At 44.3% G+C, this 127500-nt stretch overlaps 3 protein-coding genes across 5 annotated transcripts in view; 2 read left to right on the top strand and 1 right to left on the bottom strand.

Annotated features, from left to right (window-relative positions):
- Positions 1 to 24188, top strand: part of pvrl2l (PVR cell adhesion molecule related 2 like) — a gene marked incomplete at its 3' end in the record, with an annotated part of 333771 nt that extends 309583 nt beyond the window's left edge. Inside the window, exons 7-10 of one of the 2 annotated variants that reach the window (XM_083925546.1) lie at positions 14212 to 14338; positions 16807 to 16864; positions 17843 to 17938; positions 18998 to 24188. In XM_083925546.1, coding sequence (XP_083781672.1) covers positions 14212 to 14338; positions 16807 to 16864; positions 17843 to 17938; positions 18998 to 19189 — 473 coding nt within the window. Of the gene's footprint in view, positions 1 to 14208; positions 14339 to 16806; positions 16865 to 17842; positions 17939 to 18997 lie in introns of both variants that reach the window. The other variant, XM_083925545.1, reaches the window with a different exon arrangement.
- A 48203-nt stretch (positions 24189 to 72391) lies between these two features.
- Positions 72392 to 98915, top strand: atp1a3a (ATPase Na+/K+ transporting subunit alpha 3a). Of its 2 annotated transcripts, XM_083925799.1 has the most exons (24): positions 72392 to 72421; positions 72630 to 72741; positions 81730 to 81843; positions 82474 to 82533; positions 82923 to 83126; positions 84163 to 84276; positions 85333 to 85467; positions 86342 to 86459; positions 87151 to 87239; positions 87463 to 87642; positions 89081 to 89279; positions 89608 to 89852; positions 89990 to 90182; positions 90291 to 90466; positions 90786 to 90922; positions 91068 to 91218; positions 91389 to 91557; positions 91970 to 92124; positions 93422 to 93545; positions 94494 to 94639; positions 94909 to 95039; positions 96071 to 96172; positions 96481 to 96572; positions 97568 to 98915. In XM_083925799.1, exons 2-24 carry the CDS (start codon positions 72736 to 72738, stop codon positions 97594 to 97596), a joined length of 3069 nt encoding a protein of 1022 aa, XP_083781925.1. In that variant the 5' UTR covers positions 72392 to 72421; positions 72630 to 72735; the 3' UTR covers positions 97597 to 98915. The 2 variants fall into 2 exon arrangements, with proteins under 2 accessions (XP_083781925.1, XP_083781926.1); XM_083925800.1 differs by lacking the exon at positions 72392 to 72421 and having other exon boundaries at positions 72589 to 72741.
- Positions 98916 to 105710: 6795 nt separating this feature from the next.
- LOC310955303 (uncharacterized protein) lies at positions 105711 to 109121 on the bottom strand. Its single transcript, XM_083925112.1, has 5 exons — positions 108924 to 109121; positions 108496 to 108633; positions 107430 to 107470; positions 107205 to 107309; positions 105711 to 106348 (listed from the first exon to the last, which is right to left on the bottom strand). The coding sequence occupies exons 1-5, from the start codon at positions 108986 to 108988 to the stop codon at positions 106221 to 106223; spliced, it is 477 nt and encodes a 158-aa protein (XP_083781238.1). The 5' UTR covers positions 108989 to 109121; the 3' UTR covers positions 105711 to 106220.
- Positions 109122 to 127500: the final 18379 nt, after the last annotated feature.

The following is a 127500-nucleotide window of genomic DNA, read 5'->3' as shown; positions in this document are numbered from 1 at the left end:
CTTAGAGAGTCGGCTGGAAAAGAAAAATGTGTTCTTTTTGTTTTGCCTTGCATGTTCGATTTCATCTTTGTTTTTCCATCGTGATGCAATCTTTACTTGTAGGAACCTCAGGAGGGTTTTGTTGATATTTTTGGGAATTTTCAATGGGGATCCAAATAAATAAAAATAAGGTATGAAACAAAATATAGCATAGGTAGAGAGTATATATATAAAGTTGTGTACAGGAAGTTTAAAGGCACATTTTCTGAAAACAGACTGTGTGCATTTCTCTGTAGATTGAGCTTTTGATGCTTTAAAGTATTTATGTAGCGCCTCGATCTGCTTTATAATAACAATAAAAAGACATGGAAATATCACTTTTTACAATATATATTTAATGTGTTTGACAGAAGCAAGATCCGACAAACTTCCACCAAATATCAAACCTCATCAGGATCAGTTTATCCTGCCAGGCTAATTGGCACAGAGCAAGAGCAGGTGGCTTTCTACCACAGGGACACCGGTTGGTTGGTCCCCTGCTCTTGAAAAACAAAAGGTGCTTGTGTATTGTTGTAATATAGTGTTTATCTGAGATACTGTACACTTACTGTAGTTCATATTTTGTATTTTATTTTTTGTACTTCTGATTGTTTTGTACCGCTGCTACCAAGGGCCAAATTTCCCCTTGGAGATAAATCAAGTTATCTATCTATCTATCTATCTATCTAGTCTACTAGTGACAGGTTGGGGCAAGAGGGCCCTGCAGCTTATTGTTGCCCCTGGAGATGCCTCGCAAGTAAAGGAGTACTTCACACTCCGAATGACCATTTGTATATCAGTTACCGTACTCACCGAGTCCTGCTTTTAGATTCATGAAGAAAACAGTTTTTGTCGCAGGCCTCCACAGTAAACGCAGAATCCAATACTGGAGGGAAGTCTTGATGCACTGAAATAGGGGTCCACATTTAACACAACATCCATTTACAGATGTGTGCAGTATCATCCAGGTCGTATACTATTCATAAGCATACATTTTTGCTTAAAATCTTTATACATATTTATAAAACTCTCCCGCTTGTCCAGATGAGTAGCAGACAAGTAGTGGAAGGGTGTAAATAGTAAGGTTTTAATGACAATTCATGTGTTTGGGAAGTACTGAGTATTTCATTTGGATTATTCTGTAAAAGGTGTGTGAAAGTTTGTAAACTGTAAAATGTTACAATACAACAAGACCATTGACTGTGTGTGAAGATGAACAGCTTGATGGCTCGTCAAAAGTGAAGCCAAAACACCTTAATCGCCCCCTGGTGGCTGGCTGCAGGATAGGTCGTAAATCCCGCCCCCTCCATGTTAGCGAGGGCTCCATGGACTGAACTAAAAAGTCAAAGTACACCTCAAATAGCATTTTCACAAGGAGGCCTCGGGGAAGACCCAGGACCAGGTGGAGAGATCAGATCTCCACACTGGCCTGGGAACGCCTCAGGATTCCCCAGTTAGAGCTGGTTAATGTGGCCCGGGAAAGGGAAGTTTGGGGTCCCCTGCTGGAGCTGCTGCCACCGCGACCCGACCCCGGATAAGAGGCTGAAGATGAGATGAGATGATGAGACAAAGATGGTTTCTGTCATGTTTGTTCAAGTGTCTGTTTTCTTGTTTGGCTTGAATCAGTTATTTGACGCTATAAAAATGAGGTAAACGTCAAGATTGGCAGCTTTGATCAGCTTTTGATTGGTCGGGCAGGTGTATGGACGGGACTTTGATGACTTTGATCACCACTGCACAGACTGGTTGCAAAGAACAACATGGCGGCACCAGTGTTGGGTTATTTTGGCTTCACTTATCCGTCTCTATATACAGTCTATGATCAGGACTTCTCTCCGTTTTTGGATTCTATGGAGAAATTCATCTACAAACGGTCATTTTGAGGGTGAAGGGTTTAAAATGAACTCCCAGTGCAAAATTCTGATCCTGCACTGTACTCCCACTGTGTCTCGATCCCTTTAAACTACTGAGGTGCCACCACACAGAAACAGTTCACTCTGTTGTTTGTTTAAACGGCAGAATTGCCACTCCAGACTGAGCACGTCCTCAGTTCTTGGTCCCGTTGAAGAAAAAAAAAGCTCTCTTTGAAGCACCTTGCTTTGCTCCCCTCCCCTCCTCCAAGCAATTTGATGTCATTTGAATAGGTAGGTGGCAGCTCTTTTAAGAAAGGGGACAACTCCAAATGTCAGCTTCACCGTGTTTACACAGAGAGAGGAGAGAAGGAGGAGGAGGAGGAGACGGGGGGGATGAAGAGAGAAGATAAATTCAGCCAGGGTCGCCCTTCAACTTCAACTCCTTTTCTCTCTCTTTATGCTTCTTCCTCTTTGTTTTGTTTCTCTCAGACTGGGTTGTGTTTTCTCTCTCTCTCTCTCTCTCTCTCTCTCTCTCTCTCTCTCTCTCTCTCTCTCTCTCTCTCTCTCTCCCTCTCTCTCTCTCTCTCTCTCTGAGTATGACCCAGTTTGATCCTGAATGGTTTGGGGGCTGTCTGTCTCTGAGATAAACTCATTTGCTCTGGATCATTTAGAGAGCAATGCCATCTCCTCTCCCCCCCCTCCTCCCCCCCGAACCCATCCCATACCCTGAATGTTATTTGGGGAAGTAAGCAGCAGGATGTGTTTGCATGTGCGTGTTTGTGTGTGTGTGTTTTTTTTTTAATCTGTTAAGTGGGTAGAGACATATGGGTAGAAAGGGCTCTCACACAGAGCTGTCAGAAAATGAAAGAGGAACTCTGGCTGCAGATAAGGTTGTGAAGTGTTGCATATCCAAAGATATCTGTCACACAAACACAGAGAGCAGTGATAGGCGGATTTATTCAAAAAGGTCACGCTGCGCTCCAGCTTGTGTGCGTGTGTGCGCGTGTGTCTGTGCATGTGTGTGTGTGTGTGTGTCATCTGTGCAATGGGATTTTTTAAGATCCCATCAGACCTGCTGCCCTTTCACTCACTCACATCATGTGTGTGTGTTTTTTCCGTGTGTCTTGTTTCTCTGCATGCGGCTCAAAACCGTCACGTACCGTCACCAGAAAAAAAAAAGTCGTTGCTTGAATGGCTCTTGTCTACTCTCTGAAGGCTAATTACGCTGAGTGCATAGCGATGGAGCTGCTTTGAAATTATTAACGATTCCTCCGCTGTCCCACTTGTTCTCGTCAGCAAAGTCATCTTCCCATGCGTGCTGGATTGGCACATCATCTCTGATCCGCGTCCTTCCTTCCCCTTTATCTTTTTCTTTGTCTGTCAATAGACAGGGTGTTACCTACGGTAGATGACGGTCGAGCAGGAAGGAATCCCAGCACAGAAGCTACGTAAGCAATGTAGAGCTGTGGACGGGCGCAGCACTGTAAACGTATTTTAGCCCCGTAAAACTAATGTCTCGCATAAGACAATTCATATCATTGTAAGTTCATATATTAAAACATATTCACTGCTTAACCTCCTGTCAGACAGTCTTTACCATAGTGACCACATTATCACAGCATAAGCAGTTGATACGAGCTTAAGGTGGATTCATAACTCTGGATCCTGGCGAAATTCGTCCGTCCCGAACGTTGTCTCCGTTGGTCCCCTTCATACGTCCGTCCAGTTTCAGCGGTGTGATGGATGTTACACAACAAACCCTCTACAGCAGGGGTGTCAAACTGATCCAGTAAAGGGCCGTGTGGCTGCACGTTTTCACTCCAATCAAGCAAGAACACACCTGACTCGACTTACTCAATCACCTGAACTGTCTTCGCACAGGTGATTTGTTGGACCAGGTGTGTTTTTGATTGGTTGGAGTGAAAACCTGCAGCCACACGACCCTTTACTGGATCAGTTTGACACCCTTGCTCTAGAGGGAGATGCCATATGGCACGGCGAGTTTTCTTTGGTTTTGCAGATGAGAGAGCTGGATGACGAAAGGCACTACCAAAACTTAAGGATGTCCGCTGCTACTTCTTCTTCTTCTCCTTCTTCTTCTTTGAGTTTTCTGGCGACTGTCTGCCGCTACTTTCAATGCTTTGCTTTATAGCTTTTTAAATGTCCAGTTGCTACTCTCTTCTTTGTCGATGTTCGCGGAAGGTTGGACTGACTCTTTACTGCCGCCTCGATTTCCAGTGGTATTGCTCCGTTCTGTCCGGAGCACCCGGATACCTAAGCAAAGAGGCGACGGCCCAACTGACGGACGAAACGAGCTCCTGCACCGGACGAAAGGGTCCATATCCGTATTCACCGTAGGGTGGGAACGGGCCTTTAGGTGTAAAATAATACAGAAGTTTTACTGTGTGTGTTCAAGCACTTTATTTCATTTTGTAACTAAGTGCTGACTATTTATTCTAAGCAACTATTTTTCTCTATACTATATATATACTATACTAACTATATTTCTATATTTTGCACCATGTGACTCAGGAAGAAGCTTCACAGATTCATTGTTTTATATGACAATAAATTTACTCCGGAGTCACTTTGGATCTGCGACGCACTATTCCGTTATTTCTTTTGTAGATTTTCGTAGAGTACTGTTTTCTCCCACTCACCTTTTCCCATCTCTTCCATGCTCTCTCTCTCTCTCTCTCTCTCTCTCTCGCTCTCTCTCTCTCTCTCTCTCTCTCTCTCTCTCTCTCTCTCTCTCTCTCTCTCCAGCTCTCTTTTCTGAAGTGCATGCGGAATAGAATAAAGAAGCTTTTAGCCTCCAAGATTATAATCGTTCCTTTTTATTCATCATGATTGCCCGCTGATTGCAGTAATTTCTGTGCACTCATTATTTGCGTGGTCTTTTTAGTGCTCGGTGGCCACACGCCGCTCGCTCTTATTTATGGATTCGTGTTTTGTGTGTATGTGTGGTGTGTGTGTGTGTGTGTGTGTGTGTTTGTTTGTGAATGCTTGTGAGTCAATTTGTCTCTAAAGTGCGGCTAAATGTGAGGGGGTGCTCGCTAATTTCGCTGTCTTTGACTCAGAGTTGGAGGGAGAGGGAGGGAGACAGGTACTGGGAAAAATAGTTGTTTTTGTAAAGGACAGACAAAGCAACCGGGGCATTTTTCACGCTGGCACAGAAGCAGAGAACAAGTAAGCAACAGACTGCGATAGGAGGCGACACGGTGGCTGTGAAAAGGAGGAAAAAAGAGCAAAGTGATTGAGATGATGTCTTAACTGGAGGCGAATAGAAGTGTGCAAGATTGCAGTAGTCCGATGCAGGGCTGAAGGACGAGGACTAGGGGATGGAAGAAAAGAGAGAAAGTGTTGGATGATGGGAGTGAGAAAAATATCAGGGGAGTTTTAGAAAACGGTTAAAATAAGAAAACCAATGTGAAAAGAGAGGAGGTGAAAAAAGGATTGTGGGAAACTGAGAGAGAGTGGCAGTTGTTGTTCCAGTGTCACTCATGACGGCCTCCCTCAGGAGTGTTAAGACCTTTAAAATATCCTCCTCTCCTCCGCGGGCCACTAACACTCCAATCACCCCCTCTTCCCTCCCTCCTTCCCTCCCTCCCTCGCTCCTCATCCCTCTCTCCACCTCCAACCACAACTCAATTTGCTCTCTTACTTCACTGCTTCACCTCCACACTCCTCTCTGTTATTCCCTTTCTTCCTCTCTTCCTTTGATTCTCTGCCCTCTCTCGTTTCCGTTCCCACCGACTCCCAGATCCTTGCATTCTTTTCTCGTCCCGTTTCCTCCGACACCGAAGCCGCTATTTATAAATGGACTAACTGTACACAAGTGCGGCGTTCAGGGATGGAAACAGGCAGAATGGAAGGAAGTATGTGAATTGTTTTGTATTGCGTGTGTGCCAGCAAACTGCAGTCGCTGAATCTGATATCAGTGTTCACTCATATCCTGTCATGTTGCATCACAGTACATTTCAGGCACGTAGCCGCAGGGGGTTGTAGCAAAAATCCTCTTTAAGCTCACGGAGGTCTTCAGCATGAAAGTGTTTCGTAACGCAGCCTTAAAAAGTCTGAGGCAGGCATTCAATCCGCTGTAAGTTTAAAAAGGCTCACTTCTCAAAATGGCATTTTATGGATGGGTGAACAGCGGTCTGCACTTCTCTCTCCGGCATCGTTTTCGGTGGTTATTGTTATGATTACAGTCCGCTGTGTCCTCGCCATTTTCCAAATGACTTCTCCCGTTCTTTACGGGAGGTTCCTGCAAGAGTCACAAGACTGAGGTCGTCCAAAGGCATTAAATAAAAGCATTATAAGCAGCAAAAGTACTCGACTTTGTCTAGCTTTCTGTGACCCTGCAAAATTTGCTTTCCGATTCAAATCAAAGTAATGCCAGATCATTGAAAAGATAATGTACCGCTGTCAGGGCTGAGAAAATCCGCCACTTTTAAAGCTGGTTGGCCCGTGTCTCCTATTATTTACTTCTTCCAAAACAGTGGTGGAAACGCCAAATGCCAGGGGTTGATTTCTCATTAAAACTAATTAATGACTGTTGTGTTTAATAAATTAATGAGAGCACACAAAGTCAGATTTCCTCCTGAGTTACAGCTGACAGGAAATGTAGCATTTAAAAGGCTTTTTTAAGTCCAGCGCGGTGATCGCTCCACTGAAACACACAATACAGTGAATACATTCCAGCTAACTTCATGGAGAACAATGAGGACAACAATGCATCAGAAATCTGTTTTAACACATCTACTCTAGCTCAGCTAAACGCACAGAGTCTGTCAGACCGTTAGCGTCTTTCACTACCCAGTCTGTTTTCAAAGGACTGCAAATGTGAATGTGTTCCCTTCTCTCCAGATGTGTAACGTTGAACCTTTCCAGTGCAGGTCCTTGTTCTTGTCGTGGTGTTTCTTCTGTTTGATTCTTTGGTTACAGCCACGGTGGCTCTGCAGACGAGACCAACAGCTCTTTACCTTCAGACACAGATCATCTGCCTCCCACGGCTGCTGAAAGTTCCTGTTCTCCATCTTTCTTTTGGTCGTTTTTGGGGAGGGGTGGATTCAGTTTGTCTGCAGAGACTGGTAGCATGGATGCTCATGTTTGTGAACAGAAAAGTAGACGTGTATGTGCTTTATACTCGCGGGCCAGCTCTCACAGAACCTTGATATGATCTTGCGGGCCAAATATAATTACACCACGGGTCAGATTTGGCCCACGGGCCTGAGTTTGACACCCCTGCCCTACAGTAAGTAGCTAACCCTTCAAGTATTCACACAAATCCATCCTTTCCGTAGAGTAAATACAGCTTAGTGTGAAACCAAGAGTCACATAATTCAAATACAGTCAGGAAGTGAGCATTACGCATTTGTAGACTTTTCATTTTAGTAAATAAACAAATGAGTCTCATTAAATTTGCCTCATGTTTGATGTCATGAGTGTCATCTTCTCTGATGAGTCTTCAGGGTTTATGTCCCCCCCCCCCCCCCCCCCTCACATCTACATGTTCTTGAACATCACAAGCAGCCTGTTAGTAGAGTGCTTGAGTTTCTTTGGTGCATGACTCTGTATCTGTGTTTGCATTAGACTGAATGGTATTTATTGTGTTTGTTAACCAAATATGTGTTTGTCCCCTGTTGTGTATCAAGGAGAGATAGTTAAGTGCAGGCCTTGGGCACAATGTGTTTCTCTGACGGCTAATACATCCCACACACTGGAGCGTTTGATAAGAGAGAGCAATGGAGCGCTTTAGACGGGGATTGTTGTTTCAATTTCATTTAAATTGCATGTGATACAGTAGCGATTTCTCACCACTTGAGTGTCACTTAGATAATAGCATTATATCAGCAGATTTGGGGTGTTTTGCTACCAGGCGGAGAAGTGAGAAATGGACAGGCACAGATAAGCAGGAGTGAAGGTCTGCTGTGGAGCGCCTGTGAGCTCCGGCAAATTCCCGCCCACTCATTTTAACATCTAAAAAGCGACGCTTCGATATGAAGCCGGGGTTGTTAATTTAACAATATAAATGTTTGATAATTCCTAAATATTCTACAACTCCAGCGGGAGCCGGCATTGACTCGCTGATGAGGAAATCGAGCCGCATTTTGGAATCTAATGGATGGAGGTGAATGGAAGTTAAATCTGCCGTCTGCTGTGTGTGCGTGTGTGTGTGTGTGTGTGTGTGTGTGTGTGTGTGTGTGCGTGTGTGTGTGTGCGTGTGCGTGTGCGTGTGCGTGTGCGTGTGCGTGTGTGTGTGGCAGCAGATGAGGACGTGTTGAGCCCAGGACAGACAGGAAGTGTCCGTGGGTGTGTTGACTCACCACTAAAACAACCTGCATGGGAGATTTGTACAAACAGAGAGAATCGCTACTGCAGCTCATGGACACATGAGACATGAAAACAAGTTTTGGTTGTTTTGGTTAAGGCTTGGTAAAGATTTGATAATAAGAAGTGTTAATTGCAGGGCTCCAGACGCCCTACCCGGCCATCCAGCACCCTGACCTCCACACCCTTGTTTTACACTGCACTCTGCTGATACTGCTGCAGAATTGATGTACGGTAATTTGCCGGGATACTGTGCTGCTTCAGTAACACCGGGTTAGATCCTAACATTTCTTTGATGCACAGTGGAATTACCTGCAGCTGTAAACAGTGTTTATCCTCATTAAATCACCTGAAAACAGTCGCTACAGTAAAACCACACAGACCTCTACACACATCAGACCGCTCTGTAATATCACGACTCCGACAGACATGTCTCCGATGGCACGGTGCTGCAGTGTTTCAGTGTAATTAATAGATTAGCTAATTATCAGTAATTGTGTTATTTCTCTCCTTGATAATAGGGGGTGCTGCAGCGCCCATGTATATCGTTGACAACCAAACCCACTGTTTACCTGCATGCAACCAAAACATGCTAAAATCAGTCTATACTAGATTGTGCATTCATATGCAAATATATGTTTATAGAGATTACGTCTTGAGTAAGCAAGAAGAATGTCGCGAGTTAGCTGAGAATAGTGCATGTTGTACACACATTGTGTCAAAGTTTATATTCCTTGCATGCAAACTCCGACTAACAGCGCGTAAACTCTATTGAGCGACTGTGGCTCAGTGGAAGAGTGGGTCGTCCTCCATTTGAGAGATCGGCAGTTCGATCGATGTTGAAGTGTCCTTGGGCAACACACTGAACCCCCCTGAACTGGGTGTGTTAATGTGGTGTGAATGGTTAGATGAGATGGTCTGTAGATGTCCACTGCCGTCAGTGTGAATGTCTGTGTGAATGGGTGAATGTGACAAACACTGCGAAAGCGCCGTGAGTAGTCAGAAGTCAGAAGTCCATTATTGGATTTAACTTGTGAGGCATCATCCTGTTTGAATCAGACAAAACAACCAAACAGCCGAGTTAAAATCTGGAAACAGATTGCAATCTGAGCGTCCCCATGATCAGGAGTGTGCTCTTGTAATGAGTTCTGCTCTGATATTCTGACCCTGTGCACCGTGGAAGGGCGTGCAGAGCGATAAGCTTGGGTTTATTTGGTACTTGTTTAAAAGTTTGGTTATTAGAAAACTTCCATACTTGGAAGTTAATTTCTCTTCTGTCTGGTATTTGCTGCCCTTTTAGGTCTTTGTGTTGTTGGCTTCCTCTTTGTGGAGGTGTGTGTGTGTGTGTGTGTGTGTGTGTGTGTGTGTGTGTGTGTGTGTGTGTGTGTGTGTGTGTGTGTGTTCTTAAAGAGAGTAACACCAGTTTTGCAGATGAATAATCCATCTTTCTTCACCTCTCTACTCTTTTGGAAGGCTGTTCTCATTCTCTATTCATACATATAAGTATAAAAAGATTATTGCTGTAGAAATTATGTTCGGCGCAAGGAACGAAATCAGGCGATGTAGTAGTAAGGGCGCACTCACACTATCCTTCCGCACCAGGCCAAAACCGGTTTTTCAGCTAAAGCCTAGTGCGTGAGAGAGGTGGGCTTTTGTAGAGCCCGTTTGCACGTGTACGAGCACGAGGCCTACAAAGGTTCTGACATAATTTATGTGCGCCTGTTCGGACATAGAAAAAAGAAGGAGGGACCATGCGCGGACATTTAACAACAACAACAATGGCGGTGAAAGGTTCACGTTGGTGTGATGCGGAGGTGGAGTGTTTACTACAGATTTGGTCGATGAAAAGATTCAAAAACAGTCGACAAGACGCACAAAAACTCTGAGGTCTATGGAAAGATCTGGAAACGAAGCGACGCATCGCGATGACGGCAATCAATGCGTGTGACGTGTTACGGCGTGATGACGTATAGGCAGCAAGAAGCATTTGCGGGAGGCCCAGGCAGTGTGAGTACAAACGGGCCTGGGGCGCGGGGGGAGAGGGGAGGGGGGACAAGTACCCTAAAGCCCGGGACGCAGTGCGGAAGGACAGTGTGAGTGCGCCCTAAGACTGCTGAACTCCATGTATGGAGGAGGGTGGTGGATGGGTCCCAAAACCCCCAAGGGTGTTTGTGTCTTGGCAGTGTTCGTGTCCCACACGTACTAAGCCTAACCATGTCTTTAATTGTAACCCTAACCAGTAGTTTTGGTGCCTAAACTTAACTGTCGAAGTCCACTTCCTGTCTATATAAATGAAACGTCATATTTCGTACAATATCATACAAAAGTGTTGAGAATACGTCGTTGACCGTGGATGTATTAAGAGAACTGGAGGCGGAGCCCCGCTCAGTCCTATGATCAGGTGTTCAAGAAACCAAAAAGTTCAACTGCCAGGTCTCAAAATGCCCGGATGATCAGCACAACATCTGCCCATAGAGCAGGCGTACCAGAGCCTTCTGCCCAAGAGCATCACGGGAAGAGCCTGGTAGTTGCTCGTTTGGCCACTCTGTCAAATTGGCTTCAAAGCCTGGCACGATTCCCAGGGGCCTGGGTTACACTGAACTCTTAGCCTCCGTTCTCTGATCAGTGAGGTTTGTTCCTGCAGTATATCCTCCGTCCTCCCTCCTCCCATGTCGCCTGTGTCTCTCATGCAGCACCATGACTCATTGTTTGTTAAAAAAGCAGTTTGTTATAGAGCACAAACATCAACGGCTAAAAAACGACAGGCGAAACCTTCATGGCACGCATCCAATGAGCTTCGCACACAGACGCACATGTCAACATACACGGAGGGTGGAAGGGATAGTTCACAAGCATTTTTAGTGTGTGTGTGTGCGTGTGTGTGCGTGTGTGTGCGTGTGTGCGTGTGTGCGTGCATGCGTGCATGTGTCTGTGCATGAGTGCGTGTGTGTGTGTTTGTGTGTGTGTGTGCGTGTGCGTGCCTGTGTGCGTATGTGTGTGTGCGTGTGTGTGCATCTCCAGCTGTGATGAAAGGACGTGACATTACAGTGTCGTTCTCTGTTTCCCTCCCTCCTCCCTCCATCTTTCTTTCCATGCATCCTTCTGATTTCTCTCCCCACCTTGAATCCATACTTCCTCCCCCTTCTCTCCTTCTTCATTCTCTCCCTTATCTCCCCTCCTCCGCAAGTTCAGATTACATATGATCACATCACAAACAAACAGCGCGTATGTTTGTGATGTGATCATGTGTAACCGAAACTTGCTCCCTCTCCTGCCTGAGACCATTGTGGCAGCCGTTGTCCCTCTCTCTCTCTCTCTCTCCCTCTTTCTCATCTATCTATCTATCTCTCTATCCATCTATCTATCCTTTAAGCATGTTTAAGCTTGGAACTGAACTCCACCTGCTGGCGAGGAGGATCAAATGCAGCCTTGGTGATCAAACATACAGTAGTTTCAGCAACTCTCCCATTCGCCTAGATTTGTAGTATCTAGCTTTTCATGTAGTTTCTTTATTTTTCTGACTCATTTTTGTTTTTTACAGTATTTATCAGCACCTGAATTTCTGCTGCCACCCCAAATACAATGGACATTTATGAAATTGAATACAGGAAGAATGAAAAACAACTTAAAGCGTCCTCAGACCTCACTGTTTACGGTTTTACGGACTATTTAAGGGTAGATAGATCAATTTGAGGCAATATAATTTACGTAATTGTTTTGTTTTTGCCTATTTTTTTGTATCCAGATGTTTCTTTCTTTCTTCTTCGGCTCCCTCCATGCTAACGGTTCTTTGGCCTAGAAATAGGCAGTGAAGGATGAGGAGGGTATCACTTTTAAAGAGGTCAAAACTCCACATCGGTCGTCCATAAGCCAAAAACGCGCCTGTCTTACAGTGAAGTTGTTCTATATACGACAGGTGTTGCTGGAGTTTTAACCTCTTTTGACCTTTTTTCCCTTTTCCATGCACTTTGGAAATATGTGACCTGGGCCAGAGACCCTCTCTCTGCTTCCATGATATCCTTCATTTTGCTTCCTTGTAACAATGAGGGAAAAGAAATGACCTCTTGTTTGATGCAAAGGTGTTTTCTAAATGTATTTACTTGCGTTTTGATGTGTTCCCCGAGTCGTAATCCAGACTAGACTAGCATGGTTTGGTTGTTTTTTCTGCAGTAGCAGCAGCAGCAGTCAAAATTGGCTTCATTTTATGTAAATAATCCTAGAGCCATCAGCTAAATGTAAAGCTAAATGAGTGCAAATCATAGGGGTAATTATCCTTTTATCATCTCTGTATCAAACACAGTTGAGTGCTTTTACTTCGGCTGTAGTGATGAAATACGATTTTCATGAAAAAAAGGACCAAACAACCTGTGAAAATAATTCCACCCTCCCTTTGTTGTTTCTGCCAAAGTCCCCGTTACAGTCGATGATTGTGCAGAACACTCCGCGGCTGTTGTGTGCAGCTGCTGTCAGCCTGTTTTTTTTTTTTTCCCTTCTTTCAAATAAAAGCACTACTGTAATGAGAAGCTTTTACAGTCAATTTAGTTGCCTCTCAGCCCTCTGGAAATCCTAAATAGGCTCTTAATTGAAGGAAGATGCCGAGGTCAGCATGAGACTCAGCTGATGTGAAGCTGCATTGCAAAGATGTATGGCATTCATGAGTGTCCGTGCACATCACAGGGTTTTGAGCTTCTCTCATTTTACACAATCTCATGTTGAATGATTTTTGTCACTGCTTCAATGTGACATCGAATAGAAACATGTCTTTCGACGGCCTGCTTCTACATTCGGCTTCTTCCTTCTGGGGATTTAGTGCGATGGTTCATTTTACTCATATTTCATTATTAGCAATAGATTGAGTGATTGATTGATTTGTTTGTTTGTTTTCATGGATCATCTCATCTCATCTTCAGCCTCTTATCCGGGGTCGGGTCACGGGGGCAGCAGCTTTAGCAGGGGACCCCAAACTTCCCTTTCCCGGGCCACATTAACCAGCTCTAACTGGGGATCCCGAGGCGTTCCCAGGCAAGTGCAGAGATCTAATCTCTCCACCTGGTCCTGGGTCTTCCCATAGGCCTCCTCCCAGCTGGACGTGCCTGGAACACCTCCCTAGGGAGGCGCCCAGGGTTCATCCTTACCAGATGATCCTGAACCACCTCAACTGGCTCCTTTCAACGCAAAGGAGAATACGAAATATGACCTCCATATGGAGGAGGGTGGTGGATGGGTCACGGGTTTGTGTCATGGGTTTGTGTCACGGCAGTGTTCAATACCCACACGTACTAAGCCTAACCATGTCTTTAAATGTAATCCTAACCAGTAGTTTTGGTGCCTAAACGTAACTGTCGAAGTCCACTTCCTGTCTATATAAATAAAACGTCATATTTCGTACAATATCATACAAAAGTGTTGAGAATACGTCGACCATGGATGTATTAAGAGAACTGGAGGCGGAGCTCCGTTCAGTCCATTGAGAGTTGCTCAGGCAAAAGTCCAAAAGTGAGTTCAAGGGGATGCATTTGATAAATACAGATTTTTTTATTTTTTGAAATCAACTGCCCTGTGATAGACTGGCGTCCTGTCTAGGGTATACCCCGCCTCACGCCCGATGTCAGCTGGGATCGGCTCCAGCACCCCCGCGACCCCGACCCCGGGATAAGCGGTTGAAGATGAATGAATGAATGAACATCAACTGCAATTTGTCCCTAAATGAATCCGTCAAATACCTGCACCGAGCGGTACGTGCCAAAGCTAAGTGACGCCGTATCAATGATGACACCAGAGGTTTCTCATCAGACGAGTGGAGAAGCCTTGAGTTTGCTCGCACACTTCCATATCATCTTCAGTCAAATGATGCTGAATCACACAAACTAGTTCCTCTCACAGCAGCAAAACACACAGAAATACGCCTATTGCAAGTGTAAAGAGTTAGAATGAAATGTAAATGAATTGGTAATAAATGTATCCCTCTTTCTCTCTGTTTTTCCTCTCTGTGTTCCACCCGTTCCAGAAGAGGAGAGACAAATCACCCCGGGCCCATCGTCAGGAGCCGTTATCGGCGGTATCCTCGGCGCCCTCGCCTTCATCGGCATCATCGTTGGCATCATCTTCTTCATCCGCAAGCGCCAGGAGGACGGAGAGTGAGTCTTCATTAGCAACCTCGCACTACTGCATTGTTTATTTAATCTCCCGAGCAAAAATTAATCTCCCCTTCCGGGACCAAGGCTCATTAAAACTTATTACATGGTACGAAGGGACCCAGCAGAAGGAGCTCAGTCACAAATCCTGACCTGAAGTTTAAAGCGTGATGCCACCTGGAGACTTTACTCCCAAAATGCCCCCTGGCCAGAAACTACTTTAAAATGACATTTTTTTAAAGCCTTAAACCATAATTTGTTTCCAGTTATGCTTGTCCACACGCTACAGTTGAAGAGATACAGTATTTTTTACTGTATTAGGGATTTTTTGTGAGTACAGAGGGGAAAGTCATTGTGTTGAAAGAGGCACCAGCTCATAAAAACATATATCAATATGAACATTCAAAGCTTTAATCGACAGATATATCCAGCTGCTATGAAATGTCAACCACAGTAAGGTGCTCTTAAAGGCACAATGAGTAGGATTTTCCAAAAACAGCAACAACAACAACAGCATTGTGTGTTCATTGACTCATCACTTATGACCCACTTGGAGTGTGTGGTGGAGACCCTGCCCTCTGCCTGTATTTTCTTATTTTGCTGTGTTTGGGACGTTTCTCTGTTTCTGGGCGTCAACCTCTTAAGGCGCACTCACACTGTCCGTCCGTACCGTGCCCCGTGCTTTAGGGTACTTGTCCCCCCTCCCTCTCCCCCCGCTGGCCAGCCCGTTTGTACTCACACTACCTGGGCCTCGCACTAATGCTTCTTGCCTGTCCATACGTCATCACGCCGTAACACGTCACATGCATTGATTGACGTCATCGCGATGCGTGGCTTTGTTCTCAAATCTTTCTATAGACCTCAGAGTTTTTGTGCGTCTTGTCGACTGTATTTGGATCTTTTCATCGACCAAATCTGCAGTAAACACTCCACCTCCTTTAAACGGGCGGTGGACGGCCAGCTGGCCGCAGCTAGGCGCGGAGCGGTTGCACTCACACTGGTCAAACAAACTAGGCTTTACCCGTAAAACCTGTTTTGGCACGATACGGAAGGACAGTGTGAGTGCGCCCTTTAAAAACGTAGGTGCCAGATCGTAAGCACGCAGTCCAACAGGCGGCTACAAAATGACAGACACGGCACTGACAGAGAACAGTAAATATACTGTATAGCTTCAGACAAAGCTTGTTCCAAAACAAGAGTGAATCTGGAGTTGACTTTCATCCACTGACCCCCGTTGAGCCGGGAAGGAGGAGTTAACATTGAATGTTATTTTTAGAAACCGCAACTGACAAATCCCTCTCTATCTGCCTTTAAACACCCGCTTTAAATTCTATCAGCACATTGAATGGTCGTTATCAGGTGTTACCTCGACCGTAGATTTGAGGTGTAGGCTCTAATCTACCTTCCGGTTGGTCACTAGGATGTTAAGGTCCATTCAATCAAGAGTCCCCGATAGCATTTGAAAAAAGCTGCTGTAAACAGGTGTTAACAGCAAAATATGAGTATGTATAAAATGGGTTATGTATTTGGTGACCCGACCCGGTCCTGGATAAGCGGTTGGAGATGAGTGATGAGATGAATGAGTGCATTATGAATTTCCAGACCTGTCGACTTCAAAAGTGCTAAACTCACATCACTTAATTATCTCGGAAGTAGCCCAGTTACCTTATTAGTCTGTTATCGTAATATGAAACTGCGGTTTCCTGGTTGAAAACATAGACAAACCAATGATTGCCACTGATAATTAGCCGATCAGTGCCACGGGAGGCATTGTCAGGTCGTCATACAGTTTACTGTTGCGGCGTTGAAACAATAGTAACATTGTTTCGGGCGCCACAACCTCCACAGAATGATTAGTTTCACTGTCAGAATCCCATCGATTCAGTCTGATAACGTTTTAACTTACATTTATTAGATAGACACAAACACTCCAAATGAAGAGAGCTGCGCCTGCTGTGTGACTGCTGGGTGTGATAAATAGGCAACTTTCTTATAATAGGGAAGCCAATAACACATCATGAACCTGCAGTTTGCGATGGCGGTGTATTCGTCAGCCCGTGATGTTTTTTCATGCCCACAGTGGCCAAAATATTAAAGAGGCTTTTTACGAATAACAGAGCTTATGTGAAGCGTGAAGTGCCACCTACAAGGTCTCCGGTTCAACCAGCGCCTTGTCACCGAGGGCAAGGAAAAGTGTTTTCATTCTTCACTCTTCTCTGCCAGTACAAAGAGGAGTCCACGGATGAATCACTGCTTCTGATTTCAAGTGCAAAAACCTTTAAAGCGCACAACACTTACCACTTCACGTGAATATTCACTGTCATTTTGCAGATTCACCGACACACAATGGGACGTCTTCATTGCTCGGTATTACAAAACCTTCTGTATTTATGCTCTCCCACAGTCGCCAAACTTCTCTTCTTGTTTAGTACAAAAGAAATCCGCATTAACGTGATCTTTTCTCCAAACAGGGGGCCCCCCAAGCACAAGCCCCCTCCCCCCGTGAAGGCAGGGAGTTCAACGGAGATGGTGAGTGGCCGACACGAATTCAAATCAATGCTTATTGTCACGAGTTCACTCCGCACACGCTCACAAATTCACACACGCAGTCCATTTGGGCAGTCATAATGGGGCTAATGGCTATTGATTGGAGATCTGAGTTGGCTTATGTTTGTCGAAATAATTAGCTTGGTTTGTAAAGAGCTCCATTAGAGCGCTCCTCTCCTCCTCCTCCTCCACATTTTATCCCGTCGTTCGATCACATTCTGTTGTGTTCCAGACACATTATGTAACGAGACGAAAACTCTGCAATTTTATGTTGATTAGATGTATAAAATATGTCTAAACGCCTGTTAGTGCTCCGCCGAGATGGGGTTCACGGGGTTCAGCTGTGAAAGTTTATTTGACGTCCACGCGGTGTCTTAGAGAGCACCATCTGTGGAATGTGATTACAATAAATTATTACCTCCGTCGTGCTTTGTGGAGTTCAAATCAAGCCTGGAGTCTTTGAGGGTGAGTTTTTCTAGGCCGACTGCGAGTCACCGGGTCTCTCCATATGCAGAAGTTGAGCTTTCCAAGCTGTTTGTAGTGTTTATACATATCATAACAGAGTACTTATCATTAATTAGCCTGTTGTTTCCTAACTGTGTTGCAAGGTATACAAGTTATATGAAAATACCTCAACCCTGCAGCACGCTGGAGGTTACACAGCTAGCTTAAAGTGTGCTAACATCAGCCCCTATGATATCAGAGCAAGTACGGCTGTGTGAACTAATGAGCGAGGTTACCTGTGAATTCAGCTTCATATTTGTAAGTGAAGAGTGTTGTTCTTTATTTCAAAGGCTACCAGGTCTTTCTTTATGACTCTAGTCTGCAGCTCTGTTCACTCGTTAACAAAGGGATTTGTGTGCATTGTTTCAAGCCCTTCTCTTCTCGGCTGTGTTACATTATTATATTGTTTCCTGTCTCGTTGTCTTCCCTGTGTTGATGCGGTCTCCGTGCATAAAGCTGAACAAGCCATCCGAGCCTCCCACGGCCACAGAGACAGCACCTCTCAGCCCAGGCGAGGTTTACTACGAGCCCACAGGGGGAGAGCCTGTCACGGTAACTAACACAGCACAAACACTAAAGCAGGAGTTTGCTCACTTGACACCAAGAACCACATTCTGTCACAGTGGGCTGCGTATCTGTTTGGACAGCTACACACTGTGTTATAGGGGCGTCGTGGTGTTTGTACTCTGTAACAATCAATCACATTATCCTAATATTGAGCTGCATGTTATTACTGAAACTGACTAAAATGATATTGTTGAGTAACTTTAGCTTAGAGTAGTAGCTTTAACTTGAAGTGGAAACTTTTTAACTCTTCTATAGGGATTGCGTTCTGGGCAGGGCACAAACAAACGGCACAACAGAGACTGTTGATTTTCACCGTTTCTGATATGAACTAAAGTAAGAAGTAGATTGAGTCAGGCTGTAATGCGCTGCTGTTGACCTAGCGAAAAGCAATAAAGACTTAACCTCCGTGTTATTATTTTATTACCTTCATAAGTACAGGTGCAGCTCAAGCGCTGTCCTCTTCTTTTGTGCCTTAAAGCGAGTCTTCGTTGCCCCGGGAGATCGTACCCGATGGCTGACAGAACACAACAGAACAGTATAATGAAAGCGAGGCTTAGTATAGTGTCTAGACCACAAGCATTGTTCACTTACACATCTCACACAACAGATACACTCTCATTTTAGTCTATTGAGATGTCTGCACCTGCTCAGCTGCGTCAGTTTATTGACGATATATGTGTGAACACAAGGTCGATGGCCAATAAAAAGGCATCGTTTTGCAACCTGGGCGGAGCGGAGTGTGCTGCGGCTAGAGCCAGAGAGCAGCACACTCTGCTCCGGTTTAATCCCACACAGGAGCTGCAGTGCTCCTGTCACCTGCACTGTACGTATACTGACAATTGCACTGTCATGGTCTGCCCTGCTGCTTTAAACAGCATTGAAATTTGCGGACCTGTCAGATCTGGTATAGCGACTAAAGCAAAATCTTGTCTACTGCCACTTTAATATTTCGTTATTACACCTGTCATGTAAGGTTATCTTCTATGATTGGATGTTATCTTCATTTGATTTGTGTTCCCCATGAACATGTTTGACATCTTGCAGAACCTGGATGACGAGGGCCCCGGAGCCCCCAACGGCGGCGCCCCCCCAGTCCTGGATGACTCGGCCAAATACGACAAAATCAACGAGCTCGATGGTCATCACGGCAACGACTTGGATTCATCCAACCACGAGCCGCCCGCTGCCAACATCTCACGCGGCGAGAGCTTCGTATCTCCCGCCATGTATGTGTAGCCGTGGAAACCACAACCACACCGCAACATGGGGGCATACGGGCAAGTTCCAGGTCACCTAAATTAGCATGAGAAGCGAAGGCGAGCACACTTGTTTCCACACTAGAAATATCTCCTATTGTACATGAAGCTTTTCAGAAATGTAAAGTTTTAATGATGACGTTCTGCATCCAAGTTTATTTTTCTTTACCGGGCACTTTTAAGGGTGTTATGAGTCAAAATGTTCCCCCGTGAAAGATGGTTCTCAGCAGCCACGTGTGACTGCTGACAAAAAGGATAACAAGCTTTTCTTTATTCATTTTTCTTAACTCGTGCAAGTGTCATGCATAGTTTACATCATCCCATTTCAGATAACTGGTCGCTACATAAAAACTAAAATAAAGTCCAACGTACGAACTTTTCAGAGCGATTTAAGACGCACACACACATTGGTTCGTGATATCTGAACAGCCAGGGAGGCATTCACACAATCATGTGTGTGTTGCATTTGATGAGGTGAGCTTTAACAATGAGTTAATTACATGGTTGAAAGGTGTTGCAGTGTAAGTGAACTGGAACACTCCTCAGCTAATAAACACGCCGCGCTCTGCCTGTGTGATGCCTGTAAATCTTAATTTCAGCCAAAACAAACATTGAGACGACAACATTTCAAGTGGATTCAATAGGAAATGGTGTATGCAACATTTTGCACCATGACCCCACATTGCAAAATGATTGTTTTTATGTGAAGTCCTGGGCTCTTGTGTGGATTTGAACATCTTTTCTCCTCCAAGTGCACTGGAGAGCAAAATTAGAGAACAAATGATTAATACTTGTGTTATTCTGAAATAGTGTTATTTGTCATTGTTCAGGATCCACCGCAGCAGATATTCTATGAAATCCTGAACAATAAAAAATAACTATTTCAGAATAAATCAAGTATTAATCTTTTGTTCTCTAATTCTGACCTTCAGTGTATAATGCCAGGCTCCTGCTGCAGCCCTGTACTACAAAGAGAAAGCTTTATCTTTGAAATCCTTTTAAAGTACCCTCCTTCCACGGTTGGTCGGGTTTGAATGACATACGAGCTGAAATGTGTCCCAGGAAGTCCAAAGCCTGATCCTTTGGCTCTCCACGTAGCTTCAATTAATCTCTCAAAATGACAGAAAGTATTTTAATTATGTCTTAACTACGACAATAACTCTAAAAACAGCCTCCCCCACTGCCCGGGCTGCAGTCCAATAAGGAAAGATTCCACTTTATTATGTTGTCAAAAGGCCTCGTCCGTCCCTGGACACCGGGCTGCTCGTTAGCGCTAACGAAGAGGAAGTGACATCGTTTTGGGTCCCCGTAACCTGGCAACATTACATGATTAGGATGCCATGATTCATAATTGCAAGAGTTGTTAAGGCTGTGTGTGTCTGGGAAGATCAAACTGGGTTTACAGCAAAGCACACATACCACAGAGTTCTTACATGCGCGCACACACACACACACACGAACACACACGCACACACACACACACCAATGTATTCAGTCCTCCAGTAAATCCCACTAATAAGGCTAAGAAAACATTAAAAGGAATGTATTTTATGTGTTTATGAGTGTGAAAATGCTCGGCATGTATCAGAAAATACTGCCATTACAGCCATTTTACCTGATTAAAATGGCCACACACTCTGATATATGCAGAGCATCTTACCAATGTAGAAACTGTGCATTTTGCATTTTAGACGATTGTCCACTTTAAAGCAAAAAAAAAAGCAACAACAAAAAAAAAAGGTGAGCAACAACTTTGCCTGGCTGAACGGAAAAATGGGACTTCATAGATGTCAGACGGTACCAAATGATGAACAAACAATGTAAATAGTATTGATAATATTGATGAATAATATATTGTTGGTGAAATGTGTGCACATAAAAAATAAACAAGTGTAGGTGTTACCAGTGCCTCTGTACAGGGGGTGGAAGTTTGTTAAGTGTCAAATTGAGCGATTTGAAAAAAAAAATGTATATTCCTATTTTACTTCTCATGGGTACATTGAGGTTGTCACTTAATACTAAAATGTTTTATTTGAATATATAAAAAAAAGAACAATGAAATGTGGATTTTACTCCTTGTTCATATTACTCTGCATGGCATGATCGGTGGCTTGTTCGAAAACACTTTCCCAAGGCTGTTTGCGGAATAATCTTGTCCATTTGTAAAATCATTTTTTTTGAATGTCAAAACAAAGTGAGCTGGTTTTTTTTAATCTCTGTCTTGATGCATGTCACACTCACGCACACCACGAGCACAAGTTCAGTTTTACGTTGAGAGAGGAGCGGGAGTTCTTGTTGTTCTGTCGCACGACGGCTCGGTTTTCGTCTTGAGCGCTGATCCTTAAATGCAGTCGGCATGGAGTCGTCATCTCCAACGGCCGCATAGCACAATACACACGGAGAGGCAACCTTTCCTCTCCTTATCTAGTCTCGAGCTCAAGCTGGAGACCTTGAGGCACACAAATCTTCCTGGGGTTTTATGTTGACAGTCAGACGATAGCCTGTAGCTAACCGCACCTGTTAAAATCACCCACAGAAGCCTGTTGTTAGGTGGCGGGTACACTGCAGATTTGTAAAGGGTTTGTATAAAAGTTGACACGGCCGACAGACAGAGAGTTTAACAGGAGGAGAGACGCATAAATGGAGACATCAAACCCGATTCACGAGATAGTGGGATAAAAGGAAGGACACGTTGGAGGGGGGGAATGAAAACGTCTATATTTCTTGTCACAGCTTAGACGTTCTGCGAGGTCGGCATAAATTGCAATATTTACGACGAACGACAATCATCTGTTAACATTCAATCGTCACTATCTTGGACGGAGAGGATCTTTTTGCGTGTTCGTATATTTCTAGTTATTATGGAAGTACCACTTTCTGCTGCATGCTCACTGAAATAAGACCTTCCTTACCCAATATAAGGCCGTTCAACGCGTTCTCATCAAAAGGTTCAGATGATTCCTTACGAACAGTACGGTGAAACAGCGTCCGGAAGTGGACGACGTCGCTAACACTGCTGTTACATGACCCGTTAACGTTCAGGCATCAGAACGCATTGGTTAGGATTAGAAAAAAGGCCTCGTGGCGGGGGACTTCCAGGACCCAAACACAGCCGGGACATAAACGACGTGTCACTGAAACAAAGGACTTTCACCCAAGTCAACAGTGACATTGTTTAAACCAGGGGTGTCAAAGTGATCCAGTAAAGGGCCGTGTGGCTGCAGGTTTTCATTCCAACCAATCAAAAACACACCTGGTCCAACAAATCAACTGTGTGAAGTCAGTTCAGGTGATGGAGTAAGTCGAGTCAGGTGTGTTCTTGCTTGGTTGGAATGAAAACCTGCAGCCACACGGCCCTTTACTGGATCACTTTGACACCCATGGTTTAAATGAACCAACGTCTCCGTGCGTGACTCGTTTTAAGCCGATCCATGATCTTTTTTTTCACCCTGGCCGGGTTTTTTTTGTCGCCTAAACTTAAATAAGCGCAACAGTTGCAGTGTTGTGGTCTTTCAAACTGCCACTGTGCAGCCATTTCACAGTCATTAGCAGTCGTCTTATTCTGTCGTTTAGGTATAAGGACGTGTAGTAAACACTGCTACACGTTATTTCAGTAATCGTAACGTAACTGAGGTATGGGGGTTGAAAACGGTTGGTTAGTTTAGCTGCATTTTTTGGTTCCCATCTACATTGTTCACTAAATGATGAATCGTCAGGACAGTCGCAGGATGAACTTCTAGATAATGGTGTAAATGTTCCTTTTGTACGTCTGCTTTATGTGTCTGATGTTCAGTTTGATTAAAGGGAGGGTCTGCATGCTGCATGGACCAATAAGACAAAAGCTATGTCCCAGTTTTGGAAAGAGAGTCGGACCACCATGACGTGTGCGCGGCTTTTTGATTGGCTTCTATGGTGCAGTGTCAGACAATCAAGCATGATGCATTTTATAGCCCCGCCACAGAACAGAAACTGTCATAAAGGGGAATTAAATGAGGGTTTGCTCTTTTGTCTGTGAATTAATTTCCTAAAATGAATGGGCTTTTTTTTGTGGATTAATGTGTTTAATGTGTTTGCCAGCGGGGCTGTTGTTGATAGATTGAGCAAAAAGAAAAAGACAATCATTGGGACACATTATATCAGAGACCAATGACTCAGCAAGCGTTCAGTCTTGAGTTTCAGCTCTGCCGTCTCATTTGGGGGGGGGGGGGGGGGTCGTTCAGTCTTACCCAGAGCCTTACATTCGATAGAGTTCCTTTATCCTGACATATCTCGAATTAGAATCTCGACGTCGCCAGGAAGCTGCCAACTAAAACGGAAATTGCAAAGAAATATCAGCTACGAGTCAGTTAACAGTCGGCGTTCGCTCAAAAGAATGAGTCAACAGTTGTACGAGGGTGATTCGGGAGGAATCTAGATGGATTAGCTGCTACCCGAAGGCCCCGGGATCCACCCCCAGAGCTGCAACGTTGCATTTTTGGCCAAGGTGCTTTGCTCCGTCGCCGTGCACCCCCCTCGTTACGGGTTCGATGCCAGAAACACAAGCTGTGAATGTCCTCAATGTTCGCTGTTCGGTCTGAATCTGGTCCTCTCCCTCATTTGTCCCCATTGTTTCTTTCTCCCCCCTCTCCGTTCTCCTTCTCTCTCTCTCTCTCTCTCATCCATTGTCATCACAGCTTTTCATCACAGAGCCAGACGTGCCTTCTTTATGTTATTTTTAGCTTTTCAATTCTCACACTCCTTGTCTGACAGCAGGACGGATGATGAAAGGGGGAAACATACAAACATATGACGGGTTTGACATCAGTGATGGCAATGCTAAAACACACACACACACACACAAACACACTGGAGATGTAATCACGTTGTGAGTGTTTATTGATTTTTATTTTTGTATTATTTCGTTTATCACAGATCAGTTATCATTTTGTATGCTTTTGGGAAACCTATTGTACATGTTTTACAGATCATTGTCTTGTCAAATAAAATGTAAACCAAAAGGACGGGAGGTCTCGTGGTTATTTTCCCTGTCAGCTTCCCCGGGTTAAGAGTGAACCTGAAGAACCTGCAGCGTCCCGGAGACCTGGTGAGTCAAACATCTTCCTAATATCTTCAGGTGACGAGAAGAGTTGGTCTGGTGGGGTCTTACCTCACCTGTTGCGGTCCATTTTTGCCTTTGCTGTGGTTCAAAAGACGATATATCCATATCCATCATTTTGAACTAGAGCTCCTGCAGATTAAGTCCATACCTGATATATTATGATCCGCTATACAGTAGTTAGATGACGATACGGGATTAATAAATCCCTATTTTTGGTATCTTCCCTTGCTTTCTTGACTGTAAGAGTCAGAGGAAAACTGTGGGGTGACTCAGTGGAGGAGTGGGTCGTCCTCTATTCGTGAGATTGGTGGTTCGATCCCCACCTCCCCTGGTCTACATGTAGAAGTGTCCTTTCGGCAGGACACTGAACCCTGAATTGCTCCCCGTGCTGCGCATGGGTGTGTGAATGTGGTGTGAATGGTTACATTAGATGGTCTGTAGATGTCCACTGCCATCAGTGTGAATGTCTGTGTGAACGGGTGAATGTGAAAAGGCCTTGAGTAGTCAGAAGACTAGGAAGGAGCTATATAAGTACAAGTCCATTTACCATTTACCATCCAAGAGAATGAGTGAGGAGAGCTGTACTCTACTGAGTACTAAAAAAAAGAAAAAACACCCTGTGCTTGTGGTTGTAAAGTAGTAAAATCCAGGTGGAAGCAAACTAGTCTGGAAGTCAAACTGGCCGACTATAGAAGAGGGGAAGCTGGGTGATCCCTGGGGCACGACTGGGTGGAAAGAGGACGATCTGAGGAAGCACCAGTGTGGGTTGAAACCTTTCAGGGTTCTCCTTTTGGATTTTTAAGGCTTTAAATGCCCTAGAGCTGTACAGGCATTTTAACAACCTCCGTGACATGGTGCAAGTGCGCTTCCTTTTTCCATAAAGATAAAAACCTGTTGTCCCTCAGTCAACGAGTCTAGGTTTCTTTTCTCACCTTCTTGTAGATTCGGCCCGGTTCTGCTCAGCCACTAAGCTAAAGACAGTCCAAGGGTCAGGGCAGAAGCCAGTCTTATTATCTGTGGTTGGTTTTATCTTAAATCTGGAGGGTACCGTCCATCTTTTATCACAGCACAGAGCTGTAATGGCCAGTCCTATGTGGCACATGTTGACTGAAATGTAGATAAGCTGAGTTTTTAAACTGGTGAATGCTTCAACAAGTGTTTCCTCAAGCTTGATGAGGTTAAAAAATGGATGTAAGGTTAGTACGATTGTATCCACATGTATAATTTAGCCAAATCAATACACCTACACCATGAACATACAAAAGGTCCTCATCCTCACCCGCTCAAAAACTCCAGTCGTGGTCAACAGCGCTCAGGTTCAATGCTTGAACCTGCACCTCAGCCTAAAGAGGGTCTTCTCTACGTCTGCAGACCCGAATGTGAATGTTTAAACGGTCTAGTGTGGTTAAGAGGTACAGTAAGTTTGGTCGGCTCTGGGTGAAGTGCTCAAGAGAATGAGCATTTTTAACATTTTTATCTTCTGAATTATCAGTAAGAGGAGCTCATTTTGAGACCATTGAATGCGCTGCGGCAGCATCAAGATTAAGATTACTTTGACAAAGTTTCTGTTAAAAATCTATGGGATGCTCTTCTGGCTTGTCTGACTTTTTCCATGGAGAATGGCGCCCGATAAAGCTGTAGAAACTGTAATATTTAAGATTCCCGTTCTGTGGTAGGTGTGCACTTTATTTTAGATTATATACTGTAGCTTCTACTCTTTGGCTGCGGCCTGTCAGATCAGATCAGACGAGACACGCTCATTGTCAGCGAGCATTTGTTCAGTTTTGTGGCTAATTAACCGTATCACTAAGTTCATCCTGGTCCCTGCTGGGCTCTGCTTTTGACAAAGATATTAAGTGAGCGAGGAGAGGGGCGGGCATCAGGAGAGGTTTGATTCAAGTCAGACTAAGGCACGGACTGTCATGTGATGGACGATCATATTAAATGTTGAACCGCATGGATGATGAAACCGCAGGGCCACCGCTGCTGTGGAGAGGCTGCACATTACCTGATTTATGTTCTCTACCCCATTACATCAAGGATGTCAAAGCTGAAATCTCAGGTGGTCAGGATTGATTTTTGACAAACCTTTGAGGGATGATTTGTCCTCATCTTGAGAAATTAGGCTCACTGTTCTGCTGCAGAGCTCAGTTTAAAGGCGAGGTTCCAGCTGAGATGGAGGGAAGAAGATGAAACTTGGGACCCTCCATAACAAGGATAAATTTCAACTTCAGTCCTGTCATCATTACATCCCTGAAGTGCCTCAGCTGACACCTGTAGCACACACTCTCTTAAAAACCTGATTATATTCGGGTTAAGGCAACACTCTGGTTCCTCAAACACCATGTAAACACCGTACCCTGGTTAAATCAGAGTTTTTATTCCCTGGTTAGCGGACCTAGAGGACTCCTTCAGTACCTGGATACGTATTCATGCATGTAACCAGCTTAACCGGAGCATTATCGTGTTTTGCGTCTGCGCATACTCCGTAGGTTCTTACTCCCTCTCCGCACTGCACGGCCGTGTCTTTTGACCCGGAAAGTAGAATAAACCAGGAACCAACGGCGCCAAAAACAACGTGAAAAAACAACAATTATAGAGCATTACCTTTAAACCAAGGGAGGACTTCGCCACAGCAAGTAACATCATTACCAAGAAGACCCGTTTCTGTTGTAATTCTGTCCAAAAGTCAGCCATATTACCCCAGCTTGGGATTTTGACAAATGTGAACCGGGAAAAAAGCCTGATTCCGATCAGCTACATGTTGGAGCGCCACCTACTGTACCGGAGGTCGAGTTACTCCGTCACTTTCCAATTCAACCCACTTTCATGTATACCTGGGGGACTTGGGGAACCAGGGAAAGGCCATTTTCGGGTTACTGATGTGCATGTTAACGCACTGACTGAATGTGAGGGAGTCAACGTGAAGCCGGGATGTGACAATCTTAAGGAGTGAATCCCAACAAGTCGACAAACTGTGGGTCACTGGAGTCCTGTAGAAAACAATGGGAGGGATGAGGGTTAGAGCTGCGATCGGACCCTAAAAATCAAGCCCAATCCAAACTGACCTGAGCCTGAATCATGGCAGCAGTTTTAGGCCTAAGGTTGATTTAAAAAAACAACCCAATCCAAATAATATCACACAACGTTATAGCCCGTATTATTAGAAGAATTCCTTTATTCGTCCCGCAATGGGGAAATTCAATTTTCACTCTATTTTTTTTAATTTTACACACGGACAGGCCTGAAATTTACACACATGCACAAACAGGACCTATATACATGCAACCAATGGAGAGATGTTAGAGCGAGGGGGCTGCCAGTGACCAGCGCCCCGAGCAGTTGGGGGTTCGGTGCCTTGCTCAACAGCACCTCAGCAGTGCCCAGGAGATGGACTGGCATCTCTCCAGCCACCAGTCCACGCTCCATTCATGATCCACACAGGGACTCGAACCAGCAACCCTCCGGTTCCCAGCCAAGTCACCTACGGACTGACTTGGCTGGGAACCGGAGAATTCATGATGTTACACAGATTTTAAGGTCTCAGGCTGTTGTCTCTCATTTTTCATACATGTAACAACAAAAAGTACTGGGGAGTAATTTGTGTGTTTACGTATTTAAGTAGAAGACAAAGTATAAAACAGTGAATCTCCGCTTAAGGAGGCAGGTTGGGGTGGTGGATGGGTCTCAAAACCGGGCGAGCGGGGTTCGTTTCCCGTTGCTGAGTCAAACCACAACCACTTTTCTAATCCTTCGTTCCTGCGCAAAGAACTTTGGAAAGTTACCCACTTCAGTTTTAATGAGATTTACTGTCTTGTGGATCTATGCACATCAAATGCATTGCGTCACCACGAGCCCGCAATTACTCACTGTAATGAAACCACTTAGTCCTCCCGAAGCCATGAGTGAGAAGTAGATTTAAGAAATATAAAGTGTAGGAAGAGGAACTATAGCTGAGATGAAATGAGATAGAGGAAGGGGGAAGGGTTTGTGATTGAGCACGGAGACGTGAGAAAGGGAAAGAAAAGAAATTGCCAGATAGAGGGATTAGTGTAAATAGGTAGAGAGGTAGACCCGGACAGATTAAGAGAGTGAGATAGACTGAGGGAGAGTGGACTGAATCAATGAGCGAGTCGATAGTGAGTGGGAGAGATGTGATGGGAGAGAAAAATGGTCAGGAGTTGGCGGAGGGAAAATGCCCCCTGTTGTGTCGGAGCCCCCATTGAGAAAAATGGCCCCAGAGAAAATGAGAATCCATGGCACTCCATAAGAGATTTGAAGAAACCCTGTTTTATTCGGGCTTATCATCTAGAACAGGTACAGATTTGAGACGATTTGGTGACAGCTATCCTCCCGGGGATCCACGGGAAAAATAATCAGCTAATAGATGTTTGGTGTTTGATTCACGCACAATAAATCTTTAATCTCAGTAGGAGATTAATTATTGTTGTTGGGATGATCGACAGCCAGCCGGAGAGACACAGGACGGATGGACGAAACGTAATGAGAGCGGCGAAGCAGGAAGCCCGAGGTTATTACAGTTGACAGCTGATAAAGAAAGAGGAACGTTGTTGTTGTTTTTTTAAATAACAAAATGTAAGTGCGAACTGATTTTGAAGTCTGAGGTAAAAACTAATTGTGGAGAAGATCCATCCCTGAAAAATGTCACATCGCGGTGAGAAGTGTCCTGTCTTGGGTTTTTTGTCTTGTGAAATTCATGTTTTATTTTGAAAAGTAACCCTCCTCTTGTTTCAGGTCACTTGCCCTACCTCTTGTGTCACCGGTCTGGCGTCTCCCCTGATCCCTGATTGTTTCCACCTGTGTCATCCCTCCTCATGTGTATATCCGGCTGTTAAGTCGTGACGTAACGCCCTTTCAAAATATGATTCCCGGGTCCAAGCCTTTTATTTCTACAACGCCGCAGTGCCATGTTCCCCGTTGTTTGAACAGATCTGAGTTTTTAAAAAACAACGTAATTGTCATTTTACCTTTTTCTCATCATTTAAAAAGGTGTTTAACAGACGAAAGAGGTGATGTAATGGTTCACATGTTTGACCTTTGTGTCTGTTTTGTTTCAACGGAGCATTTGGACCCAGAAATCTTATTTTGAAAGGGTGTTACGTCAGACTTAACAGCCGGATAGTTTTCCCCTGTCTGCGTTGCCAGAGTATTTTGTGCGTCTCGTCGAGTACCTCCAGCCTTCTTCACAGCCTTGTTCACAGTCTTGATCATTGTCCAGTTAAGTATTGCCAAGTTTTGTTTTCTGTCTAGTGTGCCTCTGAAGAAGAGTGATTTTTGTTAATAATATTTTTGATCGGGCTACATGGTGGTGTAGTGGTTAGCACTGTCGCCTCACAGCAAGAACGTTGCAGGTTCGGATTCCGGCCTGGGCCCTTCTGTGTGGAGTTTGCATGTTCTCCCCGTGTCTGCGTGGGTTTTCTCCGGGTTCTCCGGTTTCCTCCCACAGTCCAAAGACGTGCAGGTGTTAGGTTAATTGATGACTCTAAAATAGCCCGTAGGTGTGAATGGTTGTCTGTCTCTGTTCGTCTCTATGTGCCCTGTGATGAACTGGCGTCCTGTCCAGGGTGTACCCCACCTCACGCCCGATGTCCGCTGGGATACGCTCCAGCACCCCCCCGACCCCGGGATAAGCGGTTGAAGATGAATGAATGAATGAATGATATTTTTGATCAGTCTTTTGGTTCTAGTTAGGTAATTTTATAGCTTTCGTCCCTCCCTTCGTTTGGAGCGCTTTTCTTTCCTTTAAACTTTGTACCCAGTGAGAGTAGCTTCATTTTTATAGCCCACAAGCTATCCCGTTCGATTCATTTTCATAGATTAAGATTTTGAGATTAGAGTAGTTCTTCTTTCCTCCTTTGGGAGCGTCCTTTGTTCTTCGGTGTTGTCTGTCATCCTGTGTCTAGTCTTCCGCGTTTTGGGATTTTCATAGTCTGTTGTTAATCATTCTGTCTGAAGAGACGCTACGCAGAAAATAAAACCTGTCATTACTGCCGCCTATCTGCATCTGAGTCCTCTCTTTCTGCCAAGCCTGACAAAAAAGACCTTTTATCCAGTGGAGCACTCAAACCCACAGTTTTTACCAGTGCTTGACATTTCAGAAGATTATGGAAATGTTTCTAAAAGGCTTACCAGATTAATCGGAAAAAGAAAAACCAAGGCCTACCTCTGTAGGAATCTGTCAAAGCTCAGAACAAGTGAAAAATGATCCGACTTTCTGCAGATTAGGGAGAGTATTCACAAAGATTTTATTTTACCACCAGATGGTCTCCTAAATAACACTTAAACCCTCTTCACAAAGCTGCCGAGATCAAGTTTTACTGAGAAACTGGAAGAAGTTTGGAGCTAAGAGAAAGGGCAGGTTGACCCTGTTGTTCTGGATGAGTGGCTGAAGAAGAAGAAGAAGACGAAGACGTACAAGAAGAATTCCTTTCACCTCTTTCACCTCTCCAGCCACCAGTCCGCGCTCCATTCATGGTCCACACCCGGACTCCAACCAGCGACCCTCCGGTTCCCAGCCACGTCACCTATGGACTGAGTAAAGTTTGGAGCTAAGGGAAAGGGCAGGTTGATCCTGTTGTTATGGGTGAGTGGCTGTTTTGGGTCTCTGTCAGTGGATTAGCTTAGAAGAAGAAGAAGAAGAAGAAGAAGAAGAAGAAGGCGACAACGAGGACGAGGAGGAAGAAGAAGAATTCCTTTATTTGTCCCACAATGGGGAAATTCAGTTTCACTCTATTATTATTTTCATGTCACACACACACACACACACACACACACACACACACACACACAGGCCCGAAATACACACACATGCACAAACAGGACCTATATACAGGCAATTAATGGAGAGATGTCAGAGTGAGGGGGCTGCCAGTGACTGGCGCCCCCGAGCAGTTGGGGGTTCGGTGTCTTGCTCAACAGTACCTCCAGGCAGTGCCCAGGAGATGAACTGGCACCTCTCCAGCCACCAGTCCACGCTCCATTCAGCGACCCTCCGGTTCCCAGCCAAGTCACCTATGGACTGAGTAAAGTTCGATAAGGAAGACTCTCTTTACTCTCTTTCACTCACTGACTCTCTCCCGCTCTCTGGCTCCCTGAGTCTCCCTCGTTTGGTTGCTGCCAAAACTTTAAATCTCTTCTCCTCTCTTCTACTGTCGGCTGTCATATCAGTATCCATCCAGCGCCCAGTGTTGCTCCACAGCCACATCATCCATTTCCAAAACATTTATCTTTCCACTAAGGTAGATAAGCACTTAAAGTTCTTTCATTTTGTTATTCACAAAACTGCCGAAACCAACTTTTACTGAGGAGCTGGGAGGAGTCTGAAGCTAAGAGGAAGGGCAGGTCGACCCTGTTGCTATGGGTGATGTCATGTTTCATCCAACTGTGATTGGCTGTTTCTCCGTCAGTGAGTTCGTGATAGAGATGCTGTAGGAGGTCTGCTGCTTTTAGCCAAATAAAGAGTTTAAAATCAAATGACTGAACATTAAAACAAAAGGATTATAAGCTACTGACAGTCAGGTAAATGTGCAGCTAATTATCACCCTCTACGTCTCTGGCAGCTCATTAACAATTAGCAGTTATCCGTGCAAGAAGCCTGGTAATTATCGGCGGTTACCACGGCTGATTTCAGAGGATAACTGCACGAGCCAAAGAAGAAGTGTGCAAAAAGATATGCCTGGAGATAAATGCAGCCACTATCATTAAAGGTTTCTAAAATGTTATGATTACAAGGTGGGTTGCTGGCAGCAGCCACTTCAGGATTGTTTGTGATTTGTTTTTGAGACTTAGGAGTCTCTCGACTACTTCTTCTAACTTTGCACTAAATACTCTTAGTTACTCCTCAGTCAGAAAGTCGTGAGCTACTTTTAGCCTCAAGATGTTTTGTGAATGCAGAACCCAGATCTTCAGACAACTCCAGGGAGACTCCGGGGGGGTATTCTTAGACTAATTGTGTGGTGGTTAGCACTGTCTCTTCACAGCGACAGGGTTCCAGGTTCGTATCCCGGCCTGGGCCCTTCTGTGTGGAGTTTGCATGTTCTCCCCGTGTCTGCGTGGGTTTTCTCCGGGTTCTCCAGTTTCCTCCCACAGTCCAAAGACGTGCAGGTGTTCGGTTCATTGATGACTCTAAATCACCCGTAGATGTGAATGGTTGTCTGTCTCTGTTCGTCTCTATGTGTCCTGCGATAGACTGGCGTCCTGTCCAGGGTGGACCCCGCCTCACGCCCGATGTCAGCTGGGATCGGCTCCAGCCCCCCGCAACCCCGACAGGGTCAAGCAGTTGAAGATGAATGAATGAATGAATGAATAATTGTATCATCACTACCCCCCTTAATATACTACATCACGATGGGGTCAAACACACTTTCCAATTCACTTTATTGTGCCCCATGTAATTATGTTTTATTCTTCACTCTTAATAAATCTCTCCTGATTAAAATACGGTAGTAGGTCGCCATATCCAGATAAAGATGTTAAAATTGAACAGACAACTTGAACTTTCTAACAGACATCAGCTAAGTTCAGTCAACAGCAGCAAATCCCAGTCACTCATGGTGTCCCCCAGGGCTCGGTACTTGTTCCTCTACTCTACTCGATTACATCCTCCACCAACATTTCACTGCTGCACCGACGACACTTAGCTCTACTTCTCCACCAAGACCATCTCTGCACATTTCCACCTCAGCACTTACGCCACTGACATTAAAACGTGGATGCTACACAATTTTTATAAACTAAACTCCAATAAATTGGAAATCCTCATCATCGGCCCAAACTCCCTCTCCCACTGCACCCAGGATTTCTCCCTCAACGTTGATGCTTCCATCTCCACCCCCTCCCCTCACATCCACAACCTAGGCATCATCCATCATCACCAGATGTTACCAAAACAGCCTTCGACCACCTCAGAAAACACTGCTTGTCTCCACCCCTCTGTGTCATTCTCAGCCGCCGAAACTCCTGTCCACACATTCATCTCATCCCCACGGGATTACTGTAACTCCGTCCCATATGGCTCATCAAACAATATCCTTAATAAGCTTCAAGATGTTCAGAACTCTGCTGCCAGTATGCCACTTTGACCGCTTTAAGCAAACCCTGGTTCGTTTCCAAGGATAGTCCGGTTGATTTTTGGGTGGTGTGAAAGCTAAAAACTCGGACCAAGCTCGGCGAGGTGCAGACCAAACAAGTGAACTTTGGCCTGCCTGAAAACGTGGGTCTTGGGTCGCTTTTGGGTTTGCATGCTATGTATTTTCTGGGCAGTGGCGTGCTCTACTCACACATGGTTGTACAGAGCTGTGTAGATAACAGTAAGTCAAAGTATTGACTGTTCTTCTTTTGCACTCGAGTGTAAGTAAGCATACCCTCATCTTAAAGCCTGGTATGCCTTCTGTATGAGTCTGAAAGATATTTCAATCAAGTTCTGTCAACACAGGCTTCATAACCTATTAGAAATGCTATCAGCTGAGACGTTTGCACTTGCTGACTGACATTTTCTCTCTATTAACACCGACGAGAGGAATGAGAAAGAAAATGCTGCAGTCAGAACAACAGACGCTCCTCAGCAGTGATGCTATCGCCGCAGGCTGCAGCGCAGAAGTCCCTGGGCAGAGGACGGCACAGTCTTTATCTGAAAGTTTCAAAGTTCCCCTTTAAGCAGTCTCTTTCTCCCTTTACATCTCCTTGTCGGGATTTAATGGGTAAAATCGATGATGGATCGTGGACTCCGCCGTGATTTGTGAGTTTTGTCTCTTTCGTTTGGGGGGAAAGCAGTCGGTCCCAGTGGTTTGTGCAGTGAATCTCCATTTCAAACGCAGCACGTCTGACACACTGACGTCTCAGGTGTGAAGCTTACATTTGTTTGAATGTCACTGAATTACAGCTGTCTAGATATAGAGCTACCTCTGCGTGTGTGTGTGTGTGTATATGCGTCGAGCGTGCGCCGAGCGTGCACCGAGCGTGCGCCGAGCGTGCGCCGAGCGTGCGCCGAGCGTGCGTCGAGCGTGCGCCGAGCGTGCGCCGAGCGTGCGTCGAGCGTGCGTCGAGCGTGCGCCGAGCGTGCGCCGAGCGTGCGCCGAGCGTGCATCGAGCGTGCATCGAGCGTGCATCGAGCGTGCATCGAGCGAACGTCTGGCGTGGGCATGGGTGTGTGTTTGGGTGGGCGTGTGCGTGTGCGTGTGCGTGTGTGCGTGTGCGTGTGCGTGTGCGTGTGCGTGTGTGTGTGTGTGTGTGTGTGTGCGTGTGCGTGTGTAAAATAAAGCTGCACAAACTCACATTTAATTCAGACCTCCCAAACAAAGAAGACAGAGAATGTCTGTTAAACATTTTAATCCTGTTGTAAATTATAATTTAATTCAGAGGGTGCCAAGGTGTGTGTGTGTGTGTGTGTGTGTGTGTGTGTGTGTGTGTGTGTGTGTGTGTGTGGTAATCACAGACCAGGAGGCTGCTTTTCCTTTTCTCTCAGACAAATCCAGATAGATTAGTTCTGTCTGTCTCTGCAGGAACAACATGTGAAATCGTTCCGCGCAGAAACCTTTCAGAATCCATAACACACACACACACACACACACACACACACACAGTAATACACACTCACAAAAACCACCATGTTAACATTCAGATGCTCACATAAAAATCCTTTATTTTCAGAAGCTCACAAATGCTCCCCTACAACACACTTGTTTAGCAGCATTTACTCACACACAAGTACACTTAAACACACACGCGTCTACCCACACATGGAGCAGTCACGCATGCACAGCAAAGCACACTTGTTCACAATGCGGAAACCATCATGCACATACAAACACCCACACACACACACACACACACATACACGCACGCACCCACACATCACTCTTTAAGTATCACAGACTTGATAAACACTTTTTTCTCTTCTACAGGAGCAATCTGAGTAAAGAAAGGAGTGACACGCTGTCAGGCACCATAATGGACCAACACAACATTATTGACCGTGTACGTCCTCATATGTCTCTCTCTGTCTGTGTGTGTGTGTGTGATTGCCAGTCAATCCTCTCAGCAGCCATCTGTGGTAACACTGCCCCCCTGTGTCCAAGTCAGAGAAGTGCAGTTGAAGCAGTCGCTGCCCCGAGGCGATTCATCTACTGTAGCTGTGCTGTCAAATCAGATTTGTTTAAAGTTCATATTACACTGAAGTGTCATCATGTACAAACAGCGGGAGCAATCAAGAAAACAAAAACAGATATTAAGAAGAATTATCATAAATCATTCAGCGGGAAATTAAATACAGCATCAAAACTGTCAACAGCAGTAAGATGCAACGTGTCTCTGCTCGCAAATTACAATAAATGAGCATCAAAAACTATTGGTGCATCTCTCGGTCAGTGAAATGTAGACTATAGTGGGACTTTGAGTTGAATGTCAGACCTCATATCTTCCGTTGTTCTGTCTGGATTATCAAGTCCGAGTCCAAGACCTGATCCAGGTACGTCAGGACCAGCTCGACCCCAGTTTGATGGAGCAACAGGCCTGAAGACTGTGTTCCTCTCTAAAGGTTGATGAGGTTATTAAAAAAACAGAAACAGACAGAAATGGGTGGTTAGAGCAGGCGCCATGTATCAAGGCTTGTTGTCGATGCAGCAGCCAGGGTTCGATTCCCACCTGTGGCCCTTTGCTGCCAGTCGCGCCCCTCTCTCTCACTCCTGTTTCCTGTCGTTCTTAAAGCTGTCCTATCCGATAATGGCATGAAAAAGGCCAAAAATAATCTTTAATAGATGAACACGAATGTAGATCTATCCGTATATCAGAACGGATCGGCCCTGTTGGTGTCCCCAGGTTTGAAAAAAGAAAAACTCCACAAAAGTGTCGCCCTGGACGTCCTCCATACTAACTAAGGCTACGTTCACACTGCAGCTCTTAATTGACAATCCCGATTTTTTGCTCAAGTCCCATTGTTTGGCTGCTCACATCACGTCCTTAAATGTGGCCTGTCTACGGATGCTGCGTAAACAGCTCGTGCTCCTGAAGTGACCTCCGTGCACAGTCGTTTGTCATCATTGATGACATCATGCCACAACGGTGTTATCGGAAGAGAACATGGCGGTCAACGTCAAACGGTATTGTAGGACTTTATAGCTTAATGCTCAAAACAGTGTGTGGTGACTTCACTAGTAACTTAACTTCACTCTCCCTCCACTGGCCGCCTGCTTCACTGCTGTCCTCCATGTTTGTTTTTCTTTTCTTGGCTCCTGCCTGTGGCCTACTTTTTTTTTAATCATCTTTACGGTGTTGTAGTGGTTAGCACTTTCGCCTCACAGCAAGAAGGTTCAAGGGTTGCACCCCGGCCTGGGCCTTTCTGTGTGGAGTTTGCATGTTCTCCCCGTGTCTGCGTGGGTTTTCTCCGGGTTCTCCGGTTTCCTCCCACAATCCAAAGACATGCACATGTTCGGTTCATTGATGACTCTAAGAATTGCCCTTAGGTATGAATGGTTGTCTGTCTCTGTTCGTCTCTATGTGCCCTGTGATAGACTGGCGTCCGGTCCAGGGTGGACCCCGCCTCGCGCCCGATGTCAGCTGGGATCGGCTCCAGCCCCCCCGCGACCCCGACCCCGGGATAAGCGGTTGAAGATGAATGATGATGATGATTTGTCATTCATTTACAAAACAGTGCAGCGCGGGTCAGAATGTCGTCAAAGTCGCATTGACTGTTCAGATTGCAGTCGTATTTAAACAAATCTGATACGTATCCGATGCAGTAGCACATTTAAAAGCGGCCTAATTCTAATTTGAAAATGTCAGATTCAATGAGACTTGTGCTGTTCACACCGTCAAAAGCAAATCATATATGGGTGAAATAATCCGATCCAGGTCACTTGTAGCTGCAGTGTGAACGGAGCCTAAGTGTGTCCATGGTAAACATCAGGTGATACCACTCATCTTATAGCACAGCTGCAGCCATCTGCACCCACAGAGCTGCTAGCATGGCTGTAGACCCTTCTCAGGAAAGTCATTTCATTTTTTTAAATATACTGGATGTCTGTTGTTTGGGAAGCTTCACTGCTGTCTTTCAAAAGAGATGCTTGCACTCTTCAACTCTTGCTTCGGGGAAAAAAACAATATAATAATGATCCCTCTCCCCAGACTTCTACAAACATGAAATAACATTGCTAACACTGAGTTCCATCTTTTCACACCTCAACAAGATACAGAGATGGTCCTAAAACCCCTAAAAGCACTCATACGTGCCATCACTTACAGTATGAGGTCTATTGGTCTGGAAACTCATTGAAAGTTATTGGACAGTAAACTTCAATCACCAGCCTCTGCTCATCCCCAATTTGGAAAACGCGTCGGTTGAAGTGTTTCATTGCAGGCCAAACACATGTGAACGTGTGTGTAATGAGGCACAATGCGGGTGTTTGTGTTGACGTCGGAGTCCCAGATGTTTAAGTGTCACCTGCACGTGAACCCACAGAGCCGACGCTCCACTCTGATGAATTCCCCAAACGTTTCGTGTAAACAGCTTACTTTCCCCGCGTCCTGAAGATCTACAGGATCAAGCGAAATCACAGAAAGCTCATCATCACATCGTAAACACCAGCCATTACACAGTCATTTCCTCCATAAATTAATTTTGTGGCTTGTGCATATTGGGTTTAACAGATCAAACAACAGCAGGCGTTTGCACGCACAGTGACACACAGATTCTGAACATTTCAGATGGCTCTCTTATCTCTGAGGCTTTACCGCGCAGTCATTTCTACCATCTAAGAGCCATTACAGTCTCTTGATGCCTGCACATTTGTTAATTTAACCGGGCTAATTGCTCTCTGCTTCTTCTTCTTCTTCTTCTTCTCCATAGCTCAGAGTTTGAGCCATTAACATAGCGACAGTTATTCACATTCTGTCTGCCTGCTTGAGCCCTTACTCAGCTGTAAACCAATAAGTCGGCTGTATTCAAATGAGAGGGAAGATGACTGTATATTTCATGAATTAGATTTTCTGCCTGAAACGGTTGCTTCAACGACTCTCTTGGGGTAAGACGTTATGGAGGGAATAATTCACAATCTATGTCAGGGTTAGAAGAGTATTCGTACGGGTTAATCCAGCCTGGGATGTAATGATCATATTCTGGAAAAGTCATTGAGATCGCAGCTGTAATGTACGCAGGAAGTTTCTCGGTAACAACACTTTAGTAAGAGGAGACACTTTTTTAAAAGACTTCTATTTTTTGATCCTTTGGGATGAACTCCCGCAAGGTAATTAAATTTCCAGCAGCTTAAAAAAACACAAGGGAGGTATAAAAAAATATAAGATATCCAATAAACTGTTAGCTTAATAAATACAGAAAGTATAAAAAATACAATAAACAGTAAGCAATAAACTCTTAGTTAAATATATATGAGGTAGATGTAAGAATACAGGTCAAATAAAATTCACAGAAAATGAATCAGATAATTTAAATGTAGAGGAAATGTATAAGATAAAATATGTCTGACTGTCTATGACAGAAGAAGAAGAAGAATTCCTTTATTAGTCCCGCAACAGGGAAATTCGATTTCCTCTAACATTAATGGAGACATGTCAGAGCGAGGGGGCTGCCAGTGACCAGCGCCCTGAGCAGTTGGGGGATCGGTGCCTTGCTCAACAGCACCTCTGCAGTGCCCAGGAGATGAACTGGCACCTCTCCAGCCACCAGTCCACGCTCCATTAAGGGACTCGAAACGGTGACCCTCCGGTTCCTAGCCAAGTGACCTAGGGACTGAGCTACTGCCGCCCCAGGAATGAGCAGTAAGATTAAATTATTGCACTTAAGTGGTGGATAAAGTTATTGCACAAAGAAAGAAGAAGTGAAGTGTCCGGGTGTGTAAGAGTAGAGTATTAAAGCACAGTGAGCGGCTCCCACTCCTTCCCTTCTGTCCTCTTTATTTCCTCCTTCCCCGAGTGAGGAGTGGGAGAGTGTGACGGCCTGAGGGACAAAGGAGGTCTTGAGTCTGTTGGTGCTACACTTAGGCAGGAGCAGCCTCCACTGAACAGGCTCCTCTGGGTGCTGACGACGCTGTGCAGGGGGTGGCTGGTCCAGCAGTCTGTCCGGTGTCCTCCTCTCTGCCACAGTCACCAGTGAGTGACTGCGGCATTAACACACGGTTGCATTGGCTGAGTTTGCGTCTGTATTTGTAGTTTGACACTTCTTTCTGAGAGCTTGATGAGAATAATGATGCCGTAAAAGAGGAACTACAGCCACTTAGCTTAGCACAAAGATTGGAAACCTACCATTCATTCATTCATTCATTCATCTTCAACCTCTTGTCCCTGTCGGGGTCGCGGGGGGGGGGGGGGGCTGGAGCCCATCCCAGCTGACATCAGGCGTGAGGCGGGGTACACCCTGGACAGGACGCACCTCTAAATACACTAATATATATATATATACTGTATATATATATATATATATATATATATATATATATATATATATATAATTGATTGTTATGTTTTATTTTATTATATTTGCCATTATGTGTCCCTTACATTTACTATTTCACATCTCTGTGTCACCATTTTGACACTGTTCGCTGGTTTTGCACACATACCGCCTCAGACACATCCCACCTGAGGCAGTTTCCGGTCTTTTCACGGTGCTTTCATCGCCACCAAAGTGCAAGTGGAATAAATTTACACCCTTCTAGGAATCTACAAGTTAAATTTCATATTTGCACATGGCCATTTACACGTGTAGTTAGTGCACGGACGTGAACATGATGAAAGAAAGCAGTAAGAGTGTTTGGGCGACGCTCAGCCCGAGCTGATGCTAAACATTAAAAATGGAAATTGAAGAAGATCATACGCTATATTTTGGAGTTGTTAAAGCATGTGATTTTATTGTAAGTGTTCATTTGGATGACCAGCAGCTCTCAGTGTTTACAGCGAGGGGACCGGGGTGTCCCAGTTGGGCCAAGGGTAGCACACGGCTAATTCACCGGATTAGCGTCCTTTCGACGACTCTTGTAAACACACAGCTAAATTAGCACGTTAAAACGATATTTAGTTACAAAGGTAAGACGATGGACTTTAGTTTTACATTATTAAATTAACTTAAAACATTACACCATCGTTAGTATTTGTAGGTTCAACAGAAAGTTTAATAGAATTTAGCCCAAAACTGTTCTGTTACTGTGTTTCTTTAATGGAGTCTTTCAATAAAAGCTTTTTCACACATTTGTTCTTGTGAAACCAAAGTGACAATAAACATCTTGAATCTTGAAAGCTGTATCTCATTTGTTCAGTTCATATAAAAGCCCTGTTCTCCAGTCTTTATGCTAAGCTGAACTCTCCCTCGAGGCTGTAGTTTCTGGGATTCTTTGCTCGCTCTCCAATAACTCAGCTTTTATTTGCACATGTAAAGTCAGAACTTTAGAGATTGCTTTGTTGTAGTGTTGTTTTTTATTGTGTTCTGTATATTGAACGTACATGAAACTTTTCTGTACTTGTTGTGTCTCCCATCTGGGACAATAAAGTGACTGTGCTGAGCTGAAGCCTGAAGCTAACCAGCTGCCGTCTCCTCCTCCGTCTCTCTTAATAAGTCTTGAAAATATTGAACCGACAGATATGAGAGTGGTATCGATCTCCTCTCCCAATTCTGCAAGAAACTTTGACAGATTACAGTCGTTTAAAAGTTTAAAGCAGAGAAAGTTTACCTCACTTTGCACTGTGATGCATCGGCCAAATTGTACTTTCTATGTCTTTTAACAGAAAGCAACATAATTCAATCCTTTTACCTCAACGTATACCGCTCTGCGTAGCCTGTAGTTTAAACTGAAAAAAGGTCACATCAGTCTTGTCCTGATTCTCCTGCTGCAGAGTATGAAGCCACTTTTATTATACAACAGGATATTTAGAGTGGAGGAGGCAGAGGTCTGGCTTTTTCACCTTCATCACGTCTTTTTCTGACTAATGAAAATGTTAAAAGTCAAAATGGCACTCGCGGGAAAAGCTGAGTCTCTGGTAAATTGCTTTCTTTGCTGAGAGTTAGGCGAGCAGATTGACACCACCTCATATCTGGAGAGTGGTATGGATGTTCTCATCTAAGGTCGCACTCACACTGTCCATCCGTACCGTGCCCAAACAGGTTCCACGGGTAAAGTCTGGTTCCTTTGACCAGTGTGAGTGCAACCGTACCGCGCCTAGCTGCAGCACGCTTGCCGTCCACGGCCCGTTTGGGAGAGGTGGGCTTTTGTAAAGCACGTTTGCACATGTACGAGCACGAGCGTGCGCACGTGTACAAGCACGAGGCCTACGGCGGTTCTGAGGTCATTTTATGTGCGCCTGTTGGGACATAGAAAAAAGAAGGAGGGACCATGCGCGGACATTTCAAACAATGGCGGTGAAAGGTTCACGTTGGTGTGATGTGGAGGTGGAGTGTTTACTGCAGATTTGGTTGATGAAAATATTCAAAAACAGTCGACAAGACGCACAGAAACTCTGAGGTCTACGGAAAGATTTGTAAACAAAGCCACGCATTGCGAAGACGTCATCAATGCGTGTGACGTGTTACGGCGTGATGACGTATAGGCAGCAAGATGCATTCACCGAGGCCCAGGCAGTGTGAGTACAAACAGGCCTGGCCTGCGGGGGGAGAGGGAGGGGGGGACAGGTACCCTAAAGCAGGGGGCGCGGTACGGACGGACAGTGTGAGAGCGCCCTAAGTCTTGGAAAGAAAGTGAAAGAGGGTGTATCCCAAAATACCAAAGTGTTCCTCTGAAATGAACTTTCATAATGAAGCTTTAAACTGTGCGAAACTTTTTACTCTTCTTGTTTGTATTTAATCATCACCTTGTCAATATTTAGCCCGTTCAGATCCCCATCTAGAATCTCTAGATCTATAATAACAGCTGTCTGACTCCACCCATATGCACAAACATTTGATTGGACGTGTGTGAGCCAATCACAGTCCTCCACATCATCTAAAGTGGACTGCAGTTGAACCACACCCTTTTTTTCAGAAAGCATGGCCGACCGCGAGGCAAGGAGGGATGGTAAGGCACTTTTTGAATTGTTTAAAAAGTAAAAGTGAGATGTTATATCACTTATATCTATCAAAGTATCAAGTGTTGGAGAGAAGTTGAACTGCATGTATTTGCTCATTAGCTGTCAATCTGAGTGTCTGTTAACCTTCCCACGCCAAAATCAAATGTGCCGTAAAGTTAGTGACGTTTTCATGTTGGGGTGGGTACTTTCTGCAATAAATTCAATTTAGTGGCTTTTTTGTTTTATTTAATGTGACACTGAAGTTTGAACTACTTTTTTTAGTTCTACGTAGTTTTAGTTAACCAAACTATATTTCTCCCTGGGATTTTTTCACGTATATTTCCGCACTTAAAGTCCCCCTCCACTCAAAAATGTGTTTTTCTTATGTTTATGTCCCCTGAAATGTCTGACATTGACTATATCATCGCGATGATGTCAATCAATATGTGTGATGTGTTACGGCGTGATGACGTATAGGCAGCAAGAAGCATTCGCCGAGGCCCAGGTAGTGTGAGTACAAACGGGCCTCGGCCACGGAGGGAGAGGGAGGGGGGAACAAGTACCTTAAAGCACGGGGTACGGTACGGACCCCTTAAAGTCCCCCTCCACTCAAAAATGTGTTTTTCTTATGTTTATGTCCCCTGAATTGTCTGACATTGACTATAGTGACTTGTATCTGTGCAAAGTGTGTCACTAGAGGAGTGCTTTCGTACCCTGGAACTCTCTGTTATGGGCGAGTATAACCGATGACGACAGTTCTCCATTGAAGTCGGCTAGATGCATCACCTTGTGCATTGGTCTGATTGGTCATAGTCTGGTGTAGTGCAATCCAATTGCATGCAGTGGTGTTTCAAAGTGCATGCGTTGGTGCTGCCCCTTGAGCTGGGAAGGTCTATTGATGATCCCAGACCCTACGTCTTTCTAGATGTGGGTCTGGATTTCCAGGCTAGTGTCTTCACATTCCTCTCCCAAAGGTTGAGATGTACAAAATTGGAGATTCAAAAGTATCCCAAGTGAGACTTTGGTGTCACAGATTTGAAAGCCTATCGCTGTCTCAGTGAAACACTATTGGACAGGGTAACAACCTCGACACACCAACAGAAACCTCAAACCTCCAGCTGAGAGCGGACTGTCAGTACAGAGAGAAAACTCACTTTCATCATAGCTGTCAGCCACTGACCGTTACAAGCTAACAAATAACAGAAACTAATATAAGATGCTAACGTCACTTACCATTCTGATAGTTCGCCTAGTCGACCATTTTGGTGCACAAGGGACTACTCGTCTGAGTCTGAGTCTGAGTCTGAGTCTGAGTCTGACTGACGATCACTGCCCTGCTGCCTCCTATCTGAAGCCCACTCTAATATGTAGACCTATGGCTGAATCTCTCCGATGTTTAGCCATCCTGATTTACTGTGTTGACCCTGGGAGACGCTGTAATGTAGTCACGGAAGAGTGTTAACCTGGCGTAAACAGGAGCTGCAGTTGGCGAGGCCAGATCCATAATTTCTCAGTGAGGGAGAAATAATAGATGTGCTTCCAGCCTCTTCTCTTTTTTATGTTAAGCACAGTATTAATCATAGCAGATTAGTTTTTACTTACTTTTAAAGTCGGAGAAATGGGTTTGATTCACAGCTCCTGCAGTGCCTTTACTTTATCTAGAGGTCAAAAATGTTGTTCCTGCAGTCGTCCAGCAGAGAGAGCAGTTAGCTACAGAGTAGATATCTGAGCTGGAGACAGACAGAGAGTGTCAGGAAGAAAGAGACAGAGGAGTGTCACAGAGAGGAGGATGGAGAGAGACAACAGAGGAGGGGGGAGGATAAAGGTCAAGGGCAGGAAACGAGGGAGAGCTCCTTCACACCCCATCTGTCTCTTCAGGTATGCCTGAAGGTCACAGACACTCCAACAGGAAGGAGAAGAGGGATTCTCCTTCCTGTCCGTCATTTCACAGCCACCTTAAGTTTATATTGCCTAATTACAGCTGACGTCCTCGCAGTGAATAAACCAGGCTGACATCTTTCCGCAGCAAAGTGATGGCTCCACCTGGTGATATATGACATTATGCAACGTATTTTACTTACATCGTCTCAAGCAGGAAACACATTTGGGAATGAATGCTCTTATGCTCACTGAATCGATTTTAACGTCTCTCCGATTGGGCTTCAGAAAGGCTCTTTAATTATCATGTTGTTTAATCAGAGGGTTAAAAGCAGCAGTGTGCACTGTAACAAGAGTAATGGCATTGGCAATCACTAAAATCAACTGTACGTGTTGCCCCTTTAATTATCTCCAAGTGCCCGTTTCTCAGTGTCTCCGTTAAGAGTCTCAGGAAAGGTCTTTGCTTATGACAGCATTGGGAAATAGCCAGTTTGATTGAGACCACATCATAACGAGGAAATGGCTCTTCTGAAGTATCGTGCTGGACAGACGGAGTAATGGTTGAATTGTCTGGCACCCAGAACTCACCTGCTGGCAAAAGTCCGCCGGAGGACTCACGTTTTCCTCTTTAGCGTTTAGCTTTAGGCAGCGCCGTTGAAACGACACTGGCTTTGCTCTCAGCTCCACCCTCTCGTCCAAATATGGTTATATCCTGATTAAAAAAAAAACAAGATGGCCAACGCCAAAATCCCAAACCCGAGGCTTCAAAAAGGTAATCCACAGTGGCTGCATCCATCTCTTTTATAGAGTCTGGGGACTAAGATTAAATGTGGATGTTTTCCTGGTTTGATTTGAGTTCCCAGCCTTAATTTTACATAACCTGACTCCACCAGATGTTTTGATTCGCATGATTCTCATATCCTCAGAATATCAATCTGGGCACTCTTTTGGGAAGGGGTGAAAATACTGTTTGCTGATTGGATGAACCATCGGTCTATCACTAACATACGGGCCACATCAACCATCGATCATCATGTCAGATCAATGAAACATATGACGTACTAACAGCGTCGAGGCAAAGCTCAGAAAGTAAACAACAAATGATATTTGCCGTTTGTGTAATGTGAATTTACGGATAAAAGGCCCAATTTCAGGAGCCCGGTCCATATTCAACAGAAGGATCCAAGAGAAAAAGCGTAGCGAGCGGCTTGCTCCATAGCTGCGCTCATCTCATCCGTGGAAGCCGCCATGTTGTTTACACTGAACAGTCGCTTCTGGTTTGTGACAATTAATTGGGCGGCAGAAACTCAGTCCATAGGTGACTGGGCTGGGAACCGGTGGGTCGCTGGTTAGAGTCCCTGTGTGGACCATGAATGGAGCGTGGACTGGTGGCTGGAGAGGTGCCAGTTCATCTCCTGGGCACTGCCGAGGTGCTGTTGAGCAAGGCACCGCACCCCCAACTACTTGGGGCGCTGGTCACTGGCAGCCCCCTCGCTCTGACATCTCTCCATTAATTGCATGTATATAGGTCCTGTGTGTGTGTGTGTGTATTTCAGGCCTGTGTGTGTGTAACATGAAAAATAATAATAGAGTGAAAATTGAATTCTTCTTCTTCTAAATCTGCCTCTAAACTGACGCTGATTGGTTCGGTCACTTGCCAACCTCCAAATGTTCTCCGCCACCTGTTACCAGACTGATCTGCGAGTAAAGTACAGTGGAGCAGTTATCCGTATGTCACTCCTCATCTCTCCCTCTGCATTTTACCTTTCAGATCAGGGATCTTTAATGTTTTTTAGGCCCTTAGCTGAAAGAGAGTTTACTTTGTTCGTTGTTAGAGGATTACGGTGGTTCTGTGGACGCTGATAAACCCGCTCGTAGCTTGTGCATGTTGGAATCATTGTCTTTGCATTTCTCAACACAAAAACATGAAAGCGTCGTTGATAACTCAACAATATGATGATGTTGAGGCCATCAAAGGTGTTTTTGGTCTGTTTTGGATAGTGGATAGATCAGCTTGATGACGTGTGATTACTAGTTCAGCAGTACTACTGTAGATACATATGGATGAACGTAACCATCACACATTTAAATATCTCTGAGCAGCCATAACTCCATCTTCCACTGTTCTTGTTTTGCCCAAACAGCTGTTGCATCCTCCGGGCTGAGCTGCACCGTGGGTTCACATGAATCACATCTGCCATTAGATTAAAATAATACAGGCAGCCAATGATCTGAGATACTGCAAAAACCTTGGATGGAGGAAATTGTGCTCATAAAGGAAAACGACACAATGATGTTGCCTAATAACCTGAAAAGCTTAATGTGTTCATTTTTCACAATTTCTCATATTTTAAGCATAAACTTCTACCATTAAAATAAATAACAGAGACTCTGGTGGCAGTTTTTCCTGTAAAGAGACAGTTGTGTGGGCTGAGCGCCTCCGTCGTCTAATATTAGTACATTTCGACGCCCATTAATCTGATATGTGAGTTTAAGAGCTGAACTCATCTCCCTGGTAACATTTGAATACTTGACTGATTTTATTATTTGGGGTTTTTTGCGCAGTAGAAACCAGAGCACTAAAGACGAATCCTTTCTTAGTGCTCTGCTGCACACGTCCGAGCAGAAGGTCTCTGATTTCCAGGATTAGGAAACATAAAATTAGTGTTTTTATGTTGCATTTGAGAGAATGCATGTGTTGAAAGTTGAAACATCATCTGAGAAAACCTTTTTTTGGACCATTTTAACTGCAGCAACCCTCCAAAAATCTCCACCATTTACATTTCCTTACAGCTTCACTGACTTCATTCACTCTCTCTCTCTCTCACACACACACAGACACATCCTGATGTAATCTTTCTCTCCATTCATTGTCACCACTTTTCTCTTATTTCCATCCTTCTCTCACTTCCCCTCAAACACTATGAGGCGAAAAAATGGTGATAATGATCACCATGGAAACAACCCAGCAACAGGCTGTGTGCTGGTAACCAATCGGAGCCTGTTCTGGTTCTGCGTCTCGTCCAATGGGAGAGGCGGAGGAGGGGGGTGTGCAGGGGGTTCGTGGGCACGTCAAGGTGAACGCGCGTACACCTACTTCCTGGATGGACTGAGAATTTCAGCATTTAGTGCAGAAGAGAGAGAAGAGCAGCATCTTTGGCATTTCTTAATGAAAACTAAATATTTGAACAAGTGGACTTTTCTGGTGTGAATGGATGTTTAAAAATGCATTTTAATTAAAAACAAATGTACTTTTCAGCAGTGACTGTACCAAAGGGAGAACGGTTACACCACCTGTCAGTTAACAAAATGGATGATCCACATTAGAGCTGCTGATATTATTTGTCAGGTTCATTGAATCCGTCTGGGACTCTGATCAAGTAATGGGGAAGCTTTCCGCAAAGGATTATGGGACGTGAAGCATCCACTGAGCCCTCATTGGATACAGCTCCAATGTTGCAGTTCCAGCTTTTCTGTGCTTCACTTCACCTGTAGATTCACATTTTCAACAAATTATGAAATTCTTAACCTGGAACGGGTTCCAAACAATGTACTTTTGGATATTTGTATCTTCCTTTTTATTCATATTTTCAGACTCGACTTGCACAAAGTGAAGTGATAAATTATGGTTATTTTAACTTGTCAGGCCCAGGCAGGAATGAAGACAAAATTGAATTTATTTTCTTAACGACAGGAACGTGGCACAGAGCATAAAGGCACAAACAAAAAAATCACTCTGCACAAGAGGAACAAACAAATATCGCTGGTTTTGAAACAAAGTACAAAATAAAGTCGCTTCGTCCAGGAGAAAAAAACAAAAAGCAAAGTGAACAAAATAAGAAATTAAACAAGGTCGCTCCAACCAGGAGGAAAAAACAAAGTAGACAAGGTTAAACTTACTATGATCAAACAAGGAATACAAACACCTGAGCGTGGTAACAAAGAACTCGATGGCACGAACAAGACTGTGGGGAAAAACCGCTGGATAAATTCGACACAAGGTACGAAATAATCTGGCAACGGGACAGGGGAGAAGACACGGACTTTATACACATGAAGGGACTTTCATAAAATTCACAAGACAAAAACCCAAAGACATGACAGACCTCACCGCGGCGTGACATAACCCAAGTGAAAGCTAAACCTAACCAAACCTGTTGCTGTTTCAGAGCTGAAGGTGTTGTGTTTGAAACAGCGACGTCGTCCTGTCAAGAGTGGTGTCGGATCAGAAAACGCTTGCATGTGTCGTTCTGGCGAGTATGAACCAACAGTGTAGTTTTGTTGTTTAATTTGGACTTACATAAAATGTTATACCTTAACCTTTGGCTTCCCGCTTTGCTGTCAGAGCTTTGAACAAATGTCCAAGGGAAAAAAACGTTATGCAGTCATTTCAGACAGCGAAAATCCAGGATGGATGGACAACGAAGTTAAAGACAGCCAACTAGGGAGATGACAGGGCAAAGCTGACATCTGATTGGCATTAAACTTTGTTCAGAGTTCAACTAGCTGTCACTTATGGCACCGCTACTGTGGGGTGAAACTGATACATATCTTGTTTAAGCTTGGGAAACAGATGAGGAGTCAAGAAGAGGCGTAGTACGGCATCAAGGCTGTTTGGAAGTCCATCTGTGCCTCAGGTCTCGCTGACCCGCCATGTCTCTGTAGTGAAAGCTAGTGTTTGTGTAGGTGTAAGTGTGTGTGTCTGTGTGTCAGCGTGGCTGTGTGTGTCTGTGTGAATGAGTGTATGAACGTATACATATGTGTGTGTCTCTGTGCATGACTGTGGGTTCGTTTAACTTTCTTCTCCTGGTTTTATTTGACGTTTCTCTTCTTCTGTACATCTCTGTGAGGCACTTTGCGATACTTTTCTGTATGTAAAGCGCCACATAAATAAAGGTTGATTTGATTTGATCTGATCTAGTGACGTCCTGAACAGACAGTTCTGTGTCGAAAGCAAACTTAAAGAGCGGAGTTACCGAAGGTCCAGTTCTGGGGCATCAGATCTAATAATTACAGGACTGTTCCCAAAAGTAACATTAAAAACTGATGCATGCTTTTATTCAAAGTGTATTATAAAACAAAGAAGAGACAAATACATCTGAAGTGAAGTCTTTTTCTTGGGTCTCTTTCCCAAAAAGGCTTTTGGACAAGAACCGCTCATACAGCGCGTACACATTACCCGAGCTGTGAGATCTCTGCACAGCATGTTAAACTGAGGCTGCTCATTTAGTCATTCAGTGGTTTGAGGGCAAAACACTTTACATGTCTGATATAATATTAAAAAACCCTCCAGACTTCCCTCAAACTGTCTTGCTAAATGTATCTGGAGTCAGTACATAACACAGTGAGTCAACCTCAAAGCAATTTCAGTCAAAAGCAACTGGACTGGTTATTTGTCTAGGAAGACGTTTCACCTCTCATCCAAGAGGCTTCATCAGTTCATGTACGCATCTGACCAGACTGGGACTGGACCAGGACCAGGACCAGGACCAGGACCGGGCTGGGACTGGTCCAACTATCTGGTGTGGAGATCCAGGTATTTAACCTCTCACAAGGCCGATGATGTCACTGGAACCCTTTGTGCTCCGAGTGCCAACGGCCGTCAGTGGTGGGAAGTTGGTTTGGACTTGGTTAGTGCTCTATTGAGTCTTAACGACAGTCGTTGGGGTCAGAGGAGGCCATTTGTGAACAGTTGTTCTTTGAGGTTAGATTGTTGAATCTCCTTGTAAGGGGATGAAAGGGCAGCATTGTAAATTGGAGATAAACTGCCAACATTAGACTCATTGAGTCACAGATTAATGGAACAAAATGTCATAACCTCTGTGGCCTGTGATGGCTGTACTTATGTGTAAATCTGGACAAACGTGTGCAAGGACCTCAACTACGAATAAGAAAAAAACTACGTAGAGAGGAGGGTCAGTGGTGGATGGGTTTCACCAGAGGGACCGGTTTTTGTGTCCTGGAAGAACTAAACCAGATTACAACCTTTATTTTAATCTTAACCCGGTCGTTTTGTTGCCTTAACTTAACCTTCACGGTGACTGTTTCAGTAGATTATTAACTTATACATAAATTTTTACAAGGTATTATATGACCCTGTTGATAAGAGTACGTTGCTGAATTAGCAATGAATTAATGTGCGTCTGGGCGTGTGCGCCTGTGCGTGTGTGTGTGCGTGCGTGTGTGTGTACGTGTGTACGTGTGTGTGCGTGCGCATGTGTGTTGCCACCACATTCCATACCAGTCATCTCCGGACCACATGGCCTGCATAGTCAGGATCCGGTTGCTAGGCAACACCCTTTTATCCTCCCTGGCTTCTTCCCCTTCTCTTATAGTCCATCAAACAGTGATTGCGTGGGTGGGGTGCGGGGGGGGGTCGACAGCGAAAGTTTATTTATAGAAGCCTCGGCAAAAGAGGGGGAATTACCATGCTGGGTCTAAAATTAAACATGCCATCTCTCTCTCTCTCTCTCTCTCTCTCTCTCTCCCTCTCTCTCTCTCTCTCTCCCTCTCCCTTTTTTTCCTCCTACGCTCACTCGCTCTCTATTGGCAGATTCATTCATAGTGAGAAGCGTGAGATGACAAGGATGCATGAGGAGTGTAGGAGTGAGAAGCAAGAAGATCCAGTTATGAGATATTATCCCAGCCATAAAGATCATTATTATGAAATGCAAATATGGACAGTTTCTGTATATTTACAGCTTAAATACAGAATATCTAACGTTTGCATGAATGAAATTCTTCATATTCATTAGTTGCACAGCAGCAGAGACAAAGTTTCCAAAACGCAAACCTCAAAGTACTAAATCCCTTTCCCCATTATTGTTCCTGTCACAGCCGACTTCAGCCCAAGTTAAATCACCCTGCAGCTTCCACCAAGGGGAACCATTTTAGATGGTGTTGTGTGGGAGCTGGTGTTAAAATGGAGAGACCATCGGACTGTAACTACAGCTGCCCCTGTAATGTACGGATGGGGTGGCAGGTGGAGTAAAAGATGTGTGGAGACTGAAGTAGAGAGTGACTAATGGGTGTCTGGAAAAACATGATGGAGGAAGATAGTCAGGTTGAAAAATACCAGCATAGACAGCAGCTACAGCACATTAACCATCCATTTATATAACAGGAAGACACTGAAAGAGACGTGCATTGTTCCTTGTAAGATTTCTTATTAAAGAACATTTGGGGAAATACGTTTATTTGCTCTCTTGCCAATAAATGTTAGTTGAGAAGATCAATAGCATTCTCATATCTGCTAAATGTGAAGCTGTTAAACAACAGGTTGGTGGTCTTTACGAGGTTTGTGCGTCGGATCACTTCTGAGCAGCCCTGTCTAATTTCACTTGGGGCGTTTTAACAGTTAATAGCCTGGTGCCGTGTGTTTGACACCCTGGGAATGAGAGCAGGCTGGCTGGGTTCAGTGAAGGCAGTGAAGTCCTGACAACCAGTCGAGTCTCCAGAAAAGAAAGTAAATATGCAGGGTTTCCAAAAAGAGTTAAAATAGTCCTTTAAATTGTTATTTCTCTTCCTTTCTTTTCTAACACGATTTAAAGGGCCAGTTACCGTGACCATGGTCTAATTCATGGATGCAGTTTATAAGGAGATATAAAATTTAATCAACACCAAAACAAGAAGCAGATTGCATGGTTCATGTTATCTGTTATTCACAGCTGAATTCATTCCAGGCTGATTGAGTGACGGGTCAGAGCGTTCAGTCCCATCATGAAAATGAGTTCCAGCAGCAACAACAACACTCAGTTCGCTTGTCTATCTCTCCCTCTCTCCTCTATCTGCCCACCAGTCGACCGCTGATTGAAAGCACTCTGTGCGGTATACAGGGTGTTCTGCACCGCAATGATCACGGCTAGTATTTTGTGATGATGCTGCACTGGGTTACATTTAATTGTGAGGTGGGACTGTGTCCTCTCCCTGTGTATTTACAGAACATGTCACAGAAGATAAATGAGCAGACATTACAGAACTTGTCCCAGTAGTGTGTCCCCCATTACTCTGGAGGAAAGCTCCAGTAACCCCATCAGAGTGTGTAGTTATGAGTTTGACTAGAGGGCCAAACAGGGCTAAATGAACCAACTTGTTCCTCCTGTCTCGGAGTTTACCAGCATGCACAGCTGCGAGAAATCCTGTGGTGTTTGGACAGATTATACCGTCGTCACATGTTTGATTCCTACGTGATGCATAAGTGTCTGTTTATTTAAGACATTTAAACATTTATGCATCAAAACACTGATTTCTGCCAGTGTGTTTCACTCTTAGATATAAAAATTCTAAAAATAAAGCAACTTACTGCAAAACCCATTACAGCATACAAAGAGAAAAGTGTTTCTTTAAAATAAGTTTAATTTACATTGGGCTTTATGTACACACGCCATAACATTGCACAATTTTACAATGTAAACAAACTTCAGGTGTTTCTCTAGACCACATCTGTCAATGAATGAAACACTCATCTTTAACAAAAATCACCTCAATACACATTTCACAGAACTAGGTTTGACGATACAAGCGTTCCAGCCACATGGTAATCAATTTTCTTGTTAAGTTTCCAACTGTCAAAAAAATGTGAGAAGGATACTTCCTAGATATTTTTTTATTCTAGTTAATATTAAAAACACAATGCTACATGTAAGATGCAAGTAGTTCATGCTGTATGTGAACACAGCTGTATAAAACCTCAGTGATGTTAAATGATAAATTGCATGCAGTCCTCAGCTTGGTCACATGTAAAGCCAACGCTCTGCAGAGCTGCTAATATAACCTTTAATGCTTTAATACAATATCTATAAAACATGTGTGGGACAATATTATTGCTGATTTGATGCCCAATGTGCATGGACTCTAAAACATCCATTTCAAGCCTACATTTACGTATTTCCATGGCGATCCTACAAGAACCATGTCGACCAATCTGATTTCTACCGTATAGTAGGCGTTCACATTATTCTGTCCACCCATGCATCTATTCCAAATGGACAGGACTTAACTTCCCACATGTTAAATCTTACATTATCTAGTTGTGCTTCATCAAATGGCAACGGTAAAAATGTAAAGCTAAATGCACAGTGACGTACTTAAGTACAGTATGAGAGAAACGGACAAGATGCTGTACTGTAACTATTTCAGTGTGTCGGATTTCCCGTGGCCCTGCTAAGCCTCGTGTGGCCCTCCAGTGGGAAATCGACCGATTTTATCTCAAGGTCTTATCAAATCTCCTGTTCCTCGCACCGCTGGAGCCGTAACATGATGAATGGCCAGTGATTTCCTCTACAAGGTCATCCTGACGCGTGTGTACGATGTGTGTGTGTGTGTGTGTCTGTGTGTGGGTGTGTGGGTGTGTTCCCAGGGAATAAGAGATGGCATTTGTTTGTGGGCCAAATGAAACATCAACATCATGGAGGATAAGGAGGAAGCGATGGAGATGGATGTGTGAGGCGGCTCCATTACTCAGGTGAGTAGCTGGACTGAAATCACTGAGACACAGGAACTGCTGTTACCTTCTTAAAGGGATATCTACGAAACTCTGATTTATAAAAACATTAAAATCAGGCTTTTATAAGGTGGCATCTCTTACAAAGTGACGGATGTGTTTCCAAAGCATCAGGGGCACCTGTAAAACATAGAGGGATTCAAACCGTGTAATGTCCGGCACAGTCTCACTCCTAACTCGTCACATACGGCCGCTTGGTCAGAAACACTTTGTGTCACTTTTTGAACTCTCCCGCACCCCATTTTTCAACGTGCAGGGCAGAGTTGGTCAATGTGTTTGGTATTAATTTCATATCTGGATAACAATAGACAGTATACATCACTATAGCATGTTTTCTGGGTACTTCATAAAACATCTATATGAGATATCCACATGGTAAACAACCCAGTGTGTGACTTAAACACTTGTTTTGTGAGATATGAGATATGTGCTTTGGCATTAATCATCTTCCCTACAAAAAGTATTATGAAAGGCAAATGTGATGAGGAGGGAGAGTGGGAGGAAGTCTTATTTTTTTCAGATCAGAGATATCCACGTGGTAAACAACCCAGTGTGTGACTTAAACACTTGTTTTGTTTTCTCATGTTATCAAGAACTTGTGCAACGGTATCAGATGCCGAGGGACACTGACCGAGCTGCTGTGTTCAATAAGTTCAGAGTGAGAAGAGCCCGAGATTTCCATTCAGATTTTTAGTATTCATGTCATGTCAAAATATAAAGATTTAAGATTATTGTCCAACGTAATCGTTTCCGCTGGAACTAATACACATCTCTCTTGCTCAACCCTGTAACCACTTACGTCAACTTCCCTTTAAATATTTACAAAGCTGTGGAATAAAAGTAGGCATCCATGCAATAATAACTCATCTACAACTCCATGTGCAGTGTCTCTAACGAATGGATAATGTGGTTTTCACATCGCAGTGACAGCAGACCTCTCATACCTCACTCGTGCTCCATGACAGCCCTGTCCCGACTGAGAGATGATCTCTCACTCATCAGTCGTGTCGTGTAAAATCATCGAGCATCACTCGCAGAGAGCACAGCTTTAGTCGAAACGACGCGTTTCTGTGTTTAATAGAAAAATAAACGGCACCATTCAAAGTTAAAGGTCACGTTGTAAGTGTAACATTCGCGCCCGGTGGTGATAAAGTGTTTTGGTATTGGACGATTGAGTGCGGCGTTTGGATGCATGTTGCATCGTGAGTCATTCTCCCGTGCCTGATGCCTCTCTCGCTTTTCCCTCACCTCCATCCCTCCCTCCATCTCATCCTCACTCCCCCATGCCGGGAATTATGCAACACTCTACAGGGCTGTCAGAAGAGAGGAATGAAGGGAGAAGTGTGTGTGTTTGTGTCTGGGAGATGGTTTGGTAGATGGATGGAGAGAGAAAGAGAGATTAGAGTGTGTGTATATAAGAGAGAAAGGGAGGGAGAGAGTTACCCTCGTTTATGAACCTCTCCCTCCGTCCTCCTCCTTCATTCATCAGCCCGGTCTGCCTTCACACATCCTCTGTTCTTTCACTCCTCTTCCATCAAGGTCGTCGACAAGGACAGTCTAGACGTATTTTCTGGCATGTGATTGGCTGTCGCAGCAGAGTAGGGCCTTTAAAGAGGCAGCAGCGTTGCTTTGTTTTTATTTTTTTTTAAATTGGCCCGGATGGCAGCCATCTTTGCCGCGCCAAAGCACCAGCTGGGTGAGGCATGACTGCGTTTGACAACTCCTACCTCACACTCCTGGAGTTTCCCCGTATGCCCCCCCCCCCCCCCTCCCTCCTGAAATATTCATCACGACCTGTTGAAGAAACCGTTTGGACTTGGAAATGGATGCCGTATTTGTTCTCTTCCAGCCTCTGAAGAGAGAGCAATGTCAGAGTGACATCCTGCCTGTTATCGATCACTTGTTTTCAGCCACAGTGTATTTATAGACGTAACACTTTAACACACAACCCTGTAGCCCCACATTGTCTGACACGAGTAAACCCGTGATCCGTATTGTTCGGGCTGGAAGTAGAAGTGTTTTTTAAATTCAGTGATTGAGCGTAGAACAGCGGAGGGAGCGAATTTGAAATCACACCAAACACTTTATGGAGTTTTGATTTTGTCAAAGAAGAGCGAGAGAAGAGGTAAAAACATGCCTCAGTTGTATTAAGCTGGACACTTTGTTTTTAACACAGGGATCATGAGATAGTGAAGCAGAAATTATACCTGGAAACTTTAATGGAGACTGAGGCTCATTTATTTCTGCAGACACGAGAACACCGTGAAAACTTGGAGAAACATAAAACATCTGTTTTTTCTTAAATCAGCTGTGCAGAATAATGAGGCGGCAGTAGCTCAGTCATAGGTGACTTGGCTGGGAACTGGAGGGTCGCCGGTTTGAGTCCCTGTGTGGACCATGAATGGAGCGTGGACTGGAGGCTGGAGAGGTGCCAGTTCATCTCCTGGGCACTGCAGGGGTGCTGTTGAGCAAGGCACCGAACCCCCAACTGCTCGGGGCACTGGTCACTGGCAGCCCCCTCGCTCTGACATCTCTCCATCAATTGCATGTATATAGGTCCTGTCTGTGCGTGTGCGCGTGTGTGTGTGTGTGTGCGTGTGTGTGTGTGTGTGTGTGTGTGTGTCATAAATAACAATAATAGAGTGAAAACATCGTATTTCCCTGTTGCGGGACTAATAAAGGAATTCTTCTTCTTCTTAATAAATACTCACTAAAGGGATTTCAGGTAACCCTACAGACATCTAATGTATGTATAACAAAAAGTGGAGAGTTAGACGCACATGGATCAATGCAAGAATGTGTTAAATACGCTAAAACTTCTATTGCAGTTGAATCTACGGGAATAAAATACTTAATACCTAAGTGAGCAGTAGATGTGGCGTTCTTTTGTAGAGATTTACTACGCATTTCTTAGGTTTTTATGTGATATAATAGCTTAATATAAAGAACATAAGGGCTACAGCTTTTCATCATTTCACTCTTATTTTCTGTTCTACACCAACATATAATCTTTTAAAGTCTACATCTACAGAAAGACATTGTTGGGAGTGAGTGATTTGCAAAGCTGTGGGAATGGTTAATTGTAGCCTATACACCTGGTTAGTTTGACATTTGGCGGCTGTGGCTCAGTGGAAGAGTGGGTCGTCCTCCATTTGAGAGATCAGCGGCTTGATCCCCAGCTCCCCCGGTCCACATGTTGAATTGTCCTTGGGCAAGACACTGAACCCTGAATTGCTCTCCGTGCTGTGCATAGGTGTGTAAATGTGGTGTGAAAGGTTAGATTAGATTAGATCAGGGTCGGGCAATTCTGGTCCTGTAGAGCCACTGTCCTGCATGTTTTAGGTTCTCTCTGCTCTAACACCTGAGTCTAATGATTTGCTCGTTATCAAGCAGCTGATGCTTGTCACAGTTTGATTATTGTTAGACTCAGGTGTGTTAGGGTAGGGCGAAACCTAAAACATGCAGGACAGAGGCTCTCCAAGACTGGAATTGCCCACTCCTGGATTAGATGGTATGTAGATGTCCACCGCCATCTGTTTGAATGTCTGTGTGAATGTGACAAGTAGTGTAAAAGCGCCTTGAGTAGTCAGAAGACTAGAAAGACGCTATATAAGTACAGGTCCATTTACCATTCAATCGTCTAAGCTGTATAATCTAATGTTAAAGATCAAAGCCAGCACTTTCTCTGTGCATTTGCCTTCGCTCCTGTTTGTAAATCCTCCATTGTTGTTGCTACAGCGCGACCAGCATCTCTATTATAAGATCTGACTGGAGCCAAACTACACATGCACACATATAAATAGAAACTTCCACATGTTAGTGTGAATTATCTTTTCAGCAGTGCAGCACTTCCAAAAGGTATTATACCCAGTGTGCCATCACGGGAAGTGCATTTAGTGCCTGCATGTGAAAGAGAGGGAGAATTACAGAGAAAGCTGCAGAACATTTCTCGTTTGCTGTGACTCGTTATTTGTGGTGAGGTTTAAATTGAGATCAAAACAAAGTTTAAACGGAGTAACAGAAGTCTCATCCCAGGAAGACGTTCCTTTGTAGTGTTGTAGCTGTGGATACTTGAGGAAAGTTTACTTTGCGTGCCATCTCGTCTTTCTGGAAGCATTAGTAACATTTGACTGAATGTCATTTCTGCAAAGGGCTCCATGTCATCTCCCTTTTCTCGCTGTAAGGCTTTGCTATCCGAGAGAGGAGGGAGGGAGGAGGGAGGGATGCAAGCAGGGAGAAGAAAGAGTGGAGAGACAGATCAAACAGCTGCAGGGCAGATACGGTACAAGAGAGGAAAGGAAAAAAGGCACAAAGGAAGAAAGAAGAGTGGAAAGGACACTGAAGAAGAACACACACTCGTAGTTACTGTAAATATCTCTGAGGTGCTTGCTCATAAACGATCATCCACACTCATGACCAAACAACCCGTACGTAGTTCTCTTTCATAGCATTCGTTTCGTGTCTCACTATGGGAACGCCTCCTGCGTGACCTCATCAGAAGCACAATAACACTACGCCAGCCCCCTATTGGCTGGCATTGATGACGCCTATGTCAGGGGGAGCAGGGACCCTCCCCCTATATAATAGGCTGACATAGCGAGAGTCGTCATTCAAAAACCTCTTCTCGCTTCTCACAGAAGCCTGTAGACGACTGTATATTGGTTGCTAGGCTAAACTGTCCACAGACTAGAGTGCACAACTCAGGTCACGGGCGCCTCGTTGCCAGCTGTACGGTTATCTACTAACGTGAAAAATAGCAATATTTTTCCGAACAAAAGGTAGCAATACCGCTTTTTCAAACAGGTAGCGATACCTTACTCAAACAGGTAGCAATACCTTCCCAACAGGTAGCAATACCCTTCCAACAGGTAGCAATACCTCCAGAAGTAGAAATACTTTCTGCTCCTCCGCTAGCAGAGAAAAAGAAATAGCAATATTTTCCTCCCTCTCGCCTGGCGGCTGCATAAGCCGTTAGATAAACCGGCAAGCGGTAATAGCACGCTAGCTAGCCATGGCTACTGCTATCAGCCCCGGTGAAGCGGAGAAAAGCCTGAAACTATGCCCCTGCGGTAATAGAATTTCTGGCTGGGACACTCACCCGATGTGTGCGGCATGTCTGGGCTTACCCCACGCTCAGGCTGCCTTAAGCTCCAGCGATGAGTGTATCCACTGCGCTGCTTTCCCACGCAAACTGCTCCGCCGCCGACTAGCCCGCCTTGCTAATTTGTCGGGGGAAGACCCGGTAATGTGTGAAGCAGCCGTGCCGCATGTGGACGCGGACATGTCCGAGAGCTTGACCGCTACACCCGGTCCGAGCTGGGCAGACGCAGATCCCCAGCTGCTGGACACCATTTTCCCGACTCAGGAGATAGACGGGGGATGCGTGGGCTACGCTGCCGCTCGCACAATCCTTGGAGGAGATGCGGAGGATGACGGGGATGAGTCGGCCGACTCTGAGCTCCTGTTATCTGACGACGAAGAGGAGGAGGGATCCACCTTCCTTTCTAGCGACCGCGGAGCTGCAAAGCTCTCCGTCGCGGAGGCGGGCGCCCAGCCCTCGCAGTCGTCTCCCATTGACCTCGACATGCAGGACATGTGCAAGCGAGCCGCTAACCGGCTCAGCATCCCGTGGCCCGTCACTCAAGCGGAGGTTGTAAAATCTCGGTTTGACGGCAAGAAATTGCCTAAAGCTAAGAAGTCAGGGAAGCAAGTGTTGCCTATTTTCCCGGAGCTACTCGACGAGATAGCTGTGACCTGGAAAGAGAGGCCATACAGCGAGAGACACCCCATCGGGGGCAGCTCCCTGCTGGACTGTGAGGGGATGGAGACCCACGGTGTCCGCCAGATGCCACCCATAGAGCCGCTGGTAGCGACCCACCTCCACCCAAAAGCCTCCATGTCCTCCTCGGCTCCCTCTCTCCCCGCCAAGACGGACCGCTTCCAGTCTAGCCTCACTGACAAGTGCTACAAGGCTGCGGCTCTGTCAGCGAGAGCCCTTAATGCCTCTTCCATGCTAATGGCTTACCAGGCTGAGCTAGAAGAGGACATGACTGCCAAACCAGATACCTCCTTGTGGGAAGAAATCTGCGTTATAACGGACCACGCCTTGCGTCTCCATAAAGTGGCCATACAAGCTACGGGGAGAGCCATGGGCTTAATGGTTCTCCAGGAGAGGGCACGCTGGCTCGGGCTCACGAACCTGACGACCAAGGAGAAGGAGGAACTCCTCGACACTCCGATCGTCCCTCAAGGTCTCTTCGGTGCAGCCGTCACCTCCATGCAGAAGAGATGTGAGGACAAAAAGAGGGAGGATGAGGCGCTGAAGCTTTGCCTGCCAAGGAGGGCTCATCCCGCTGTCCCTCCGTCGCCGCGCCAGACGTACGCGCAGGCTGCCTCTCACCCGGCCCCCGCTTTCAGGATCCCCAAAGTACCTAAAGCGCCGGCAGCCTCCCAGGCCCCCAGAGGTCCCAAGAACCCGTGGTCCAGGAAGCAATCTCCTCAGGCCAGACCTCACACGGCACCGCCACCTCCTCCAGCTACCGCGGCTGGCAGGAAGAAGAAGCGGCCGGCCTGATGGCCTCCCCTCCGGAGGAGAGCGAGCCCAGTTCCCCCCCTTCACGGGCCGCTCCACCTCCTCCCGGCCTCGTTCCAGGGCAAGTTCAACGGGATGTGTTCCAGACAGAGTGCCAAATCGGGCGGACTTTCATGCTCCGGTGCCCGCGCAAGTGACACGAAAACAGTGTTTTCAGCGTTGTCACATAAGCACTTTCATGCACTCTGTAATAAAAATGTCCCCACACGCGCATCCAGGCCGATTGCCGAGGGCGCTGTCAAATGTGAAAAAAAATATATACAAAAAAGTATATTTTAACAAACAAGTCGAACTTGTCTGCCATAACACAGCTCGTGGGGCCCGACATCCCCACGGCCGTGACAACGCAGGCGGTCCATGCGCCTCCACGCCACAGTTTGGAGGCGTCAGAGCGCATGGACGGTGTGTGGTGCGCACCGCAGCCGCACGAGGGCGCCAACACACCAGAGTGGCCGGTCAGCCCCCTCTCTTTACACAGGGAGAGCTGGGCTGCCTGCACTCAGTCGAGATGGGTGTTGAGAACGATAGAGAAGGGCTACAGGCTTCAGTTCAATATCGCTCCACCACAATTCAGGGAAATAAACTACTCTCACGCTCGAGGCGAGTCTGCCCAAATTCTCACGGAAGAAATTTCCAATCTGACAGAGAAAAAAGCTATCAGAGTGGTCCCCTCCAACGAAGCTCAAAGCGGCTTTTACTCAAGGTATTTCCTAGTCCCAAAGAAAAGGGGGAGGGGCATGAGAGCCATTCTGGACCTCCGTGCCCTAAACCGTTATCTAAGAAAATACAAATTCAGGATGTTGACACATGCTTCTCTGCTGCATTTCGTGCATGCAGGCGACTGGTTTACGTCAATCGACCTGAGGGATGCCTATTTCCACATTCCCATATATCCCCCACACAGAAAATATCTGCGTTTTGCTTTTCAGGGGATAGCCTACGAGTTTATGGTTCTGCCATTCGGTCTGTCACTGAGCCCAAGGGTGTTTGTAAAATGCACCGAGGCAGCAGTAGCCCCGCTCAGGGAGGGGGGCATCCGAGTGGCGACTTACATAGACGATTGGCTAGTGGCAGCTCCCTCCCGCTGGGAGGTGGCGTGCCATACAGAGGCTGTCATACGGCACCTGGTAGGCCTGGGTTTCCGGATAAATGCAGAAAAGAGCATGATGACGCCCTGTCAACGCATCACCTTCATAGGGCTCAACCTGGACTCTGTCCTGGCCAAGGCGGTTATATCCCGGGAGAGAGTGGATATTATGCAGAGAACTCTGTCACTGTTTCGAAGGGGCAACATGGTTACCCTCAAACAATGCCAGAGGCTGCTGGGCATGATGGCCTCCTCTGTGGTGGCCATACCACTGGGGCGCCTATATATGAGGGGTCTTCAGCGCTGGGTAGCCTCTCTAGGTCTGGACCCACACCGCGATGGGCGTCGCCTGATAAGGGTTTCCCCAGACTGTTCACTAGCGCTGCGCCAGTGGAGGAGTCCGGGTTTTCTGACTCAGGGGGTCACTATAGGACCCATCCTAGCCAGAAAAGTGATCACCACCGATGCTTCTCTGACAGGCTGGGGTGCCACCCACGAGGGCAGAACAGTGAATGGGAGGTGGGAGCCTCACATGCGCTCCACCCACATAAACTGTCTGGAGCTGTTGGCCGTTCACCTGGCGCTAAGACACTTTCTCCCTCGGCTGAGTGGTCATCACGTTCTGGTGAGGACGGACAACACCACCGTAGTGGCTTATGTCAACAGACAGGGGGGGCTACGGTCCCCCCAGTTACACACGCTGGCACACAGACTGATGGTCTGGAGCAGTGTGCACCTGCTGTCACTCAGAGCGACTCATGTACCAGGCGTTCTGAATTGGGGGGCGGATCTGTTATCCAGGGGCGATCCACTTTATGCAGACTGGAGACTTCACCCCGACGTGGTGAAGCAGATCTGGTCACAGTTTGGGCAGGCAACAGTGGACGTTTATGCGTCGGCAGAGAATGCGCAGTGCCCCCTGTTCTTCTCTCTACGCGATCAGGGGGCCCCCCTGGGAGTGGATGCACTGTCACAGGAGTGGCCGAGAACCCTCCTGTATGCTTTTCCCCCAGTGGCTCTCATTTCTCCCACTCTGGCCAGAGTGAGGGGGGGAGGTCTCTCCATGATCCTGGTAGCCCCACGTTGGCCAGGGAAGCACTGGCTGGCAGAAATCTTTCAGCTCCTGTCGGGTCCACCATGGCCGCTGCCACTTCGCAGGGACCTGTTATCTCAGGCACGGGGGGAGATATTCCATCCCCACCCAGAGCGGCTAGCTCTATGGGCCTGGCCCGTGAGTGGTTCAACCTGAATACAGCAGGGCTTTCTTCTAATGTTATTGACACTATTCAGTGTGCCAGAGCCTCATCAACTAGGACATTGTATGAGCACAAGTGGCGTATGTTTGAGAGCTGGTGTCTGAAATCACAAGCTATTCCTTTTCAGTGTCCTGTGGCAGTGATTCTGTCATTCTTACAGGACCTTATTGAGAAGGGTAAGGCTTTCTCTACTGTCAAGGTGTACCTGGCAGCCATTTCAGCCTGCCATATCGGTTTTGACAGAAAGACAGTGGGTCAACACCCTCTAGTGTGTCAATTCATGAAGGGAGCGCGCCGTAAACTGCCTACGTTTAGGCCACTGGCTCCATCGTGGGACCTTCCCACAGTGCTTGGCGCTCTCTCCTGCCCCCCTTTTGAACCTATGGAGCAGGTGGAATTGAAAATGTTGTCCCTGAAGACAGCATTATTGCTTACTTTGGCCTCGGCCAAGCGGATAGGCGAAATTCATGCCCTCTCTGTGCATGAGGCATGTATACATTTTTCACCTGGGAATACTGGGGTCAGTATGCAGCCTAACCCAGCCTTTATCCCAAAGGTCTTGGGCCCGTGCTCCCCAATAGAATTAGCTGCTTTCTATCCCCCGCCTTTCTCCTCTGAGGAGCATCGGCGTTTGCATAACCTGTGTCCGGTTCGTGCACTGCGAACCTACATTGACAGGACCCAGAGTTTTAGACAGGGCAACCAGTTGTTTGTGTCCTGGGCGAAACCACATGTTGGGAAGCCTGTATCCAAACAGCGCCTTTCTCACTGGATTGTAGGGGCTATTGCCCTTGCTTATACTAGCAAGGGTCTCCAGTCCCCCGCTGGCTTACGTGCACATTCCACCAGGGGTCTAGCGACCTCTTGGGCTCTTTTTAAGGGAGTTCCCATTCAAGAGGTGTGTGCAGCAGCGTGCTGGGCCTCGCCCCACACATTTGCGAGGTTCTATAAGTTGGATGTCACAGCACCAACTCTAGCGCATACGGTCCTGAGCGCAGGCTCTTCTTAGAGCATAGATCCTACCAAGTGAGGTCCCACTGGGGACAGTTGTCTTCTTTACAGGCATGTCTGGCAATTCGGGAGTCAGTATTTTTCCCATAGTGAGACACGAAACGAATGCTATGAAAGAGAACTTAAGGTTATGGATATAACCCCGGTTCTCTGATTAGCATGAGTGAGTGTCTCACCAGACCACCCTCCTTGCTAGAGAAGCGAGGAAGAGGTGAGCTTGTTTTGAATGACGACTCTCGCTATGTCAGCCTATTATATAGGGGGAGGGTCCCTGCTCCCCCTGACATAGGCGTCATCAATGCCAGCCAATAGGGGGCTGGCGTAGTGTTATTGTGCTTCTGATGAGGTCACGCAGGAGGCGTTCCCATAGTGAGACACTCACTCATGCTAATCAGAGAACCGGGGTTATATCCATAACCTTAAGTTTCAATGAGATGCTGTTGAACTCTCCTTAAGGCGGGTGGGCCATAAGCGCTGTCCACGGTGCTGATCCTGGACCTGTAGGGCATAGTTGCCGTCATATACTGGAGGGACTGAGGCCATTAGCTACAAAGCTTTTGCTAATGTGTTTGTCAGCTGCTCATACAGTTTCCTCTTATGTACTTTGTATGTGTCATGTATCCTATATGCTTAGTCATGGTGTCATTGCCACCTGTAAGTGTTAACTCTACTGTATGTGGTAGCAGCCAGGTGTGTCTGAACAGTTCCAGTTAGTTTCTTTGAGTACAATCTTTTGTTTTAAATACATTTTTACGATTTGTATTGTTTTTAGTCGTGCTAAATGTATTTTGATATCTAGATCTATATCTTTAGGTGTACTGACACACTAAGGCAGCTTTATTTGTATGGCACTTTTCATACACAAGGCAGACTCAAAGTGCTTCACAGCACAACATGTCATGAATTCAAATGCATTACAGAAAGACAAAGAGAATAAAAACACAGACAATAATCAAAACAGTGCGGACGTTAAAAGTGCGAAGATTTAGCAGAATTAAGTTTATTGCAGCTGTTTGTTGCATAATGACTGAAAGATGCTTTCCCTTGATTTGAGTTTACTCTGTGAACCACTAACAGATTGGTCTCAGAGGATCTTAGTGATCTAGAAGGCTTATGTAGTGGGAGCATATCAGTGATATACCTCGGCCCTAGACCATGTGTAGTGATTTATATGTGAGCAGGAGGATTTTGAAATCAATTCTCTGACGTACAGGAAGCCAGTGTAATGATTTAAGAATTGGTGTAATGTGCTCACATTTTCTGGTCTTTGTCAGAACTCTAGCAGCAGCGTTCTGAACGAGCTGCAGCTGCCTGACAGTTTTTCTGGGAAGACCTGCAAGGAGACCGTTACAGTAGTCTAGCCTACTGGTTATAAAGGCATGGACAAGTTTTACTAAGGATCATTATAGCGCAATGTCTGAGGGTTTGGGATTGGGTTTTGCTTTTCTCTTGGTAACTGGCCTCTGTTAGTGCAATTAAACTAAACTTAGCGACTGGTTAAGCGACAACAGTGCCATTAGACTTATAAGTAGGACATTCACACTGTGGCATTTACAGAGTCTGTGAGCTAAAGGTTACAGCTTGTGATCTGAATCACCAGACAGACTGGGGAAGTCTTGGCAAGGGAAACGATCGACTAACACCCTCCACTGCATCAGTGAATACCACAGAGATCCCCCGAGCAGGCCACTTAACCCCACAGCTGCTGCAGTTGAGCTGCTCAGAGGACGGTGCTTGTGTTGGGAGGCCAATCTGAATGTTTGGGGCTGAATGGGAAACGGCTTCATAACTTTAAAATCATATTAGTAACAAATAGTGATATCAGCATTTGTAATCTAATAAGCCAAAGTGAAAGAGTCTCAAACCTGCATTCTTTCTAATGTCCAACAGAGGGCAAATCTACTGGTTATAAAAAGAAGTCAGATTGTATAGAAGTCAATGAGAAAATTACTTCTCGCTTGATTTATTACCTCAGTGAACATTTTCCTAATGACATTATGGTCTCAGTTGTTAGTTCCTAGTCTTCTTCAATGCAGCATGATGTTCATTTAAAAAAGTATGGTCCCATGGACATTCCCATCATCCTCTGCTGTACTTTGAGTTTATACTCCAATGTTAGCATGGTAACATGGTAAAGTAAGATAGTGATCATGTTAATGTTACCTGCTTAAAAGATAACTCCCCCTGTTAAACATTGCAACACTATAACATTGTTGGTGCCTATATTACCCACAATGCAATGGCTGTTGAAAGTTTGTTCAAAGATGCCGGTGTGTCAAAGCTGTACTGTAGCTTTTTTCACATACGCAGTAGCACTCTTTAAGACCTGTAATCTTTGCAGCGTCCCCCTTAAACATCCTTATATTATATTGGTTTTGTGATCATGTTAGCCTCACAGAGCTGCTAGCCTGACTAGCAGAAGAGGTGACATGATGAATAAATGGGTCAGACAATCACAGGAGGTCTGTTGATGTGTTCCCCGAGGTCGGATTTCTGACTCCGCAAGTCGGACGATCCACACAACCTCGAGTTGTCATTTAAAGATGGCTGCTCTGGTTGTAAACAGTAAAGAAGCTCCTGTAATAATCCTTTTATTAACACTTTTTACTATTTGTTGTCACGATAAGTCAGCCATATACTCAGTGTTGTTAGATGTGTATCTATGGAAATGCTGTCATAGTGTTATTTACATTTTTCACGTGGACATGCGAACTACAAAGCAGGCCGTGCTAACAAAAGCTAACAGTAGTTTCAGCCGTGTTTCTCCGACTTTGTAACTGAAACGCTGATAACTCGGGTGTGACTATTACCAGCTCCGACCTCCGAGGTAAATGGATCGCACCATGTGTTCACATCCTGTGTGAAACCAAAGTCCAGTCATAGTTGAACAACTTTGTTGCCATCGTTATGTCTTTGACTAAGCTAGGATCTTTTCCTATCTGTGTTGAAAGCTCCTGTACTCCATCTTTCTTTTGGCCCTTTTTTCTGGGAGGGGTGGATTAAGTGTGTCTGCAGAGACTGGTAGCATGGATGCTCATGTTTGTCAACAGAAAAGTAGACGTGTATGTGCTTTATACTCGCCGGCCAGCTCTCACAGAACCTTGATATGATCTTGCAGGCCAAATACAATTACACCGCGGGCCAGATTTGGCCCACGGGCCTGAGTTTGACACCCCTGGTTTAGATGGTTGATAAGTTGTGCCTCAGTCCGTGTCTCTCATTGACGGCGGTCTTCTCATGTTGTGCGATGGACTGGAAATCAATCTTCCGATCGTCTGTGATTACAAATGAAATGCAGCTCCCATTTATCTCCAGTAGGAACAGTGACAAAGCAAACGGCATCTTTTCACATCCTTTTGTCTGATTCGCTCTGTCGCAGATAACTAAACCATAATCATCTGCTTAAAAAATTACAATATTACATGACTACCTTTTCCTTTGGGTCTGTGTTCATGTCCCTACGTCCATTCATCCTCCACAATTTACTCAATTTTGTTTTGTCAGCTAGATGATTAGGGCGCCGCGGTTACCTGACAGCTGTTGCTATGGTGACCAGGTCTCTGAATGTTTTTGTCCTGTTCTTTCCACTTTCCCCTGCATCTCTGCTTTCTGCTCCAACCTTAAAATACACTCTTTGTTGTTCGACCTTTAAAAAGATGCACTGAGCGTTTTAGCTGTTCTGTTGTTTTTCCCCCCACAGCGCCGTGCTGAAACTCTGCTGCACCTCACCTGGGAGCTGCCCGACAACCGACCCAGGGAGAGAGAGAATAAACAATAAAAGCAATAAACAGAACTAGTATTCTGCCTTTTTAGGGGGAAAAACACAGTGCTTTGTGTTTTCAAATGGTGATTTGAAGTAGGAAACTTAAGCGGAGACACTACAGGGTTAAGTTTTCTGTAACTTTCATGTTTAAATATGCAAATGAGCCATTATCTTATGAAATATGTGCTAATTTGCATACATTTCCAGAACAGAAATGTGAATATAAATCATTCAAAATATTAATTTTATCAACATATTAGAGTCAAAGGTTTTTACGGAAGGGATTTGGGATTTCTGTTTTTATCCATAAGTGAGAAAATACTCGCAACGGCATTAAAAAAAATCTATTTTTGTCTTGTTTTAGGAGTAAAATGTTCTTTAAATCAGGCTTTGAATGATATTTGACAAACCCCTGTGTAAGAAAAACCCTTCAGAGAATAGATAGAAATAAAACAGGAAGTGTTGGTGTTTCTAATTTCTGCTAAAGTGGAGATTTCCCAACTTGTTTTGAGAAAACCGGCCTTTAAAAAAGGGAAATATAGGACAATACAGTATGTAACACACTACAGGTGTAACACACTACAGGTGTAACACACTACAGGTGTAACACACTACAGGTGAATAGGGTAAACCATGTTAACTAACAGACATCACCATGAATCATCCCTGCTTCATTAAGAGAATATTTTTGTAGCGTAATTAGTATTGCAGCATTTTATGAATTTAGGAGAAATCTGCTTCCTTGCTGCTTGAAGTTGTCCGTCGAGTCCCACGAAGACGTCGTCTCATGCGTAGAAGAGTGGGTAGACACTTTCTGGGGGTCACACTAGATGGGTTCTTCGATGGCTGTGAAGTCCGATGCGGGACTTGCAAACACGGTTGCAGACGTCACAGGGGAAGTTTCCATCTTGAGCTGGTTGCTGATGGCGTCGTGCTCGCTTCTCATCTGCTTTGCGTTCCAGATCTGTTGTATAGATACTGACGCCTTCTTCACAAGACGTTCGCCACTTGTGACGTTCAGTGGCGAGGGTCTCAAGGGCCAGGGGTTGGAGATTGCATTACTTGAGAGATGTTTTCAGGTGGTCTTTATAGCGCTTACGCTGACCTCCTGCAGACCAGCGACCGGCAGAGAGCTCTCCATATACTACTTTACACGGAAGTCTATCCTCTGGCGTTCTGGCAACATGTCCCAGCCAGCGAAGTTGTATTTTGAGTAGGATGACTTCCAGAGGCTCGATGTTTGCTCGCCTGCGTATTTCTGTGTGTGGCACTTTGTCGCACCACTTAAGCCCCAGGATGCGTTGTAAGCAGCTCGTGTGAAAAGCCTCTAGTTTTGATCTATGTCCTTTGTAGGGGACCCAAGATTCAGAACCGTACAGTAGGATAGATACACACATACATACATGGACACCTAAATGTTTTATTTGGATGTTTTCATTCCAGCGGTCTGAAAGAGGACATGTTAAAGTCTAAAATTATTATTTTTCCTCGGGGTGTAGCCTGGAGGAAAGCAGTCACTTTGAACGTGTTACAGTACAAGAAGCTTTTTGCGTGCAAGAAACCAACCTGCCTTTTGTTTGTCTTTGAAATGACAACACAGAATAACCCGTCAATGCCAGAGTTACTGTCCACACCATGTCGATACACAAATGCTCCATGTGGCTGCTACATTACACTCGTTTTCTACTCCTTCCCATCATCAAATCTCTTCATCATTACTTTTTGAAGCAGGATTTGTGAGTATTAACACATTTTTGTCCAGCTCCGTTTGAGAAATAGCTCTGAAAAAAACACAAACTTGATTAACGGTGCGTGCCAGAGGGATGACAAAGCAGAGCCGAAACCAGGCCACGCTGCGGTTATAATAGAGGGGAGTATTGATCCCATCTGAACACAAGGCAGACACAGCCGTGCATGGACGAGCCTGCACACACTCTCTCAGGCATCCGCAGACAAACATTTGCATCGCACGGCACACATGTCAAACACACATTTACACACTTGATCATTTACTCATGAGTTATGCAGTGTCGTATGCTTTCCCCTTCGTTAATTTGCTCACTGTTCGCGCTGTAATCACCCCAGGGTGCGTGCGTGCATGCATGTGTGTGCCCGTATGTGTGCGTGCGTGCGTGTGTGTGTGCGTGTGTGTGTGTGTGTGTGTGTGCATGGCAGCTGAACTATATTCATAGCCTCCTGCTCCATTCGAAGGCTCTAAAAACAGCAGTATAATTGTCTAATCTTCAACAGCAGGTGGTGCACACAGAAATAAAGCATGAAGCCGCAGCTTTGCTCTGACCGTCCATGAACATCACATTGTTTCCATGTGATATCTGTGTGTGTGTGCGTGTGTGTGTGTGTGTGTGCCTTGGCCAGGTTGTTCAGCCCCCATATTAGCACTGTGTAAGCCATCTTTATTCCAGTATAATGCGGTTGAAAGAACGGGCTTAGGCCTTATTTTTTGTCAAATTCCTGTTTTCTTTTGTGACACCCTCTTTCTCGTCCTCCACCCCCCCCCCCCCCCCCGCCCGTGTTTTCTCTGTGATTATTTGTGCTGTTCTCTAATCTCCTCTTCATCTCTGCTCTTTTCCTCTTCTCTACTCTTTCTATATCCCATCTTTTGCTCACATCTGTTTGACAAACGCTTCCCTACAAACGCAGGCATGCATGCTGTGTTTGGAGAATAGTCTGTATGCGGCAGTGTTTTCCCCTGATGCATTGATGATGCAGATGTGCACTTTGTTTACATCACTTTCAGCAGAAAAGCTGCGGTTAGAACAGACGCTGCCAACTGAACAACAATACAGGAAGAAGATGCTTATTTTCATTGAATAGTTATGATCTCTGTTAGTAGTTATGTTCTCCACAAGTGTTAGGTTATAAAAATTGTACACAGCTTCATGTGAAATACGGCATCAGTAGGGGCGACTGTGGCTCAGTGAGGGAGTGGGTCATACTCATTCAAGAGATTGGCGGTTCGATTTCCCACCCCATCCCCCGGTCCACATGTCGAAGTGCCCTTGGCCAAGACACTGGACCCTGAATTGCTCCTCGTGCTGCGAATGGGTGTGTGGATGTGGTGTGAATGGTTAGATTAGATGGTATGTAGATGTCCACTGCCATCAGTGTGAATGTCTGTGTGAACGGGTCGATGTGACAAACACTGTGAAAGTGCATTGAGTAGTCAGAAGTATAGACAGGCGCTATTTAAGTACAAGTACAAGTCCATTTACCAGTCCCTCTACGAAAGATTTTGGCGTATTAAGAGCTCCAGCAATACGTCAGTTATCTGCCTCATTAACATCTTTTTGGCACATTTTGTGAATGACTTATGTTCTACGCAGGTCTGGGGTCTGGATTACTAACTAACTAAGAAACCTCCAAGCTCTCTAAACCGCAGTGGGTCATTTTAGCCCCAGGTTTAGTAATGTGTCATGTGAAGTATCAACTAAGACAAGTTCTGTATCCTTATGTAGTTTTGAGGGTGTGTCTTGTAGAGAAAATGTTCTTATAAGAGCTTCATTATTTAGTCTACATAGTGACAATTCTTAATAGACACGTAGAGAAGCTGTGCAAAACTGTCCAGACAAACTTAAACTGCTTTCACCTTATAAGACGGTTTATACTTCTTAAGGCAGCACAATAACTTATGCATGCCATGATATTTTCCCACTTGTCATATTGTATAACCGTCTGGGGCGAAGCCACAATGAAACCGATACAATCAATAAACAAACAGATGCTTCAAATATGGATCAGAAGCCTGTTCGATGGCACCGTCGCCAAATCCTCAAGAAACATAATTTACTGGGTTTTGACAGTTTTGTAAGCTTTTCATTTTTAAAACTTATTTTCAAGTGTGTGACCAACCTTGCTCCAGAAATGCAGCTAAGTTAACTGGTAAACAAACACAACAGTAGCATCAGAACTAGGGGTGCAACAAGGGGAAATGTTATAACAGCATAACGTAGAATAACATTTGGACAATCATCCTTCACAGTGTTAGGCACCAAACTGTGGAACACGTCATCGCCGGACATCAACACACTGACAGAGCTCAGGATTTTTAAACACACAGGTAAAACAGTGGTTGAAAGGGAAAAACACCTGTGAACATTGACCCTCACACAGGGCAAGTCTTCAGTTACACACACACACACACACACACACACATGCACGCACGCACGCATTCACTCACACACGCACACACACATGCACGCACGCACTCACACACACACGCACACATGCACTCACACACGCACGCACACACACCTTACGTGCTGTCCTAGTTTTTGTCATCATGTGTGTTGTATTTGATGTTCTGTACTCTAACGTGCGTGTATTGTTTTTAACTTTACTTGTGTAACTTTTAGTAAAAATTAGGCTCGTCTATATGAATGGCATCTACTTTATATGAAACAATGTAAAATGCATTTGTCCCTGCTCAATAAACTTCTAATCTAATCTAAAAGAAGTTGAGTTTAATTCAATCAAACTAACAAATTACTACAAATATTATTCCAGCAATTGGTTGCTGGACTTTATGCGAAGTTGCAGCATAGTGCAGCATTCCCCCCTTTATTAATCTGGCCATGTTTAAAATGTAATAGTGCTTTTATTTATCATTCACCCTTTAGATCAGTGATTCAACTTCCACGTGAAACAGTAATTCCCCTCTTATTATTGTCTTTTAAGTGGATAATTCTGAATAAATCCTAAAATAATGGGACATGTATGTATCCCTAAAAGCTGAGACCATGAGTATACACGGTTATTTGATCAGAACATAAAGCATCATATGAACGCAGGGCCAGTCTCTAGGATGATGCCCCCCTACCTCGTTAGTTTCATCTGCGGAGTGACAACCGGGGAACCCTGAGTGCTGCGGCAGCATTGGCACAGCCGCCGCGGAGGGAGACAGCATCCCAAAAAGACGCCTGCTGTCCGGGTCTACTTTCCCCCGGCATCATTGGAGAGACGGCGGGTGAAGTGCCACTAACGGTTAGATATTACTTTAACATTTAATGCCAGAAAAAATACATATTTTTTGTTTTTTACCAGCTTTTCCTTAAAGGTTGTCTTGCCAAGTCACCACACGCCCGTTCCTGTTTAAAAATATACATTTTAGGATGTTAGCTAGTTAATTGATTAGTGTCAGTACAGCAATATCCATCAACTGAAGGGAGACATTTTTTTTCCTCATTATCAGACGACTGTTTCCTGAACTGTCTCCCCGCATTAACGGCAGCTACTCCGGTTAAATCAAGCCCACAGGCGGTTCATCTTGTGAGGAGAGCCCGACTGACTGCACCGAAATGGGGGTAAGTAATAGCTTAATGTTATACATCTCTGGGGGGGATTTTACCTAACTTAATACGTTATTTAAAATGTCCTCTCCTGTTAAAAGTTAACTGGACGTTACAGTCTGGACGTGGTAACGGTTAACGGTCAGTCAGTGTGCTGTTTAAAGTGTACGGAGGAGCAGACGTGACGGTTAAATGACATTTAAACACGGTTACATGTAACGGTTTGAATTTTTAAAAGCTAACGGTCGCTCCAACTGCAACTAACGTCCGCACTGTTGCACGAATTACGCTTCTGTCTAACGGCTCCGACGGTAATTGCTCGCGGGGTGTCATCACATTAACGTTAGGTGTGTGTGTGTGTGTGTGTGTGTGTGTGTCATTAACGGCCATTTACTTAAGACCAAATCAATGTCATTTATGACAACGAATGGGGTTTATTGGGGTTATAAAAGCGGGAGTTTGTTGCCTGGACAACGGCGTCTTTTTCTGAGGTAGGTGCGCCAGATTTTGAGTCCGGGATTGGATGCGACGGAACCGGTGCAACAGGGTGGGTTTTCGCGTTACAGTCACGGTCCCTCAGTCGGTCAACCGAATAAGAAAGATGTCACAGTTTCTACAAATCCCAAGCGAAACATCACCATGAAGTTGATCAGTCACGTCGTGCCGAGTCTGGTGCCTCAGCGCAGTGAAGCACGGATACTATCACAGCTTCAATGCTTAATCACTCATCGGAGAAAACGCACATATTGACACCCCCATTGTTTGGTTCCCTGATCATTCAACGCAAAAGCACATTTATTAGGCTTATTTCAACGCCTTATGGCGGGGGGTGCTGCTTCATTTACCGGGTAAAAGCATTGCACCGACTGAACATCTGGTCACCGGGAGCTGGACCTCACCGGAGACGACTGAGGTGATGCACTGCTCGCTAATGCACGATTAGTCAACCTGCATAATGACACGGGCGAGTCCAGTCGGAAATGAACCTCTTCTTTGAGTAATGTGCAGGTGAAACGCGCAATTACGCATGGGAATATTTAAACCACTGGTGGTGGAGACTGCAGCCCGGACTGCGGAACATCATGTCATCTCTGCAGCAGCTCTTTATCATCAAATGCATGTGTTTTGTGAGTCATTTCTAATAAATGACAGCTCAGAAAGTCCTGACATTTGATTTATAATTTGGCATTAATGAAGTGGAAGTGGATGTGGGAGTGGGTGGGGTCTGGGAATCAAAACCAAGAAGGCTATTTTTTTTTCTACCAACCATTTGGTGCATTTTCATCCAAACATTACATAATGCACGGGTGCGTCGTGTCTCTGTCTTGGTGAAGATGTAGAGGCAGCTCAGGTCTGGGTACCAAATGGGCACAGACAAGTGCGTCAAAATGGTTCCTCAGTGTTGGTCACCCTCCCACCCCTATCAAGTTGAGGGCTGGGTCCCAAAGGAAGGGGCTCTCCAATAGGGCAGACACAGACAACACCTCCACTGTCTCGTGTTGCCCCAGCAACCTCACAAAAACACTGATCCGTCAGGTCATGAAGGACATCCTGTTCCACCCACTAAGTTTAGACTCCATGATGTCATTCCTATTGAAATATCTCACCCCTGTAGCAGTATTACAAGGGATTTATTCAGAGTCCATACTCAGTAGTGAGGCATTACAATAGTTTTATTCATGTTCATAAGTTTTGTCGTGGTATGTGAAGCCTCTAAAAGGATGGGAACATTGAGCACTGGAGGACTGTAGCTCCATTTCTTCAGCAGTCGTGGGGTCATGGAGTCATGGTCCATTCCTTCTAATGTGATATGATGGACAATGGCTTCTACTATGCTTCATGCACATCCGGAATAAGGGGGATTGAATGAGAGTATTCAGGCCGTGCCGTGGAAAGGATGACGCTCTGTCATGGTTTGTGATGATGTCCACTAGATTGCCGGAGGGGGAAACCGCACATAACTGACTACTGGGGGGAGGAGGGAAATTCCCATGTTAAGACTGTGATTATTTGCCATCTTAAGGGGTGGAATGAGAGAAGACCGAGGTAAAGTGGACAGTTGTGGGGGTGCAGAAGACCAGGGGAGGTTCAGTTAAAAAGGCAACAGGTGCCATCTGATCCGTGCCAATCAATTGATAGGAGCTGTTGCTGCAGGAGCCATTGATCGGGATGGTGGGTGGAAGAATGAGACAAAGGTCAGCCGGTGTAGGCCTCACAGGGAAGTCCTTTTTAGAGGAAAACTCACCCAGACCCAGTGATTGACACTGAATGAGGTGGAGAGAGTAGGAGAGGCAGAAAGGGATGCCTTTGTGGTGAGTCACCTTGAGAAGGGTGAATTCTGGGAAAGATGGAGGACTGGAGGAATGCCACAAAGCTGCTGGGGTGTTGCTTATGTCCAGTGATGATACAGAGGAAGGAGCAACGGTGGAGCGTGAGGAGAAAAATGGAGAGATGAAAACTGAGATACAGAAGGAGAACAAGAGATATACAAGGATGATTGCATCTGCTGGTATCCCACAATGCACTTGGTGCGGAAGCTTCAGGAGGAGAGCCAATCACCTTAAAGGTGTGTGTGTGTGTGTGTGTGTGTGTGTGTGTGTGTGTGTGTGTGTGTGTGTGTGTGTGTGTGTGTGTGTGTGTGTGTGTGTGTGTGTGTGTGTGTGTGTGTGTGTGTGTGTGTGTGTGTGTGTGTGTGTGTGTGTGTGTGTGTGTGTGTGTGTGTGTGTGTGTGTGTGTGTGTGTGTGTGTGTGTGTGTGTGTGTGTGTGTGTGTGTGTGTGTGTGTGTGTGTGTGTGTGTGTGTGTGTGTGTGTGTGTGTGTTTTATGCAGAATATTTTGAGAGTGCATCACATTAAATTCAGTTCAGTTTTATCTATAGTGCCAAATCATAACACAAGTTATAACATTTAAATGAATGCATGCATTGTTATATGATTTAAGTGTTGGGACCGATCTATTGGAAATGAGTTATACAGACTGCAATAACAGCATACTACACTTCTGATTTGACAGAGTGTACTCCACTAACTCAGATATGATAATTGATATCACTACACAAAAGTCATTGTCGTTGGAAGGTACTGCAAAGCACACTTCATTATTTCATATGTAATTGCAGTCACCACATAGAGTAAATGTCTTTTGGTCCTAGACTCTGTTGCATAATTGTTTCAGTCTGTCAACGTTTCATCAATACTGTCTCAACCTCCTGTCCTTCATTAGTTTCCATCTGTGTGTGTGTGTGAGAGTGTGTAAAATAACGTGGATCCATACTACTGCCAATCACTGATCAGGGTTTTCCAATGCCACTGATTCTGTTCGACGTTTACTACATTGTGCATTTCCTGGAAAGCACTGTGAGGTCACTTTGAGATCACTTCCTGTTTGTGGGGGTGACCAAGGTGTCAAGGGTAACTAGGAGTTTTCTATGCCTTCTGCAACACTACCATACAGAAATGACAGGGAGGGATGAGGGAGTACACGGCACATTGAACATTACATAACACACCTTCACATTAAACACATGATTAAAAATGCCAATACCCCCCCCCCCCCCCTTTCTCTCCCCCCACAGTTGATTTCAATTATTTAGATGGGCCCAGCGGATTGGATGTTGCTAGGAAACCTCACATCCCCCGTTTATCAACCTATTGGAAGTAGGCACTGTCAATCTGATTCTGTCAAACACTGCCATTTTCTATCACACTCTCAGACATGCTGCACTACAGTAGGGGACACACAAACTCTGCGGTCTGATTGTTGTTGTTTTTCCAGAAATTTCACAGAATCAGATCAAAGGCAAATCAAACTGATGGCGTATCCCACCGGATTGTATCTGTTTGTAACTGGAAACATGTAAAGTGTTGAAGCACAGTGTCATCAGCATGTGTGTCGCTCACTCTGTCTCCTCTTGATTAAACCTTTGTGCAGATGAGCAGATCAGAGTAGAAGAGAGCAGACAAACAGATGGGCAGCCCGGAGGGAGGAGAATGTAAACAAAGTGGGACTGTAAAGGGAGGGATACATGAGGGATAGATGGAAGACCCCTATCCCCCACCCCCCTATGTGTGTGTGTGTGCGTGCGCGTGCTTATCAGTCCATCAGTATTTTCTAGGTCGGTCAGTCCACTGATCTGTGTGATAATCCATTTCTTTGTGTGTGGTTACGATGATCCACCATGGCAACACCAGAACAGCTAAACTGCACTGGATGCAACATACACTTTTGAGATCTTCTATTTTAATATTAAATGTAGCTGAAAAACAGGCTAAATGCCACACACTGAACATAGTTATGTACCGATGATACAGTTAGCAAAGGTTTTATAGAATACATGTGCTGTTAGAGTTTATATTTGCTTAGTTGTGAATGATGGGCAGACACCAGCACTGCAAGCAGGCAAACAGCAATCCGTTCGTAGTTCGATTGAACACCCCTCACTTACCTCCTTACAACCTTGACAAAGGCAGCACATACCAGATCCACTTTTTTCCATTCTTACCTTTCACAAGAAAAGCCCTAGGCTGCTGTTGAGCCAATCTGATATATTTTGCATTTTCCTGTGGTTTATTCGTTACGCCCCAAGTGTGTAAAGGCTTTAACTGATATGATCACCATAAAACTCAACGTATCTGTTTTATGATCTATACCTTTTATATAATTTGGGGTTTATTAGTTATCGTGGTTCATTTTGAAACCCTTCATTTAATTCATACTCAAAATAGGATGCAGCATGTTGATCAAAATGTCCCTGGTTGATGTCTGAGATTTCACCAGTTATTTCAGAGGATTAAAAAATGGCTCATCCAGCCTTCAGACCTGTGAACATCTCGCCGCAGGCCAGGCTGGATCCAGAATACCAATAGATGGATCAAACTACAAATGACAAGCATCTTCAGTCTGTCCTGTAGCTCAGTGCTGAACATCTGGATGCTAATGAGACCTCCTCAGGTTTTACAGCCTATAACTAGACAGTAGGGGTGGAACAGTTATTTTTTTTTAAAATCCTCCCGTTCGGCACACTCATCACGGTTCGGGACACGTGTTTACCGTTCAGTTTATGAGGTGCAGCGTAAGCCTTGCGCAGGTAACCCAGTGAAGGTTTTTTTTCCATTTGGTACAAGGAGGCGTGTACTGTTGAGTGCTGCAAGTTCCAAAAATTTAAAGGGGAGACACAGGAGGAGGCCCAGAGTTGGAAGACGCGCCAGCAGTGTGGGTTTCGGATTTACTGTAACCTATGATGACAGCAGTAAAATGAAGAATGTGGTTAGTTTTTCTCACTGGAGCACAACAGCTGCCCACGTCCTGAAAACTAAGCAGGAGCTGCTGGAATTAGCTGATCACAAACTAAGACATGATGTACCAACTTGTTGGAACACCGTCTATGACATGATGGAGCGTTATAGACAGTATTCTGCCCTGATGGACAAGGATGTCAATCATTAGGATTCTCAAACCTCTGAAGAAGGTGACCACCCCCATGAGCACAGAAACATCACCCTCAGTGTAGTGTCCATGGTCATCCCTCTGCAAAAGATGATAAAACCCATGACACCAAGTGATGATGACAGTCCCACCATCAAAGATGCTTGGGCAGCCTTTACCAATGACCTGCAAGACAGATACAGAGACCCTGATATTCAGGACTATCTCCAAGGTTCAAGCCCCTGCCTTACCTGGAGGAAGCGTCTCGTCAGTGATATTATCACAGACTGTATGGAAAATGAAGAGCAGGTATTTTGATTTTAATTTTTTTGACAAATAAATATATACATGCGTAAATGCAGTAATGTCTCTCCTGATGTTTCAAAATCTCCCTTCACTTTAATTTAAGATTGTTACAGTAATCCCTAAACCTAAAGCTGCCTCATTATTTCAGTTTTTGCATGATTGCATGACATGTCCATGACATATCTGATTAAAAAAGAATCTAATTATATTACATTATACATGGTGTTTTTAGAATCTAAAAGAAATAGAAAAAAAACGAATTGAACCGAAAACCGTGACCCAAAAACCGTGATATGAGCCAAACAGTGGATTTTGTGAACCGTTCCACCACTACTAGACAGAGAAGAGGCAGTTTGCACTTGAGCAACAGAGAGAAGATATGTAGGGAAATATCATTCATCATTGATTCATCTTCAACCGCTTGTCCCTGCCGGGGTCGTGGGGGGCTGGAGCCGATCCCAGCTGACATCAGGCGTGAGGCGGGGTACACCCTGAACAGGACGCCAGTCTATCGCAGGGCATATAGAGACGAACAAAGACGGACGACCATTTACACCTACGGGTGATTTAGAGTCATTAAACAACCTAACACAGGCATGTCTTTGGACTGTGGGAGGAAACCTGAGAACCCGGAGAAAAGCCACGCAGACACAGGGAGAACATGCAAACTCCACACAGAAGGGCCCCAGCCGGGATTCGAACCAGGAACCCTCTCGCTGTGAGGCGACACCACACCACCGTGTCCCTATATTTCCCTACAGTGTCGCCCCTGTAGGGAAACATCTCCTATGTTAATTCAGTTTCAGAATCAGAAACAGTGTGATCACCAATATCAACATACATCCGTGCCCTGCACAGTGAACATAATACTTTATGGGATTCAGTAAATAGAAACGCAGCAGTCTCATGAATTGAAATGTCAGAATTTGCTGTGACAGCCTTTCCCAAAAGGATGGTGGAGCATCCTGAAATGTGCGCCGTTTTCTTGCCCTGGTTTGGTTCAGTAACCTTGAAAGTCATACTCTGTCTGTAAAATGAAAACTGGTGGAACATATTGCCCTTGATAATTAGGAGTTCATTTTTTTCATTTCACCTTGCTCCTATTTTATTCATGAAATGGTCAAATATTGATGTGTGCATGTGACAAGCGTCCCCTGTGGGCCTGCAAGAGGTTGAAAAAGCCAAGTATGAATTAAAATGTTGGCACAAAGCTCAGAGGAGGAGCAGCACAACCATAGATTGCATTAACAAAAAAACAAAACACTTTCTGTCAGGCTAGCTGCCAGTTTCCAGCAGTAGAAAGGAAAACTAAACACATCTACTGCAGTAAGAGTGTTTGGTTGTTTTGTATACGCCATGTACAGTTAAACACAACAGCTTCTTACATTTTAAGATGCTGCAGCACTTAAGGATCTGTTTACACGCTTGAATAGTTAGCCCTGTTGCCTCTGTAGACATCATTCTGAATGAATGTGTGCACGTAGGTGAGCACGAGGACGAGGGGGAGGAAGGAGCAGCAAACGTGCACATCTGCAGGAATTATCCATTTAATGTCACACTGTGGGGGGCATTGATGTGCTGTCATAATTAAGGTTTTCACAATACCATTATTTTAAACTTTTTTCCCCTGTGTTTTGTTAACATCTGACATCTGATCGTAGATCTGCTTTTCACATACTGTTGACAACCTTAGTCCTAATTGTTTGGATGTTCTGTTCTGACAGGCTGTGGGTGGAGATGCTTGTATGCGTGTTTTGATGTGCAGTTTTCTACTGTCTTCAACAAGTCAAATTGTTCTTTTTGGTGCTTTAATTTAACATTTACATTGTTTTTCAAAGTAAAGTTTCAGTGCACAGGAAAGCTTTCTTATACCTACTTTTCATCTCAGCCGTTGCTGTTATTGAAATAACAATCAGCACAGAAATCCGATCGGCAGTTTATGAGTCATTGAGATTAGATTTGAAGGGGGGTCGAAACACACATACTAAAAAATCCACCTTTTTTATGCTTTGTCATATCGTTTGTGGTACTCATACATTCTATTACTAACATGGCTTTAATGAAATTTGGATAAAAGATAAACTTTCTAACTGCTCAAACTAAGGAAACAGTTTGAGATGTTAAGAGAAAGTCAGAAATGTGGCCATTTGTAAATTAAATTGTAAATAAATGAATGAGGAAGGATGAATGAGAGACTGGGGCTGAAAAGATGGCATAGAGAAAGGGAGAGGGGGATTATCATTGTTCAGTGGGTTAATCTGTCAGTGTAGTAAACAGCAGTAATCTGATGGCCTTCTGGACTGCCTGAGGAATCTCCTGCACCTCCTAACAGATGGCAAAACACACACACACACACACACACACACAGCTATACACACTTAAATATACAGTGTACGCAGATTCACACATGCAGTACACAAAAAAACAGCATGGAAAAATGTCACGTTTTGCCGTCAAACAGAACATCAACATGTGGACAACTGCACGGACGAAAGTGTTACTCACTGAAGAACACTAAAGAGGAGGCATATGCATATAACTGTATACAGTAAATGCACAGAGAGCACAAGATGAAGACTTGAATTAATCAGCAAGCAGATGACTCTGTTTAACTAGTGTTCTGTTTGCATAGACATAAACACACTTTCATGTGTAGATAGAAAGGGCTCAAACACACATTCACACACACACACACACTAATGTAGGACATTGGCAATTGTGAATATCCCATGATGCATGTTACAGTTTCTGACAGATTAATCCTGGGTCCTTTTTCTGTCCATCTACTTTATCATTTTCCCTTCATCTCACAGTCTCCTGACTGCGTATATTTTTCCTCCTTCTCTCTGACACAGCCGCAGCCTCTGCAGTCTGAATGACAGTAGCCTGAATAGCAGTGGCGTAAATAGTAATTTAAGTGGAGCTCTTGAGACAGGCCTGTGCTTTAACGATGCCAGAGCTAATCAGGATGTGTTGAGCTCCCCTCTTCACACCAGGGGATTCAATCTAAGTTTGGATTTCAATCTAGTTGTTTTGAATGGGTCTTAATATGGAAGAGGGTGCCAAACAGGTTCTTTAAATCATTTGCGGTATTAATCAACAACACAATAAGCAACCATGTCTTTGCTTGGATATCGGATTGTGCAGGTTTAAAATAGTGTGTAGTAGTTGTTGTCTTCTTGTGATGCCGTGAGAATAAGGATGTGAGTGTCAGCTGTTTAAAAAATAATATGACAGGATCAAACTCAACAATCTTGCCTTTGTGCGTTACAGTATGGACGGTCGGACAGCTACCGCGTGGCCACCACGCAGGACAAGGATGAGAAGGAGTCGCCCAAGAAGAAGGGAGGCAAGGATCTGGATGACCTCAAGAAGGAAGTTCCCATAGTAAGTGCACTACTTCCTACTTCCTGTGACCTCACTTCCAGCTGTAAGGTGTCAAATGTTCTTGGTTGTTTCTTTTCACCTACTTGGCATGCCAGATTGACGGCACACAAGCACCACGGCATTTATTTTAAATTCAATTACAGAATAAGCAGAAGCCCCAGCTGTGTAGTGAGTTCATAGATAGTGTATCCTGGCCTCACTCCAGCATTAAAAGAGCTGCGATCCAACTGTAATCTAATCTCCCTGTTTGAGACAGAGACAGCAGCGACGTGCTATTGTTTAGCAGCTGTTGTACACAGTAGTGGCACAGTGTAGTTTCAGGTAATATGCTAGAACTATTTAATCCTGTTGTGGAAGGATTTGCTCCTGTACAGGGCAGGAAGCCTAACACTCAGGATATCCCTTGTTAAAAACCATATTAGATGGGTCAGATACAAATAAAGCATTATTTATAAACAAATTTGAAAGAAATACTTGAACTTAAACTGATTTGAAATACTTTCCTGCTTTAGATTAAGTCACCACACTAACACATCAGTAGACTCCATCATTTATCTTGAATATATTTTTGAACTTGTATGAAACCTGCCAGGTTGTTCAAGTTTACTTTTGGTTTTTAACTCTTTGTAGACGGAACACAAAATGTCTGTTGAGGAGGTTTGCCGGAAGTACAACACCGATATTGTCCAGGTGAGTTGTTCCCTTCAGACCAGAAATGACACTTTTACACCATCCGTTCCACTTTACATTGTTGTTTCTGTCCTGATTTAACACACTGCTGCTGATGATTCAACTATTATTTAATTTATACTGATATTACAGTCAGTAAACTGGCTCTTTTAAAATCTGTTTAGATTTCGTAGCATTTATTTTGTCCCATTCACAACACTTTCTTTCTTTCTGTCCCCCTCTTTTCTGCCCTATTCCTCTATCCTAACTTTCCCTTTTCCACTCTGTCCATCCATTCCTGCTTCCTTTCTACACTCTCTATAACCCCAACCCCTCCATTGCCCTGTCGCTTCTGCTCATCCATATCTCCTTTGATCCATTTTCCTCTCCCTTCCCTCTTACACCCTCAGGGATTGACCAATGCCAAGGCAGCAGAGTACCTGGCCAGAGATGGCCTCAACGCTCTGACTCCACCCCCCACCACTCCAGAGTGGGTCAAGTTCTGTCGCCAGCTGTTTGGTGGCTTCTCCATCCTGCTGTGGATCGGTGCCCTCCTCTGCTTCCTGGCCTACGCCATCCAGGCTGCCACAGAGGACGAGCCTGCTGGGGATAATGTGAGTTCAGAGTTGTAGGGACAGACAGACAATTCTCAGTCCCACCAATGTTTGTGTAGTACCTGTGAGAAGCCAGATATCAAAAACCACCAGAGGGGATAAGCACTGTGAGTAGCTGCCAGTGTGCGTACTCCCTGTCCCCCAGCACATCACTCAAAAAGCGATGTGCTGAGTCACTACTCCACAGGGATGTGGCTGTGTCAGTGATAGGTTGTGTCAGCCGTTTGTCTGAATCATGCCAGCTGATCTGTCTTTAGTGTGACAGACACCATCCCGTTAGCATCCATTTTGGGCCAGCCACAGGAAGTGTGTTACTCCTGGCGTTGGTAATAGCAGGGTAAGAGCACGGGTCAGCACTGTTTTATGTCAGGTCAGAGCACAGAGTAGAGCCGGGGACTGGGGTTAAACGGCGCTGACTCACACAGCATGAAAGATCAAAATACCACAGGGGAGGACTCTGGATAAAACAGCAACGGTGACGAGTCAGCATGAGTTACCAAGACTGTATCACACACCCAGAATATAAATTCATACTCTTATAACCGGTTACAGTCATGTCAGACAGTACAGGACATAGGTGGCCGCGCTGTATGGGAGGATTATTTTAAAGATAGGATTTAGACCTTCTAATGGTGATCCATTAAACATGAGGCGGTAGAGCAGCGGTCATAAAACCACTGACAGAGTAGACAGCAAACAGATGGACAGCCATCAGGTGACTGAGTTCATATCAAATCGCATGCTACCGTCAGCTAGGGATGAAAACATTAAATAAAAGGCGTAAAGATTATTTCAGTTATTTATTGAAGCCTGAACTTCCTGAAATAGCTCCTTTACCTCTCACACTCCAGTGTTTGATGTCGTTTGTTTGATGTGATGATTTTTAAACTTAGTCTCTCTGTCTGTGTCTCTCCTCTGGTCTGTTTTCTCTTCCTTTCCTCTTATGCGATACATTTTCAGATAAAGGTGAAGTCCATCACTTAATTTCTGCATTAAATATGAAAGTCTGATCTTTGTCTCTTCCTTCTCTTTGTAGCTGTATCTGGGTATTGTGCTGTCAGCTGTCGTCATCATCACCGGCTGCTTCTCCTACTTCCAGGAAGCTAAGAGCTCCAAGATCATGGAGTCCTTTAAGAACATGGTCCCCCAGGTACCCGACGCTCAATAGTTCAACCAGGATATTGTGATGATTTTTTTGTGATAATTGTCCAAATGGGTTTTTCAAAACATGTAAGTTGAAAAGGTTTCAGCGTTCACATGGATTTACAGTAAACTTTAGGCAAGAGGAGATGTGGAAGAAACAAGAAAGATGCAGCAGGTATACTAGAATAATGCAAAAAGCTATACAGAAAAGTGTGGCCAGGGGAGAGGGAGACCAACAGACTACCATGAAGCAACCCTGAGACAGTGGCTGCCCCCAGTTCCTCAATCACCTCCAGGTCCAATTGGCAGCACACAGCACCACTGAAAAACAAGCACACATACTGATTCTACATTCATAATTAATACAATTGTTAAGATAATAAGATAAATTAAAATACAAAAAAATCCTCATCCGTTGTACATTAAGTTCAGTTGTGCTGTTGATGATAACTGTCCGTATATAACGCAGAACAAACCTACTGCCACTCTAACGACGGTTGTTGGCACTTGGAGCACAAAGGGTTCCAGTGACATCATCGGCCTTGTTAGAGGTTAAATACCTGGATCTCACACCAGTTAGTTGGACCAGTCCCAGCCTGGTCCTGGTCCTGGTCCAGTCCCAGCCTGGTCCTGGTCCTGGTCCTGGACCAGTCCCAGCCTGGTCCTGGTCCGTGGCCTGGTCCTGGTCAGATGCGTACATGCACTGATGAAGCCTCTTGGATGAGAGGTGAAACGTCTTCCTAGACAAATAAACAAGTCCAGTTGCTTTTGACTGAAATTGCTTTGAGGATAACGACGACCTGGACGAATGAGAACATTCACAGACTGTCTCTCTCTCTCTGTCTCTGTCTCTCTCTCTCTCTCTCTCTCTCTCTCTCTCTCTCTCTCTCTCTCTCTCTCTCTCTCTCTCTCTCTCTCTCTCTCTCTCTCTCTCTCTCTCTCTCTCTCTCTCTCTCTCTCTCTCTCTCTCTCTCTCTCTCTCTCTCTCTCTCTCTCTCTCTCTCTCTCTCTCTCTCTCTCTCTCTCTCTCTTTCTCTCTCTCTCTCCCTCTCTCTGTTTGCAGCAAGCCCTTGTGATCCGTGAGGGAGAGAAGATGCAGATCAATGCTGAGCAGGTGGTGGCAGGAGACCTGGTGGAGGTGAAAGGAGGAGACAGGATCCCCGCTGACCTCCGCATCATCTCCTCCCACGGCTGCAAGGTGGGTTACAGGCAGAGTTACACCCTCAAGGAGAAACCAACGTACCAACCAACCAACCTACTGTAAAGCTGTGCTAGAGTATGAGTAGTGAGTCTCTGTCCACCACAAGTAACATCACGGCAAAGAAGACCCGTTTCTGTCTTAATTCTGCCCAGGAGTCGGCCATTTTCCCCACACTTTCCAAGTTGTTATGATTTTGACAAAGGTGAACCGGAAGAAAAAGCCTCATTTTGACCAGTTGTGTGATGGCAGAGCGCCATCTACTGTACCGGAGGTGGAATTACTCCCGTCTTTTTCCCATTCTCCCGTTCTCATGTAAACAGGAAACTTTGATAATCTTATTATTTCCTGGGGAAAGACCATTTTCGGTTTATTGCTTGTTTGGCTCCCTCCCTCTCTCTCTTTCTTTTTTCCCCCCATCCCCAACTGGTCTCTTTAACATAAAGACCCGGGACTCCCTTTGACATGCACTCTACCTCTCCCTGCCCTCTGACCCCGACACACCACACCCCGGACATTGCACATTATATTATCACACCCTTCTCTGGTTGACAGGAAATCCTGATCATGGTGCGTTACATTAACGCAATCACCTGCACAAATGCATATTTTATTTTCTATTTTTTATTCTATATTTAGAACTTTTAGTCTATTTTTCTTGTATAGTTGTAATTCCTAAATTCTGTGTGTACATGTTTAAATTTGGTGTATTTGTTTTCTGTTTTCTACGTGTATATCTCTATATTTTTCTGCACCCACTAAGAACAAAGTCAACAGGTGAAATTCCTGGCTCGTAATCTCTTTACATACTTGGCAATAAAGTTGCTTCTCACTCTCTCACACACTTGGTAAACTATTCTCCTGCTCTGTCCAGGTGGACAACTCATCCCTGACTGGTGAATCCGAGCCCCAGACCAGGTCACCTGACTGTACCCATGACAACCCTCTGGAAACCCGCAACATTGCCTTCTTCTCCACCAACTGTGTCGAGGGTAAAGTCACCATCACCTCTGTGTGTGTGTTTGTGTGTGTGTGTGGCTGTGTGGCTGTATGTGTACATTGTATTGTTCCGGTTCAGTGCTCAGATTGTCATGCAAACAAAGACGCTACACATTAGCTTTCACTGTAGGCCACGGTCAAAGTGTTTGGTGTGACGAAGGAGTGGTCAGTGACATCACTGGTCATCAGGGTTTGACCAACGCTGCTGACTAGAAGTATCCCCACATTGCAGCTGTTCCATCCCATCATGTTACTGTAAGGCCCTGCATCTCACACTAAGCTCCACACAGTGGTAGAACTGCACTTTTTTACTTTATATTCTATATCTTTAATATTTTCTCCTTTTTTTTAGTTGTTCTTGCCAAATTATGTACATTTTTCTGTGTATATTTGTATCCGCTATGCACAAAATCGCCAGGTCAAATTCCTGGTATGTAATCTGCTCACACAGGATTCTGATTCTGATTCTGAATTGGACGACCCTGATGTATGGTGCCCTCCTGTGGACACATTGTTACAGTACATTGCATTTAGTCCTGCACTGGCCAAGCAGCATCACTCTGTCAAGTCTGCGCATGTGTTCATCTATACTCCTGTTTCCCTCTTTCTTCATCTTTTGTGGAATTAATAAAAAAGGTAATAATTGAATTCATATTGAAATACCCCCTCTCCTTCCTTTCACAGGAACGGCACGTGGCATCGTTGTGTGTACTGGCGATCGTACAGTGATGGGCCGCATCGCCACTCTCACCTCAGGCCTGGAGACTGGCAAGGTACCATGTTCATTAATTTTACACCTTTTATGTAATTCTTCAGTTGCTCCTTCAAATATTAATTCAGGATATAAAGACATAGCTAAAAAGTTTACCAAATTTAGTCAGTGTTCGGGGTCATCGTCATTATGTTTCATGTCTTATACAGAATAACTTCTAGCATTCAAAGCAGCCAATCATCTATCTTCAATCAATCCAGTCACCTCGTTCCTCTACCTTTCAGACACCCATTGCTAAGGAGATCGAGCACTTCATCCACATCATCACAGGCGTGGCCGTCTTCCTCGGCGTGAGCTTTTTCATCCTGTCAATCGTCCTGGGCTACTCCTGGCTGGAGGCTGTGATCTTCCTCATTGGTATCATCGTGGCTAATGTGCCGGAGGGATTGCTGGCCACCGTCACTGTGAGTAGGCAGAGAAAGAAGAAACGATTGTGTTTGTGTGTTTTTTGTATTCTGTGAAAGGGACAGGGGTGTTAACATTTCTAGTATGTGTGCGTGTGTTTACAAGGTTGTCAGTGTTGTACATTTCATTTTCGAACTGTTTTTCTTGTGTCTGTTTGTCTTCACGGGTCCTTGTGTGTTTTGTTTCCTCCTCAGTTTTGCGCAGATTTGGGTCAAACAGTATTTCATACACTTCATATATTTATGTATCAGATCAGTCTAAGAGGCTCCACAAAATCAGGGAAAACAGTAACAGCTTCTGAATGTTTTTAACACTGTTGTTGCCATGAACAGTACTGTACTTCTTAACAGTACCATTATAGCAATCCAAGCAGTACGCAACTCAGAATCATTGACATTAAAACTAGACAGTGTTTTTTTTTTTTTATTATTGTTATTGTTTGTTTTAGCTCATGCATACAAGTGAACCACACTATTGTATATTTGTGATTGAGGGAATAAGAAAAATAAGCAGACAGTAGTTTCACCCATGTCTGATTGTGTGTACACTATAATGTTGTCTTGTCGTATCTGCTGTTTGGTTTTGTATCTCTGTGCTCGTTTGTTCACTGTGTTGTGATGTTGCTGTACATCTGTGCGCATCTCTTTGTATCGTTGTAGTTTATGTGCTTTAACGTTCTCTCTGTGCTTCAGTACCTGTTCCTGTGGTGACGGTGGTGTATTGTCTTTGTTTGTATGTCTCTCTTTCCATCCCTCTCTTCTCTCTTTCTCCCAAAGCAGCCCCATATGTGTTTGTGTTCTCTCTCCATTTCCCTCTTTGTATCTTTCTCTCTCTTCCAGGCCAGTCGTGGTGCTGTCTGCAATGACATCAACTAGCTAATGTAATGATATTAGGCTAATGACTAGTCAGCTTCTTGAACTGAATTCGGCCCCCTCTGCTTGGCCTTGGCTAGTTCTGTTTGGCCCATTAGGTCTTGCCGTACTTGGCATGATGCCATATTGCACCGCTGTTCTGCTTCACGGCTTCACTCGTTCATGCCTCATTTTCTTTCTGCATCACTGTTTGGGCTGTGTTTTTATTTTTAGAGGTTTTTATTTTAGTGCATTTTGCTATAAAGGAACATTGTTATGAGCGGGATGAACATCTCCAGGGGTCAGGGCGGGTAGTTTGTTGGGTGTGGTTAATTGTTGCAGGTACAGTATGTCACTAATGGGGCTGCTCATTGGCAGAAGTTTAGTACCTGGAGATGTTCATTAGTGCTGTTAGTTTGCCACATAGATACTAAATTTGTTTTCTCTTCGGTTTGTTAGTTTTCTTATTCTATCATGAACAACTCATTTTCTCCTGTCTTTCCTTCTCTCCTTGCTGTTGCGTCCTCTCCTTGCCATTCCTCTGTTTCCTTCTTTGCTTTTGTCTCTCTCGTCACACCTCTCTCAGGTTTGTCTGACACTGACTGCTAAGCGAATGGCTCGTAAGAACTGCCTGGTTAAGAACTTGGAGGCTGTGGAAACTTTGGGCTCCACCTCCACCATCTGCTCCGACAAGACGGGCACCCTGACCCAGAACAGGATGACTGTGGCCCACATGTGGTTCGACAACCAAATCCACGAGGCAGACACCACCGAGGACCAGTCTGGTGAGATTTTCCTATCTCTCCTGCTTATTACAGCGTGCATTAAAAAGTCTTGTGTAATATAAAGAAGTCTCTCTAATGCTGCATTAATTACTCCAGCATCCAAAGTGAACATTTGCCAAGCATGTTTGTGTCGTAGATACCTCAAACGCTGTATTGTTTTTATCAAATGGGGTTGGGTGATGGGACAAATACTGTATATCTGCAAATGGTGAGTACATCGCTAGGCTGCTGCTAGGATGATGGTTGCTAGGCTAATGTTGGCATTTCTCTCTCTTTCTTTCTCTCTCTCTCTCTTTCTCTCTCTTTCTCTCTCCTTCTCATTCTCTAGGCTCCTCCTTCGACAAAAGCTCCGCCACATGGGTATCTTTGTCCCGTGTTGCTGCTCTGTGTAACCGTGCTGTGTTCAAGGCTGGCCAGGACACTTTGCCCATCCTGAAGCGTGACGTGGCCGGCGACGCCTCTGAGTCAGCCCTGCTGAAGTGTATCGAGCTGTCCTGTGGCTCTGTTAAAGCCATGAGGGATAAGAACAAGAAGGTGGCCGAGATCCCATTCAACTCCACCAACAAGTACCAGGTTTGTCCCCTTTTCTTACACATCCAACTAACAATTAATGCAGATAATAGATGACGATTTGTAGTAAATGGGCTAACATGCAGAAACACTCCATACTTCTTGGTTCTATTTCTAACACTAAAATCTGTTCCCGTCAGCTCTCAATTCATGAAACTGATGATGAAAATGAAAACCGCTACCTGTTGGTGATGAAGGGAGCCCCAGAGAGGATCCTCGACAGAAGCTCCACCATCATGATCCAGGGCAAGGAGCAGCCCATGGACGATGAGATGAAAGAGGCTTTCCAGAACGCCTATCTGGAGCTGGGAGGACTGGGAGAGAGAGTGCTGGGTAAGGATGATAGAAGATAGGACACAATTTAGAAAGTATATATCCTGTATTTCATTTTATAGTTTCTACAATTCAAGAAGTTCACAGAAATTCTTGACATTCCTCCAGGTTTCTGCCACGTGTTTCTGCCAGAGGACAAGTATCCTAAAGGTTTTGCTTTCGACACAGACGACGTCAACTTTGAGACGGACAACCTTTGCTTTGTAGGCCTCATGTCCATGATTGACCCTCCCCGTGCTGCCGTGCCTGACGCTGTGGGCAAATGCCGCTCCGCTGGCATCAAGGTGGGCACCTTTCAAGTCTACCTGGAAAGGCAGAACATAGCTCCCACCCGGATGTGAAGGCTGTGGATGACTAATGCACATTTTTAGAGGAATATCTGAGAATGTCTTATTAATCGTATGGATTTCATTATTTTACTTGTTTCTTAAACTTTTCTCATTCCTCTTTTACATCTTCTCTTTCCTTCCTCTCATTGTTCTTCTCATCCTATTCCTTCTATCCTACCTCTTGGCCATTTCTCTGCTTACTTGTTACTAAAATGTGTCTCTATATTTCTTTTAACACATATTTCTCCATCTTTACCCTTATCCTATATTTCAGGTTATTATGGTGACTGGTGACCACCCAATCACAGCCAAGGCAATTGCTAAGGGTGTGGGCATCATCTCCGAGGGCAATGAGACAGTGGAAGACATTGCTGCACGCCTCAACATCCCTGTTAGCCAGGTTAACCCAAGGTAAGACAGAAAATGAAATATTTTTACATGAGGCCTCACATGCATGAGAGGCTCAGTGTAGCCATTTACTTTGCAGCACCTTTATACTAAAGTAGCTTTTATGATTTGGTATCAAAGAGTGTTTTGCTGTATCTCTGTTGTGCAGGGACGCCAAGGCCTGCGTGATCCACGGTACGGATCTTAAAGAACTTGATCAGGATCAGATGGATGATATTTTGAGGAACCACACAGAGATCGTCTTTGCCAGAACCTCCCCACAGCAGAAACTTATCATTGTAGAAGGCTGCCAGAGACAGGTACATTTACTGTGCATACCCACATTCTTATACTTGTGCACACAGGTGAAAGTAAACATACACCTGCAAACAAGTAAATGTAAAAAAAAGCATACATGCATGCTTTTTGGCATCCGTGTGTCCTGCGTGGGATGGAAAGTCCTAAACTGCGTATCCTCATTTTCACTCAGGGCGCCATCGTGGCTGTGACAGGTGATGGTGTGAATGACTCTCCCGCCCTGAAGAAGGCTGACATCGGTGTTGCCATGGGAATCTCTGGCTCAGACGTGTCCAAACAGGCTGCCGACATGATCCTGCTGGACGACAACTTTGCCTCCATCGTCACTGGAGTAGAAGAAGGTGAGGGATAAATGAGAGAAGGGACAGTGGGAGAGAAAAAGAAGAATGCACCTAAGATTTTACAGATGACATGAATGTAGCTTACGCTGAAGAAAATACAAAGAAGTACAGTTTTTTAAATGCTGTTAAAAAATTGTATCTTCTAACTTTTAGTTGTTGTCTCTTTTAATCTTGTTTTAACCAAAATAATAGTAGCTATGGTGAAAAAGTGGTCATAATAAATAAGATGTAATGTCAAGAAAGACATTTATGAATGCTATGGTGATGAGTTAATAACAAAAATGTATGTAAATGTGTATTTGTGGTGTTGACTTGATCACACTTCAAGTACTATTTCCATAATCTTTCCTATTTAATGATTTCACCTGTTCAGCGGTTTGTATTTATTCATACACCTCCCTCATCCATGCAGGCCGTCTGATCTTTGATAACCTGAAGAAATCCATTGCATACACTCTGACCAGCAACATACCAGAGATCACCCCCTTCCTGTTCTTCATCTTGGTCAACATCCCACTGCCTCTTGGCACCATCACCATCCTCTGCATCGACCTGGGAACTGACATGGTAAGGGGTGAAAACCCACCAGGCACACTCACATACTGTGGCATACAGCTCCAGTGTGTTTGTGTCCAGTCAGGCAATAAAAATGCAGAAGCCGACGTGTAAACCCACTTTTCCAATCACAGGTGGCCCCACACGTTCAGCTTTGATCTCTGAACATTCATGCGTTCGCAGTGAACCGGTAAAGCTCAGCTGTTCACAAACCTGACTGTATACATGCCAGACAGGTACTCAGGTGGCAAAATATATACAGTAATGCCTGGCAATTCTCATCAGGGCAACACACACAGGTGTTCAGTCAATTAGCAATGCTCAATTTAGCTGCACGAATAACTGGGAGTGTTTAGAATCTGAAAGAAAAAGCTACTGAACACAATGTATAGTGATTTTAAATGAAGCCAGTGAAACTATAGATAATTTAGGAATTAATTTACAAGAGTTAAAGGTGGAGTCTGTGATTCTAAGCCAATACGCTTTCAGTCAAATTAAGCAAATATATCCTTATGATCCACTTGCTGTCAGTTCTGTGTCTGCCGAAAAAACCTGGTGTTCAAACACAACCCTGTCTCTGTAAACAAGAAACCAGCAAAGACTCTCAGACTGATGCTACGCTACACTAAGGCAGTGGAAGCAAGAGGGACCGTAAATCTGAGACATGCTCACTTTCTAAATGAGCCCTGATGGGAGGGGTGTATTTGTTTGGGTATTGAGTTCAAATATCGACGATGTTTCTCCACAATTACAAACTGCACTGTTTGTGGAAGGTTTGGTTCAATGAAAAGGTTGAAAGTAACACAGAAGAAACAGAAAGACAAAACATTTCTGGGTTAATTCTGAAATGGAAAAGTTGTCAAATGGTGAGAAAATCTCAGTAAAGAAGACTCATTAGTTTATCTGTAGCAACCCATGCAACTTAAACACATATTCATTCATTTGGACATCACAGTATCTGCTGGTCCAAATCTGCAAACACACACCTACAGACTGGATGGACATCAGCTGTAACTGAATTCCCTATTTAGCACCGTTCTCACCTGTCATCTCCACCATAAACAAACATGCCGCTCGATACCTTTGAGTGTCACAATGGATTAAAGATGGCTTTGAAGTTCAAGGTTATGTCTAAAAAAAGTATTTACACAAACGGACACTAGGTGGCAGTGTAGGACCAGTCCAGTTTTTCATGCTTGGAAAGTGTAGCATGTTAATATAAACTAAAGCCTTCAGTGTAAACATAGCCAGCTGCAGATTCACAAAAGCACAAATGAAACCACCATAACAGCAATGTGTCCTCCGTCAGGTACCAGCCATCTCTCTTGCCTATGAAGCAGCAGAGAGTGACATCATGAAGCGCCAGCCCAGGAACCCACTGAGGGACAAACTGGTCAACGAGAGACTCATCAGTATCGCCTATGGACAGATCGGTGGGTGCCAGTTTGAGTTATTCAACATAATGCATCGACTGTGGTTTGTGTGAAAGGTGCTGTGTGGAGCCTTTAATCACCAATACATCATTAGCAAAGTCATTTTTAAAAATGTGTGCCGTTATTATCTACATGAAAGCAGAAATCGGACAGCTCTTACAGGCCCCAAATCTGTTCGATGCATGAAATGGGTGTTTATGATGAACTGCCCTACACTGGTCCTACCATACTCAGACGAAACCACATTGTCATCATAAGTTCTGTTAGCTCATAACATGCTATCATCCCAGAGTGTTCTCAGACAACAGTAACCCAAATATAGACACCCAATCGCAATGTTTGTTTATATTTACAATTATATTTAGGATCATCTGGATATACTCTCATCTCATTCATCTAAAATGCATGTTTGATGTTTTCATATCTCAATATTAACAATCCGTTCACTAAAGTGAGATCAGAGACCTAAATTACCTGTTTGGCCACAGGCATAAGAAAATGACATCACCCAAAATTAGCAGTCAGTCCAACATTGCTAGATTTGGTCGATCAAAGACGCAAAACAACAAAGGACATAAAATAAACGCTGCAGAAACGTCAGAGAGGTCGGACGGACATGTTTAAATGTTACAGTTACAGCATGACAACAGAAATCAGCATGTTTTTTGTTAGCCAGATCGAATCACCATCACCGCGCTATCCGACTGCATCTTGACACATACAACACGATTCCACTGCAGTCAACAGCGCCATCAAAAGTCTGTGGTGAAATTGTATAGTTTGGTTTTCTAATCAGCTAATTTGAATGTATCAGATCTAATATTGTTTATTAAATACCGACAAATCCCCATTTGTGGCCAGTGAATCAGAACAGCCCCACTCCCTTTTGTAGTCTTTCACCACATGATAATATTCAACGATCATGACGGGAGTGAACTCTGTCTGCAGGTATGATCCAAGCTCTCGGCGGTTTCTTCGCCTATTTTGTCATCATGGCTGAAAACGGTTTTCTGCCGTCTTTGCTCGTCGGCATCCGGCTCAACTGGGACGATCGCTCCACCAACGACCTGGAGGACAGCTACGGGCAGCAATGGGTATGAGGGAGCTCACACAATATCAGTGTTCTCCTGTTTCAGTGATGTTCACTTGTATGGAAGAGCTCTGTTTGAATGACATGATAGAATATCACTGATCACATCATGTCGTTATGTCGTTACAGCAGGTTACTGGTACAAAACTGCCAGAATGTTTAGTTTACAATTCATTTTATAGCAGAAATCTTTAAATGATAAAAACAAAACATGGGTAGGGATGAAAAGGCAACAGCTTCATGTTGTTTCTCTCCTCCTCTTTCTCTGTACAGACCTATGAGCAGCGAAAGATCGTGGAGTTTACATGCCACACAGCGTTCTTCGTCAGTATCGTGGTGGTACAATGGGCAGATGTCATCATCTGCAAGACCAGACGTAACTCTGTGTTCCAGCAGGGCATGAAGTAAGTCAAAACGTAAAATAGAAAAATAGTCACTCTGAATGATGCTACTTTAGAAGGCTGGCTTCTTCACACGCATTTACAGAGTTGGGTTTTTTGTTAGACAAGTAACCAACCAATTACGTAGCTAATGACGGCCAAATCTAATGTTTGTTGTTCATCCAACACATCAAACGTCAGCTCACCTCGTTTTGTAACATTTTGAAACATCCAGCAGTATTCTCGTTGTGCCTTGAATGTGACGCTTGGCTAACTTTAGCTTGTGCATAAAGTACGATGTGATGGTAATCACTTGTCCACCTTAACAGCCCACTTTAAGTCAGTGAGCCTGTGTTGAAGTTGTCTCTGGAGTACTTTTATGTTGTTGTGTTCTTCTGAATACTTTCATCCATCACTGTTCAGTATAAATGTATTTTTTCTGGCATACAGTATCGGTTACAAAGACTGGTGTAAGCATGAAAGTCAAAGAAGAGGAAGAAAGAAATGTTTATTGTGGTTCTGACTACACATTGCTTCAGCTGTTGCAGTTTCCCACAGCTGCCACTAGATTTCACTAGAGAGCCAAGTTTTATTGAGTCACTTTGAAATTACAGCCTCAATTTATGGCATATGTTTGTGTATTCCCCTCTTTCCTTCCCTTTTGGCTGGTTCCTACCACCTGTCCTACCGTCTGTCCTCTACCTTTGCTGCTCTGTTCTGCAGGCAGCATTTATAGTCCAGGCACACAAGTCCATGCACTGGCACTGCTACAGCTGCCCTCAAATTGCAGAAAATCAACTTTGATCGTCATTTTATGATCCAAAAGTAGGTTTAGAAGGTAACTGATGTAGACTTCTGTTGATAGAGGAGCACAGAGATGCCAGATGACGCTCCAAATCTTTTCAGTGGCAGGAGATATTGATTCTTTTGCTGTGGATTCCTCCCCTTGCTATCTTTTATTTAGCATTTCCCCACCGTCCTCCCATCTGTTCCTTTGTCTCTTTCATATGTGTGCTTTAATTGAGCCTCTTCTTTCTGCACTTATTGTCTTGCAGGAATAAGATTTTGATCTTTGGCCTGTTTGAGGAAACAGCTCTGGCTGCTTTCCTGTCCTACACCCCTGGCATGGACGTGGCACTACGGATGTACCCGCTCAAGTAAGTAACACATCATCACAGTACCATAATATGCAGTCCTCCATGTTTACTCTCTGGAGATTGTGTTAATGCCATTAATTTACCCTGATATCACAATACCGTCCCCAATACAACACTTTGAAGTCCAGTTCGTTTGTCATATATCAGCAACAAAGAGCACAACTTTTATTGGTCAGTAATAAACTAAATATTTGTGCCTTTTAAGACTAAGCTAATAAATAGTTAATGAGTTCTGTGTCCTTACTGCGTTCCAGTTCTGACCCAAGCACTGCTCTCACTCTCCCATCATTCCCTCCCTTCTCTCTCAGGCCCAGTTGGTGGTTCTGTGCGTTCCCGTACAGTTTCCTCATCTTTGTTTACGATGAGATCCGAAAACTCATCCTTCGCCGAAACCCCGGAGGTAAGAGGACAAACATATACACACTAACACATAACGTACTTGTATACGTGTAATATTTCAGCTGCACAGCATAGAAGAGAGCGACACATGACGCCACTCCCGCATTCGGGTGAAAACAAACTGCCTGCTTTGACTGGCGGTAAATACAAATCACCCCGTAATCTGTCCTGATTTCGCCTGTTTTACGTTAACTGGACTGGGAACCTCCCCCAATGACCAACGTTAGTCAGGCAGACAGCTATATTACGTCGTTGCAGAGCGATGATCGGCGTTACATGGAAAAAATCAAAGAGTTAAGGAATGTTTGTCCAGTTTAAAGGAGGAGAAGTGGGTAAAGGAGCTCACTCAGTGTCCAGAAGTGACACACCCACACATGCACATTTATTCCAACCTCAGTGAGTCACCAGGTAATGCAGATCTATGACAACGATCCCTTTCTCTGTCGTTAATATCCTGTCGTTTTAGTTTTACTCTGTGAGAGAAAACAAACAGCCGAGGCTTTGTCCACCTCAGGTTAAATGAGGGTGAAAATGTTCTGACTTTCTCTCTCTTACACACACTCACTGCATCTTTTTGACATCATTCGATCGATAAATATGGAAATATTACTTGTATTTCCCATACAGAGTCCAGATCCCATTCATTCACACAGACATACATGGTGGTGGTAAACTACGTAGTAGTCATAGGGCAAGGTGGGTGAAGTGTCTTGCCCAAGGACACAACGACCATGACACAAGTAGGGCAGGGGAGGGACTCGCTCTACCAACTGAGCCACAGTCGCCCCAATACTCAGTGATGTATTGTGTTTTTCGTATCGGCGCCTATCAAACACTGAGGTCTTCTCCTTTGTTTTCAACGGATAGGGGGCGCGGCCTTTTACGTGACGTAGCGTTGCTCTCTTCTATAGTTTCATTCAGAGGTGCACTGAACAAACTTTGAGTTAAATGTTGTCTCCTTGTTTCCCTCTTTTTCTCTCCTGTATGTCTCTACAGGCTGGGTGGAAAGAGAGACATACTATTAAACTATCAAAGCACCATTTACGTCTCACCCTGTTCTCCCCTGAACTCATCCCTTCTTCTCTGTCTCCCTCTCTCTCTCTCTCTTTCCTCTTCCCCTCCACCCATCCCTCCTCTCCTGTCAACATACTCAAACTGTGCAAGAAAATGTTTACTCTTTCTCCTTCCTCGTCATCCTCTCCATCCTCATCCACCTAAAAAATCAAACGCCAAGAAGATGCAAGGACCAACGACAGAGGAGTAGGATAGGGGAGGGGTCGGGTTTGTGAATCTCCCCCGTCCTCTCTCTCCCTTTAGTCTGCCGGTAACACTGCTGTGCCAGGGCTTATTAATGCACTGATAGCTGCAGCCGCTCTACATGTGTCTACTCAAATGACACCGCATTGAGTGTCGAATAAAACATAGAATTACAAGAATAAAGACAAAAACCTGACTGTTCCACTGCGATCATACTTGCCACGCAGATCAACAACATGGCAGCTCCCGTCCAGACTCCCAACTGGCGATTTGAGCGTCTTTTTTTATGCTTTTGTTTTTTTCCTGCCAGAGAAAAAGAAGATCCAGCTCCTTAATCACTGCCATTTACTGCAACTCGCCAACTTTACTCCTCCCCTCCTTTCCTCTCTTTCTATTTCTATGTACTCACTGCCAATCTTCTACTGCCGTTCTCCCTCCTCCTCCTCTTCCTCCTCCCCTATCAATAAAGAATCAGTCCCACCACGAAACATACCTGCTCACGTCCTCAACATGGTGGAAAGAAAAGGGTCACTTCTTCTCCAGGATCCTTCCCTCCTTCTCTCTCTCCCTCCCTCCCTCTTCCTCCTCATGTGTTATTTTCTGCTCGTGTTGTTGTTGTTTTCTAATAGACGACTGGGTGTTTTTTAAAAAACAAAATTGTTCGTGAAAGTTTTCTTTTTTTAAGCTGGGAGTAGGTCTGAGAGCTGCTTGTTTTCATTCAGACATGACAAAGCACACTGTTCTCCCTCTCTTCTTGACCTTACCCCCCCGACCTGCCTGTCTATCTGTCCCTGTTTTCCGTCTGTTTGTGAACGCCGTGCAAACCCTCCGTCCTTGTAAACTTCCACCCACTTTCACTACCTGCCTCCTCTTATTCTCCCGCCCTTCCTCTCGCATCCGTCTGCTACTTCCTCCGCCCCTCAACCCCCACCCAACCTCACCCCTGTTAAAAATACAATCTTTCTGTGTCCTCGGAAAAAGAGATTTCTCTCCAATTTCATTATATAAATCAGTGGAAATACAGTATAAGGCATCGTACCTTAACTTGGTAAACAGCAGCAAAAAAAAAAAAAAGAAGAGAAAATGAAATAAAATAGAAGGATCTCTCTTTTTCAGCTTGGTCTCCAGTTTGTTTTTGTGTGGAGTTTTGTCAGAAAATGGAAATAAATGCTGTGACCAACTCTTATGTATGGCAGTAGTGTCAAGTCGTCTGTTATTTACTTTAAGAGTTTCACCGAGTCAAAGGAAACGTTAACACGTTACATGTCTAAGTCAGCAGACATCATTTAGTTAGTTTGTCTCTCAGGGATACGAGAGGAAGCTGTATGAAGCAGTGTTGAAGAACCATCTTTATTTCAAGATGCTACATGTCAGTCTATAATGGACCCAAGGCTCGCTGATATCATTCACACAGCATCCACTAGTGTGAGGACTTCACCAGCTTCTAACAGGTAAAAGAAAATCATATCTTCAGGAACATAAGATACAGGTGTCCAGCAGAGTACTGTGTGTTTTCACTGAGAGCAGTGAGAGGGAACTAAAACAGTGAAGTTCAACAATGAGCTGAAACTCTGCAAACCCAGATGGAGCTGCAGTTTCAGGTAATAATTTTGTGTCCATTCATCGATACAAGCGACTCCTCTCACATTTTCACACTGACTTTAGATTTAATGTTATAAAAACAAACAGATTGTAGCTTTTAAGGACTAAAGTTTGAAAGTTCATTCTCGACTGAAACGTTGACCACTGCCAATGAAGACAGTGTGACATGATCATAAGCTCCAGAGCAGCTGCTGAACGGACATTGTGGTTGATTTGTTTTGTTTGCTACCGTTTCCAATCACAAGAATGAACTTTCAATGTAAAAAACTTGAACCAGAAGTCCTGAAAGTGCTCAGAAAAAACAACTGGGCCGACCCTCTGCTGAAGGACGTGTGGGCCTAATATGATCCAGAGAACCACAGAGAATCACATCCTTCTATAGAGACGAGAGCATCTGATCGGCATTAAAGGAACCGCACTGAGCTGGTTTAAGTCATATTTATCAGATAGATCTCAGTTTGTACATGTTAATGACAAATCCTCCATTCACACTAAAGTCAGTCACGGAGTCCCACAGGGCTCTGTCCTTGGACCGATTCTATTCTCGCTTCCCTAAGGAAATATAAGGAAGCACTCCATAAATTTTTATTGTTATGCTGATGATACACAATTATATTTGTCAATCAAACCAGAAGAAACCCATCAGGTAGATAAACTTCAAATGTGCAGTAAGGAAATAAAAAGCTGGATGACCTGCAATTTTCTGATGTTAAACTCAGATAAAACTGAAGTCATTGTACTAAATAGCTAAAGACATTGTGACTCTGGATGATGCTGTGTTGTCCTCCAGCACCACAGTAAGGAATCTGGGTGTTATTTTTGATCAGGATATGTCCTTCCATTCTCACGTAAAACTAACAACAAGGACTGCATATTTTCACCTGCGTAATATTGCAAAAATTAGGACGATTGTGTCTCAGAAAGATGCAGAGAAACTTGTTCATGCATTTGTTACTTCTAGGCTGAACTACTGCAACTCCTTCTTATCAGGCTGCTCCGATAAGTCTGTTAAGAGTCTCCAGTTGGTCCAAAATGCTGCAGCTCGTGTACGAACTAAACAAACCAAAGAGAACATATTTCTCCTGTTCACTGTATGTGTGTTCTGTCTGTCAGCAGTATCTACACTGTCAGCAGTAGATCAGGGCTAATGTGTGATTTTCTCCTCTCTGATTTAAAGTGACTCCCTGTCTTTGTTGCTATGAGAACGCCACTTTTTGTACATGCACATGGGAAGCTTGTGTGATGTCTCCCACCAGGACTTTAACCCGTCAGCCTTCAGGGGAAAATGTGTTATGACTTGAACAAATAGAAGAACCAGGACAATATCTGGCCTGAGTCTGGACTGACTGCTAAACCGGTAAAGACACACAGAGGTCGTTTCATGTGACACAGTCTATAACCATCATGTAGCACCGTAGAAACAATGCTGCTCCATCCTGTATTACAGATCCTCTTTACAACTTTGCAGGTGTGTCATCCTGCCTGGACATTTTGGGATCCACCACTACGTAAAAAAGAGGTTTATTTCCTGAACTGCTCGTCGTTCTGACTCAAGTAAGTTTACAACAGATTGTGTTAGATTAGAGGAGATGACGTACACCATTAATCCTAGCATGTTAGAGATCAAAAGGCTGTTTACATAAATTAAACATTAATTGGCAACACCCTGTGTGATAAGACCATGTATGATCATTTCTAAAATCGTATAATTTTGGATTCAGGGGACACTCATGAGTGTGATTGATTAATTAGTTGAGAAACTGCAGGTTCATGTCCTGGTGTCACCCGACGAATCAGTCAACTCAGTCAACGTGGTCCCCTACGAGTGTTGAGATCAAAATAAAGGCTGAGTTCAGAGATGGGTGTGTCCGGAAGTATTAGGGTAGGAAGTAGGGAAGGGCCACGACCTCACCCTGGTGTGATGCCGTCACAAGATGGTCTCTAATATTTTTTTGTAAATATACCTGAGCCGGAAGGCAAAGCTCTCGATCTACCGGTCAACCTTCGTTCCTACCCTCACCTATGGTCATGAAAGCTGGGTCAGGACCCAAAGAACGAGGTTGCGGGTACAAGCGGCCGAAATGAGTTTTCTCAGGAGGGGGGCTGGAGTCTCCCTTAGAGAGAGGGGGAGAAGTTCAGCATCCGTGAGGAACTCGGAGTAGAGCCGCTGCTCCTTTGCGTTGAAAGGAGCCAGTTGAGGTGGTTCAGGATCATCTGGTAAGGATGAACCCTGGGCGCCTCCCTAGGGAGGTGTTCCAGGCACGTCCAGCTGGGAGGAGGCCTCGGGGAAGACCCAGGACCAGGTGGAGAGATTAGATCTCCACACTGGCCTGGGAACGCCTCGGGATCCCCCAGTTAGAGCTGGTTAATGTGGCCCGGGAAAGGGAAGTTTGGGGTCCCCTGCTAAAGCGGATGAATGTGAGATAAGATGAGATGAGATGAGCGGTATTTTCACATTGTTACGTTTTTACCTGACTTTGTGTGAAACCTTTTCAGTTGAACTGCTCCGTAACCTACGGTGAGTCGACATAAATAACACAGAATATGGACAGTTATCATCAACAGCACAACTCTACTTAATGTACAACGGATGAGGATTTTTGTATTTTCATTGATCTTATTATCTTAACAATTGTATTAATTATGAATGTAGTTTATCAGTAACTTCTAACCCATTCAACTTGTACACACACACACACACGTCTAACCCAGGGATATAGGTCACCTCCTTTGGGACATCAGTAGTTTCCTTTACGCTTTTATGAGTTCAACACTTGGGTACAATCATGCGTATACGTTGGTGTAAGTGCACATTTTTTCTAAACAGGGTATCAATGAAGTACTTACTGTGCACCTATAGGAACATGTGAAGTACAGGAAGTGGTGACAATTCCATGTTTGGGGGGAAATTACACTGTAAATATTTTTTAAATACATACTGAGTAATATAGAAACAGGGAACCAGCAGCAATGAAGAGAAAACATCTTAATAAACCCTAATGCACCTCGTATCTACACTTTAATCACAGTAGAGTATTTTATTTTACATAAACATAAACAAACACACACCATGATACTGTAAACTATCGTATAGTTATAAAGGCACGTCCTTTATCCGAGCCTGAGCCCAGCAACAACAGTAAAGTAAAAAGAAATACATACAATAAAATATATATTATTTATACATATTTCTTATATATGTGTCTATAACCAATTATAGACAAATAATTCTATATTTACTTCCTTAGCCTGTAATTAGTAATTAATAATGTATTTCTAGGTTCCTCTTGAAGTTTGAAGTTTAGTTGATTTGAAAACAGTGCACATTAATAACATTACTGTAAATGAGGCTATTTTTCATCATGTTAAAGTCACGCTAAAAACAGAACAGAATATGGAAAAAATGAGATTAAAATTACAAAGTCACAGCCAGGGCGATCTACAAAACATGCACAGCAGTGAACAAACATGACAAAATAGCATCAATGTAGAAAACACCATTCAAGACGCATCGCACCACAGCGCGCAGAGCAGACGCACAGATACAGAACGCATGCAACACAATAACAGCAGGAGCACAATGAGAGCACAGTGAGGCAGCACGCAGTAGGAAGAGAAGATGCAACATGAATGTTTGACCCCCTTTAATCCCCAACCTCTGTCTTTTTTTAAGATAAAATATAAGATATGATATTCCTTTATTAGTCCCACAAAGAGGAACGTCCCACCTCTTGTACTTGCACCAATAAGTATCTAACATTTACATACATTTAGTGATTATACAGTCATTGGCAGTAGTACTTATTTTTGAATGTAAGACTCTCACTTGTGATGGAGTATTATGTTACTGTAAGTAAAGTACCTGAACACTTTTTAAGGGTTAAAAAGTACGCACATCCAGACGCTAAATACCTGGTCTTTTGTTAACATAATATATGATATTCCTTAAGATAAGATATAAGATGTGATATTCCTTTATTAGTCCCACAAAGGGGATAGTTCTGTCTCTTGTACTTGTACCAATAAGTATCTAATTGATTACATTAATGTATCAATTATACAGTCATTGGCACTTGTTATGGAGCATTGTGTTATTGTAGCACTGCCACTTTTACTGTACTTCAATTCAATTAAAAAAACTTTATTTGTCCTCGGGGGGCAATTCAGGGCACACAGAGCAGCAAATAACGACAGTGCAACTATACAAAAACATTTTAACCTAACACAAGAATAAAGTGTAAGAGAAGAACAAGTGTGGATGTTAGTGTGTTAGTACAGGTAGAATAAGTGTGTTAGTGTGTGAGTACAGGTTAGATACGGAGAACATTGTCGGCGTGAGATGTAGAAAGAAAGAGAAAGACATGTGTGTATCAGATGTAAGCAGACATGTAAACGGGTGTATATGATGTAAACAATGTAAACACGCAGTAGACTGTTAAAACAGGTAGAAACAGAACTGTAGTGCAGAGAAGATTTAGTAAGGTTGTAAGTAAAGTACCTGAACACTTCTGCATGGTACTAGAAAAGGTTTAAAAAGTATGCACATCCAGACGCTAAATACCAGCTGCTGGTCAGAAGTACATGTACGTGTGTGTGTGTGTATAACCACCAAGCATCGAACTCTTCTTCAGACTCTTTTATTAAAGGTACAACACGTGAATGTTGTACGTTTACTTTAACATCTGATGAACACATGGATGCATCATCTCGTGTTGCACTTGCTTTCCTTTGTGTTCTCTCTTCTCTGTCTGTAATGTGAGTCATCTCTTATAAGCCCCTGTGGGCTGGGCACCCTCGGGTGTGTGACACTCGGATAAAAGTATTCAATTCATAAGGAGACACACACACACACACACACACACAAATACACCCAGCCGGGAATCCACTAACAAACATCTGTTAGAATAAAAGAGAGGAGATGCCTTATAGCGCTGCAGCTCCACTCATTATGATCCTTTCACACACGCACACACACACACACACACACACACACACACACACACACACACACACACACACACCTCCCTTTCTTATCCTCCATAACAACCACACTAAACCACCTTTCCTCTGACACACACACACACACACCTTCTCTCAATCTTCTACCCACTTACACTCTCAGCCCCCTCCTACTACCACCTCTTTCCTCCAAATCACATGGACACACACACACACACACACACACACACACACACACATCTTCTCTCAATCTCCTACCCGATTACACCCGCACGCTAAAACCCCTTTTTGCACACCTCCTCAACCCATACACATCCCCTACCTTCCCTAAAACCCTTTTCGTTTCCTCTTACTCTGACAAACACACACACACACACACACACACACACACAGGCTCTCTTTTTGTCAACCACTAACCCCCCTCCTCACCCATCCTCCCCCCTCCCTCCTCTCAGTAATCTGGCTGGCCCGTGGCCTCCTCTCTCTCGCTCCACTGTTCTGTGTGATAGAATATCGATCGGTTTGCCTCGGCTCGGCGTGGAGCAGGAGGAGGGGGGCGTCTGTAGGGCTATAGGGAGAGTGTGTGTGAGTGTGTGTGTGTGTGTGTGTGGCTGTGTGTGTGTGTGTGCGTGTTTCTGTTGGGGGGGGGGGCAGTGGTCAGACATGCTCCAAGGTTGTTACCACAGCAACAGCGGGATGGGTCAGAGGGTTGCCATGGTGCCTAGGTCGCAGGGTCAGGGGGAGGGTCTTGGAGGGCTCCCGTCCTCTCCCTGTGGTGTGTGTGTGCGTGTGTGCGCGTGTGTGTGTGTTAATGGCAAGGGAGGGGGGCAGGCGGTGTCCAGTCCGGCTATATTTGTTGTGTTAATAATGAATGGTGTTGTATGTGGTCGTTGTCTCTTTCCCTCTCCCTCCATCTGTGTCTCTCTCTTCGAGTGTGTGTGCGTGTGTGTGTGTGTGTGTGTGTGTGTGTGTTGCAATAATATATGAAGCAGAATAATATCAGCTTGATTCATAGTTTGTTTATTTGTTTTTATTTAAAAAATACACTCTTATTAGAGAAGCCTTTGCTTGACACAGCAGCGACGGACGTTTAAATGTAGATTCAAACAGAAAATGAAACAATTCACATCATAAACGCTTCATGTTACACACACACACACACACACACACGTAAAACATCTTTGAAAACATCTAATTTTCAAGCCGATAAAGACTTTAATATACTGCAGCGAAACACAACAAAAACAGTGTTGTTAATGCTTCTTAATGCTTCTTCACACACTCACACACAAAGAAGCGCGGGCCTGCTTATGACTGAGCGTTTATGACAAAATAAAACAACTTAATAATTATAATTTACTCTCATACATGTGATGCTTCTTTACCTCACACTCAATCGAGTGGAAGAACGATCTTTGCATGTTTGGTTCACCGCTCGTAGCCTGCATGGTAATACTTGTTCCTCTTAAATGTGTTACTGCTTTGTCAGCTTCTTTATTTTGATTTAAATCTTTACCGTACATCACAAACAAAAACATACAGACCAGTGCTGTGTTTGGCTTAAAGACATATATTGGAAGTGTATTTTCTCTCATTAAGTGAATAAAGTAGTGTCGTTTAATGTTGTGGTTGATTTAAAAAAAAGCCACAAAGGCGCCTGTTACTTTCAGAGTGAGAGTAGGAAGAAAATCTGATATAGAATCATCATCAAACGTGCACATTTATCACGTGAAGTGCAAATTAAAACGCCTTTTTTGGGCTTTTCTGTAATCACAGCTCAGTTTTCTGTCCCAGAGCAGAAGTGGGAACCATCCTCTCGTCTTTACACTGTTTACACTTGTGTGTAATTAAACCTGCCGACGTGAGGTGAGGTCATTTGCCCTTGTTGTCTCGCTGGCTGTGCCGACGCGGCGCTCTTCTTCGTCTTCTTTGCGAACACACCGACCACGACTGCGGCAACTGAGAGGACACACACACAGAAGTGAGAGTCTGGGTGAGATTTGCGTGGATGGGGTGGATCAAATGCACTTAAACACTGCGATTGATCCCTTTTTCAACTCATTTACACACTGAAACTTAATACGTCATAAATGTTCATATGTGGTGGGGTAACAGAGTTGTTTGTGAGGTGTATAATATAAAGTGTGACACAAAAACACTCCTTGCAATATGATAAAAGCCGAATAAGTCTTAAAACAATGGCATCAATATATAATAGAAGAATCTGAACCTAAACGCTCACAGTTCCAACAACAAATACACTTTAAAACCTTCACAAAAAGGTCAATTTAATTGCGGGACTGTTGTGTTTGATTGGATTCGATGGTGGTGGGTTTGATATCGAGTCCACCCCGGCGCCAGTTTCCATCCTGAGCTCGGTTCTGTCCGATGCCACAGAGGACGCTCCAGTGTCTAGAGGAGTGAAAAGTGTCGCCCGACCGTGGTTCAGAATACAAATTCACATCCAGCTCGAGTTATCTGGTCAAAAGCACCTTCGTACCGAGATTCCTTCTTCTTTTTTTTAGATTTTAAGCCAGTGGACCAAATAGGATCTTAAAGTCACAAGGCGTCCGTGCAAAGCCAATCTCTCTCTGGGCGCCGCAGACCCCCAGCCCCTTCCCCTCCGGTATCCTGCATTACCACTGCAGGGTTATCAAACAGCCCCCCCCCCCTCGTGCAGCTTGGAAGACTGCGTCTGTGTGACTGATTTCAGACACATTTCAGTGCTGCTGTTTGCTCTGTGTGGGTTTAAGGAAACTTTGTGCCAGCACATAAATACAAATCCATGTTTAAACAGCATGAAACACAACCTCACCAGACACGGCGAGGAGTACGACTCCCTTCCGCCCCATCGGAAAATTCCCAGTCGTGTTCGGCCGTGTTTGGTTATCTCTGTAATTCCACCAAGCTGCTGGAGGGGCTGAGGGAAGTGAAACAATGCTTTTGTTGTTTGTTTGTTTTCCTCATAAATATTTTAATAGCAGAATTTTAAACCCAGCTGAAATATGAAATGATCTCCCACCTCACACTAAATACTCACAATTTCTGGGAGGGTGTAAATGTAGTTGGAAAATTAAAAACCTGTTGAGAAGAAGAAAGAAATTAGATGCATGAGTTCATCCGCGTGGTTAAGGATGGGTCCGTTTTAATCTTATTTTATTATAAAGGGAATAAGGTGTGACCGCTGAATATAGATGCATGTGTGTGTGTGTGTGTGTGTGTGTGTGTGTGTGTGTGTGTGTGTGTGTGTGTGTGTGTGTGTGTGTGTGTGTGTGTGTGTGTGTGTGTGTGTGTGTGTGTGTGTGTGTGTGTGTGTGTGTGTGTGTGTGTGTGTGTGTGTGTGTAAAATCATAAAACACACTGAATACAGATTAATTAAGTAATTTTTTACGCAGAAATCCATCGTCCAAATGTGAAGATTTGCTCGTTTTGATTGTAACCTGAACATTTTAGACTCTGTTGGACAAAGTAAGCAATTCTGAACACATCAGAACAAAATCTTCTATCCCCATAAAGATAATTTCATATCTCCATAACGATATATATCACAATACAGTGTGTTCTCTGGTAATTCAATACATAAATAGCCTATATAAAATAAACACATAGTAAAGCTTATTAGGAATAAACTCCAGTGTGAATTAAATACATAACAAATGAAAAAGATGGAGTATTTTAATAACTTTAGTTGTAAATATAAAGTCAGAATATTTATCATCAGATTTCCTTAAAATATGAAATAATATTTGCTTGTTATTATAAATTTAGAGACGTTATTATGTATCAGAATATCAGGAAATAGTTCAAATCATGTCCCAGCCCTAACATCTGCTCAATTTTCACTGTTTTATAACATTTTATTACACAATTAATGAAATAAGTGGACATAATAAATGCCACATTACGTGATAATGGAGCTAATTGTCAGTGACATCCTTGTTAGAGGCATCCAGGTGATGAAAGTGTGTTTGAAGGACGTGGATCCTGTGAAATGACTGAGTGAATTCTTCAGGCTGCTCGGGATCCTGAATGGAAACATGTTCTTTTTCACGTGTGTGGGTGTCGGTACCGGAGCTCTGACTGACTGGCTGGCTCGGTGTGCTCACTTGATCACGGCCATCGCGAGCACGGCGAGGAAGCAGCACCTCAGCCAGCGGATGAACGCGGCCTCCTTGATGCCGAGCAGCGCCTGCACCGCGCGGTGGCGCTCCAGGTCCTCCGGCCGCACCTGCGTGACCAGGAACCTGCAGCAGGAGGAGGAGAAGAACCAGTCCGCTGGATTTAAACCACAGCTTTCACCAGAGACACTTTTCAACGCAGTCGGATAAAATACATCCAAATGGAGTCGGTTAAAGTGGCTCTGCTGTGTTGCGCGCAAGAAATCTACATTATGATGAAGGCGCGCGGCCTTTATTCTACAGGGACCCGCGGTAAAACACACCTAATGTGGAGCTGAGGTCACCGGGCAGCTGTAAACTTAGATTACAGCTGCCTATCATGGACGTGTTGTGCTCAAACTGTCGTGTTTACCAACCCGAGGTGATCATGCTGGACCTTTGCAGCTCCGTCCTCGCTTACAGAGACCTCCACGTCACCCATCAGGTCCTCCGGAGGATGATCTGATTCTTTAAAAAGTGTTTTTTTCTGTTATTCGTGTTGCAAATCCAGGGGGAAGGAAGCGTAACGCTGCCTGTAGCTGCCCGGGGAGGGATTTCCGTGTTTACATTAGGCCCCAGACAGTGTGCGGGAAGTTTCTGCCCACATGGAGCAGTGGGAGGAGGGAGCGGAGGGAGTGGATGTCATGATCAGGGGCTGTGGAGCTGTCATCGTGTGGAGACAGACCTGGGACCAGCCCCTCTGCTCACCCGCTCTGGCTGCACGTCTGTAAACACACATTCAGTCGATCCTTACCCTCAATTTAGTCACTTCACTTTTAGACTTTTACTTGATGTGAGGTTTAAACTCCTTTGTGCAGCCTTGAGCCGGTGGTGACAGGATAAAAGCTGTATCTCCATATATGTGCATCTACCTTACATTTGTACAATTTAGCAATTTATCTATTTCAATAAACTGGTCATAAAGTCTATAAAAGTATTCATTTTTATTATATTCCCCCATGGAGATCTAAAGCATTCAGATAGTTTCAAATTATAATGAGATATCCTGTTATTATTGTGTGTTCCGTTGGCCTAAGATGGTCACATGTAATATATATATATATATATAGTTTTATTGTATTTAATAAATTGTACGTCATTATCATATTGAGTTGTTGTTAGAAGGTGGTGAAAATGACTACTTATGGTTGTTTATATTAAAACCTAATGCAACCATATAAACAGCTCGTGTTTTATTTAATAGTCTGTAAAATAAAACATATTTCACGTCGCTCAAGTCTCGTGAAATGTGTCCAAAATATGTCCCTCGTGGATCCTGCAGCAAACATTATTTCATTTTATTGTGTTTGGATGAACTCACAGAGCAGCTTACGTCACTGTTCTGCTGACAGGAAGTGTGTGTGTAGGCCTATTTTTCAGAAGACCATTTGAGAAGTTAAAGCCCGTGTTAAATAATCAGACAAATGATGCTCCTGGTTTTGTTTCTGCGGTCTCACTGTTGTGACTGAGACACAAGTTATTTTTAACACCTGTGTTTTTCCTGCTACTACGAGTCAAAATGTCTGCTGGGAGAAGGGTCAGCGGTGCCTCGGTGGTCATTCGGAGTTAAGGTGCAGGCTTTGAGCTGCAGCATCTTTGTCATAGGCCGTGCGTCCAAACCGACACGAGCCCCCTTTAAATATTGTGACATGTTCCCTGCGTCCACCCCATTGATCTGCACCCGCGGTGGTCTTTACAATCTGTGAGACTCCTCAAACTCTGTCGTTAGACCCTCAGTTAAGTTTAGGACTCAAGCCTCTGACTGCAGTCTTTAGTGACGTGCTCTCTGTTAAATGCATGTTGTTTAAATTAAAATAAAACCATAGACGCTACAAATGAAGTAAGCTACAGAAGCTGCCGTGCAACAGGACGACTGTGAATGTGTTCTGCGGATATGTAAAGTATCCCATACTTTACCCCTCACGCATGTCCAGTTCATTTTGTTCTTTTTCTACCACCTGCCGAGGTCTGTTTTCTCATTTAATGATTGAAACAATGCCTGCCCCCCCCCCCCCCCCCCCCACACACACACATCTTCTTCTTCTTCTGACCTTAATAGAACTTTTATTAGACGGGGAACAAATCACTTTCCCAGATGCTGAAGCGCTGCCTGCCATGAGCTGAGCCTCATCACCTGCTGCTGCTGCTGCTGCTGTCCACACACACACACACACACACACGCACGCACGCACGCACGCACGCACACACACACACACACACACACACACACACAGAGACACACCCCTTTTCTGGTTGCAGTCTCAACTCCGTTGCCATGGAAACAGCTAAGATGCTGAGTGCAGGAGAGGTAAGGTGTTTGTGTGTGTGTGTGTGTGTGTGTGTGTGAGAGACTGTGAAGGTATAGAAAATCTCGTGAAGAACACATCTAGATTAAAGGTGAGTGTGTTGTATTGACCTGTTTCTAGCATCACACACATTATTTGACAGTAGTTCATTAAACTGACTTCCTTTCCTCGCACACAAACAGAAGTCTTTCTCTCTTCTTCTTTACTTTGTCCTCCGTTCTCCTCCTGCGTTTCCTCTCCCTCGCTCTGAACTGAACCCTTTCAGAGCCCACGTTCACTCCAAAGCACCTTACATCACAATGAGAACCTATATGTTTTTACTGTCGGGTGGACCCCCAGAGGGACTCAAGCGCCCTAAACGCCTGACTGTGTTAATGCCACGCTCTCTCCATTGAGCGAGCACCCCTCTCTCTCTCTCTCACCTGCTTTCTCTCTACGTCTCCCTCCCGGCCTTTCTCTCTCTCTCTCTCTCTCTCTCTCTCTCTCTCTCTCTCTCCCTTTTCTTCCTGCCTCTAAAAAAGCCAGATGGGCCGGAGCTCCTTTTATTCTCGAGGCCCGGTGCACGTGCCGAGGACACAGGGCCTCACAGCGTTTAATTCACAAGCTTTAAACGCCTCCTTCTTTTAACCCCCCGTGACCAACACCATCACCCACCTCCCTCCCTCCACACTCTCTTTCTGCTTCCCGTCCTTGCTGGCCCCCTCTATTCTACTCTATTATCTCTTCTTCACTCACGCTCTCCTCTGCTTTCTTCTGTTTTTGTCAAGTTTCACGTCGTCTGGCCTTCTTGTGGTTCTCTCTTCTTCCCTCCAATTCTTATTTTCTCTGCTACACTTTATTTGACTCTATTTTTATAATAAATTATATAAAATTTCCTTTTTTTTCTACACAGAAAATGCTCGAACGTCCATTTCATGCACTACATATCCTCCCTGTTACACCGACATCATTTTGATTCAATAAATAAATGATTTTCCTGGTAAACTTCATCTCCTGAAGAAGGTTTTTGCAAGATGATCAAAAGCTCCAGAACCTTTTGGTGTCATTTTTGTCAACTGCAGCTTCAAAAGTGAAGAATTAACTCAAGGAAATATGATGTGAATGTGTCAGATTCAGCTCATTTCAGTCTCACATTTCAACCTAAACCTAAAAACATAAAGGTAGAAATAAAATGCAAAGGATTTTGTTTGTTGGAAGAGAAACATTGTAATGAATTTGCCTCGTTTCTAAAGGTTAAGAGAATCAAAACAAGGTGAAAGTGCATCCTCACGTTCACTGTCCTTTCACATTCACATGGACGTTTCTGTGTGAACACATGAGACTGTGATGGGAAATGATGGGGAAGGACAGTTTCTTCATCTGTATTTTTCAGGAGGAGGAGGAGGAGGAGGAGGAGGAGGAGGAGGAGACGATGGATGCAGATGCAGAGGTGGGAGCTGCCTGCAGGCTTGTTTGACCTCCTCCTGCAGAGCCACTGAACCTGACAGGGAGATGCTGCAGCTCCACACCTCACACACACACGCCGACCGCACTCAAAGTGACTGATGTGGACGACGGGCCTTTTAATTGGCTGAGCTGGTGTGTAATAGGATTTCATTAGGCTAAACGATCAAATGGTGGAGAAGGGAACAAAATGACAGGAGGCTGTTGGAGGGTTTGGAGGCTGATGCTTCTCTCTCTCTCTCTCTCATCTAACATCTTTAAAGACAGATGTGCGTCCTCCACAGAGCTGGGTCTGTCTGACGTTCCTGTCTGTTATAGTGAAGGTTTTCAACGCCACCGTACTCTACGGGGGAATAGTTGGGTCTATGTAAATCATAAATAAGTCATAGAGTGTGGTCTTTACCTACTCTGTAAAGTGTCCTGAGATAACTTTTGTCATGATTTGGCACTGTAAATAAAATTGAATTGAACTGAATTAAATAGATTTGACTGTATTTGCATACAGGGGATGTGTCATGCATTTTACAAAGAGCATGAGGAGATCCCAAGATATTAAGATCCTGATACACACACACACACACACACACACACACACACACACACACACACACACACATACATATATATATATATATTTACAGTATGTACCAAGTACCCAGGTAGTAGTTTCTGTGCACCCTGGTCCGAGGCCGCAGGTCATCTACAGGAAACGGGGTTATTTAGTGCTGTCTGAGCCTAATTGTTATTGAATGTGCTCGGTATTTATTCGGGATTATTCGGGTTAACGTGGAAATAATGAGGTTGCCGATCTCGAGGGGGGGCCGCGGGGAAATCGATGAACACTGAGTTAATTATGAGAAATCAATTAAAAGGAGGAAGGGGGTCTGCTTTGAGACCGGGACCCTGCCGAGCACAGAGAGACGAGGACGGGGAGGACGAGGAGGTGACGTCCCCTCTCTCCTCTTTCCTCCTCTTCTTTCTTTTTCTTGCACTAAAATGAGAAGAAACGATTTACGCCCCTTCCCCTTTTTTCCTATAAGAGCTCTCGCGTCAGTTTGCTTTATGATCCAGATTTGTCCTATCTCCTCCAACACACGTGCGCACACTTTACAGCAAACAAAAGGCCCTTTCTCTGCGCGCGCACTGTCCTCCGAGGGTCATCCCCGCAGACTGACGTCCATCCGTGACACGCGTTTGGTTTCCCCCCCAAAAAACTCCGAGGCTCCAGGTAAATTAATGGAAATCCCATCGGTCAGGGATGTGAACACACACACACACACACACACACACACACACACACACACACACACACACACACACACACACACACACACCCACCCACAGGTCAATGAGATTTCCACCCTGATCTTGAGTCGGAGGGTAAACACACCCACCGTCTTTTGTCCATCTGAACCCTGCACGGAGACAGGCACGCGCCTCATGTGCGCCCCTGATCCCTCTAACGCACCTGACTCCTGATCAATAACTGACACAAGCTATAATCACTTCATTTGCACGCATGCGCGCACTCATTAAGACAGTGTTTCAAACTCTACATTATATTTAAATCCGGCTTCAAATGTAATTGCAACCTAAATCGCCCCAAATGTCAGAATATTTAGTTCCCTGACATTATGCTCTTTATGTTTTCTGATGTTTGAATTTCCTGGAGGCTTTTTGCAACAACCCCATTTTGAATCCACGAGGATCACAGCTGTTTGTGGATCGACGTGACACTAAAAACGCGGCTAACCTAAATGATTGTGGTGCACGTTGATGTCATCATAGCAGCCACATCACCGCGCACACGCGCCGTTCATGTGACCCGGCTGATGTGCACTCAGTCGGTAAATGCGTGAATCTGCAGCAGGTGCTCCTCACTGTTTCAGGTCTCACTCATTTATTCATTTAAATTTAAAAAAGTGCATATTTTCACGCACGTTCATGTGATTTTTTAGTTTTTTTAAATAAATCAGACCAAAAAAACTAACCCCGACTTTTTTTTTTAATTCTCTAAAACTGTTTTTCTTTTGATTTAAAAATCTGGATATTTTTGCACAAACTTATTTAAAATAGTTTATGATTTTTTCGTTTTGTAAATAAAAATGTAAACTGCTTCTGTCGCGTTTAAGCAAAAATGCACGAAGCTTCATATTTAATCCGTGGATTTAAATATTTGGATGATATGCAAATGAGCAACAGTCGGTGAAAATGCGTGATTTTTGTTCTGGTTTATGATCATAAACACCAAACACCAGCGGTGCACGCAGCACCGGGTCAGCCCGCGCACTTTGGGGTTGATTCAGTGGAGTTTGTGATTTATGCAGCGGATGCAAATGGCCTGTTCCACGTGCGCCGGGATAACAGGAAACACTTTGATTTTGTCACGGAAAAATATTCAAACTCACAGAGATTTTATTTTTACTGGAAGCACCGAAGTGAAAGTAAACGAAAAAACATGAATAAATGATACAAAATAAATTAAAATATATATATATCACCTGATAAAAGACAATGAGGAAAGTCGTTTCATTCGCATTTATAACATGAAAGCATATTTTCTGATTATAAGGTTATTTAGCTGAATTTATTTGCTCATTAATATGCATTTATTAATCATTTAAAATATACATTAAAGGGATATGTATTAGGCTTCATTTGCAGATCACTTAGAGATAAAGAAAAGAAAGAAATCCTCACTGTGCCTGGACATTGCAGAGGCTTTTCAAATGTCTTCTCAAATGCTTTTAAAAATTTTTGACACTTCATTTGAATTGATGCATAATAACAATAATTTCATATGTGAGAAACCACGTGTCCCCTGATGCTTACACCTGTTTCCATAGCTCCCTGGCTGAAGTCATAACCGCTGCCCTGTCCTTCTGTGACGCGTATCATGGAAATAATGATTAGTTTGTTGTGTTGATACTTGAGATTATGAGTGTGATGAAAGCCAGTTAGGGCCTACACACACACACACACAAACAGAGGAGAACATGCAACTAAGTGTGTGTGTGAGAATTTTATTAAAGCACTGCAAAACACAATCAGTGCAAATTGAGACGTGAACGCCTGCTGGTATAATTAGAAATAGATAGACGCTTATTCTCAACTGTTACACACACAACTACACAACACCATTGTTGCCGCTGAGGCCATTATGTGATCATTTGGTGACGGCGGCTGCGTGATCTCATTACAGACTCCATTGCCTTTTTCATCCATTTGCGGGAGCGTCTGTCACTGCGGGCCCCGCGAGCCAGACCCCGCCGCCTTGACCCCCGGGTCAAAGGTCAGCCGGCCACTCCGCCATTACCGCGACTCGTCAGCCGCCTGCAGACACCAGGCGGAAACCAGGCGGACCCGGCTCCTGTTCAAACATGGGTAAGTAGCCTGTGGGTCCGGTAACGGCTCGTTTCGTCCTTCTAAACCACCGTAAAACGGACCGGTTTAACGTCCACACACACACACACACACACACTGTAGCCGTTATGAAGTTAAACTCAATAGAACGTCGGCGCTCAGTTGTTTGAAGTTGTTTACGTCGGACGTTCTAGAACGCCGCTGTTGCTAAGCGATGGAAGTACGAGAGGTGAGCTTCGGTCAATATTGAAATTAGCCGCTAGTTCACAACCCAAACATGTTAGCAATGCTGGGCTAGCTAGTAAAGTTCAGTTAGCCACAAAGTGCTGTCAATTTAAGAGTCTTTGGGCAGTTGACGTTACATTTGTCAGCCAGTAGCAGTGAACTACCAGTCAGGCTGGAGAAAAGCAGCTATTTAAACCTGTTTATGTCAGGTGTTGTTGCTAAAATGAAAACATTATGTTACAGTTAGCTACTGCAAAGCTAAAGCTCACTGGTCCCCAAACTGTGGTGCTCTCTGGTGGTACAAAGAATCTACAAAATATAAAAATGAAAAAAGGAAACATTAAATGCTTAATAAACAATACTATCAAATAATGCAACATTTCAAAAAAGAAAATACTTATAAGATCCATGAAATGTAATTTAAAATAAGTTTAGCATTTCCTGTATTATTTTTATTTCAATATCAGCCTGTTACCTAACCATGTTCATGAGTCACAAGCTAAACTGAGTAAATAGAGGTAAAATTATTAATTTAAAAACACTGCAACCGTGGCTCCAAATGTGAACTCTTTGGAAGAGAAGTCCACACTTCAATCAATCAGGAGGAGAATATTTAGAGCAGTCCACCTGAAACTGAAGCCATGGCTGAAGACGGTCAACAATAAATAACCTTCTGATTAGGAATTAACCTTCCTGTCCGTAGCTGAATAGCGCCTACTCTCCTGTATTTTAACACCGGTCTTAGTGGTGGTACTGGAGAGAGAGAGCCTGATATTTTGTACAAAATAGAGAACCACTGCTAATTCCCTTAATTTGCCATGCAGTCATAAACATAAGAGCAGGGCGGTTCACAATTTGCCCAAATCCAGTTTTTATGGATGAATTCTCTGTCACTTCTGATCTAATACCCTGAAACTCAACAACATCTGAGCTTGGATTCACCATTAACAACCTTACTGTTATGAATTTTTCATCATTATACAATATTTCTGTAATTATTGGTGAATCTGATCTGCCTTTTTCTGATGACTGCATTTATATAGGCCTGGTTACATGTCATCCAAGTCCGCCTTCCTCACCTGAAACGTGGCCTATAAATGTAATCGGTAAGAAAAGCAGATTATTAAGGAAAGAATTGCGTAATCATCAGAAATACTGTGACAATTAACAGCGAAGTTGTGCAGCTAAGCTCAAACTGTAGGCTGTTAGTGTTAAATAATATTTCCTGCATTGCTCCGTGGAGAATACGGATCAGGACTGTCCGGTGACTGATAAGAAAGAAAAGCCCCTCGCACATGGTCCCGCCCCTGCCCCCCGTGGTTCACTGTCATCTCTGTGTTACTCAGTAGGAGAAAATGAATTAATTCCAAATTAACTGATAACATCTGAGTGTGTTTTTAATTTCCTCCTGACGTTTTACTGTATCAAAAATAGCACAATCAGCAAAAAACAAACAATAACCCGGCAGATAAATAAGAAATCTAAAATCTTTTAAATCCATATAACTAACTCCTTTGTTCTGACACCAAATAGCTCACAGCTACGTCTGATTTATGAGCCTCAAAATGATTAACCACAATCATGATATCCATTGCATATTGACTCGTCATTGCTCGTATTGACATCTGTGTAAACCTCACAATAGTCTGCGTTTGACCAGCGTTCTTCAATAAATAGTGGAAATGAAGCTCAGGAGGTCAGGGAAACAGTAACTCCCCTCGGATTGATTTCCAATAAGCTGGTCATTGCCCGTCTGATCCAGAGGATGCGGGCTACGGGGAATTGTCAGCTCTTGTCCCGCTGGCTGTTGCCGTGGTGACCGGTGTGGAGATAATAGCAGTTAATGAGAAATTAACCCCGAATAAGGAAGAAGACAGGAAGTGATGAGCGTCTGCAGGAAACACTAAAGACAGGATTCATCGGTGGATGACCCCGGTCTGATCAATATCGTTCTGTTACTCGGTGCGGGTAACAAGCAGCCTTGACCACGTCCCTCTGAGACTCAGGAGGTAAATCCAATTTCTCCGTACGGACACACAAACACTAACATTAGGACATGCATTTACAGACATTAACGCGCACACATCACCAGGACAACACGCACAGAAATATAGACAGATACAAGAGCACATATGTAAACATCCACTTCTGGCAAAAACGCATAAAAAGACCCAAAGCGACGGTCGGACGGCCGGCTCGTTGTCCAGCTGGTTAGGATGCAAGCGGGCGATCATGCTCCCAAGGTCAAAGGTCAACTTCATCCCAGACACCTGACCTCACCCCCCCCCCCCAAGGGTTGACCTCTCTGGTCCAGGAGTGTTTCTGTCTGTGTGTGTGTGTGTGTGTGTGTGTGTGTGTGTGTGTGTGCTTGTGTGTGCTTGTGTGTGTGTGTGTGCTTGGGTGTGTGTGTGTGTGTGTGTGCTTGGGTGTCTGTGTGTGAGAGGGCAGAGAGAAGATAACTGAGTGAAATTTCGTGTCAGTTGTTTAAAATAAAAACTGGTATTTGTGTGACTGTGTTTGAGGCACGGCAGAAAGGAAGGTCAGAGGAGGAAGATGGAGCTGCTTTAAGGTAGTGATGACTCTAAGGTCTTAGAGGACTGTTACTTAAGTGTTTATTCACGTTTTTATACCAAATGTGGTAGAAATGAGAGATGAGAGATGGGAAGTGGAGACAAAACGCGGATAAAATGAGACAATTTGAGACAAAACAAGACTCAGGCAGAAGGAAACATTGACAGATTGGTGGGTAGGTTTTCCTTTCCCTCTATGATTGGCGTCCTGTTCCTCCTCAATAACACTTCTCCATCATTTCTCCCCTCTCTTTTACTTCTTCCTCTCTCTCTGCTCCACTGTCCCTCCATCTTTTCCTCTCTTCACAGCTTTTCTGGCAAATTATCACCCGACTTTGACTCATGACCCCTTATAACACCCCAAACACACACACACACACACACACACACACACACACACACACAACATACAACACATAAGCATTAACACACACACACACGAAGACTTACAGACTCGCCTGTGTATAGCAGCCGTCGACACACACATACATTTACTATTTTCACATTTATTTTATTCACCTTAAAAATCCACATAGTATATTGTAGTATAGTGTTTTAAATTTGCGATATTGTACTCTTATTGTATTTTATATTGTATTTTATATTTTGTATTTCTGGTTGTTTTGTACCGCTGCTACGATGACCTAATTTCCCCTCCGGGATAAATAAAGTTATCTATCTATCTATCTATCTATCTATCTATCTATCTATCTATCTATCTATCTATCTATCTATCTATCTATCTATCTATCTATCTATCTATCTATCTATCTATCTATCTATCTATCTATCTATCTATCCATCTATCCATCTATCTATCTATCCATCTATCCATCTATCTATCTATCTATCTGGCACACTTAAATACTGCATATTGTAGAAGATAACAACATGATTTATATGATATTTGCATTTGAGTCTGGCAAGACCTGCTGTAGCCTCCAGGAAACTAAAAAAAAAAGGAGAATTTGCTGTAATTTATTGTTTTTTGCACCAAGGAATTTATATTAAAATGCAAATAATGAGTGTGACTTTGTTTTGAAATCATTTTGCAGTCACTGGGCACAACATGTGCAAATAAAATCATGGCCAAAGTCCAGTAAATAGTCTTTCGGTGTAAATCAGGTCTCTTTATTGAGTTATAATTGCACATCTTTTAACCTTTGTGACAGATTACCTGGTTAAGTTGTTGTCAAACAGCTGCAGTGATCAGAAAAGTGCTTTACTTTGAATATAGTTAAACTTAACACGTAGCGTCAGACCATACTCCAGTGCTGGAGTATGGCTACACTGGCTCTTCCTTATGGGATAGAGGTAAAAAGCTCTCACAGTCGTCTTGGGCGGATCTAAGCGGACGGTGCCCTTGGAAAACACATCGGAGAGGCTTTATCCCAGCACTGTTCATTCAGTAATCCAGAGTAGAGTACATGTAAATATACACCAACTGTTATTTGGGTATATTTCCTTTACATCATCCCAGAGTCCAAAATCACTTCCTATTTACTATATAGCACACTGTATTTACTGTCTGCAATTGTATTTGACTGTCTGAATCCTCAGTGGGAAGTTTATGTACTTTATCAGGAGAAATTCCCCCAATGGAGCAAAAAAAGAACTTAGGGTCAACTATTAGTCATTTATACTGTCACTAGTCTTATAAATTATAACATTTGTAGCCATAAAAACACCATCAGTGGTGTGTCTTGCTGTATCGTAGCTGCTATTGCCCCTACTCATCATTGACCATGTTTGTCATAATTATCATTTTCATGTTTTGTCACCCTGGTCGTGCGTGTTCCTGCTGTTCTGCTGTGTACACTGCCATAACATGTGGGTCATGTTCACATTACTATAGATATTGTTATAGTTACTGTTACTCACTGGCTGCTTGCATCTCTGGAAGTGTGTCAGTCTCTGTCTTTTGTCTATCTTTGTGTTTCTCTCTCTCTTTCTCTCTTCTTTTCTTCCTCTCCAACCGGTGCAGACAGATGTGCGTCCTCCACAGAGCTGGGTCTGTCTGACGTTCCTGTCTGTTATAGTGAAGGTTTTCAACGGCACCGTACTCTACGGGGGAATTGTTGGGTCTTTACCTACTCTGTAAAGTGTCCTGAGATAACTTTTGTTATGATTTGGCACTATAAATAAAATTGAATTGAATTGAAATTAACCTCTGTGAACGAGCGAGTGATTCGGACACAGCCAAAGAGACGTTAGAAATTCAGATTTTTCACACTTACAATGATGTGTTGTGTTGTTTCGGTAACGACTTTTTACTTTTCATACTTTTAAAATGAAATTCCTTTTAGCTTCCTCTGCTTTTTCCCTGAATGAAAACCTCCGGCTCTTAGACCAAACTCCGAGTCACCAGTCGTGCTGCGTGCGAACTAAAAAAGAAATTACGTTCAAGGTTTTTACTCATTCTTACAATTTTGCCCGATCCGCTCGTTGCGTTCACACCAAATAACCACGATCCCCTCACACACTCCCTTGTCCCCCTCCGAGTCCTTGCACACCAATCTCGTCCTCCCAGAGGTTCAAAGATGAAGGTGAGCGTGTGAGAGGAGGAGGAGGAGGAAGGTAGAGGAGGGGATGTAGGATGAAAGCGGGGTGGAAATACGCCTGGCCGAGCACTTGTGTCCCCCTCCCTCACCTTCACCCCTCCTCTCCTCCCCCCCGAAAAACATTCTTTCCCTTCTTCCAGCTCTCCTTCACCCCCTAATCCCTCGCTACTCCACTGCATATGTTTCCTAATCCAGAGTGTGTGGGCGGCCCGCGAGCCCCCCTCTCCTCCTCGTCCTCACCCACCTCCCTCCTCGCCTTTCTCCGGGTGCCTGTAACGCTGTAACCTGCCTCCATTCCTCTTTCTTTCACCCCTCTCTGTCCTTCTTCCTGCAGCACCCGTCGTTACACAGCAGCGTAAACTAGCCGACGCCCTCTCTCTCTCCGATTTCTGGGGCTTCTTGAGAATTACACTTTGACACGCGTAAACAGGAATAAAAGCAGACTGTATGGATGCAACTGAACCTGTTTTTTAAAGAAATACACTAAAACTAAAACCATCAGATCAAAACAAACCTAGTCTAATTTACACAAATCAACCTAAAAAGCAGAAACTTAAAGCCGAGATGACGATGATGATGGATGCACAAACGGGGCAAAGGGCGGTCACTTAAGGATTTAATTGAAAATGTGTTCTTTTTGTAGGAAATCAAACCCGTGTACCCTTTTCTCTCTCAACACTTGATTAGTTTCCACCGACCTCTCTGCTGCTCATTCATCCTCTTTTTTCCTTCTTGCTAGCTGTCTTATTTTCTCTCAGGTGATTTCGTTCTCTCTCCTCTCCCTCATTTCAGCTGCCCTTGTAACACACACACACACACACACACACACACACACACACACACACACACACACACACACACACACACACACACACACACACACACACACACACACACACACACACACAGACAGGCTTTTTTGTTCTGCTTCTTCTCTTGCTCTACCCCATTACTGAATAGTATTCCTGGAGCCTTTTGTGGAGCCTTGTATAGGCACATGCCAAGTCAAGTTATTTCAGAGCGGTTTCAATGGAATTACCCCCAAAATAATCTCCTTTTGCTCCCCCCCGCCAAAAAAAAGTAGAAAAGGACAGAAGAATAGCAGAGAATAATGTAAAACGAACCAGCACCCTTGACACAGAATAAGCCTGTAGTTCCACACTAGAGGAACATGAGAATATCAAAAGATCAGAGTCTCCATGTTAAATAAGCACCAAGGAATCTGGATATAGATAAAGAATCAGGGACTGAGAGAGTATAATGCAGCCACCTAAACTCAGCTTACCCAGCTTATTATGTGGCGATAGCTCACCTTTTTCAGCTCACAGAGATGTTCAGGACTTAAACATGTGGTGCATAAAACTGTCTTTAAAAGGAACAACACAAGGTAACGTTGTATGAGCCGTTGTTCATATTAGTAGTTGTTCACTTTAAAGCCTAAAGGGATAGTTCAGAATTTTCAAAGTCACATATTCAGTGTGTTACCTGCAGTAGATGGCGATCAACGTGCCCCCAGTCTGGAGAAACAGGCAGGAGTACTGACACAGAAGCTTAGGGCGCACTCACACTGTCTGTCCATACCGTCCCCCGTGCTTTAGGGTACAACCCCCCCCTTCCCTCCCTCTCCTCCTGCGGCCCAGGCCCGTTTGTACTCACACTACCTGGGCCTCGGTGAATGCTTCTTGCTGTCTATACGTCATCACGCCGTAACACGTCACACGCATTGATGACGTCATCTCGATGCGTCGCTTTGTTTACAAATCTTTCCATAGACCTCAGAGTTTTTGTGCGTCTTGTCGACTGTTTTTGAATCTTTTCATCGACCAAATCTGCAGTAAACACTCCACCTCCGCATCACACCAACGTGAACCTTTCGCCGCCATTGTTTTAACCGTCCGTGCATGGTCCCTCCTTCTTTTTTCTATGTCCCAACAGGCGCACAGGAAATGACGTCAGAACCGCCGTAGGCCTCGTGCTCGTACACGTGCGCACGCTCGTGCTCGTACATGTGCAAACGTGCTTTACAAAAGCCCACCTCTCCCAAACGGTCTGTTGCTGGCAAGCGTGCCGCACCTAGGAGTGGTACGGTTGCACTCACACTGGTCAAACGAACTAGACTTTAGCTGTGGAACCTGTTTGGGCACGGTACGGATGGACAGTGCGAGTGCAACCTAACACATGTGCTGCAGCAGCCAAATGTATTTGATCCAACTTTAAAAAGTGTATGTGGTATTTAGAATATTTTCAACACTTTACTGGCTGTCAGACATCCCTTTCCGATCGGGAACTAAGGCCGTTATATCCATCTGTGCTCTCTTCAAATCCACCAGACTCCACTGTCATTTTACCTCCCAGAGCACAGGAGTACCTGCTCTGTCAACGCCTCAATCTGTTAGTCTGTTTGTGTTATTGTGTGTCTTTGTTGAATCCGTATTAACCCATTATAAACACCAAGGACTCACAATAACACAAGCAAACCAACCAATTGAGGCAGCAGTAGACCAGCACGTCCTGCACTCTGGGAGGTAAAATTACTGTTTTTGTCACAGGAGTCTGGTGGCTTTGACGAGAGCACAGAGCAGCCTCAGTTCCCCCTGTGTGAACTTAAACAGGGCCGTGTGATGGCGAGTTAACATGCTGAGTATTTAAATACACTCAAACTGACATGTTTAGGTGCAGCGCATGACCTAGCCTTTGTCTGCTTCTCCGAGCGACTGTACACTGACTATAGACGAGGACCTCATACTACCCCACTTCAAAAAATCCAAACCACCTCTTGAAATCTCAAATGCAGTGTACTGCTTATGAATTATTTAGTATGCAGAAAAACAGGCACGGTCAACGCTCACGGCACAATCGAGCTACACACGTGGAATACATTTGGTTCAGCGACATAAGTGCTGCGGAGGTCAAGTTAATTATCCTCACATGAACCGTGTCTACTGAATAGGGAGTGATGCATATTGTGTTTATGCTGAATGACGCTCTTGATGCATTTGAAGTACACGTCTTTATTTCAGGGGCACAATTGTGTTTTTCTCCAGATTTACCGAAACTACGAGTAACACAACTGTGTCTTTGTCTCTCTCATGCAACAGGGTTATCTGAGCCGTTAAACGCTGCGTTTCCCACGCTGTCCTCTCTAAATGAGTGTCTATTGATTATTCATTCAATTACCGAGACATAAAGGCACCTTTTCGACGAGGTACGGATACTTTTCCACTGTAAATAACACGTGGAAGTGATGCGGATTTATCGATGGCACAGTAATCCAGATGAATTTCAAGTCACATGTGTTTTCTATCAGTTAATTGTTTTGTTTTTTTAATTCATTCTTTGATTTTGCCGTAAATTAAACACCGCACTACACCTGACGAGTGTGTTTCCTGTGTGTGTACGTGTGTGTGTGTGTGTGTGCACTGTAGCAATATAAATCAGTTTCTGTTCGCCCAGACATGCAGAAATACTTTTGTGGTAGCACTTCTCTGCAAGCCCCTCTGTTATACAACAAACATACAATAGAAGCAGTACACAAACATTTAATGAATGGTTTATAAAGCCCTATAATGTAGTTGTATGCAGATATACGGACAGTTTAAGTGTTTATCAATGACCATATTTGTTAAAAATACTTCTTTACTATGATATAATTCATTATCTGTTTATACACCAGCCTCCACAGGACTCATAGTTACAACAATGAAGTGTGTCTGTATGTCTCTGTCTGTCCATCTGGTGTCTTTTCTCTCTTTCTCTCCTTTTCTTCCTCCCCAACCGGTCAAGACAGATGTGCGTCCTCCACAGAGCTGGGTCTGTCTGACGTTCCTGTCTGTTATAGTGAAGGTTTTCAACGCCACCGTACTCTACGGGGGAATTGTTGGGTCTATGTGAATCATAAATAAGTCATAGTGTGTGGTCTTTACCTACTCTGTAAAGTGTCCTGAGATAACTTTTGTTATGATTTGGCACTATAAATAAAATTGAATTGAACAATGCATTAATAAACTAGTATCTTTGCTTACAACTATATTATAGTGTGCTATAAACCATTTGTTATAGATACTGCTTATAAATGCTTAATGAATATGGGGGTTATAGTAAAGTGTTACCTATCCCTAAGTGTTTTCTATTAATTTACTGAGTAGTTTTAGCTATTGGTGGATTTTGCCCTGATTTACACTTCTATATTGCAACTAATTGATCCCTAGTTAGAAGTAGTATTAATCCATGAGGACATACTGTGCGTTTTTATGCTTCCACCCGTGTGTGTGTGTGTCCGTATGAATCACACTGTCCAGGTCACTACATGAGTGTGAACATATCTACGGTATATCCAGTGTGCTTGCATGTGTGTATCAGCAGCCACCTTACCTTCGGGCATTTACATATGTGTTTCTATGTGCGCGTGTGTGTTCATCAATACATATATATCCGTGTGTGTGAGTGTGTCAGTGCCAAGTGTCACATCGATAGGTTAATAGCCGCGGTGTCAGATTCAGTAACTCTCTGATTAGTTGACAGTTCACTAATCCACACACCATCCTGAGTTATTGGCCCGGCCCATTGATTTCCAGCCTGCCAGCCAAGCCAGGAGGAACTCAGGGGTCGTAAGAGAGCCTGCCTCTATTGATTGGCCCCAGATCAACCCCACCACCACCTCCCCACAACACACACACACACACACACACACACACTGAACCCAACTGCAGTCACACGGCATGCGGCCTGGCCATACCTTCAGATAGTTGCTTCTACATTTCTATGGCTCTCCTCTTGCTACCTATCTGCCTTTGTCTCTCTCCGAGTGCGCCATTGGGTATATCTGTGTCACGCTGTCGTGTCCTCTCCATCAGTCAATTTTTTTTGGGGGGGGCTGAAATATTTTTATCGATAGATTTTACGAGTTGTGGGAAGTATCAAACCGAACTCTCGTCTTCTCTCTCTCTCTCTTTTCACCTGCTCGGTCCCACTGCCAGTACTTTAATGTCCTTTTATCTCTGCCGGCACATTGAAGTGATACTCCTCCCAAAGTCTTCAGTATGAAAGAACCTTCACCTTGTGTTGACTTGAAAGGTGCTTGTAAAACATTTGTAGTTTTCATTCTTTACAGAGAAAGCAGCTGCGGTGCGTTTAAATTGTCTGTTAAAGTGAATTCAGATGGTTTCGTGTTCCCCCCAGGAGGGAAATAAAAAATCTCAGTGTAAATGTAATGTAATGAAAGTAAGTGCAAACTTTATAGAAACCTTTCAAAGACAAGATTGAGTATTTCATTTTCCAAATATTTTGGCTGTGCTGAATCACAGGGGGACACTTTGATAGACACGTTGTTCTGCCAACGTATTAGTTTGGTTTTCGCAAGTTGAAGTTGTGTTGTTTGGGGCAAGAGCTGCTGGGAAGGTCTGCTGAGGCACATGTGACTCCGGTGACTGGGAGACATTTGAATATCTCTGTGGATTGGGAGCTCCAGATAAGTGATGCCTCGTCTAGATCAGCAAACCCAGAAGAACCACTCTGGAATCAGGCTTTGGAGGGCACTTGCAGACAAGTACCTGGTGGGCATGGGGCCAGAACACCCAGCTGCTCGCGGCGCTGATCTATTGGCAGCCCCCTCGCTCTGACATCTCTCCATTAATTGCATGTATATAGGTCCTGTTTGTGCATGTGTGTGTATTTCGGGCCTGTGTGTGTTTAACCTGAATTATAACAGAGTGAAAAAATTTAATTTCCCTTGCAGGATGAAAAAAAGTAATTCTTCTTCTTGTTCTTCTTGTTCTTCTTGTTCTTCTTCTTCTTCTTCTTGTCCTTCTTCTTCTTCTTCTTCTTCAGTATGGGGCCGCCACTAAATGGACCCACCACACACTAGTGTCTAGTGCGTGCATAACCACTCGCGTGAAGGTGAGGGCCTGGGTGGATTGATGTCTGTTGACGAACTCTGGCTTTTGACATGTGCAATGCAACCTCTCTAATGGGGAAAGGGTCCGAGTTAATACAGGAGCTGGTCAGCTCCATATCGGAGGGCTCATGTCTCCGCACAGCACCTGCCCTTGAACCAAACTCCAGGATAGGGGCTGCTTTTTAAGAACGGCCCAGAGAGGCATCGAGTGTGAGAATAAATAATAAAAACCTGGCTGTCTGCTTGGAGATCGTCCGTGACCATTGTTATGGTCATCAAGGAGCTCTTGAATTAGCAGTGGAGTCAGAGGACTTAATAATGATAATGCACAGTAGCTCTGGTTTCATCAGAGAGTGACCTCCAGCGTCCACGGCCATAGAAGAGTGAATGTCTCGTTCTCTCTGAAAGCAAAAAACGTGGTTTCTTGGTCACGAGAGAGGGTGAAAGGAAGCAGGAGGTTTGTGCTCCCCCCTGGTCTGGAGATGCATCGAACCCTTTTTGGATGGGATTAGTTCTGTGTGGGTAATAATTAATAATTCATTTAATAATAACTGGGGCTGCACGGTGGTGTAGTGGTTAGCACTGTCGCCTCA

This window comes from Echiichthys vipera (genome assembly GCF_963691815.1).
Source record: "Echiichthys vipera genome assembly, chromosome: 13".
Classification (NCBI taxonomy): Eukaryota; Metazoa; Chordata; class Actinopteri; order Perciformes; family Trachinidae; genus Echiichthys; species Echiichthys vipera.
This window is presented reverse-complemented; position numbering and strand designations above follow the sequence as displayed.

Excerpts from the sequence above, each read along its gene's own strand:
- atp1a3a (XM_083925799.1), top strand. Across the intron at positions 83,127-84,162 it reads ACGAGCCTGCTGGGGATAAT|CTGTATCTGGGTATTGTGCT; the intron begins GTGAGTTCAGAG and ends TTCTCTTTGTAG. Across the intron at positions 96,573-97,567 it reads CCTTCGCCGAAACCCCGGAG|GCTGGGTGGAAAGAGAGACA; the intron begins GTAAGAGGACAA and ends ATGTCTCTACAG.
- LOC310955303 (XM_083925112.1), bottom strand. The coding sequence starts at position 108,988 with ATGGGTGACGTGGAGGTCTCTGTAAGCGAGGACGGAGCTGCAAAGGTC. Across the intron at positions 107,471-108,495 it reads CTCGCGATGGCCGTGATCAA|GTTTTTAATTTTCCAACTAC; the intron begins GTGAGCACACCG and ends TCTTCTCAACAG. Across the intron at positions 106,349-107,204 it reads CGTACTCCTCGCCGTGTCTG|TTGCCGCAGTCGTGGTCGGT; the intron begins GTGAGGTTGTGT and ends GTGTCCTCTCAG.